The 106,475-nt window shown below is 40.2% G+C and overlaps 5 protein-coding genes across 11 annotated transcripts; 3 read left to right on the top strand and 2 right to left on the bottom strand.

The window, feature by feature from the left end:
- Positions 1 to 3,541: 3,541 nt before the first annotated feature.
- klhl13 (kelch-like family member 13) lies at positions 3,542 to 40,293 on the bottom strand. 4 transcript variants are annotated; one of them, XM_070917108.1, is made up of 8 exons: positions 40,253 to 40,293; positions 38,636 to 38,707; positions 18,345 to 18,486; positions 16,032 to 16,164; positions 14,751 to 14,947; positions 13,056 to 13,851; positions 10,116 to 10,229; positions 3,542 to 4,630 (listed from the first exon to the last, which is right to left on the bottom strand). In XM_070917108.1, the coding sequence occupies exons 2-8, from the start codon at positions 38,686 to 38,688 to the stop codon at positions 4,143 to 4,145; spliced, it is 1,923 nt and encodes a 640-aa protein (XP_070773209.1). In that variant the 5' UTR covers positions 38,689 to 38,707; positions 40,253 to 40,293; the 3' UTR covers positions 3,542 to 4,142. The 4 variants fall into 4 exon arrangements, with proteins under 4 accessions (XP_070773209.1, XP_070773206.1, XP_070773207.1 ...); XM_070917105.1 differs by lacking the exons at positions 38,636 to 38,707; positions 40,253 to 40,293 and adding exons at positions 23,510 to 23,581; positions 32,656 to 32,753; XM_070917106.1 differs by lacking the exon at positions 40,253 to 40,293 and having other exon boundaries at positions 38,636 to 38,743.
- Positions 40,294 to 43,325: 3,032 nt separating this feature from the next.
- wdr44 (WD repeat domain 44) lies at positions 43,326 to 52,747 on the top strand. Its single transcript, XM_070916942.1, has 20 exons — positions 43,326 to 43,832; positions 44,947 to 44,980; positions 45,927 to 46,010; positions 46,289 to 46,901; positions 47,293 to 47,441; positions 47,572 to 47,667; positions 47,760 to 47,896; positions 48,505 to 48,588; positions 48,688 to 48,794; positions 49,218 to 49,369; positions 49,454 to 49,592; positions 49,693 to 49,754; positions 49,934 to 50,050; positions 50,156 to 50,278; positions 50,383 to 50,574; positions 50,685 to 50,786; positions 50,883 to 50,998; positions 51,285 to 51,412; positions 51,520 to 51,654; positions 51,747 to 52,747. Exons 1-20 carry the CDS (start codon positions 43,756 to 43,758, stop codon positions 51,833 to 51,835), a joined length of 2,736 nt encoding a protein of 911 aa, XP_070773043.1. The 5' UTR covers positions 43,326 to 43,755; the 3' UTR covers positions 51,836 to 52,747.
- Positions 52,748 to 52,872: 125 nt separating this feature from the next.
- On the bottom strand, positions 52,873 to 61,383 carry LOC139294938 (U2 snRNP-associated SURP motif-containing protein). Its single transcript, XM_070916944.1, has 23 exons — positions 61,305 to 61,383; positions 61,010 to 61,121; positions 60,316 to 60,425; positions 60,079 to 60,146; positions 59,862 to 59,980; positions 59,703 to 59,767; positions 59,457 to 59,622; positions 59,152 to 59,351; positions 58,612 to 58,655; positions 57,210 to 57,314; positions 57,055 to 57,121; positions 56,658 to 56,827; positions 56,377 to 56,566; positions 56,234 to 56,313; positions 56,047 to 56,134; positions 55,825 to 55,953; positions 55,459 to 55,648; positions 55,090 to 55,170; positions 54,943 to 55,006; positions 54,685 to 54,835; positions 54,208 to 54,318; positions 53,350 to 53,534; positions 52,873 to 53,254 (listed from the first exon to the last, which is right to left on the bottom strand). Exons 1-23 carry the CDS (start codon positions 61,380 to 61,382, stop codon positions 53,134 to 53,136), a joined length of 2,694 nt encoding a protein of 897 aa, XP_070773045.1. The 5' UTR covers position 61,383; the 3' UTR covers positions 52,873 to 53,133.
- Positions 61,384 to 64,475: 3,092 nt separating this feature from the next.
- On the top strand, positions 64,476 to 87,238 carry lrch2 (leucine-rich repeats and calponin homology (CH) domain containing 2). Its single transcript, XM_070917479.1, has 21 exons — positions 64,476 to 64,716; positions 72,797 to 72,941; positions 73,193 to 73,319; positions 73,408 to 73,513; positions 73,974 to 74,110; positions 74,358 to 74,488; positions 74,714 to 74,801; positions 75,784 to 75,880; positions 76,005 to 76,102; positions 76,261 to 76,328; positions 77,430 to 77,534; positions 77,991 to 78,059; positions 78,527 to 78,589; positions 79,404 to 79,452; positions 79,596 to 79,736; positions 80,429 to 80,479; positions 80,592 to 80,655; positions 82,498 to 82,610; positions 85,467 to 85,604; positions 85,754 to 85,831; positions 87,119 to 87,238. The coding sequence occupies exons 1-21, from the start codon at positions 64,476 to 64,478 to the stop codon at positions 87,236 to 87,238; spliced, it is 2,229 nt and encodes a 742-aa protein (XP_070773580.1).
- A 7,199-nt stretch (positions 87,239 to 94,437) lies between these two features.
- On the top strand, positions 94,438 to 103,869 carry il13ra2 (interleukin 13 receptor, alpha 2). Of its 4 annotated transcripts, XM_070917278.1 has the most exons (10): positions 94,438 to 94,732; positions 95,119 to 95,270; positions 95,654 to 95,810; positions 95,917 to 96,037; positions 96,450 to 96,634; positions 96,828 to 96,982; positions 97,831 to 97,978; positions 101,877 to 101,882; positions 101,977 to 102,082; positions 102,180 to 103,869. In XM_070917278.1, exons 1-10 carry the CDS (start codon positions 94,642 to 94,644, stop codon positions 102,265 to 102,267), a joined length of 1,209 nt encoding a protein of 402 aa, XP_070773379.1. In that variant the 5' UTR covers positions 94,438 to 94,641; the 3' UTR covers positions 102,268 to 103,869. The 4 variants fall into 4 exon arrangements, with proteins under 4 accessions (XP_070773379.1, XP_070773378.1, XP_070773377.1 ...); XM_070917277.1 differs by lacking the exon at positions 101,877 to 101,882 and having other exon boundaries at positions 97,852 to 97,978; positions 101,974 to 102,082; XM_070917276.1 differs by lacking the exon at positions 101,877 to 101,882 and having other exon boundaries at positions 101,974 to 102,082.
- Positions 103,870 to 106,475: the final 2,606 nt, after the last annotated feature.

Genomic DNA, 106,475 nt, shown 5'->3' with positions numbered 1-106,475 from the left:
GCCAGGAGGATCAATAGCCTTTAACACCATCATGCATGCAGTCAGAGGACAGCAGGGATATGTGGCTCTGCAGAGTATTTCATCATGATAGGAGGGCAGATTGGAGCTTTAGTTACAGTTAGAGCATCCCTCTCCTCGCTGCTGAGAGCGATGCTTTCTGACTGACAATGTCATTAGTGTGCTGTGTATGTAAACACATCCAGCAGCCTAGAGAATCTAGGTCATTTTCTGGCTGGGATGAGATGAGAGGAGGAGCCGTCTGGAGACACACCGAGCCGCAAATGTGTGCTGTGTTCATGTGTCAGGCCGTAATCCACACGCACCTCTTTTATCTGCTTCATGAATCAAGTGAACCCGCCTCCAGTGGTGATGAAATCCGCTGAGAAACACAGGTAGTGAAGCAGGAGGGAGGAGGAGGGGAGTGGTGAACGCATGTAATTTCTTGCTCCAGTTCTCTTTGCTTTAGAACTGAGGACACATTGTTCATTAAAAATCCAAGCCTCCAGCCTTCAGGATACACAAAACTCTGCGTCATGTAATATTGACATTGGCTTGCATTAAACACCAGGAAACAATGCAGCCATGCGCCGGGAATTACACACTGGATCGGGAACATCATGTGCTGCATCGCTACAGAGGATATGTGGATATGCTGAGGTTGATTTTTTTTGTCTCTTTTCAAATCTGTCCCTGAAGTGTTCTTTATTAGGGTGTCAGTGCGATCCATTTAAAAATCAATTAATGCTTTAAAATAGGTCTGAGAACAGCAGAGAGCTATTGTAAAACTCAGACTGCACTCTGTCTGGTTTGACTGCTTGGATCAAATCCTCCATTATGCTAGAAGTCATTTTATATTGCGATATATGATGGGATATACTCATTTTTGGGGGCGAAATCAGTTAAGAAACTGAATTAAAGCCTCACAAATCCATCACATTGATGCAAAGATCATATAACAAGACTAAGACTCTACAGCCATGCTAGCAGCTCTGTGAGGCTGTACTTAAGCACAGTGATGCTTTGAGCTAAATGCTAACATCAGCATGCTAACATGCTCACAGTGACAATGCTAGCATGTTGAAGTTTGGCAGGTATAATGTTTACCATGTTCACCATCTTAGTTTAGCATGTTAGCATGCTAACATTGGCTAATTAGCACTAAACACAAAGTGCAGCGGAGGTTGATGGGAATGTCATTATTTTTGCAGGTATTAAACCAAAATATTGGATAAACAACAAATCTTGACCGCATGATGGCACTAGATGACAGGTCATCCAAGTTTTTACAATTCATCCTCTGGGGAAAATGAATGTCTACACCAAAATTCACGATAAAACATCCAATAGTTTTCAGGATATTTCAACATCAATCACAAATGTCAATCTAATGGTGGTGCTAGAGGTAAAGTCAGGGGGTCACCAAAGTCACTGGGATTCATCCTATGGGGACAACAATTTCATGGCAATTCATCCAATAATTGCTGAGATATTTCAGTTTGGACTAAAGTGGTGGATCGGCAGACTGACAAAGCCATCCCTAGAGCCATACTGCTCTGCAATAATCCAAATCCAATATTACCATAAAGCAGGCCAGCATTGATTTGCAAATCTGCCTACAAAAAGGCCTAATACATCCTGAGATATTAAAGAGATAAATGCAACAGTATGAACATGCAAATCTCTGACAGCTGGCAAATTGAATATAATAATCTCACAGTGCATGTCGTCATATCTCTGAGCCTTAAGGAGGCATTTTACGCTCGCCTCAAATAGTACTTTTTTTTTTTTTTTTTACAACTACATATTTGCTACATATTTTTGCAAATGAAAATCTGCACATTGCCAATAATTCAGAGCACTTTAGATTGATGTAGTTATGATAGTGAATTTGGTCAATTAAGTAAACAAAGATGAAGACGGGTAACATATTTCCCTTTGCTAACCTAACTGGATCTGTTCCATATCGCCTTCTCATCCTACTTTTCCAGGTTGGGTCACTGTTGTGAGTTTGACAGGTGATTTATCTCCGAGCATCACTATCTTCTCCTCTGACTCTTATTCATGCCTTCAGATCCAACTGATACAGAGGGCAGATGGTTAACTGTGTATGATTTATTTTTAGTAAAATGTCCAGGGAAAGATGGCACTAAATTCCCACCTTTTTACCATCTTCTGTCATGTACGCCTTTGCCAGCCGCTGACTCGGTTACATTTTGTCTCCTCTGTTCATTCAGTGACTTTCCCTTAAAAGGATTACAAACGACCTATTTTAAATTTGGAAGAATGATGCAAACCGTTCCATCGAAAGGACTTAACAATAAGCTCCTGCACAAAATGGAGCTTTTGAAATGTCACAAAAAAAAAGGTATTAAAAATAGCACTTCTCAAAACAACCAGACAAAGCATCACATGGAACTAAAAAAACAGACTGCATAGGGAAAAATGCAAAAGTTAGAATTAGGCCAAAAAAAAGAAAAAAAAGGAAATGTAACATAGAAGTTTCAAAAACTAAAAGTGAATCATTACAAAAAAAGGCACAGAAACAAAATGTCCAGAGCATAAATTTAACGTTATGTAAAATAACAATGGTAGTCCTGCAGCTGAGAAGTTGTTGCTATGAACGACACAGGAACTGGCATTCAAATCTGAAATCAGAGGCACCACTGCGGCGTCTCATTAAAGGGATATAATGAGAATATAATGAGGATTTAAAGCTCCATAACAAACTCACCTGATGGTTACAGAAACCTTTTGTTCCCGGTAACAGCGTGATGCAGACGTCTCGGACACCATATGTTGCTATTAAGGCTTTAATCGTCCAGGTTTCCTACCGTCTGTCTTGATGCCACTACGAGAGGCGACAGCGGTGGAAGTGCCAGTTTCCAGTTGACACTGGTCAGCAGCATAATGTTTAAATACCTGGCAGGCAGTTCAGTGCTTTAGCGGATTTCTGTAGCCAACATGAGCACATGGAGCAAGCCTCTGACCACCCAGGAGGCCAGTATTTAACCACGCAATGCAGAGATTGAAAAAACACTGAATGGTACAATGTGAAAAGTTTGATTTTATAACACACACCCGTTTAAGATCAAGGCAACAATGCTGCCTGAACCCAGACATGTCCACATATTTACTTTCACTGAGAGTAATCAATACATTTGAGCAATTTCTATCAAAAAGACAATCTTGATTTTACTCTTCTTCACGGTTTATGTCCAATCCATGCCTCTAATCTCTTAATAACAGATAAACAAACTTCAAAATTAACTTTAAGGAACCTAACCTCTCTCTTACAGCAGACTTAAGACCATACATCAACAATGAACGCCTACAGGGTCTGTATAGTAAACCAAAACCAACCAATCTACAAACCAATCATAAACAAAAATATATCACAACAAAAACATTATATTCTTTGGAAACAATATGTGCATGATGAAGATGTTTTGTCAAGTAAACTACATTCAAACAACTTCCACTTCTGTGGGTCTTGAGGATCAGCCTGAATCTGCTGTAGTCAGTAATGACGACAACATTTCAATTACTTTCAAAATCATGTTTATTAAATTTAGAAAACACCATTTTGTTAACAGTTTCATAGCAATAGCAGGAAAGAACTGAAACTGTAAGAGAGCGAGAGACGTAGATTGGGGCCTGGGCCAACCCCTGAGTTAAAAACCAGCTGTGTTTTGGAGCTCACCCGTCCCTACGCTTCTGCTCTCTGGGGTCACCTGCATCTAACCTGGCATAGACTAGAAGAGAGAGTCAGTGTGGTAGTCAACATCTCAAGGTAGAACGCCTAAAGAAACGAGACATAAGAAAACTTTGTAGACATCAGGTAGAAAAGTTGATTTGCAAAGTCACTTTTCAAGTCAAGGTATTTCCTGCCAAAAATATACCGAGTATGCAACATTAACATGTAATTAGGTTGCCAAACCGTATCGGTATGTAGGTTTAATCACTTAGGGAGGGGTTTCTGCACAGCTTTAGGGGAGGTGGTCTTGGGGGTACTTAGGGATGCAGTACAGATGTAGTCCGAAGAGGAAGTGCAAACAATGTCTATAAGGTGTGTTTGTTGAGGGGGTTGAGTGGGCGAGGGGTTATGGGGGTATGAGCAAAACAGGGCTCCCCCCCTTTACTCATCAAGGTGCTGAGAGGGGCGACTCTCTGGAGGGCGAGCCCGAAATATCCTCAGGGGGAAAAACTGTGAGTGTGCAGGCTCTGATCCCCCCCAGCGACTCGGGTAAGTCAAACACTTTGTGCCATTCGTCTTTCTCAGGGTCGTACTTCTGTACTATTTCCACCATGCAGCGATTGTTCCACGAGTAGCCGCCCACCACATAGATCTTATTCTCAAACACTGCCACGCCCACGTCGCTCTGTCCCCGCAACATGGCGGCGATAGGTGTCCACAAGTCGAGGGCGGGAGAGTAGTATTCGCAGCTCAGCACGTCGTCGTAGTCGCTGGTGCCCCGGAAGTGATTGCCCCCGATCACGTAGAGGCGGTCGCCCACTGTGCACATGCAGTGGAGGCCGCGCACTGTCGTCATGGGTGCTTTCTGAGTCCATTTATCGGCATCTGGGTCAAAGCACATTAGCTCCTTCTGAAAAGTGTCATGAGTGATTCCCCCTGCAGCAAGAAGAAACAGAGAGCGCAAATTAGCCTCGTCACTGATGATTTGGGGGAGGAAAACGGCTTTGTAGGCTCGTCAATCACATCGACCTGTGACTCATTCGCCCATGTCAACCTACATTTCCATTTATCTAGGCCATGTGGAGGACCAGCCACAACACTGGAAATTGTCACATTTGCTTCAGTATTGTTATGGAGAAGGAGAATCAGGACAAAGGCTGTACATTTTTAAATCTCACCTTTCCTCGATCACTATTTCTCAAACCTTAACTCAAACTTAACAACCAATACGCAGGGTAAATTTTACAAATTAGAGTGACATTGATATTTGTACGGCCTCTTTTCTACACAACGCTGATGATGAGCAGTCTGTACAAAGAGGACCACCATTACAAAACGCTCGTGCACATACACACAAACAGACTGTAGACGCCGGGACACAAAAAGCGGAGGGAAAGTGGGGAGGAAAAAAAAAAAACAGGACATGTCTACAGGGAAGGCTTAAAATAAAGAGGAACACAATCCCAGCATGCATTTGGGTGGAAGCCAGTCCACCCCTCCCCCCTTAGGCAGAGTGACTAGGAGCAAATGCAGTGAAGATTTGCAGAGCATGCCGAACAGAGGCAGAATCCCTCTTTTGCTGCTGCCCAGTGATCGTGTGCTCGGTTATTGTTGAGGCCTAAGCCGTCTATTCAGCTGCCATGACTCAGATCTGTGATGCTGCACCTCCTTAACTGATCAAATCCAAAGATAGCCCTGACTATCCATTTTCTTTATCCAAGTAGTCCACGGGGCAAGTCTGCTATTAAAATCCTGACAAGGGAACAGTGCTGGAGTCGACGTAAGGTCCTTATAATTCCTCTCAAGAGGCCCTGCTGCTATTCTGATTTAGTTCAAGGGCTTTGGCCTTTCCCGGATACAATGATGTCTGATCAGTATCCCGGTATCCTAATGTCTAATCAGTGCCATTAGTCAGACACTAAGAGTGCACAAGGTTTTTCCAAATTGAGCCAATCTCAGTGAGACAGGCTAAAAGCTTTTGCCTTTCCACAGACAGCTCAGGACAGACTGGGCTATTTTTTGTATCGTCTGCCACATGTGCCGTATAAAAACATTTCCCTGTTCAGCCATGTAGATATAAAATAAGAGTCCCCTTGTAAAACCAGTGACCCGCTCGGTTGGTTGAATCAGGGTCGGCACAAGTGGGACCCAAAGAGAAGATGGAGAATAGACACAGGAAAAGGGGGCTCAGCATGTTCCAAAAATACCCCATAATGATAAAGAGCATCCAGACTAGACTACTAATGATCTGCGCTTGTTTCCTGAAAAAAACAAAAGCACAGTCAAACCCCTCAAGGACGCATATTGCTAAAGAGACCACCAAGCTGCAGTGTGGATTGATCCATTTTTCTATAGGGTGGCTAGGAACATATGGATCAACATTAACATACAGTGAGTGCTGCATGGATTATGAATGCAACTGAAATAACTTTCCTCTTTCCACTATTCAGATCAAGTAAAAAAAAAAACTGCAGTACATTTCATTTATGGTCCCCTTTCAGATAATAACATACATTCATCCGTCTCTCCACTGACCACAACCAGTCTTGAGATCTTACAATCAAACAGATTTCAGCTGCGACTGAAATCCCTCATCCCCTTCTCCTTATATAATAGACATGTACTCTGTATAGTGTGCAGCAATTCTACATTTCAGACACGTGTGAATCATTGTTACTTTGTGTCACCAATGACAAATGTTGAGTCACACAACGGCAATTTTCACATCTTTTCAATTTCAAACATTGCCTTGTGGGATTGTTAGCAGAGAGTCGTGTACATGCCATGGACACTGGTTTTCTCATTCTATAGTAGGAATTTTTGAGGGCGTTACATAGAGCATACATTTACACACTCAGAATTTGAAGACCACCATCAATTTCTGCATAAAATAATCCAATAATAATAATAATAATAATAATAATAATGAAACACTAATGAAATTCTCTGCAAATCATTTGTCCCTTTAAACCTAAAATGTACAATCTGACCTGATAGGAAAAAATGTAACTCTTAAGAATATTCATCAACTATACTTTTTTGTATGTAAACTTCTTCCTCAGCTGACTGGCCATTTTTAAATATTACAAACACAAAATATCCTCTAACAGCCAGGCTACAATTACTACAAATCACTGCAAAACAATCACAACTCTGCTGTCTGCTGATCTAAGTCTAAGTTACTCAGAGAGAACAGTGACCTTGTTGTAGATGACTCAGTGAAGAACTAAACAAGGGTCTGAATAGTGGGTCCACAGGATCCTCACACAGATCTTAATCTCTGAGGGAAGACGGTAAACCAGAGGCAGTGTGGCTCTGTGCTGGTTCAGTACTCATGTCTGAACTCTGCCACACCACTTGAGCCGTGATGGTCTGTGGGCTGAGCGCATTTGTCAGGTTCATCCAGCTGACAGAATACCTTCAGACAGCACAGCAGCACAGCCGGAGAATGTGACCTGATCCGCTGTGACAGACAGACACAGGACTGCACTTCAGCGTGGGTCACCTTGCACAGCAGGATTGTAAAACCCCGAGACTGTGGGCGCTACAGAGGGGCCTCAGAGCAACGAAATTCCACAAACGGGTAAAGCTTGTTTACCTGTACCTTCTGCATTAAAAGCCCTGCAGTCCATTACAGACTGTTTTTATGTGAGCCTTTGTGTTGCGTCATAACCCACAGCTGTACTCACAAAACTGCATGACCAGCTGTATCCTGTAAGACGCAATGTTGAAATGCTGCCCCCCCCCCAGGTTTAGCTGCTGCAGGTGCGAAGCATGACATTGTGTCACTGTGAAATTTACCAGGCTATTGGCCTGTTATTGAGCGCATCACTGAAACATGAAAACAGCACAAAAGGAATCCATTAGAACATCAAAAAAGGGTGAGCAATAAATACGATGTACTGCAGAGTGCAGCCTGAGGCCAAAAGATTGAAAAATAGCTGGCTACCAGCACATTAGCTCAGGCTGTGACTATTATTTTATTCATCATTTCAGTTTATTTATTTTAAAAAGTGAAAACGTGTCTTTCATCTTCGCTCCACTGTGATACGAGGCTTGCCAAGTCATGTGGTCTGTGTGGTCCCACATATGCCCCAGTTCTTCTGCTTGCCAAGTGAAATAATAACTAATTAAAAAAGTTTTGCTTCTTCTTCATATAAACAATGATAGTAATCATGTATGAAGTTAGTTATTACTTTCTGGCCTGCTCCCAGCAAATCAGAGTTAGTTAATATGAAATCAAATTAAAAAGGGGGGCTCACACGCACTGTTAATGTCTTCACATGCATGCACACAGTGACAATTCAGCACTTCAACTCTAATGTGTTATGCAAAAAAAGAGAAACTTTCCTAGGAGACACACAAAAAAATATGCAAACGCGTGTTATGTCAGTTGTGGGATTTAGTGTGTGGAAAAGAAAAACTAAAAAATAACTAGAATTGCAGGAATAATGAGATCTGTGGATTATGAAATTAAATTCACTGGTTGTGTGCACAGTAATCAAAATCAGGGAGTGCATCTAATAAAACAGCGTGCATGCTGGTCAGCACCTTATGCTGTAAATAAGCTTCATACTACTGCTAAAGAGGTTCTCAGTATTTTATTTTCACCTGTCAAAGCCTCCCAGCTTGTACAGTATGTGATGAGTGCAAAGACATTAACACTGTTAACGATAATGTATGTTAATTCACTGAGGCTGTAGAGTCTATCCACAATACTAATACACTGCACCACCTCTTTAAATAGTTTGTGGACACACGAATGCATTGGTTGAAATTCTGACTTTGTTACTTCTAATTGCTTCACTACTCAAACAGCTGGTGTTTATTCCTTTGGTGGTGTGTGTTCACAGATTTTCACTTGATCTGGCTCCACTGGTTCAACTTCTAAACACGATCAAATGATGAACTGGGATCTGTAACTAGTGTACCTTATTGGATTTATTGGACGACAATAAACTCCCCTTTTCCCCTTTCCCTACCTTTGTTTTGACAAAAAAAAAAAAAATATATATACGTATATATATACATATATATATATACATATATATATACATATATATATATACATATATATACATACACATATATATACATACATATATACACATATATATATATACACACATATATATACACACATATATATACACACATATATATATATATACATATATATACATATATATATATATATATATATATATATACATATATACATATATATACATATATATACACACATATATATATATATATATATATATACATATATACATATATATACACATATATATACACATATATATATATATATACATATATATACACATATATATACATATATATATATATATATATATACATATATATACACATATATATACACATATATATATATATATACATATATATACACATATATATACACATATATACATATATATATATATATATATATATAAAAAATCTACACTGCTGGAAACCTCCAGTGATGCCATTTCTTCCATGTTTATGAACACTGTTTATGTTCATGTGTTGTAGAACGATGACAGTCCCCACGGCCAGGAGGGATTAACACAGGCTCTTCTGTGTTACACCTCCTACACAGGCTTCAGTCCTCTACTTTGCTCCATCCTTCCCAATTTCCCTTCCACCCCTCCCCTCCCCTTTCTTTGTAGTACCGCTCTGGATTAGTCACACTGAGAAACTAGGGCTCATCTCCATAACGCAGGATTTGTTTTCAATCCTATGAAGTGAACAAGTATCGAGGTGACACCTGAAGAGCAAGAATTAACTGCCCAAAGGCCCGGTCTCAGTGTCCTGCCCTGCGCATTGAACCCTCACGGACTTTAACTAGCTTCACCTGCGCACTCGGCATAGACGAATCAAGGGTGTGAGGAGAACACTTTTTTTTATATGAGCACCACCTAGCATTAGCATACTGTTAGAAATCTCATTACTGACTCACTGAAAACTTGAAACTAGAATGTACTTTATGTACCATTTGTCAAAAATGTGATACTGAATTGTGTTTTGCCATTGTGACCCCCCCCCCCCAATGCATTAATCACAAACTGAATCTTGAAAAACTGTGTTCCCATTGAACATGAACAAAAACACACACACAAGCTCTCTCTCGATGACTCATGGCAACGCATGATACAAGCAGTGGAGTGTTTCAGATATCAGATGAGGTAACTTGAATGTTATAAGATGTAATGAGCTGTTTGTTACCATGAAAAGCTTGGGAAGAAAAAAATATCTAATTGGAATGGATGTCAGTGCATTTGCGATTTCCAATTATGACTGCAAGACATGAAATCTGTTTTTAAACTCACCACACAGTCACATAACATTACATATCCGCTCTTTATTAGGGCTGATTACAAATGATCTTAAGCTCCCTGGAGCCACTTACCTGAAATATACATATAACCGCCATACACCGTCCCAGCATGGCCATAATGTGGCTCATTCATTTTGGCAACATATGTCCATTCATTTGTCCTTGGGTTGTAGCACTCCACAGTAGCTTGAAGAAAAAAAAGAAGAAGAGCGTATTAGTAGAAAGTAGGTCAAGACACAACTAAGGAGGACAAACAGCAGCAAATGAGGCCTTGGAGGGTCTCAGCGTGGGAGCTAAAACACAGATTTAAATACAGAGTACACATCCCCACAACCCCACCAGCACTGACTGCACAGACGGCACAGAAATAGGGAGATTGTAAGATCCTTTATCTTGAGCCCCCTGAGGGTGGTTCTACAAAGTCTGTGAGAAACCAGAAAGGAGACACTGGGATTCATGAGGGATGCTGATAGGTGAGTGACGGGTGACTGAGCGACCAGGGTCCGTCAACTTGTGGGCTCTTTGCGTGCTAGGAAAAGGGTTGTGATTGGAGCGCAGAGCCAGTTGGACAACCACCAGGAGTGATGTGGACCTAAGCATTAAGGGTTCTTCACCTTGAAGATGTAAGCTTCGAATGTAAGTGTTCGAATTTAAGATTTCAACAAGAGTGTGAGCGCCATCATCAAACATAAGGAGGAGCACAAGCGTATGTTTTACCAGAGCATCATGGACCATAGATAAGTTATCTTCTTGTTATCTTCCCAGCTGAGGGAAGTCTCATCTGCATATAACAGGATAAAGAGGTGCTGCATTGCATGTCACAAACAGCAGTGGAGATATTGCACAAAATATCTTGTTTTCACAGAGTGAAGCTAATGGAAAACGTAGTTTGATTAACGGTAGTCAAGGACAATAAGAGATTCTCAGCTGTACGCCAAGAATAAAATTGTACATTTTTTAAAAGGCTTTGGTTAAATACATGGTTAAATCAATGACTTGAAAAATGATTACAAAAAATTATTTATACTGGTTCCAAAGTACAGCAATAAGCTGTAAATCCCTGGGCCATCTGGGGAAACCTCAGCGGGGAAAAATGAGTGAATACTTTATTCTGCTTGTTCAACAGCTATCATCAAAGTGACCTTGAGCAGTGCACAAAGATCTAGCAGCCGCTCAGTTGAAAAGGTCACATTCCTAATTAGCACAAATTTCTCTCCTTGCAGGTTGTTCACTAAAACTTAATAGAGCAGTGTAAGGGTCAAGCTGGCAGCTGGTGACATCTGGGAATACTTACTGTGAAGCAAACTTCTCTGACCAGAGCAGTGTTTCCCAACATGGGGGTCAGGAACCCATAATGGCATTGAACGATACTGTAAATGATCCGTGAATTGTGATTGGTCCCAATAATCTCAGATGATTAACAGGATAGGAAAGAAGAATAACATTCTGCAACACACAATTCTTTAATGTTTTTCATCCTTAAAAGTTTACTTTAAATATCGCTTTGTTCGAAAGGGCTGCATGCCAAAAACTACTAACTAGGAGATCTTTGCTGACCTGTACATTTTGCTTCTGCGGAGCAGGTCATAACAAGAGCCTATTTAAGCCTAAAATACCTTTAAAAGCAAATTATCATGCTGTTACTGTGCAAGAATATAATTTACAAAATTAACAATTTGAATAAATGTCAAATGATCATGTGACACTGTAAGAAAACGATTTTTAACTCATTGCTGTGAAGGTAAAACAGCGTGATTTGACAAACATATATTAAAGTACATACTAACTACCCCACCCCCTAATCTGAAGATATCATGATGAGGAACGACATCTTAAAAATGGTACCCTTATGTAATTTTAAAATAATAAGCCGAACGGGAAATGGAGTGAGACTACAGTACGTAACCAAAAAAAATGTTTGTTCGTCTTGACGTTATTATAAAAGCTTTTCTTTTATAACCTGCGCATTTCAGACATAACAATAAAACCACACCCATGACCTACCCAGAGTAAACAAATATTATGCAGAAAAAACATCAAGGCTAAACCACATGCAGTGAAAGGGCAGTGGAACGTAAAGCAGAAAAAGGCAGTTGTGTGGACAGGCAGTGAACTGGGGCCGTGTCCTTTGGTCTAATTATAACCCAGAAGAGAAGAGTGCTCACACAGTGGCCTCTCTCTCTCTGTCTCTCTACGCTGCAGTTACTGAGCTGAATTTAAGTATTGGGTGGCACCTCTCTGTGGTCCACAGTTACGGATACAGAGATCCCAAATTGGTTATATCAGTTAATTTTAGTGTATTTACCAGAGGGGCGGATTGTGAGTCCAAATGTAACAAAAATAATGTTTAAACTATGAAAAGCATCAGCTTACTGACTAAAGATGATCTGATACGACTCCTTTATAAATCATTGGAATTTCCACTGACAACTTTTCACTTAATCCTCTCTGCCGTGTCCCAGCTCCAGGTGTGTCTCAGGACTTACAAGTCAGTGTTATCTGATACAGCACTGTAACAAATACAGACATTGTGAGGACTTTACTGATACAGTCTCAACAAATATTCAAGATTAAAGTGTTTAACTCAACAGAAATACTTGTAGAGGTGAAGGCTGTGGCTTTGTTGTATTGGATTGCACTATATCATAAGGTGGAAAAACAACAGCCTCAAAAATGATGAACCAACAGTTCTGATAAGGTTAAAGGATTCAGCATGTGTTGAAATGCTTCTATATTTCATTACATTACATTGTAAAAAGGTGTTCATGATAAGGTGCACATCCTCTTGATTTTATTAAATTACACAGAGATTATGCACGCGACATGTTGAAACAGCAAATGATGTGGAGGCACAACACTTGATTACCAGCGTCAGTTTGCTTGCAGCCTTATTAAACTGCACATTCTTTCTCCTTGATATTTAAGTGTATAATCTCATACAATATTAATTAAAAGGCTTCTGTTGTTGCTTAAGAGGGAAGATAAAACAAACAAGCGGGGAAACAAACTCACCAAGCTCCCCTGCAGCGTTCCTTCCACCGACAGCATAGAGGTGTCCCTTGAGTGCACTGAGGTGGAAGAAGGTACGTTTCTCATTAAGGCATGCCACCTGCATCCACTTGTTGTAGCGAGGGTCGTACCGGAACACAGTGTCCACTGCTGTCTTGCCTTTGGTGTCGTAGTTGCTTTGGCCACCCACCACGTAGAGAAAGTTGCCGATGACTGCAATGCCGTGTTGGTAGCGGGGTGCATCCATTGGTGCCAGCGCCTTCCACTCATGAGCCTTCTCATCAAAGAGACGCAGCTCCTTACTCACGACTAGCTGCTGGCGCAGGACACCACCCAGGGTGACCAGGTGGGCACTGTCTGAGCGGATGGCTGTCCGTTCTGACTGCATAACTGGCTGCATGTAGGGCATCATTTGGTAGTTGCTAGCCTCCAGGAGAAGGTTGACACAGGTGTTGTCCGTGCGCATAAAGTCCACTGTCTGCACGTGATTGATGAGCTCCTGTGGGTTCATGAGGGGAAAGCGAATGTTCTTCATGAGCTTTGGGGCATAGTCCATACGGCCGTCTTCGTAGCGTAGCCAGCGGCAAGCGGCCTTGAACAGGTCCAACTCAGTGCAGTGTTTCAAGCTGTTACTGGACAGTACAAAAGCCAACCGTTCAAATGGGAGCTTGACAAACTCTCCCGTGCCCAGCAATGAAGGGAAGTTCTTCAGGATAAAGTTGTTGACATATTTGTCCACCTCTGTGAGGTTATACGTGTTGGCAATGCGCCCCACCTCCACACAGTTGTCAAGAGAAACCTGCAAGGAAGAAGAAATGAAAATCTTGGAAAGCTGCAACTAAGACTGACAACACATCTGGATCTTCCTGTATAGAGAAACTCGCTTCCTTAGACAGAATGATTTCTAATTACAAAATATTTATCATTAAGAGATGCTGCATTCAGAAGCAAATTAACGTACAGTCCACACCTATAACACAGAACATGGTTATACACATACAAGCAGTACACAAACGCATTTGCTGATTTTCTGTTTTATATTACTATAAACTTAATACCTTTTAGTTTTTAAACTGCTGACGAGATACATGAGCAATTCTAAGATATCAATATGTGCTCTAGGAATTATTCATGAAAGGAAATCATTAATGAATCAATAATGAAAGCAATCATTAGTTGCAGTTGCAGTATTCGAAAGTAAAAACAAGCTCATACCTTCGGAACACACCAAAGTCCACATACATTGATATGGGTAATTCTGCCCGTTTTGTATACTTTTTCTATATAAAAATGAAAAGTTTCACAGTGACTGCTGCCAAAAGCATCTTAAAAATTTTACCTGGTACCTTTCTCACCAAGCAGAATGAAGTTAGTTGAATAAGTGCACTGAAAACCAGACACAGCTCTTTTTTCCCCCCCAGAGTTCATGAGTTCAAAATTATTATTATCATTATTCTATTCAATAATAACAAAAGAAAACAGACAGCGCAAACAAAATCCTTCATAAAATGTGCTTTTATGTATGTGCCTGCCTCCTACTCCTCCTCCTCCTCCAAATATTTTGGGATATAAATTATTAGAATAAATCACATATCCAGTTATTTCAACCAATTACCTTAAACATGTTCAACAGCAAATTTACAAATGGTGAAGACTTCTGTACAGTACTGTGCAGTTGCGGCTTGTGCGCGTCCTTACCCCAGATATAAGAAAAACCTTGCAGAAGTCCAGCACAGGAAGGATTTGTAAGAAGCTTGCTGCCTCAAGTGTGTCTTGCAGATTCTCCATGTTGAGTGACAACTTGGCTGTGTAGATAAAGTCAATGATCTTCTTCAGGCCTATTCGGTTAACTCCGTGAAGCTTGATGCACATTAAATCCTGTTCTTTCATTCCACCTGCATCGAGAGAGAGTAGGGGATGAGAAAGAGTAGATGCCTACACGTGGTTCCACTCATACATAATCTTATTTGACTGACAGGTCTGTGAGCAGCCACATCTATTCGATTTTTTAAAAGAACTTAAAGAATCAAGCTTACATAACTGAACACATTCAATTAAGCTGAAAATAAGAAATGCATTATTCCATTTAGATGCATATGCCATTACGTGTAAATGTCAGTGAAATGTTTTCAGTGTCAAAGGACTTAATGTTCAGAGAAAGGATTGAAGGTCTTAGAGAAAGAATCCCATTGCTCAGCATCTATGCTCACACAGCTCCCTTATCACTTATGAGCTATCCCTCACTCTCTGTACAGTTTCCCCTTACTCCTACTTTAACAAGATCTTCTTCTGTTCTCAATGCAGAACCTTCTTCGTCTTCATCACATACTTTAAATGCCAAATCTCCAAACTTACATCCACTTCTGTCTTGTATGAGCCAAAGTAACCCCAAAATCAAATTATACACTATGTAATGCAAATAAATAGGGTGCTGAATGACTAAGCTCTGGTCATGAAAATTAAAACACCTTTCACTAAAAACATCTGTTACTTGGGTTTCACTTTAAAAAAGGCAAATAAAACCTGCTTTTCTTTTCGGTTTAATTACCTTTTAGCCTCGTAAAATGTCCAACATTTTTACAGTTTATCTGGCATTCCTAAAAATACCATCACACGCTGTATGTTCTTCTGCCTCTCCATACTGTGCGCCAAGGATAATAAGTCCCATTTACAACCATTTCATAAGTATAAATGACCATGAACATGAATGCATAACAATGACCAGGTTGGTTTTATAACATGGAAATCTTTATGAATATACACCCAATACTGGAAGGATGTGGGCACAGGGTCAATTTGAGTAATTTCTCAGGAGGCAAAATCACAGTGACATGACCGTGATTGTGTTAAAGCAATCAAATGTGCGTGCCATAGCAACAAGAAGCACATCACACCACACAGAAAAAAAGTACATCAGCGTAACTGGTGCCAGTAAAATGGCTAACCCACTGTTGAGCAGGTGAGGCTTTGTAGACCCACCTGTGAACATGGCTTTGAAATAGTCGGAGGAGGAGGCCATCATGGCGCGGTGTACAGGGAAAGCTTCATCGCCGTCCCCAGCCACCAGTGTGACGTCACATAGTAAACCTTCTATCCTCAGCTGGTCAAATCCCTGAGAGAAGAGGAGAAAGGTGAGAGATGAGCGTCACCGAGCGAAGCTTAGTGGACCTGAACTATGCAGTGGTTTTATTCCAGAGAAGAGGACCTCGGCTCAGTCCAAGCCAGACTCAGAAGACGATGCGATTCCTCTAACCCGTCAGTAAGGTCACAGACAATAACAGACAAATCTGTATCAGCTACTGTATTTCCTTTCCAATCACAAACCTCACCGTTTCAGTTGAGATCAATCAAAATACTGTTTAGCCACGGCCTGTCAGATGTGAGCTCATGCACCCGAAATGGTGTATGACGGTGTACTTGAGCTGTCTGACTGATTGTGGCCTGCTTGTTTTCTTGACAGTCTTGCACGTAACTGATTCGGAATTATATGTTTGTGGCTACAGCCACGTTATATTGTCCCCTTGTAGGCATAGCAACATAGCAGGGACTTGTTCAGCATGCAGGCATTAGCTGCAGTGTATCAGACTTGGGCTACACAGATTAATTCACTGCATTTTTTTAATCTCTTCAGTGAAATTGTTGATATCTAAAATTAAAAAAATAATAATAATACCATCCTTATCCTTTAATCAATCAGGTTATTAGTGGCTTCAAAGGCTGCTCTGTTCATTTACATGATGTAGTCAACTGCAGTGACTCTTTGGAGAGTCATATTTTGCGTCCACTGTTTAATCGCTTGACTGCTGCGCACCTAAGGCTGCCTACACATGCAGTCTGACAGTACATACTGTACTCACACCACATTATTCATACATGTACGCCCTTATCTGCACCTGATTACATTGACTACCACATCTTATGCTTTTTGCATTAGATTATGTCAAACGCATCCTTCATCTCTGTCCCAATATTTGTCATGGCTTACGAACAAGTCATAAGAGGTAGCAATAATAGCCTGCAAGCAGAAAAACATATAATACATGCTGTTAGCTTACTACAACAACTCCTGTAGTAATCAATGGGTGAGTTTTAGGCGGGTTGCTTCCAATGCACCAGCTAACTGAGACTAAGTGAGTCTACTAACTAACTGTGGCTACCTGGTGCAAGATCAAATCACCTGGGATAAAAAATCCCCTTCATTCCTTCACTGTGCCCTGACACCAAAAGATTAATGTGCAGCAAAGGCCAACAGCCATTCATTTTCAATGAGAGGTGGGGCCGAAGGGCAGCCATTGCTGTGGCAGCAGCAAACAGCGCTATGCCAGCACCCACTACAGCAACTTTAGGTTTATCTTAACATCATGCAAATCAGTGATGACATGCTGAAGCAGTATAAAACAGAATCTTGCTATGTAAGCTGAAATCCATAACTTCTTTTAAACAACATGTCCTGATGCAAATTCCCACTTTATTGTCAAGTATCTATTGATATATTACAGAATGCACAGTTTTTAATGGATTATCAGTAACAGTTTCACTTCCTGTTTCTCCTTAATGGTGATGGTAATTTTGATAGATTATTCAGTTCTCCGCTACATGGGAGCAGTTTTCTTGTTATTTTTGTGAGCACAGCTAACATTAGAAAGATGAAATACAAAGTGTACACTTCAGTGAGTGGGAAGTTTGTGTTCTTTATCAATATGATACTATTTGCTTTCACTGTTAAGTGATTACTTCAAAAACATTCACATTTTTGTAAGAAAGAAGGTCACTTCAAGAATTTATCAAATTCTATTAAAGCTTTTCTGTTACGTTCTTGATCAGCAGAGTTTCATAATATTCTTGTTGTGCTCCCTTCTTCATATCAAATTACAGTCGCCAAATCCCAAGTGCTTTTGGTTAATCATTGGAATATTATCTAAGCTATTAAATGGTATCTTGTAATTCATGCCATGAGCTCTTTGACGTAGTTTTGATTTTGCAGTGTGGAGGGTTTTTAAACTGCAAAGAAATTCAATAAGGACAGATTTTCCAGTTTGTAGTCTTGTAGCAGGCATAGATTAACTTGGATAGAGCTTTATCTCAATTCAGAAGTGATGATAAGGAATCTGAATCACTGTCTCACCAGCCTGCAATCAGCATTATTTCATGGATAAATCTCTATAGCATCATTCACAGGTCCTCGAAAGTAAGGAAAAATGTAAACATCATTATCAGATGATGATGATGATGATGTTTGACAAAACATTCACTTCTTCATAAGACATTGTCGCAACGTGTCTGAACTCTCACCTGAAGAACCACTGAGCTGTGTGTGTTGCTTGTGAAAAATCGAGTGTTTCCTGTCTTTGATGCCTGAAGGTGAGCAGAGATGCCCATATCACCATAGCCCAGAGCAACTTTCATGTGAGCGTCGTCGTCCTCCACGAGGGATCTATTAGGAAAAAGGAAAGAAGTTTTTACTTGAAAAGGGTTGCAAAAACACGTGTTTCCATCCAATTTTAGTTCACGGAAAGTGGGACAGAGAAGTTTTCAAAAGTGGCACTACTTAAGGACATATTGGGTGGTGGTAGCCTAATTGTTACACAAATTGTCACCTTAAAGTTGCAGAACAGCTGGGAAAACTGGCGAAGGCATATTCCACCCTTCCTAAAGTGCCTTTGGGCAAAGACCACAACTCCTGCTATACTAAGGCCACTGTGGTCTTAAATATGATTAGTTGATTCCAGATTTGATTTTGTGTGCCTATTCTGAAAATACAAAGCTTTCCTAGTTAAAAAAAGAAAAAAATGCAAATAAAGTCTAAACAATTCCCTGAATCACCTATATTAATTAGCATCTTGGAAACAGAAGCTCAGGATAAATAACATTAGCTGCAAGACATCTTCCTCCATGGCATCAGTAATGAATGTGACTCTTATCTATGATCATTTAGAGGTCAAATGTCTGGGGTGTAAATTGTGAAATACCCAAGGCTAATAAAACCACAGTAACTTCTTTATATCAGGAGTTACATTATGTTACATACAATATGCATGAGTATGCAAACAGATTCAAAGCTGATGAAGTATAAACAAACCACAAACTTTAACGTTTTTAAAACAATGAAAATGTGTTGTGAAATCCTAAAGATTATATTTACAGTCACTATGATCCAACTGAATTCCTTCGTTGTATAGATGGACAAGCTACAAGCAAGCCACATGTGCTGGGAAAATAACCCAAAGCAAGATAATCAACAACTGGTATCTTGAAATCTGGCATGAATATTCATGGTCCTCTGAAGATTCCCAATGACCTTTAATGTAGCGCCACTGTCAGATCAAAAAGTGTTTTCTGGATTTCTATGATATTTGATGCGGATATTGTGCCCACACAATGCATCCTGGCATTGTAGTGAGGCCCTGACCTTCCATTTAAGCAGCTGTGGCTCAGGAGGAAGAGCGGGTTGTCCATTAATCACAACGGTTCGATAACATAAGACAAACATAAACATGAACATAAGATACATCACATAAATGTAATAAGACATATTGCCATAAAACTTGCATGGATTATTTGCAAATGGACAAGCCATTAAAATTTTAATGATCTCATGGCCTTTTTGTGCCTTGCATTTCTTCATGTTGTTTGCTTCATCCAACACTTCTGTATTGCGGGCTATAGTGAACTTTGTGGCCTCCCGGGGCCACCAGCAAGGCTTTAGGACCCAAGACGAAAAAAAGTGTATCGCATAAATATATCATTAGACCAAAGTATTTGCAAAAAAAGTAAGACGGTGAAAGTGAAACGATGCTCTACCAGGATATTTTTGCAGTGCTTTAAAACTAAAATTATTGTGGAGGCTTATTGATAAACAGACCATAATGCTTTTTTAAATTTCTTTTTACACGTAGTGGTGCTCAGTGTTTTGACTCAAGCAGGACGTTTGCTCCTTCAGTACACCACAAAGCTATGTGATGCATCATCTCTCTGAGTTAAAAGAGGACATGAAATGAAATTGAACAATTTTGAAATGGGCTGCGCAGCACTGAAAAGATCATTAAGTTTTCAGAAAAACGACTAAAATATGAAACCACAATAGATGTACAGACATTATTTCTCAGTTTTCAGCACTTGGGGAGGAAAAAAAACAACACTGCTAATGATGACTGAAGAAAATGAAAGATTTGTTTCAAAATGTGTAATTGATTTATAATCCAGGGACTCTACACTATAACTTTTTTTGTTGAGTCTTTAACAGCCTAAGGAAGAAATCTGCTCTGTGGGAACGTGATATATTAGTGTTTCTCATCTGTGTAGTCCAATTCTGATGATATTCCTCTGCTCTAGGACAGTCTAGCTAAAATGTAAAGTAAAGTCCTTAACTGCTCCACAGAGAATGAACGTGGAAAGATGACAAGTGTGACTCAGAGCCCCAAAGGAAATACTCTGGGGACGTGGGTACATTTTGTTTTTGACAAAACTGACATTAGAGAATGAAGCTCATTTGGGTAAAAGAAAAAATTATAAACAGTCTGTGGATCAACACCCGCTATCAAACAACATCACTGTCTCTAAAAGGTGACATCATAAGCAAACACTGTCGATGGCTTTGCTTTGCCTTTGATGCCAAGCTCCTGTGTACCTTCTTTCAAAAAGTGAGATTGCTGCCTCATAAAAGACAGCCAGGCTTGGTGTAATTTATTAAACAAAAGACGCATGTCTAAGTAGTTGAGTTCAGGCAGGTAGGTTTTTTAAGTAAAGTGATGAAGTTAATGTAACACCAACAGGAATGACTTGTGACTGTTAATAATGTGGGTGGTTTGTGTGAAAAAGAGCCTTAACCTGCTCTGCTTTTAGTACGATGTGATGCACAGACAGAAGGGCTGCGCAGCACAATGGCCGCCAGAAATCTGCAATTCACACATTGAATGAAAAGTGAGCTTAAAATATTATAACTATTCTCCATGCATATATATAAATATATGGAGTTGACAGGATAGTCAATGAATGTGGCATCTGAGACTTAATTTCCAGATGAAGATTGGCCTGGTTTTGATAAAATATTCTTTTACAAAAATGTCTGGCTCAGCATAGCAGTAAATTTGTGTCTTCAAACAGGCCCATGAGCCGGCAGCGCTTGTCAGATGTGGAAGACTAATGGTTTTTGGGTGGACTATTTATATAATGAAGCAATTCTAAGTCCTTGTGTGGATGAACACTTGATTTTTTTTTTGTGGTTAGCAGAGTGGTTTTACCATTTGTAAGTAAATGTCCCCTGTGCTTTGAGGGGACGTTATTCAACATTTCTAAATAAAACATAGCTTTTAGATGCTATTAAAACGTTTGGCATGCTACTGTTAAAACCACACAGTTCTTCCATATGTTTGAAATGAACTTGTTCATTAAAGTAGCTGATTTAGGCTGATAATATGATAATTGAAGACAATCCACTCTCTCTTCCTCACTCCTGATGACAGTGACAAATGTGAAGATGTGCACATTTAATATTCTTTTCAGGTGCAGGAGGACATACATGGCAACAATAAAGAACTTAAAGAATGCGCTCAAAGCTGAGAAGCTCCCATAAAAATATTTTTCCACTTATCGGACTCACTCAACGTGATTGGAAGATTTGTACGGTTCGTCTTAAAAATAAGAAAAACATGTTTTTAAGTGAGCTACTCAGTGTTCTTCAGGTCTTTACAGGAGACACAAAATATACAAACATTTCCAAAATCGAGAAAAATAAAGAAAAATATTTTCACTCCAAAAGCAGGTCTCGTCTGTAAGTGGTTCGAATAAGTCCACAATCCAGCAGTGCTCTGTTTGCATTATATGTACTCCTAACCTCTCAATGCAGCGCTGTTTTAAGAGTAATCACAGCGCTGCCTTTCTGTTCTTTTATAAGTAGCACACGTCGACACAACAGTAATTTGCTATTAACTTGTTGATTCGTCTGTTATATATATATATTTTTTTTTTTTGGATTGTATAGTAAATATGATACTGAGAAAGGAGTGTGCAAGACGCTTTTTCTTTGAATACAATTTTAAAAAGAAGGCGATTTAATGTTAGAGTAGTGTCATTACATCAGGACACATCGAGACAGAAATGTGGCCATAAAGGCTCAGAATAAGACTACTATAACAATAAGAATAAGACTAGATAGCACTAATGGCTGAATTGATAATCTGTTCCAGGTTAATGACTTAAAAGGATTTATATGGTAATTCTACCTAAATGCTGACCTCTATCATTCAGCCATGAGATGAACAACAACACTAGTCAAAACGGGCACATAACCGACTTCAAAAATACATGTAATCTAACTTCCATATTCCAATCTATAGCTGCTAGAGTTGTGCTTTTGGTTTGTAAGGACAAATAATAAAGTATGCAGAACCTTTAGCTTATGAGCAGAGAATGAAAGGGTCCTGTGATGTTCACGATGTGCACATCAATATGAAACTGTCCCAACTTTTAATAATTATCTCTCAAGTAATGACTGCACAGCGATTGGTTAACTTTACAGACTGGCTGAGAATGCTGGGAGTTGTTCTCTATGCTATGCAGTATCAACAAAATGGAAACGAAAATTGAAAACATCATGCTGGAGATGCATATATTGATATTTATTTGCAAAGTCGTGAGTCACGATTATCTGACATCACTTGGAGGTGACAAAAGTTACACGTCAGCACTGTTTTGGCTGCATGATCTGATTAGAAAAGTCAGTGAGGTGAAGAAACTGAGAGAAAGTAATGCTGACATGTTTAGACTTACTGAAAGAAAAAGTTACATGGCCACTTTATCTAAGAATTATGGGATGAAAAGTTTCCTTCTCTTTCCTCCTCAAAGAAACTTTACTTCAGAGCTTTGATACTCCGAGCCGACCTCAAAGCCGACAAAGACTGGTTGATCAAACGTTCTGTGTCACCTCACGTCGCCGCACATCTTTGCACTTGAACACACCACGGAGACTTCAGCCGACTAACGGTCAACTGCAGTCTTTTTTTCAAGACTTTTATGATAGGCCAAAGACATTTGGGGTAAATTATGGATAAACAAATCATGGAATCTAATTGTCATTTCTTTCACATGCCATACAAAAACTGAGGAACATGTGGGAAGAACAACGAGGATACATCAACAACAAAGACCAAATAGGCACAAAAACATGGAGAGTTCTGCTACCACAAGAGGAAAGGACAACTAGGTACAACTCTATGATCGAGGCTACACATGCTTAAGATCTATTACTTATAAAACTTGATGATTCATACTGCAATACAGTTTTAAATGACAGTGAGAGGATGGGATCGGTAATAAAAAGGCACATTTTTACAAGGAGATGATCATGGACCACGTCTAGCAGGATTTTGTGAACACTCAAAGCTGAGAAACTGGCATGGCTTAAACAGCGGTCACAATCACACTGACACACGACACAGGCAATGTACTGGTACATTTACCCCGTCAGGTGGTAAGTCGGACAGGCAGCGAGGAGAGAGTGGGCTGTCCAAACCACAAAGGAGTGTTGGTGGCTGCCGGAACGAAACAAAGAAGACAACAGCTACAGCATCCCACATAAAAAGTTCTGCTCTTCCCAAAGACACCAGAGAGACCGAATCTCTAGCTGCATCCGCGGCATGTTTGAAGATAATTATGACTAAAGCGTTACTGCAGCCTAGCACTGACCAATGCAAAAATCATTTATTAAACATCAGAGAATATTTCACAAACTATTCGCCTGTCAAATGCCTATTTTTACTAATTATGAATAAAAATGACAAAAGAAGTTATTTATACAAATTAAGATGAAGCTTAAGGTGATACATTAATAAAAACAGTTTTGTCCTAACATAATAAACTATGTTTAAAAGGCTTTTATGATTTTAATGATTCACAAATGCCACAGTTTAATTGGTTATGTACGATGCTTTCATGATTCACCACAAAACAGGGCCTAAAGTTTAAAAATGAATGTCACATTAATCTTTATACACAGGAGTTTGAAATGTCAAAGTGGTTTGTCAGCGGTACATCGCAGTACATTGTTCACACTCGCACAAAATGAGGATGAATTGACTATAAAACCACCTCATATCGAACAAAACATTACAGTGTACTGTTTAGGGGGAATTAAAATGATCAGAAAAAGGTCCAATTTCATCTGTTTTTCATTTAACAGTTCAAATACACAACGCTGACCACATGCTAAGTCTGAAGTGATACATTCTAGATGAAGATAAAACATCCTTTATCTTTGGGTTTAAGAAAAACACCAATACTTGCTATTATATAAAATCTGGTATTATCTGAGATCTCAGATCCCATAAACAACACATTCTGAACACATTCTAGCAGATACTGTAAACCTGTGATTAGTTCAGACGGCAGCAATTTCTCATATTTAGACTAAAAGCCATTTTGCTCTCACAGCCTCAACCATTTTCTGGCTTTTCTTCCCACAACAAGCACCGGAAAATGCATTAAGTACAATGGAAAGGACGAATAACAGGATTGCTATGCTATAGGTCCTATTTTCAGCACAGCCATCTATTTTCACCTATTCAGATTTTGGGCAGGGCTGGGAGAAAGAGAGGGTCAAAGCAAATATTAAGAAGCAGTGGAGAAAGATGGAGAATTGAAAGAAAAGTAATGAAGAAACAAGGGTGGCAGTCTATCCCGTCCCGTCATGTCAGTGGAAAGCTTAAAAAACATCCTTCCACCAGTGACAGTTCAGGAAGCTAAAGTCAACTTGGCTTCTTCCCTGGGACGACAGTGGAAGGGTCTTAAAAGATTAATGAGTATAGCTTTGCCGTCTTGTCATGCTTAGCCATGCATTGATAGAAACTTCATTAATCTCATCTATTTCTAGTTCGGAACATCTGAAAGACCAATGTCATGGTTTCTGGAGCAAAATACAGAAGAACTTGTGTGGTGGAACTAGAAACTACTTTTACACCCATTTTAAAAAGGATAGGTTGACAGTTTTTCAAGTCTATCTTACACATGACTCCTCTTTTCTGGCAATATCACGGTCTACAGCAATGAATTTACAGTAGTGTGATCCCTGAGATATGGTTTCTCATTAGTCAGTGTTAAGTAAGCAAGCTACTAGATATGATGTACTGGGTGATTAAGTCATCATTGTGTCAGTTCCTGGACCCTGCTTCAAAATGCCTGAGACAGGAAGAATAGTCCCCCCAAAAAGTCAGAAATCCCAAGTAAAGTGTGTGTATTGCAGCCCATTTTCTTTTGGATGCATTTTTGTACAAACTGCATTACACAGGCATTTAAAAGTTTCATTGGGTTTTTCTTGTTGCTTACAGCTATAGTGAACTAATGTGACATACTGTTTAAACAGGAACACAGGAAGAGCCTGAGAGCAAAAAAAAGACTATTGAGGCAGGGGTGGAATTGGCAGAGCAGCAAGAAAAGAGCAACACCAACATTTTATATATGTAAGAATACTTCTGCCCAATTGACAAAAAGATCACAAGACTCCTACGGTCTGGCTGGTGTTCTCAGAACACACACTCAAGCAGCTGAATCCGAACCACTCACACAAAACACACAAAAAGGTATGAGAGAAGGTGACAAGGTGCATGGAAACAAAACATGGGCAAATCTGTGGAAAGGGTTAGGTTTAGGGTTATGTGAGGGTTGTGTCACGTGAGTGGAGTCAGGAGGGAATATCCCCATTTGTCCTATATGAGACAAGACAGACACCAAAAATGAAGAGTCATAGCAATGCAATAAAGCTTCATGTTGAACAGCTTCTACACCTGGGAAAAATATATCTTATGACGCAGTAGTGCTCAAGTACTGTTTTTAGAAATGCAGAAAATAGAAACCTCTATATAACATAATGCAATCAAATCCAATGGGTCTGCAATAACATCTTGTGTTAAATGGACTTTTATTAATCATAAAAACAGGACATTTTCCAATATAATGCAACAAAATACATCAGTAACACAGACCATGACTCAAAACTTACTATAGCATCGATGCTATAGCAGTGCTGTGGAAGAATCATCAAAATGAAGCCCTATTTGGAAATGTACAGTATCACCTGGATTTCTAATTTTGCAGAGCGTTGTCTGTGGGTGTCAGTAAAAAAAATAATTTGCTCACTTATTAGCATACTAAACACTTACATCAAACCTAGCATGAGACTAGCCATATGATTATTCAATAGTTTATTGCATTCTACTATACAAATATAGATTCAGCAGCTGCATCCTTTCTCAAGCTTCTCCACCTTCCCTGCAGCACCAACACTTTTCCCACCCTTCAACTCAACTGAAAAATTAACAACCAAGGAGGGAAAAAATGAGAAATTCTCTCAACATTTCAGAGAAGTGGACGCAGTGCTTGCTTCCCTTTCCCCCACCACACACAGCGAGAAGCAGTAGGGCAGAGAAAAGGAGGTAGTTGTGCGGTCTTAAAATTCTAATCTCACACTGTCTCTATTCCATCAAACAGACTTTGGTGCATCAGAAATGTCTGGTGGATAGATTCAAATATGAAAATGTGAATATGCTCATCATAATAATGAATGAATGCACCAAAAATACAAATATGAGCCATTATCTATTCAGTGGAGATATTCTTTTTCATCCATTTATAGAGTTCCAGCAAAAAGGAAGCGATTACTTATCGGACTATTTCAAACATCTGTGTCCCATGTGCCTGACACATGTTGTTGGCTCTGCCCATTCTGATGAAAATTGGCACTTCCCTAATTAATACTCTGGCTTAACCAACTGAATGGATAGTTGCAGTGTACTATTCACAGACAGACAGTTACTCTTTTAAATGCTGGATATCACACGTGTAATTCTGATTTAAAAATGCACCATCATGTAAACGGTAGGTTTTAACTGTTGGAAACTGGTTATTTTGAGTAGGTTCTATAACTGAAAGAAAGACAGGAGTTAAGTAAATGTGGCAATATGTCTTTATGAGTTTCAGTAAAAGTGCAATGTAAATCTGCAAAATGGTAAACAAAATGTGAAAACAACCACCCAGTGTGTCGTAAAGTGTATGCTGACAGATATGTGAATTGCATGAAGCTTCTGTGTTGCTGAGTGACTGTGTTGCATCTGCTATAGTCTCCTCACTTGTTTGATCAGGTGCAACTAAGAACTGTAAAGGAAGCTTTTAAGCATTAGACCCACTGGTATTTCCAAAGTATTTGCGGCTCACTCTGTCTGGGACAAACTATCCATGATCTTCAGATAATTGCTCCAATCACTGCTAATAGCCTTAGCAGTCTGTACGCTAATGAGTCCGTAAGTACACTTTATAATCAAAGTGCACTTTAAGGTCAAGGATTTTACATGAAGAAGGGCTGGGGAATTCATGAGCACCTAAAATGAAGTTTCACAAACAACACAGTTTCAACGAGCAGCACAAGTGGCTAAGCCAAACAAGCTTCATAACATGTTTGCGTGTGGGTGGAGCAGACAATCTGTCAACATGCACCAAATGCTTAATCAACCTGAAGGATGCTGGAAGAAGGAACACGACCCAGCTGAGTATGTGTAAACCAAAAAGACAACTACAGCCAGAATAATACTAATTTGCAAAGAAAATTTTCTTTTCTTTTTAGAAATGGCTACAAAAATACGCTGAACTGTATCATCACTGCAGATATGTGGAATTATTCAGTATATGAAGATTAAGCAGGGGATGTGTACCCAAGTACTCAATGTGTACATAAGAAGTGTCAGCATAATTTTGCCTGGACTCAAATGGGTAGAGAGGCATAGCTTTGCATACAAAGGGGCTTAATCTGTCACTATCGAAAACAGGGATGCAAGATTAATTGCAGATCCTTCCACAATAATATAGGTCAGCAAGACTGAATTTATATTTTATATTTTTTTTCTTAATTCCCCTGACTGTCCTGGTGTGGTACACCTTCCATAATGTGTGGCCAATTACAACCTCTGAATTCACAATATGCAAATGTATTAGGGAAGTAGCTTGGGAGGGAAAAGGCAAAGCAAAAAAGTGTAAAAAGATGGAACTGGAAAAGAACAGGCAAAGAGCTCTGATTCAGAATTATCTATTTAGATAGGAGTTTGGGGAACATCTGCTGTAGACTGGATACAGATTTGTTTTTAATCCAGTCTTCAAACCTGCAATAACAGATTTTTGCCAAATGATCTCTCAGGGCCCGACAGTAACAGATTTGTCCAGTTGCCCTGCGGATGTTTTTCAAGGCAAGCAGTGCCATTATTCATTTTATTCAAGTCACACATTTTATTTTTGGGGTTCTGAGGGGTCTTTTCTCTACACCATGTTCTGACATCTAGACAGGAGCACGGTGAATGTGATGTAATGCCATCTGATGAGGGAGTTCAATCAAGTTTCTGTGACGCATCTGTTTTTTGTTTGTTTTTTTTAGTAATGACATAATGACATCCACTGCCTGGTCAACTGTGTGGTGAAACTCTACCCAACTTCATCACAGTTCACCTTTGAGAAGGCAAATGTGGTGTATGTGCGTATGTATGATGAGCACAGACATGACAGTTTCACCTGACTGAACTCACTTGATGCTCTGCCAGCCAGACTGGCTGTGCCTCCCCTCCGGCCTTTCAATGAAAATAAATGATCCCTGGGTGGCTGTTGCATTTTGCACAAAATGGCCACAAGTCAAAAACTTAATGTCCATTCCAAAGGGCAGGTAAATTAAAAGCTACACCACGATTCCCTAAAGGTTTGAATTTTTCTAGCTGCTGAGCGCACGTGACTCAGGTTTACCCCCTGCATTGTGCGTTTGTGTGCATGTGCACCCGAAAATGAACCCATATGAATATCAAAACCATGACACAATACTGGCCTCGTTCAAAAACACTGGCAGATGTTGCACTTGGGAAGGGGGCACTCAATATTCTGCAGTTTTCAAGCAAACAATTAAGCAAAAATTATCATGTTGTTTCATATCACTATGATCAGAGACTATGTGGCCAGGCAGTTAGAGAGCATCTAAATAATGTATGCTACTTCGTTAAGAAAGTGCTCTTATCTATACATTATGTATGGATTTGTGATGTAACTGTAGTTGCACTTTGGAGTACAATCATACAGTATGTTGGCTAAGAAAGAGCATTGTAGTTTTAATATCTCTGCTGGCATATCATCCCTGACTGAGTCCAATTAACATATAAATCACACTGTGATATCTGGGAAGACCCTGGAGTATAATTCCACTGTTTTATGTATTTTTAACCATGAAAAATGTCTTTTTTGTCAGTGGAAGTTCAAAGTCAAAGTAAATGAAAATCCTCCAGTGCAAACCCAACTCTTATTCAGTCTGATGTCATCTGTCAAATCAGCTATGTTGTGATTATTTTAGAATAGATTAACTGTTCAATTGATCAAACAAATTAATCTTGGTTGCTAATGAAGTTCGTCTCAAAGAATCGTATGTAAACTAATGGGCCATTTACCTCAGAGACTGCAAATCTCATCTCACAGCAGCAGCACAGGAGGATTCAGCAGCAGCAGGAAGAGGATTTGACAGCCACATGAGACATGTGACGCATCTACATTCGCAAAAATCTGTTAAAAGGGACTTTCAAAGCTTTCATTTTACCTATAGCTGTACAATCTCTATGGAGTTCAATCTGGTCACACTTGCTTTAACCACAGTCTTAACACTTGCAACACTTGACTAGGTGGCTTTGAGCAAAGTCTCAAGCCATTTTACGAGCAGCCAGCATGTTTAGAGAACGTTGTATTCTTAAAACGGTGCCTTTCTTTCAAATAAAAAAATACAAAAGTCAGTGGAATCTCGGAACAGCAGCAGATAAATCACTTTAGACTCTGATGTGCTAAAGCAAAATATGAAGGTCAAAAGATGCGATTTCTTTCTTAGATTTTCTTTGAAGGATTAATTTTCTGACATTTTGCCTTAATGAGATTGTTGACAAAGAGTGACAGGGACCATGGGGAGAGAGAAAGGGGGTATGACATGTGCTAAAGGTCCCTGACTGAAATCGAACAGGCTCTGCTGCAGTTAAGGCCGCTGGCTCACCATGACGCCTCCAAGAGGTGATTACTAAAGACAGCAGTCACACATACTGAGTGCTTAGCTCTGAAACGCTGTAAAATTAGGGACTTTTTGAGGAATGAAAGATAAACTCAATGACATCTTACTGAGCTGAAGATTATTCCATGGGCCATGCTGGCAGTGAACCTTAACCATTCCTTGCTAGCATGAAATCTGCACCACAGGCAGTTCACCAGTCTATATATAGATTAGGGTGGTTTCAAAACAGGCGAGCACATTGTGCAAACAAATTTTAATTCTTTATACATCATGTATGTCAGATATTCCAAGATCTCCATCACTCTGTTGCTTTGGATACATATACAAAGATTACCCCAGCAGCATACCAAGTTAAAAATGTCTCTAAAGCCAAACAGACAGAGGCACCACTCAAAGGGCCTATAAAGAATGACTTCTCCCTGACCACAGAGTAACCTATAATTGGGGACCCAATATCAGCCTGCCTAAAAACACAGCTTACAATATCCACATTTCAAAATAGTAAGTGGTCTGGTGGGGCAGAGCCACACTGGGCAGAGTAAGGTGGAGCCTCAAGGCTTCAATATGCTTCACTTGCCAGGGCGTGCACACTGCGAGTTGTCATAGTCCTCAAAAGGACATGTTGACATGCTGATGTGAAGATCCTCTTCTTGCTTTTATACAATGTCAGGTGTTGAAAATAAAATACATGCTGTGCATACATAATGTACTGGGTCTTGATTAATGCTGTTAACTCTCTTTTAACACATTGAAACAGCATGATTTATTTAAAAAACAGTTTTGAAATAAACTGCCACTAAGCCAAAATGTACAGCACATGGCTGTGGTTTGTGACTATTTATATAGAAATTCAAAATGATATAAGGGTGTAAACATTTGCTGTGTTGCTACAGAAATACTACAGGGTATTTAAATAAGTGATAAAAATGCACACAGAACTGCAGAAAAACATATTTCTCCACAGATAAGAGGTCTATGAAAATCAAAAACCAGTAAGAAATATTTATAATATAAATAATTATATTTTTTGCATCTGTGGTCCCACTTTGGTGTTACCTCTGCTGCTTAATTTTGAAGACCTCAAACAAATCACCAACAATGAGGTGCAGTCAACATATCTGCAGACTGGAGACTGAGGATCGAGAATTACATTGAAATTTCAGTTCATTGTTACCAACTTATTCCACTAAATGATATACTACACCATATTTCTGACCAATCTATTACAGATCGTATGCCACAGTGTTAGCAATCAAGCTAAAATAAGTGGAAGGTTGCATGTGTAATCTACAGACTGTCTGGATAAATCTGAGTGGGGAAGTGAAAGACCAGTGTTCGCCCCTCAATTGCAACAAACACTAAGGTGCCCTTGGGCAAGGCCCCTTAACCCCCAACTGCTCCAGAGGAGCTGCTCAGTGGCCGACAGATAAGACTGTGGTTGTGCTGGACAGCTTCCGGGTTTTAATTGCGTGTGAGTGTAAGGCAGGGTGTTCCAGCTAAACTACCCTGGTTAAATAAAGATTAAAACCATAATTACCAAGTCAATAGTGCCAATAGCAAAGCATTCATCATGTCATTTTGTAAGGAGCTTACCAAGCGACACCATCTAGTCAAGACTTTATTTGGAAGGTAAGAGGTATATGACAAATATACAGACATATATTCTGTACATTTAGAATTAGCCATGTTGCTGATGCGATCACCTGTTTCACTGAGGACATTTAAAGGAAAATGTGCAAAAACAGATGTTTAGAGCACAGATGCCTCTTGCTGTGATGCAGTAATGTTCAAAATAAACATTTCCGTAAAACTAGCAAATTAAGCTCTTAAGCTCATAAGTAAAGCTGCATGATAACTGAAGACTGTATGAATCTAATTTTGTAAAAATCCATCCAAGTAAGCCTTGTTAACCTATGAAATTACCTTTAGGCTACCAGCTAGCCATGAAAACTATGGGGGGGTGGGGGGTTTAAGATTTTGGTTCTCACTCTCTGTAGGCCAAAGCCATGTTAATGTTCAAAAGTCAAACAAGACACTTGACCATTTCAGCAGAGCTCAGGAAAAGGGGTAAAGAGAGAGGATGACGAGAGGCTGTGAGAAGCACTTCCATTCTACCCTCCCCCCCCTCCTGAACAGTAGCAGATGACAATAGCTTCTAAACCAGGGCACGCCAGACATCCTGACAAAGGCAGGCTCCTCCCAAGCTGCTGAGTCCCTGTTCCCAAATAAACATAGCCACAGGGAGAGGGCAAGAGTCGGGGATGTGGTGCTTGCCATGTCCAGGCTAGCGGCAAAATTAGTCCTTCTGCCCAAGAGCAAAGCGTTCTGACCAGCGAACCATAAAATGCATGCTGGACAAGGCAAATCTCCTGACACACTACAAGGCTCAATCGCGTTCTGCCTAATTAAGGCTGCAACAAAAAATAATGGTGTCAATCATTTACAGAAAAATTAAATAAAATCCCAAACTGAAAAGCACACAAATGCATCTCCATATACATTGCCACAATGGTATAACATGAATGCTATTCAGCTCTTACTCACATGTAGGCAGGCGAAAGGGGTGAGGACCTGGATGTCTTAAGAACTGGCACTGGGAATTTCCAGCTGACAGGAGAACCGCTTTTCCATTTTAACGGCATGTTGTTGTCACCAGAATGGTGCTACAGCAATACCAAGAGCAAAGACCATTCCCATGAAAAGGTTTCCAATGCAGTCTTCCATCCCACTCTGCCCACACCATTTAAGGGGGAGGGAGAGCAGCAGCGGCAGCAGCAGCAGCTACAGAAATACACTGGTAGAGGCAGTGCAGGCTACAGTCAGGGTTGTGACTTTAGCGGCAGCACTGAGAAGCCAATAGATTGCATCCACCACGACTATTTGCCCTGCTGCATTCACGGTTGTCTCGTGGTAGGAGGGGGTAGAAGCCCTGCCTTCCCATCACCCTTTCAGGGTTTGTGAACAGCCCAGTAGCTAAGCAACAGTGCCACCTTGTTAAAGGAGTTGTGATTACAGATCTGGCCGTGCTATAGAAAGAATGGGAAGGGAGATAAAGGAGTAAAGAGGAAAAGAATATTATGAAATTCATACAATTAATTTACTTTGAACCAAGTACATTTGCCATCCTCTAGGGTTTAACGTGCTTTTGTGGAAGTGAAAATTTAATTTCAGGCAGTGGCAAGGGTAAAATAAAATCCAAAAAAAAACAGGAAGTCTTAACTATCCAATGATGCCCAGTTATTCCTTAATGAAGTGTGGGTTTTAAGTTTATCAGTCATGTTTCAATAAGCAATAGCAGCACTACATACATTGTTTTTCTAGTGGATGTAGTACTGAAATTACTGTGTTTTATCTTTTCACCATATGTTTTCCTCACCATCATACAAGCTTTTAGAGTTGGACAGCCACAAAAGGCGAATCAACTGATAATTCTGGAAACATGCTCACAAATTCCTCTACTTAATATATAGGCTTTTCCACGCATCATTTTTGGACATGGCAGTGTTGTGTGCTTTGGCTAAACAAAACAGACAGCAGGATAAATGAGCATTATTCTGGAGCATTCGTGGGTGCAGCCAGCCATAGTCAGCCCTAGTGCATTCAATGTAAAGCAATAGAAGGTGCACCAACACAGTTCAGCAAGCACATTATATACTTAATGACTACTGCAAACTGATAGAAAGTGCCAATAGCAATTTCACAAACTCCAGAGTTTTAAGCTATACATTTTTATAGAACTAAATTGTCAGTTATTAATACACAGCAGAATGTGCCAAAAGTTGGGTGAGAGTCCCTATGGAAGCCCAGTATTCATGTTAGCCTAAATTATGTTTTGTGGTTATCTACTGGGCCCTCTGACAGACAACACCATGGCCGGCTCAGTTGTCCAACCACCATTACTGCATCTGGTTTCACTAAACTTACCAATAGGCACTACGTAGCAACCCCACTGGAAACACTTCCTGAATTATGTCCCTTGACCTGTCTTAACAAGAAAAAGAGCATCAATATGAATTGATATGAATTTGTGTGTGAGTGTAAGAGTGCAGCCAAGTCTACAGGGTCATCTGGTGGGCACCCTCTCTAACTGGTGTTTCATTGAGTTGGTCCCACGACACCAAAAAGGATCAACAGTGTGTTCCAGTGTTGTAGAACCAGGCCCCTCTTTACCTGCACCCACAGACTCAACACAGCCCTCTGCAGCAAGTTTCATGTCTACAACATCACTAGCTAATCAGAATCTTCTTTGCAAAATCCCGTTCTTTCCACCTCAGTATAATCAACTGCACACACCACTCAAAGATTTGCTGTGATGATGTCAGTCACCTTGACACAGATGAGTCTGCTGCACACTTGAGACAAACTAGACTGAACAACACACCGTCCGGCAACATAAGGCAGCTCAAGCTACTGAGCTTGATAAACTTGAGTAAATGGCAATAGGTTATGAGCATAAAGAAAGTGTCTGAACTTAACAAACAGCACCACCAGTCATTAGTGACCAATCCACCTTAAGGGCCAGGTTATGCTGGAAAAGAATTCATAGGAGTTCATACGACATGTTGTACAACCACGTCGAGGGCAAAACGTGTTTATAGGGTGACAAGCCGGCCGTCATTAAAAGGGACGAGCTGCAATAATCGTTTAAATAAGGGGATAAAGGACACATTTTAAGACAGTCTCTCCTGGAAGGCTTTCACAGTGCTGTGCTCAGTTGTTCACACAAAAATTGACAGAAATTAAGAAAAAAGAGAACTCAAGAGGAAAATTCAAACCCTGCATACTTTCTCACCTCCACACAAATGCGTGTGAATGTCAGATTGTCAATTTTGGAAAACCACCAAAATTGTCAGATCCAGCCCCCCAAATTCTGACTTTGAATATTCTGTAAGGAAAGGAGGTTTCCAAAGCAAACTGATGGAGTATACCGACACCTTAACCCCTATGCCACTAGGGTGCCCCATCAACTCTCCAATTAAAATGCCTTGTGTGGAAAAAAACAAACAAAAAAAACAACTGGGTTTTAGCACGAGGGCGCAACCCTTTACCTAATGTGGGAACCAGAAAAGGAGAACAAATTCATATCTCACTGAAAACAGAAGTTGTCATGCCTATCGTCTTACCCCACTTTTATCAAATCAATTAGATTTGTCAGATTATTGTGCAAAAGATTAAGAAACATATGATGTAATTCATAATTCTATACAAATAAAATATACAAGGTCATCTTAGGTAAAATTAAGCTTTGAACTATGTAAAAGTGCCTAGCGACCGCAGTACAACACCCTGTCAGCCCCAACTGCTGTACTGACTCCTCGGCTCTGGAACAGCCTTCCACTGAACATCAGATCAGCTGACTCTGTTGCCATTTTTAAAATCTCTCCTTAAAACTTTCTACAGAAAGGCTTTTCCTAACAGCTGACTGGCTGCACTTCTGTGGTCATGAGCTGCTGGCTTTTATTTATTCATTGAGAGTTTTTATCTTTTACGTGTGTATGTGTATGTATATGCCTGTATGCCTGTATGTATGTATGCATATATATGTTTAATTATTCATCTCATACAATTGTCCATTATGTTTATCCTCATGTTTGGAATTTCCTCACCCTGGAAAGCATTTTGTGATTTTTGCTTAAAAAGTGCTCTTTAAATAAAATTATTATTATTTTATTATTGTTGTTATCTATCCCCACCCAAACCATACCATGGTGGCTGCATGGTGCTGTTGATCACTTAACCACCAACTTTAAACCAGACCGTTATCTCTCCTACAACATTATGAAAAACATAAAAAAGGAAAATCTCGAACCAGCTAACCATACTTTTATTAGGCCAAATGAATACCTTATGCCGTTGTTTGTTTATTTATACCTTTATTTGAAAGTTATAACTTTCAAAACCGCAGAGTTGGTTTGCAACGCCCCTGGGGAAGCCAGATTCTTTACATCTTGGTCATGACCCTGTTCTTCTTCTACCACGTTGTCATCACACTTTCCGGCCTCGACCATACTCCCTCCCAGCTTACACTGTAAATGGCAGAATGACCTTGCCTCTACTGCAAGGGCAGCAGTCATGCCGTCTCTTCTGTCAAAGCCTAAGAGCTCAGCGCTACACCTGTTACCTTCAGTTCCTCTATATTACTCTCCTCCCGAGATCACAAGCCCCTGTAAAGACACCTATTTTAAATCATGCCTGTAGTAGCACCTCACTAATCCCACACCTTTCTATTGTAATGATGTTAATCTTAAAAAGGAGCACACCCCGTTTGTTTTGTACCTCTGTGAATAGCAAAGGTTATATGTTGTATACAACTCAACAAAATATGCAAAAGCAATAAACTGCGGGAAGTGATGCCATGATTTATTTAAACTAGCTGGTTATTCTAGTGTCTGTTATTGACAGCATATGCTATGGATAGACAGCCTGCACTCTGCCTGAGCCTGCGTTAATTACAGTACTTTACACTGAAAATTGTGTTCCATAACGGACCATCCAGTTGGTGTAGTGTCTCATCCACCTCCACACAGTCACAATTCTGATCATGAGTAAAGGAGAATTTTTAGCCAACAGATTGGATAAAACACACAGAAACTCCTTTCCCTAGTATTTCAACATAATCCAATTCCAAGATGAGACTGTATGCAACACAAAGTACATAAAAAATAAATATGACATCTGATCTTTTATCTACACTCGAAATTTTTAAGCAGGCTAGGCTTTAACTGGCTGGCATCTGTGTCTTGAACTACATTGCTAAATACTATTATAATAAAATATAATATTTTCGCAAAAGCTGTTTATCAGAGCTGAAATGATCATAATAGGTCAACAAATAAGAAATTGTGAAATGTTTCACTAATTTCTGACATTTTATCAACCAAAGGATTAAGCCATTAATAAAAGTAATTGGAAGATTAATTAATACACAGTTTTTAGTTGCAGCCCTCCCGTTTAACCAGGGTAACATTTGACATACAAATAGCAGTAGGCAAGGATTTAAGTTGTCAGTGGCAACCACAAAATATATTAAGAATGTTCTGGTATCCTGCTGTGAAAATATTTGACTTTCAAAATTGTGAGAAAAAAAAAGTCACGTGTGATTTACGACATTGACATAATGTGAAGAAGACTCTCCCATCCTCTTCCTTGTTTCTGTCATCTATCATTGATGTCAAAAGAAACTGAGCACTGTTCCAAAAATTACAACCGACATATTTTATCTCATTTGGTATTGCAGAGTAATGTCAACATAAACACACGAGTCACTGTTTACTGGAGAAAGCTATGTCCCAGATAAACAGTTGAGTCCCAGAAATAAGGAAGACGCAAGAAGCACAGAGAAGGTTTTTGAATGATGTGGTATAAGCCCAAAGTATATTTCTTCCTGACATTCATGTGTTTGGGTGTGCCCAATCACGACTGACATGGAGTAATAGAAGTTTCTGTTGAGGTCACAAGTAATATGTTCCTAATGCAAGATACGCACTCCTGCTAATTAGAGAACTAAGGATACATAATTAAACCAACGTTTCTGTATCTTCTCCATTTGCTGTACTCTCTGCTCTTCTGCAGCTTCTTCGCAGTCAAACTAAAATCCCTCTGTAGCCAAGTCAAGGAAAACTTGGCCAAATGTGTTGCCCCATCTGTCATTTCTCATGCTGGAAGTCATAGCCTGCATATTAGCTAAAGATAGCAAACTGTAAAGCAACAAAAAGCTCAGACTTACATACTTCTATTTAATGCCTTTTTGATCAGGTCAAAAGGCATTGTGTTGTCTCAACACAAGCAGCCGTACAAGAGTCAATGCTAGGACACAGACAAGCAATTAAGATGACTTTAATTCAGTGGCCATTGCATGATGCGTGGGATATCTGCAGTAATCTTTATATGTTCGTGCTACTGACTAACTTTGCATTATTTGCTGATATTCTGTTGGAAGTTGAGAACAAAGAACACACAGTTTGTTTGTTTGTTCGTTTGTTAGGCAAAGGCAAAAAGGCAAAGAGGGGCTGTGACAATACTGCTTGAGTGACAGAATGGCTGCTGGCAAATAATGATAAATTAGCCAGCATTATGCACAAGGCATTCAGGCCTGGGAAGATGCCACAGGTGAATCAATGTAGCAGAAACACTGTAATATCTTTAAGGTCATCATGTGACACTCTGGTAAGACTCTTGGCAGTGGTTCTCAATCCTGGTCATTGAGCACCACAGCCCTACTGCTTTTCTTTCTTACAATCTAATCAGGGATTACCTGATTACCACTTCCGATTCCAAGTGGAAGCCATTTCCTAGCCAGGACTGATACCAGGACTGATAACTGCTGCACTGTATTCGATTTATGTGGTGAGCAGTGAAAAGAAAATCTAGAACGTTTTCAGGACAGCTAATACAGTGTGTTAAAAGCTTCTGAATTTTGCCAAGGTTTGTGAGCTAAAAAGTGAAATGTGCTCCATTAAAGTGAATCAATACACATACTCACAGTGGCTAAGAAAATAATGGAATATCAAACTTTGCGCATTACCTGTCATGCAGTCCGATGGGCATCGTCTCCCCTCTGTGCACAGGGTGCTCCATACCCTCGCCAAAACCACACCTCAAAAACAGAAACATGGTGCTTTCAACATCTGTATGAAGTCTTTCTTCCAAAAAACAAGCAATCTCAGCCAAGAAAAACAGGATAAAGCTGTTACATGTAAACAAGTTTTGATTCAGCACTTGCAAGTCAGTTTCACCTATGCACTTCTAACAGAAGTTACTTATTCTAAATGCAACGGATTACCTAATGGTGACAGTATCTCAGTGTTGTCCTTGAGAAACCATTTCCATACAATTATTCATGCATGTTACTACAGATAACAAGTAACTCTGTCTTCCAGTTACACAGTTTTGAATAAGTAAGTACTTATTTTCTGCAACTGAGAAGGACGTTAAAATGCCTCCCATAATTTGCACTTTAAAAGTTTCAAAATTGTCTGAATAAGCCAAATAATAGTACCAGAATTATAATTTACATTAAAATGTTGCTGTCAAGTTTATCCTAAAAGCAAACATTTTTGTGTTTGACAGACTTTAACTCACTTACAGCCTGTGGCCTTATTACTTATGAGTGGGGTAATTCATAGTGATGTGAATATATTTCATGTTCATTTTAGAGGTAAAATGTCCTACAAAAGTTGATGGCAAGGTATATGGGCGTTTCTTGACCCCCATCCCCTGCTGAAATGTGACAGTTGCACCATATTTCTAACTTGTTGCTTTACACAGAACTAGGCTAATTGAAGCTAAAAATATCTGCCATGTGAGGTACTTGACAGAACGATCTTCTTCGTATTTTGAAATTCAGCTAACATTATGTACAAAATAAAGGGTGTAATAACGTTGATCTCGATTCTTTTTTAAGAATGGCAACTGGCACACACGTCGGCAGTAAAGTTTCTTTAATAGTTGGTGCTTGGTTCCTGTTGTTATAACACGTTAAAGTGACACAAACCCTCTGCAAAGTGTTGTACGCTGAGCTCTCAGACAGAGACGAAGTCGGAGAGGTTAACTTAGTCCTTTTAAAAGCTCAGTGAGATACATGTGAGACAAACTATGTCCACGGCGAGGTAGGTTAGCTGACTTGCTTGCTAGCAAAGGCTTTAGGCTATCATCCATTTAAAATGCTAGTGTTTATTTAGCAAGATTTAACAATTTTGTTGTCACAAGAGGCAACGCTGTCAGATGGGAGCTTTGCTAGTTTTTTGGCCATGTTGCCTCAACACAGTCCTTACATCTCCAGTGCATGGATAGCTAAGGCTAACTAGCAAAGCTAACCCTTTAACGATAACATTGGCTAGCTTGAAATAACGTTAGATTTGGGCAGTCCACTATATGGCTGTCAAGTTGGTTACTGTTAACCATTGTCCGCTAGCTATGTTAGCTTAACTAACGACAGCGCACACGACCGGGGTCTCAACGTGAGTTAGTTGGGTTAGTTATTAGTTAGTCTGGTTGGTTGGGTGGTTTGCCACCACCAACAAATGACAGTGACAAACTGTCAACCTTCTATTTGTTGAGCTTAATATATTATGTATGATATTTCAATCACCATATGTATCTTAAATAGACTCTGTAAACTTTTAAATAGCAGATTCCATACCTTCAGCAACGAGATAACGTTAACTAGCGTCCTTGTTTTCCTCCCAAGCCCTCAAATCCACTTACACCACTGGAGCCTCCTTCCTTGTTTTATCCAATGCAGTTGTCGCTTACTAGGAGAGCTGGAGTATCCGAACTTTCCATTGGTGGAAGAGTATGGCAATCTTTTCTCATTGGCTTAAAACTTCCGTTACTAAATAAAGTGGTTCTAAAGAGGAGTCGTCTTTCTTTTAAAGCGCTTGTTCTCTGACACAAATGTCTGTATTGCTCTGCTCTAAAATGATTAATTATGAGAGTGTGTGCTCGAAACGCCCAGCTGTAGTTACTAGGAAAGCTATAGGCTCCCTGATGTTTTAAGTATGAAGTATGAAGTACTGAAATATTTTAGAAATCACTGTAAAAAGGACATGCACTGTGTTGTTAATGCATGCGGTAATTTTCACAAAAAAGCAGAAGTATGTATTTTGGGTTGAATATTAGGGTGATTAAAGAGAAAATTTCTTGATGAGGTAATGGCTGTCCTCATTCAAAAATGCAAAAAGTATTTCGGTTTGTATAATAACTCCCATGCCCAAACTTTTTGCTATTATCACAAGTGCCAACACTAATGTCTTTATCTCTTTTTGTCAAATTCAAGTTAAAATTTTCATTATTGGCCTGATCATAATAAAGTATAGTATTAACAAGGCAGGTTCTTTAATTATATTATGCTCTCTCTCTCTCTCCCTCTCCCTCACTCACACACACAGCCACACACCTCCATATCTCCCCACTCAGAAGCTTCCTCAACAAAGGACAACAAGCTAAATGTAGCTCAAACCAAAACAATAATCTGATAAAGGCAAAACAGCTCCATAGAGGCTCAGCGTTACATAATAAATCTCTGTGGGTTCTGTCACTAACAGTGGCCCCTCTCATGTTGCTTAGTCATTTTATTCATTGTTCATATAAGAATATTTTTATATTTAATATATTTAATATAAGTGAAAGTTGTGACTGATAGTTTGTGTTCTCCACCTCACATTTATCAGGCTACACTTAACTAAACATGAATGACTGAAGCCAAGCTAGAATCAGTGTACACACCACTAATTCAAGGGTTCATCATTCAGATTTCTAGCCTTGAAGCATCATATTGGACACATTCACAAGATAACTTAATGATTTAGGGTACAGGAAAAAATACAAAATGTTTTATAATGTCTGATATTAGTTTTAACTACTGTTTAATGCTGAAGAAGTTTCAAGATCCTTAGACCATTGACACCCATTCAATTTCAACATATTGTTGTTATTTGATAGGTTTACTTTTTTATATACTAAAGATGAAGACAAGATAGATCAACCCTAAGTCAACCCTACATTAGAAAACCTCCTATGGAGTGAATTGTTCATTGTTCATTACTAAAGTAGTTTTGGGTTTAGTTACCAACATTTAAACGTGTTTGAGGATAATTAAATGTTGATAGCTTAAAGCATGACAGTGATTATTTTTGCAATTAATATCCGATCCATGCTTGATTAATGCAACTGCTGTCTCCAATTACAGTATGACCAAAACAAAATAATGTATGCATTCATTAAAATGCACTGAGGCTCCTTCAATAATCACTCCTCTACCACCTCCACATTTTTGTCCTCTTAAATCATCAGTTAAATTGCAAGTGCATTATTAATCAGCTGATGCATTGATCTGGAACAAAGGGTGCTTTCAAAACAGATCAAATTCAACAGTAATTTTGCTGAATTTTGAAGTGCCTGCCTTCATCATGTGTGAATGAATGGGACCTGCAGCTGCTAATTTATGTGCATGTTTTACCAACCAATTCTCACCTTGTGAGTTGCACTGGCAGTTGCAGAAGCATCCAATTGATATACAGCACCATGTAATTACATTTCAGAATCAGTTATTTCTGTATAAATTTTTTTTAAATTGTTTTGATCATTGCTGTGAGTGGCCCTTGGGTTACAAGGGTACAATATGCAGAATAAAGCTTTATAGTATTAAGTATGCAAGGAATTTTAGAGAGGATAGGATGAATGTGAAAGTTATGAGAAGCTTTAATGTAACATGAAGAATTGGAGCCTGGCAAGAAAGGAGGCAGTGAGTGAAATGTGAAATGGATATTGATACATGACCAGTGCATGGTCCAAGAAAAATGTTGGATGAGATGGATAAGTGCCTGCCTTCATCATGTGTGAATGAATGGGACCTGCAGCTGCTAATTTATGTGGATGTTTTACCAACCAATTCTCACCTTGTGAGTTGCACTGGCAGTAAACAGTAATTCAGTAATTCAGTATAAGAGTGGACTAATGGAGGTATGATAATGAATAGATAGATAGAGAGATAGTACTTAGAAAGTTAGTTTAAAAGGCAAAAGGGTACAAGGTAGTGCATAAGCAGACGTAAGCAGGCTTTTGTTCCACCTGCCGGTCACTAGAGCCAGACCATTAAATCAGCAAGACTGATATTATAAGACAGTTTTAGCACATCACACACATTTCTGTATAGGTGTATATGTCCATGTCCGAATGTCCAATATACACGATATATGAGGAATTTAGTGTTGATATGAAATTGATTGTCCACCAGAGAGCACTGACAAGTTTATTTTTTTAACTGTAAAAGACATTCTTGTCAAAAGTGTATTTTATGTAATGTGTTCATTAGAAAGCTTATATCAGCTCACATACTGTTATTGGGTATGTTAGATTCTCAAATATGTTTATAGTATCTGTCTCAAAGATCCAGTGTCAATGAGGCTCTAGACTGCACTGATATCAGCGATTAGCTGCTCATCCTTCGCTGATGTTTTGGCAGCCTTTGAAAAAATACTGTTGCTGGTGTATTCCTTGCATGTAACGACAATCTCCCTGCTAATACTCCCTACTCAGCATCCCATGTCACATGAAAGCCCATCCCTGTTTTTTCCATTCTCTTGCTTGCTGTTCTTCAATTAGTCCAGTAGTGGGCAGTAGTGAAATCATCCACAACTGTCATAGCAGTGACGTAGAAGAAGAGACCGCCTGTGCCCCGCCCTTTGACTCACCTCGTTAAGATGTATTTTCTGTGTAACTGGTTTGTTTATGACGCGGTTCACTGGCTCCGTTTGCTCCGTTGACAGCTGACCAAGTGTTTGCTGTTGTAGAAACGCGCCTTTGCTGTCTGCTTTCATGGGAGATACTGTGCTGTGAATGAGGCAGATTTAAAAGAGGGTAGAAAGCTAGTTAGCAGTAGGCGTTGGTCAGTCGTACGACCAGATTACATTTGTTAGCCTAGCATTTGGCTAGCACAGTGTAACGTTATGACGTGACGTTGGACAGGAAAGTGGTTGTTTGACGACGCCCGGGCCAAGCCTTTTACATTATAACATAAATATCGGGAAGGCAGCATATAGAGAGACAAGCGCATGTGTGTAACACTTTCATTCGCAGGTTAGGCTTTTAGACAGCTGCCTGGCGACTAACTTTCACTAGCTAGCGAGCTAGATTCATGTTAGCATGGCGTCAGATACAAGTGACACCGAGGAATTCTATGATGCTCCTGAGGACGTTAATTTTACTCCATCTCCAAAAGTGTAAGGAAACACATTTTCATAATATCACGTTAGATAAGAGTCACTGATGCACACGTTTTTCCTGCTTGTTTTATCTCATGTGCCTTAAGTTATAGCTAAGTATGTAGCCAACTTGGTAATGACAGCTAACGATACATTTGCAAAATGCTTGATGAGACTGTTAACTGAGCTGCTTCAGAGACAAGTTCCGAGTCAGGTGCAAATTACTGTCCAATCAATTGTGCATTTAAACCAGTGAAATGCTTTGTAAGTGGCATAAATATAAGCTAGTTCACCAGCTGTTTGATGTTCGTACAAGGAGAGTCAACACACAAGTCACATGATGTTGTTCCTGAGATCAAATTGACCGTTTCCATTCAAAAGCATTGGTTGTTGTAACACCAGGAATATATTAACGTTCCTCGCCTGTCATTGTGGGAGCTTGAGGTTTTGGGTGGTGGGCACAACGACTGTAGTCAAGATCAACCAGGAAACACTGTCATGTTTTCATAGTAATATTTGGAAATCCATCCAGTTTGTGATGGATTGAAGTAAATTACACCGAGATTAAACTGTTACTTTTACTGCCTTTTGGACTTTGTGCCCGTTCTACATTATGTCAAGTGTTTCAAAGTAAATGTAAATTGTAGAAGCCACTGTGTCTATATCTATATCCATGCAGTACATTAGTCACTTAATATCACATGCATGGTATTAATTATTATTTTGGCAGTATCTGGTTGCCGTTTTTGTATTGATCAAGTTTAGAATCCAAATATCTGGACGTTTTGGCAGTGTCTGGTAGCTTTTTCTTTTAGTGTTGATTAAGTTATATTTACTTAACAACATTCAGCACATCACTGAATCAAAGACCACCCTTGCCTGTGTCTTGCTTCCAGACTTGAGCATTCATTAGCAACCATATTCAGAAAGTTTTGTTTAATCATAGAAGAGGTCTGACAATCTGTATTTCATTTTGGGATAAAATAATAGTAATTAACATATATTAATTTAACTGCTCAAGGGGACAGATAAAATAACAATTTTGGTTTCAGATTAGATTTGTTTGAAGATGTTGTATTTTAGACCTTAACTTTCATTGCATTTTTGAACTGTATCCCTTTGTGTTTTTTAGGTCACCTGCAAAGTTTGTCATTCCTTCGCCTCAGGTATGTTTGTCTAAACCCAGCAACTGTTGAATTAAGGCATTATCTGCTGAGTCACTATTGGAATTATTATTTTTACTTGGTCTTACTGTTTGTTTAGTACCTTGCTGTTTGCTAGTTATAAAAGAGAGAGTTTGACACACTTGGACCTTACTGAATCTGGTAAAACCCAGATACTGAATCTGGTAAAACCCAGTACCAATGGCTGTTGCAACTGAACCCTATTAAAACAGTACACTGTTCTAACAGGAAGTGTTTAACTATCTAGAGGTGACTCCAGTGTTTGTAGTGGTTCTCCTTGAAGTTGCGCCTACCTTAAGTGACTTCAAGGTAAGATATTGGTCCCCTGTGTGAAAACATTAACGTAGCCTGTTTAGTAATGAGTCATTGACTGCAAATATTCAATCCTTTCCTATGATGCCTGCCTCCTACAGTGGTTCGCTTGTGCCTCCTTCCTGACAGCTAGAAAAATGGAAATTAAATGTAAATGAATCATCTGGCCTTGTTGCTCTGCCTTCCCTTCCCACACAGACAGTTACAACTGACATTTAAATTAAGCTTGCTCACGAGAGACTGCAAATAATAACTACTTTAACTGCAACACAATACTGAACTTATATTGGAACGGACCCAGGAGTGAACCTTGCTCACAGACCAGCATTAGCTTTGCACTGCACCTCAAATCAGCAAAGTTTACTGAAAACATTGATTTTGCAGCAAAAGAAGTTGCATCAGAGTCTACCCTCATGGCAAGCCGTCTACACACAAATGTGCTCATTAGTCATGTATTTCTTTAGTTAGGTACCAGTATTCTACAACTAGGATTCCCTCAGTCTGGATATTTTTGATGAACCTTGTTGTAAATCAAAGCTGGCATGTGACTTTTGTCATTTCCTATGTGTATCTATTGTAGGTTAAAAAGTGTTTTGTTTTTTTGTTTTCTGAACAGCTTTCACAGAGATCAGTAAATGCTGCACAAGATGTGAGCTGCGGAGTGGCCGCATCTGAAACTCAGCAAGATGATTCCCTACTGGTATGGTTTTCTCTATTATTATCTTATGTCTCCCACATAAGATGACTCTGACTAGAAAACATCTTTATCAAAATATTGGAGTATCATCATATTAGAAATGACATATCTCTAGCTGTGAGTTATTGCTTTGTGTTAACTACTGTGACAAGACAAAAAGAAAAGGTACATGTATGTACAGACAAGAAGACATTTCTGTTGTAGTAGAGCTAGACATAGGAACTTGCACCATAGCTGGTGTGTTTCTAAATGAGCTAACTGTTATTTTCTCTTCCTCATAGATCATTGATAGCATCATTGAGGAGAGTCAAAAGGGAATTGTTGGTGATGTTGGCGAGGTGGCTCAACTGTTAGATCAGCTACATGTTGATGTAAGAGCAGAACCAGAGCCAAAGGAAGAGAATAATGCTCAGGAAGTTCCTGTGGAGTTAGCAGCGCCAGCCCTCAAACCTCCGCTTGTCGAGAGGCCAGAGCAACAACAGGAAAGTGCAGCAACAAACGGAGCGTGCTCTATACCTGCCTCTGAACCCGCAGATCTCCCAGGGCCATTAGTTAGGTCTCAAGAAGGTGTTCAGCCCCCAGACATCACCAGCACTGTTGGACAGAGTCAGCCTGATGGGGGTATTGTGGTTGCAGAAGGAGAGCAGAAACCTGCAGATATCTTAGACCAGGTTCCATTCACAGACAGGCCGGCTGACTCAGACTCCTCTGGGCCTCTGAAACCCCCACGGCAATTCACAGTGGAACCAGACATTGTAGCCAGCACCAAGAAGCCTCCTCCCTCACGCCCACCCCCTCCCAGCGGAGGTCCTCCACCGAGACCACCTCCACCGTCTTGGCAGGGTCTACCTTCCAAGAAGTCTCAGGAGTGTCTGAGGCCAAGTGGACTGGAAGGTAGAGAAAACAGTGCACAGTTAATGACATTAAAGTTGATAAGTGTTGCATTGATCCATTGTGTTTTGAAATATTGAACTCAACCTTTAAGACATCACTGGATTAATAACACTGGGCATTGAAGCATGATTGAATGAATGACAGGCCTGCAGGCACTAAGTGTGAATAGTGTTTTTGTTTACAAAAGGGAAAGATATGTTCAATACTACCAGTATACACAAGTTTCCACAAATAGGTGTTTCAAAGAATGGAGGACAAGCATCTTGGCAAAATGTCTTTCTCGATTGTTATCCTTAATCGGCTAAAGTGGCAAACTGCTGCACACATATGCAGCGCAGACAGACTAGATGTCCAGTTTTCAGATGAAGTGTTGTGTTGTATGATTGTCCAGTGTCGGTGGTCAGTCCTGTCAGCTGCGATGCTCTGGAGCCCTCCGGCCTGGTGTCTCCTAGCAGCACTGTGAGGAGTCTAACCAAAGAGCTGCAGCATTCCTTGGATCTGGCCAGTGCCACCAGTGGGGACAAGGTGGTGACAGCACAGGTCAGTGAGGCTGCAGACCTGACCCCTCTTTGGTGCTCATCCAGAGATGCTCAAAAATGTAACTATATATGGTGTAGCAGTGTATTTATCTATTGCACCATTGCTTACTTTGTTGGGTTGTTTTTTTTAGGAAAATGAGGATGAACAGGCCTCATCTGAGAGTGGGGGACAAACTCCAGGCCCTCAGCGTCCTCGTTCCAACTCTGGAAGAGAACTGACAGATGAAGTAAGAGTCCTCTGCGTTTTATTCAGCTTAATTCCAAGCTATGACCAACCTTCTATGCACCAAATGTATACTTGTGTGTTATCTTAAAACAGGAAATCCTGGCCAGTGTGATGATCAAGAATCTGGACACTGGGGAAGAGATCCCTCTCATCCAGGCAGAAGAGAAACTTCCTTCAGGGATTAACCCACTCACTCTGCACATCATGAGGAGGACCAAGGAGTACATTACGTAAGCAGAGAATTGTTCTTCTGTATTAGCTGGAGTGTTGTTAAATTTGATTGGTGCAGGGAGTCAGTATCATATATGTATCTTTGTCAACACTGTCATATTTATTTACTCTTGTGTGAGAAACCCAGTGTGTTTTGAAGGTCCTATTGCTGACGTGACAACACCAATTCTGATTCACATAATGAAAACAAAAGTAATCTACACAACAAAACAGCTCCAAGTTGGAATCACTTTATTTAGCATTCATTGACCATCAGCAGCAAAAAGCATTTGATTTCAAGTTAGTGAAGCAACAGGATGGCATTTTGGAGACGAGGAGAAACAGTGACAGATTCACACTTCAAATCCAAAAAATAAGTGGTGCTTTGTCCAGTAGTACAACATACTGCACAAAACAAAAAGTCAAAGGTGGAAAGACTATACTGAATCCAGAAACTTGACCATCCAGCCAAGCTTCCAGGAAAAAGCTTTTTTCTTGGTAAGGGAATGGGGTAGTACATTTACAACATTTTCCCTCTGTGAAAAGCTTTTTTTTAAAAGCCTTAGTATGTAAAAACAAATGGTACATTTTCTAGAGGAAGTTGATCTGTTTTATTTTTTCCTCTCAGGAATGATGCAGCACAGTCAGATGATGACGAGAAGTCTCAGGCTCCACTGGCAGACACAGATGGAGGAAAACTGAAACAGAAAACGTAAGGATTAGTGGCTTCTTGTAGCCTTTTTTTCTTCCCCTTTTCACCACATGATCACATATAGAATATAATCATTTGTTGTCCCTTATTTCTAACTAGAACCCAGTTTAAGAAATTCCTGGGCAAGTCTGTGAAGAAGGCCAAGCATCTGGCTGAGGAATATGGAGAGAAGGCTGTCAACAAAGTGAAAAGTGTGCGTGATGAAGGTAAAAGAACAGTCATTTGAAGAATTTGTGCAGATGGTTAGATTTCAGGAAAACACTTGTGGGAAAAGTGCCAAAGTGTGGGTTTTTTATATTGTATGCAGTCTCTAGAACAAAAACATTACACGGTAAATTCAAACTCAATCTCATCCGTTTATCTACATGTATTCACTATGTGGGTATTTGACATAGTTCCCTGAGGAATGTTCCACTGTTGAAGGTGTGTCTATTAGATCTGGAAGAAGCTCTACACAATCATGAAAATGGTAACTGCAAAAGCAGAACATTTCTGTGAGCTGCTATGGAGGTGTATGTTCATTTTAAAGGATTTGCCAGTGCCAGCACATGATTATGAAATGTTAATGCTCCTGTGGCTGCAGAGGTTTTGATAATCTCAGTTGTGCTTTTTGTTTGGGTTGTGCTCAGTGTTCCATACAGACCAGGATGATCCGTCATCAAGTGACGATGAGGGCATGCCTTACACCAGGCCTGCCAAGTTCAAGGCAGCACACAGCTTCAAGGGTCCCTTTGACTTTGATCAGATTAAGGTTGTGCAGGACCTGAGTGGAGAGCACATGGTAAGAGGATCTTAAGTTTTGATTATTAATGTTTAATGTGCAACAATGAAAGCTTGTATTGCAGCATCTTTGTCTTTTCCTCAGGGGGCCGTTTGGACGATGAAGTTCTCTCACTGTGGGAGGCTGCTGGCAACTGCAGGCCAAGATAATGTGGTTCGCATCTGGGTCTTGAAGACTGCCTTTGACTACTTCAATAACATGAGATTAAAGTACAACACTGAAGGTAACCTCATCAGCAGCTTAGATTTTTTTGTTGTGTGATGATTGATTATTTTAATTTAGCTTTGGCTGCTGTAAGATTCTTTTTGTTTCGGCTTCTCCAGGTCGAGTTTCACCTTCTCCTTCTCAGGAAAGTTTGTGCTCTTCTAAGTCTGATGATCCTGGGGTGAGTGAAATAGATAACACGTTTTGATTTGTGGGTCGTCTGGTGTTTCCAGGAAATGTTTTAAGAACTGGATATTTTTATGCTTTTTTAGTATTGCAATGTCTTATTTTTAATTTTTTAATTTTTTTTTACAGTTTTGAGACTCTGTGTTTTCCAAACAGATTGTGCTCTCATTCCAGGCAAGTTGTGTTCCAGAGGACCCGGAGACAGAAGACAGGAATGCCCCTTTCCGTCAAGTCCCCTTCTGCAAGTATAAAGGTCATACGGCTGATTTGTTGGACTTGTCCTGGTCGAAGGTGATGTCTTACTGCCCTCTCTTTATCATTTTACCCCTCTTGACACATTTTAGACACTCTCAGTACTGGTTTAATCTTACTTTTTCCATTTCTGTGTCAATCTAGAACTTTTTCCTGCTCTCCTCGTCCATGGATAAAACAGTCCGATTATGGCACATATCCAGGAGAGAGTGTCTCTGCTGCTTTCAGCACATTGATTTTGTCACAGCCATTGCTTTCCATCCCAGAGTAAGTTGAGTCACCTTGCATTACTTCTCTCAGCACAAATCACACATCTATTAAATTTGGCTCCCAGTCTGTATTTATAGTAACACTTGCTTCCTGTTTCCCAGGATGACAGATACTTTTTAAGTGGCTCTCTGGATGGAAAGCTACGGCTCTGGAACATTCCTGACAAGAAGGTGGCGCTGTGGAATGAGGTGGATGGCCAAACACGCCTCATCACTGCAGCCAACTTCTGCCAAAATGGGAAGTACGCCGTCATCGGCACCTACGATGGTCGATGCATCTTCTATGACACAGAGGTACCCAGCTGAGCTACTCTTTTCTGCTAATAATGTCGTTGTTATCAACGTCATGACAGTACTCACTCCAGGTTGAACCAAATTTATTTTTCTGTTTGTGTATTCCTCAGCGTCTGAAATACCACACTCAAATTCATGTGAGGTCCACCAGAGGCAGGAACAAAGTTGGACGCAAAATCACTGGCATTGAACCTCTACCTGGAGAGAATAAGGTAACATCTGATCTCCTCTACAGTATGTTTGATGTCCCTATAATGAGGCAAGTCAGTCAGACTTGTTAAATAACAAATTCCCTCTTCCCCCGACAGATTCTGGTGACCTCAAATGATTCCCGCATTCGCCTTTATGACCTGAGGGACTTGTCTTTATCCATGAAATACAAAGGTTATGTCAACAGCAGCAGCCAGATCAAGGCGAGCTTCAGGTGAGGATGGTTCCCTTTCATGAAGTTTCGACTTGAGGTTTTGTAGTAGCATTAGTAACAAAGTAGCATCAGTAACAACTGAGTAACAAGTGCATCTCCATGAACTGCCTCTACTCTGCTTCTCATAAACAGTTTTTTTTGTTAGTTTCCAGTATTAAACAAGGGCAAGGGCTTTTGAATATTGTAAAAACTTCCCAGCCACCATTAGACACACAAAGTCTTGTTTATATGTTGCTCTGCACATTGAACACAAAGACTGATTTACTGTGGGATTATCTTCCTACAGTCATGACTACTCCTTCATAGTCAGTGGCTCAGAGGATAAGTATGTGTACATCTGGAGCACGTACCACGACCTGAGCAAATTCACATCAGTACGACGGGACCGCAATGACTTCTGGGAAGGGATTAAAGGTAACTGTGCTGTGTTGAATGACAAATATCATTTAAATATAACTAATAACCCTAATTAATGTGTTCCCCTCGACTGAACCAACACTAAAGCTTTACTTGTCTTTCAGCACATAATGCAGTGGTCACCTCAGCGATTTTTGCACCCCACCCAGGCCTTATTGTTCCGCAAGAAGCTGGAGCAGACAAACCGGAGGCAGAGTGTAAGAGCCTGGACTCCACAGACTCTGAAACGATACCCTCAGGTATGTTTCCTTGAATTCATTCATGGACTGATTTCATGACATCAAGACATGACATTTCAGTGCTATAAATAAATAGTATTGTCCTTTTGCAGGAGCCCTGAAGACGGATCACACAGAGGTTCTACTCTCTGCTGACTTCACCGGAGCCATCAAGGTTTTCATCAATGTAAAAAAGTACTGAGCACTTCAGAGGCTAACAGCTATTCACATTCAGGCCTGTCTGTTGGAGATCAGTCCTAAAGATGAAGGACAGCCCATCTAACGCCAGGGGCCATCGAACGTCACCCAGCTACCTAATGGTTATTGCTCTGGGACAAAGAGCTGTCTGTAGCTTTTTCGGCAGAAGAGGGACCTTAAAATGGAAAATGAGGGAATGGGTGGAAGAAATGGACTTTACAAAACAGACAAGGTGTGATTCCCTGTCATATTTCTATTTTTTATCTTTAATACCAAGCAACTGTGAATGGTTTGGCATTAAGAGAAAAAAAAAAAAGAGCCGGAAATGCCATGTGTGTGGTTTGAGCAGAAACTCAATCTGTTCAAATATGTAAGTGTACATTTACAGCTGTATGGTCAAGACAAGAAGAGTATAGCTAGAAGGCTATTTGTAACAGTACAGCACCTTACTTGTTTCTTTTGCTCCCACATTTCAGAAGAATTAAGTTAATTCCTGAGAAGTGCGAGACACTGTCCTAATGTCAGTCACACATTTTAATGTTATCACTTGTCTTGAAAGCAACGTGGTTTGAACTGTCATTTACAAATTGTTTGTGCCTACGAAATCTAGATCGCTTTTCTAAATTCAACTTTCCTCTAAAATATATCAAACATTTCAGCTGATGACAGCAAATCTACAGTACAGGAAATCTGTATACGGTTACTAATGATTAGGGCTGGGTATCTTTTAATTTTTTTCAGACACAATACTGGCTCTTGAGTACTTTTGATAAATGTTTTTGTTCAATGAAAGCACATTCATTATATAAAATAGTACTGTAAATTTAGTGTGTAACATTGCATACTTACCGCTTTTGTAAACAGAACCAAATGATGCTCTATTAATTTCCTCAATAAAAATCCATACAAACTTGAAGAGTGCTTGTTGGTAACCTTTTTTAACCTTTTAAAAATCAAATCAGTGCCACCAATTCAGTGGAATAACAGTAAAAATGTTTTGATACCTGGCCCGACCAATCAAATCCTCCACACACTCACACATTCATCACCAACAGTGATTTATTTAGTGGCAGAACTTTGCAGCAACATTTCTGGTTATCATTTTAAAAACAAACATTAAAACAAAAATATATATAATTAGTTACAGTGTTCAAACTTCATCATACAAAAGAGTGCTGAATCTTGCATGGATAGTGTGAGTTGGGACCAAGAGAACAGTCTGTTTAAGGAGTGCTGCAGGAGTGTGTTGTGTAACCCAGGGACACCAGCAGGCTGATGGCTGACAACGTCCAGAGCAGAGAGTCAATGTTTGCTCTTCTTTGTCTTCTTGTGAGAGCGATGTGGTGACCGTGACCTGGACTTCCCTGCCTTCCGGTCTGGAGAGGGTGATCGGGAACGTTTGGACCATTTGGGAGACCTTGTCCTGTTGAATGAGCATAACATAAGATAACACATTGAGTTCAAGAATAACGATCAGGATGAATGCATTGGTACACTACAAAAAAAACATCTCATGACACTTGCTTTAAAGGAGAGATGCTCTTTGATTTCCGGGTCCGGTCATCAGGATCTCGACTCCATCGTCGTCTTCTGTCCCCGTCTTCACTTCTTTTGCTCTTTTCTTTGTCCCTTCTGTCATCCTTTGACTTGTCTTTAGACTTTGATGTCAATGTCTCATTCTTTTCTTCATCTTTTTCAAACTCCTATAGTAGACAGGGTAAAACATCCCAATGAAGTCAGATGTAGGCTTTTATGTCTTTGCCTGTTAAGATGAGAACACCACATGGGAGTGGCTTGTAACCCTGTATTTACGCCTAATAGCCTGCAGGTTCTCCACAAGGGGGAGCTGTTTGTTCAATGTCAGACCGGTTTGGCACTTGCTTAACTGCTCCACCTACTGCAATGGAAAAATAATAACAGTTTTTCAGACCTGTAGATGTCTACATATCAACGTTGACACCTACAGGTAGAGAAAGTAAAGATGCTGTTTTCTCTGTGTGGCTAAATAGACATACATCCTAATTAATTCAGTGAAACCACTATATTGTCACAGTAGAGGTGTTACTCCTGGCTAACACCTCTGGCATCTCTGTAGACGGTGCACGTTGGACTAAATCTGCAGATCTGAAACTGCTAGCCTCTGCAGTTGCATATTGGTCTGGTTTAGAGTGCTCTGCATCAGTAACACTGTTTTTTACTGTGCCAATTGACTCGTTTCATAGTCTAATTTTAATGTACTAATAAGAAGCACTTTTGTAATGTTATGTTTCCCCCAACTTGTTTGTGATTAAAGAAATATTTCTGTTACACATCAGTGACGGTTACATTCTTGGGGAAAAACAAAATACACTAATAAAAAGCTGTCCAGTAGCTCACCTTCTGCAGCAGTTTGTTCCGGTAGTGCTCCACTTGTTGTTGTATGCTGATTCCAGACTTCCTTGTCCTCTTGCCAGATTCCAGCTCATCCTGGATCTTCATCACCTTTACCTGTGTCAGACACATCTAATCAGTTCTGTGCATTTATTTACTATAATTTGACATCTTTTCAAATGGTTGAAGATGCTATCATAGGGAGGCAGCTGACTATAGAGTCAAATGTAAATTGGTGTAAAGGAATTAGAATATGTTAATCCAGCTCTGGCTGTCACTGTTCCATGTAACAACTGGTGATAAATAAAAATCACAAGGAAACTACATTTAAATAGCACCTTCCTTACTAAGTTAAGTACTGTATATTTCTGACATTGAGGTGGACATGGCATGAAATAATACAGGATGACAACTACATTGTTTCTACAAAAGCAAACCCTTCAGCAAATCTAACAATTTTAAAACAAAGAAAAGTGCACTTACCTCCAGCTCTCTCAACCTTTTCCTTTTGCTCTCAGACATTTGAAAACTTCTGAGGGAGCTCTGGAAGTCTGCACTGTCATATTTGGATGAACTGCAAGAGTCGTCAGTACTGTCACTCTCTGAGTCGTCATTCCCATCCTGTGAGTTCAGACTGTCACCAGGAGGGAGAGGAGAACAATTTGACTGTTTATGCATACTGTGTATGCTTTTCACAAATGTAGACAGATGATGCATTGATACCAACCACAGAGGCCTTACCTTACATTCACTTCATCTTCACTGTCTTGCTCCACCACCACATCCCACTTCGACTCGGTTTTGGCTTAGACAGAAAGAGGAAAGATGAGCAGGATCATGGGGGGGTGGGGGCTGATATGATACAGAGTGTATTTTGACCTGTGTTACCTTGAGAAAATACCCCAGTGTCACCTGTCTTCTCCCACTTAGACAAAGGCACTCTGGAGAGAGGAACATTGCTCTCATCCACTAAGGGAAAAAAAGAGAGAGCTGGGTCAGGACTCGTCATCAAGTCACACCATGGTTACAGTTTATGTGTTGCTATTTAATGAAACTGATGACTTTATTGATCCCTGTAGGAAATTCTGTACTTGCGTACTCGGTTCTCATTGATATCAGAGTACAGACAACAACCCATGAGAGGGTGGATCAGAGTATTGATCGAAGACACTTGAGTTGGGCCGATAATTGAGAACAGGAACAGGAAACTGAGGACTTCTGGTTGAAAGATGTGCTTTAGACACGAGGTGGACTCACAGGGCATTCCATCAATGTCATCAATGGTGACTCCTAAGGGAACACCGTCTATGTCATCAACAGGGACTCCGTCCAGGGGGTCCCAGCCCATGGGGCAGCCATCGAGGTCATCCTCAGGAGCTCTGTTCAAAGGTAACGCACCTATAAGTGTGCTGTCCATTGGTGCACCATCGAGAAAGGAGGACACTTCCTACAAGAAGCCAGACAATTGAACGTACATTGTGAGCTATTCATGTCCAAATATGTTTCAACATCATCTTCTTCATGTTCAAATATTTTTCAACATGAACAGCTGTCCAATTAGTTGAGATGCCATTAGAAAAAAGGTAATAATGTCTGTAATGAGCAGATGAATATTCAGCTCACCTCTGCCGTCTGTGTCGGCTCCTCCACTGCTTTGGCGAAGCCCAGAAAGATGTTTTGAAGGTGGATTAGATAAGGCTCCGGGTATATGGCCCAGTCTTCCCAAGCTCTAAAACAAATCATGACCTTTTGCTGTGGAGGTAGGAGACGAAAATTTGTTTGTTTTTTTAGTTGTTCCATTTTTGGTAAATGTCCTTGTGCGAGGCAAATGAAAGACACGATTACCTTAAACTGTTCAGCCTGCAGCCTGGCTTGTATGTTTTTGTGCGCTGCATTGAGGTCTCCAAATATCTGAGTTAGCTTTGTTTCAAAACTGAAGAGACAGAGACAGAAACACTTTAAGACTGTCAGATGGAGAAGACATAAAATAGGATAAAAAGTGTTAAAACTGCAGTGAGGGAAAGTCTCTTACTATTTACGATAATATGATGCACCTGCTACTTTGGCACACGAGTTATGCAAGATGTCTGATACGAGATACAATCTGGCAATCTGTGGGAACAAGGAGAGAGAAAAAGGTAAAATATGATGTAACAGAAATAATCTATACTTTACATAAAGACTTAAAGGAAGCAAACTTTCCTTTTTCTGAAGGGGCGTCTGAAGCAAGGAAAAAGATTCAGTGATGTGTCCCACTACTTCCTCTGCTGCGTCTGCTCGCTCGAGACAGAACAGCATGGCATTGGCGATATCTTCTCTGCTCGGAGTGAGCTCTTTAAGCAACGTCTCCAGCCTCTGTCTGTGCCTGAATGGTATTTACAGAATAAAAGATGTCGGTATTCAATTCAACTCAAGTTACAAACATAAATGTCATCGTGCCTGCTAGGCATACATACTCGGCTCTGAGCTGCCCTTTCTTCACCTCCTCCTCAGGGGAAGCTTCCTCCTCCACCTCTGCCCTATCTTCACCTCTCTGAGAGTAGTTGTTTAGGAAAGGGGGTCTCCATATGGAGCCTCCACGGAACATACGGAAATCTGTGGTCCTCCACTCTGTCGGGGACTCTCCCTGTGGTAAGGATGAAGGCCAGGTACATGGAAACTCACATACAGATACACCACAGTTTCGTTTTCACAGAGTAAAGGCATCAATCTGGAGAATTGCGGTATTCAAACCAGCATCACTCCAACAGCTATTCCCCATATAATAATATTAACAAGTAAATGATTAGTATAGAACAGGTTTTAGTTCTTCCAGCAGTGTTTTAGAAACAAGGCTTTGCAGTAAAAACATACCTGGAGGATGGAAAACAGTTTCCAGCGGTAGTACACGTGATCTTGGCTTTTGTTGTCAAAAAGGAACCTGAGAATATAAAGAATAAGCAAATTAATCATGTACCCAACAAGGTCACTTATGAGACCTAAACACGACCTGGCACAGCAGTACTCACTTGTAATCTGGATTGTTTTTCTCCTTGTTCATTATTACGGCTTCAAACACATGACCTTCACGCACTACAAACTCTATCATCCTGTGAATAAGGAATAACAGGTTCCTGTGGGGAAAGAAGAGTGTATCAGAACGGGGTGTCTGTTAAAACTCTCAATGCATACTCGTCAGTTACAGCATGAGATCTCTAACACCTCTTTACACTGAACTAAGGGCCCATGCAAACTGCAGGCTGACTGTCAGATTGAATGCGATTGACCAGGTGTCATAGCATTCACCATTTTAAAAATGTAAAAACACAATAAGGTGACGGCCTATGTGCCATTCCACTGTACAAAATTGCATAGTCACTGCCTTCTACATGGGACAGACAGTGTGTCAGCATATGTTAATATTCCTGGGTCACTGTGTCCATGATGGGGTGAAAGAAATCACAATATTTATTTAGGTTTTAAGAACTGAAAGGCCCAATCCAAAGTTTAAGTTTAGCCATTTTACCTTGATTGTTGAGAAGATTCAAACTAAGAAACTCACATGAGAATTTAAAGGGCAGTTTTATATTTTGGCTCTGCAAGACTTTCTTAGAAAAAGTTTGGTCTCAACTACAAAATTCATACATGGTTGGTACTCGATTGCCACCAAATTAAGGACACTTTCTTTAGATGTAATGGTTTCAAAATGTAGACAATAACTGGAACAAAACATATTCAATACATAATAAGTCAACATCAGGGTGGCAGCATTTCTGCAGGCAGCTACATAGAGTAGTTACTCTGGATTGGGGCTTCAGGCCTGAAACCTCTCTGGTCTGGAGCATCAGTGTACAGTATGTTCATGCAGTGTTGCTGATTCTGTGTCAGATCTACCACTGCAGTTAGCATTTCATATTACTCACTACTCTAACCTGAAGCAGAACCTAGAATTGATTCATAGCACTAGCTAGCATGAATCTACTTCTACAATCTTCTGACTTAATATCAAATCTATCTGCCTTCTAGCTGTATCGGTCTGCAGTGTCTCAGCCAACCCATGGGAAATTTACAAAGTCTACTGCTGTTCACTTTTCACAATAACACACATTAATATCATCCTGGGAACAACATGAATTATCTGAGGTATTTGAACAAACTATAAGTAAATACAAAAAAAATACTAATTACATTCACTGTATGTAAATCTGAGGCCATAGGGGCGTTTGACATCTACAATAAGAGCCCTCAGTCCAAAGTTGCAGATGTCAAAATGTCCACTAACGGCAAAGAGTTTGGGTTGTTTGCCATGTCCTATATGTCAAATGCATAAACAGTTTTTTGGGCTGATACAAGAGTGGTGCACCACAGCCTCTGTCCTACAACACTTGTGTTATAACAGCTGGTCAGTCGTAGTAAGAAGAGTGTGTGTACCTTTCGGTGGGGATAACCACTTTGACTACGGCTTCGGACAGACTCTGTTTGTGAAGTCAAATCAAATAGTGAAAATATTAAAAAGTGAGTACTTGTACAGATGAAACACTGCAGGATACATACAGCATAGAAAACATCGATAGCATTCAAAGTCAGTGAAATGGGGGGGAGGGGAGGGTGACACAGCTTTAGTAAGGCTCAGTAAATGATTCTAAAATGCTAGACCATCTGTACTCGCTAAGCTAATTTATCTTAAAGATAAAGAGCTACAACTCTATATCAACATTTTGTACACACAGTCAGACTTGTTACTTGTGCATTACCACACACCTGCATCCTGTAATGTGGCACTACACGGACAAGGTGATATATTAAATGAATGAACAAACATGCAACATAATAATAGCAAGTTTAAGGCTTTTTTTTTTTTATTACAATGACTGATGACAAATGACAGTTTTGCTTCTTAGACATGGATTTATTTTTGCATTATTTACAGCATAAACATGCAGACAACTCAGAGAACAGAGACAATTTTACCTTGTCAAGCTCCCCTTTGGACATGCCCAGCGGCTTGGTGAAGTCATTGCGGAAGCGATCCCTTGGCTGAGCATTGAAAGGCAGACCAGATGGGGGTGGCGGTGTGGCCCTCACCCCCACTGGTGTGTAGAGAGGCTGAGGTGGAATGCGAGCTGGTTTACCCCATCCCAACTTCATTTCAAAGCCCATAATCACTTTACCTACAATACATAATGTACAACAAGAGGAATGGGGAGGGAATAGTTAGTAGATAAGCCAACTATTGCAGCCTGTAAATCAAACCTATTCTTAAGAGTCAGCCGTACCATCAAGTGCAGCCAAGGCTCGCTCTGCGTCTTTCCGTGTCATGAAAGCCACAAAGGCTCTGTTGGAGGTCCTGCAGCGCTCCTCGTCTGTTCGGGGCCACATAATCTTCACACTGGCCAGGGGACCATACTTACCAAACTCTTTGCAGAGCATCTCCTCGTTCATCTGAAAAACCATAAAAATGAACAGCGAGAAATGTACATCTATGCTGCGCTAAGCCAAACAAAGTCAGTGTGCTCCTTTACCTTTGGGCTAATGCAGCTTATGTAGAGGTTAGTGGTAGTTGGCACTGTTAGGTCATCATATAATGCTGTCGGTGGGAAAAAACAGGATTGAGGTTAGCATGATTTAGGGGTTAGCAATTTTCAACTAACAAAACACTTATTTTCAAGAGGGGCTCTTACTTGACCGTCCTGATGGCATGTCCAGATCTCCATATCCTCCTCCTGCTCCTGCTCCTCCTCCTCCCCCGCCAGGATCATTTTTCTTCCTTTTATATCTTTCCTCACGCTCTTCTTGTATTCTGCATTTTTTCAAACGTAAAAATAGACTTACGTATGGCACAAAGATAAACGGATTGAACTGAAACATGATATCGGGCTCATTAACAGTAAGACTTACAGCTTAAGTTCTTCTTTGAAGAGTTCGAGATTACTCTTCTTCTTTTCTTCTGTCTTTCTTTTAAATGTCTGTCGATCAAACAGGCAGCCATTGTGGTTATTGTTACAACTGACTGATTGTACAATTGCACTGACCAAAGTGAGAGATCATGAGCAACATATAAAGATTAGTGTATCTAATAGTAAGTTTGCATTCATACTGAATTCAGTAATTATGCCATTACATAAACAAACTTACAGACTTTTTGCTTTCGGCAGATGATACTGGAGAGACATGCTGGGACACAGGGACAAACTTCGTAGCAGGTCGATACAGCTTACTTTTCTTGACCTCTTCTGCTTCCTCCTCTGCAAAAAGTATAGCAACTCCTGAACACTGACTATCCAACAGTTCATTAGGTAATTGAGGTCTGTAAAAACAGGACAAGGCTCTATTCTCGCCACGGTTCTTTCAGGATATCTGAACTAGGTAGACAGATTGGCCATGGAAGAACTGAGATGAATTGGTTGAGTCTCGGTCTTGCTGCTGTGTTTGCATTTAAGATTTATATTAAAGGGATGTCTTTATGTGTAACGCTAAGTTGAAGAACTGCCCAGTATTGGACAAGCTTTATTTTTTTAATTAAAGAGATACTGGACTGCTGACTATGGCTCCCCAGAGTGGATGAATTTTGTTAAACCATTCAAAAGATATGGGCCCTGAAAAATTAAGATGGTGAACTATTTCACTGCTGAGTCAGCCTGACACTCATTAATAATTACTTTCAGTTCTCTTAAAGATGTCCAGGTAATTCAGTTTAACATTATTGGAACAGATAACTTGGGATTCATTTTTTGTCCAGACGTCCCATGAGGCAAAAGAGGAACAGAATTGCGATGCAGCAAAGCCATCATAACGACAGATTGAAAGTCATGAAGACCTAGCTGCTGACCTTTAGTTGCATTCACGATACCCCCACGGACAAAAGTTTTCACTCCACTTTTCTCACTGGTCTCAAACGATGCCAAGAATTCTTCAAAAACCTCTGCTGCTTTTTCTTCCTCCTAGAAAGTCACATAGAAACATGTACAGTATGTCTTTCATCCATTCCCTTAGTTCACTGTTGATCAAATTCAGAATTTAAGATTGCATATTCTTATTGGAAAAACATGTATCCTCATGCTACGAATGCAGTTTTATAAATCCAAAAAGCACTAAATCATATATAACATCCCCATCCTCCTTACCTTTTTCTTGAGCACTTCTTGTTCTTTCTTTGTGAGTGTTTTGATTGGAGTGACAGGTTTTCCCTTTCTATCCGCCATTCTCAAACTGCAATAAATAAATAAATAAAATAAAAATGGAAATGTTACTGTCAAGATGCTAAATCTGTTTAAAAAAAAGAATAAAAAAGAAATGACATTGACAATGACAGTGGCATTTCTTTTTACTTTAATTATATGACCTCAAACAGCATTTCTACTGATAGTTAAAAGTGAGCATATAAACTCTGTGTTGAGATTACTCTAATCCTGTTATATGTATCCATGTCTCAAAAAGGTATGACACCCTTTATGTTGTGTGTACACACTGAAATATTGCACCACTTTCAGTCAGTGTAGAAAGACACCTTCCTGGTCCTCTGGGGGACAGGACAGCCCCCCCCCCCCCCCCCCAGCAGACATGCACTGGAGGGCTAAAACAGCATAAATCTGTGTTTTCTGTTGAGTCACTTTACTTAATTTGTATAATTTATGGCATCCCTTCTTTGGTCATGCAATATTTTTATTTTTATTTGAACAGTGTGTGAGGGAAACAAACTATAGTGCCATTCATACCCATCATACACTGCAAACTGCTGAAACATATGGTGAGAGGGGGTGGAAACTTGGGATGTTATTCATAATAAGTTAGCTACAGCCAAGCAGACAAGCTCTATTACATAATGTAGTTGTTTCAGTTTGGTAATAACATTCAACAAATATCCTGCATGTCCTCTTCGGCAGAGGAGACACACACACACACACACACGTTGTTTTAGTCAGTTTGTGGCACAAGCGGTGTTTAAAAGGCCTGGACTAAATATAAGCTATCACTTCACGTTGCTAACGTTAGCTAACATTAATGTTTAGCTTAGCAAGGACTCAAGTGAGATGGTAGGCTAACCCAGCGTTAACCTTTACATGAGTAATGCTGAACACAGCTGTCATTTCTCCGTCGACCATTATCCTGATAATCCCATAACCCATACAGATGCAAAAAAAACCCTTCTAATCGCTAACATCTGCTAAACCTGGATGTCATACAGTCGACACAATTCTCTTAGCTAGCTAACATAACAGTCTCAATAACGTTATGATGTCTTCTGTAACGCCACAAACGCACAGGAGACTATTAAACCACACTGCATGCACATAGCTTCATACCTCAGCTAAAACTGCAACTTACAGTGTGTGTTATGCTACTGCTTCACCATTTTCTATCACAACATGCTATCAAGAGGCGAGATATCCGACAGGAGCTCCGGAGCGAGGACGCCTGCTTGGTGAGCTCGGTCCGCACGATAATAAATGAGTCTGTCGGTGTGTGTGTGTGTGTGTGTGTGTGTGTGGTGCTCGTACATATTCATGGAGGAGACGGTCTCTCTTTCTTTATGAACATTTGGCTTTCTTAGGTAAAGTCAAATTCCTCATGTGCTGACTGCTACAGTTTATAGAGTGCTCCCTCCTTATATGTGTTTGGTCACCTGTGGCAGGATGCAACAGCCTGCATGACCTTTTCTTAAGTTTGACGTTGAAACAGGTCTTGTAGTTGAGAGGAAAAACCTGTGTCCACTTACCAGAAGCTTATTTCTGGTCCTTGCACCCTTATCATTTTTTCGTATTTTGGTAACATTAGGTGCATGGTGGAAGAATGTGACTTTAAATGTCACCTGTATTCCTCAAATGATCTTCATCATTGATCATTTGACTGAAGACAGAAACAATCTGGTGGAAAATACCCCCAATTCATATATAATATCAGCCATAACAAGTCTGGTTTAATCATTTGTTTGCATGAATATTGCATGTCTCATTATATACTAGACAAAAAAGTGTAGATGACAATATATTTTTACACATTCCTCCTTGTTGCCATAATAAACTAATTAATAAAATACATTGGCACCATTCACAAATTATGATATCAAAACTATGCATGAAAGATGAAAGATATTTCATGCATTTATATTTTTCAACAGAAGCTTAGCAATGGTGAAATAATCTGATACAGACAACTGAAAAAATAGTAAGTAAAAATGTAGACTGCAGGCTATATTCATCCTCATTAGATAAATATTTTTTTAAAAGCACCAACAAAAATTAGCACACAGGCTGTTCAATCTCTGAGTGACTATTTGCTCACAGAGAAAACAAAGTATTTTAAACTAATCAAGTTAAAGGAGTTGGAAACAGTGGAGCTTGGATGAATCAGCTGTTTGTTGCAGCAGTACTTTGCTGTTATTGAAAAAGTTATTGACATACTTGATATTATCTTTTAATTATCATAGGGCTGACCAGAGGGGCAGATGGGTCAACCAGAGAGGCACTTAACAGACATTTGGTCTGGCCATAGGGACACATGAGCACGTGGGTTAACCAGGTGTGTTTGGGCCAATCAGAGGACAAACATGGATGAGGGCCATTTGGGCAGATGAGGGCTGCTTGGGCTGAGCAGAGAGGCATTTGGGCTACTTTAGTGCTCCTCTGGTGTGACATTAGGGGGTAAAATGAAATGCACTATTAGGCGCCAGACATATCCTGCTTCAATACTTGGAAGTTATCACAGCGAAGATCTATGTACAGATCATTATTTTGCTCATAGCTTCCACCCCTCAGTCTGCTTCAGATGATTGACTATAATTCATACCCAATGAACTATAGAAGGCCAGTAATGACCCTATATATGGTTGCTGTAGACTACTTTAAAAAATCCTATATCATGTAGATTATATAATGCATTATGTTATAGTATTAGTATTGAGAAGGATATGGCACCACATGACACTGCATTGTTTAAATATCTGTATCTGATATTGTTTTTATAATAGTGATTAATGATTGTTTGTCAATAACCACTGTCTTCCAGGTAACCAAATTTAAGGACACCTGAATGTTGGATTGCAAGAAGGGCCCCTGCCTCCTGTGTTCTTGCACTGGGGCCCCTGCTGGGAGTTTGGTATTAGCAGGTGGAGGAAGGGTAAAAGCCTAAAATGGCCACCATACACTGCTCACCATCTCCATCACCAGCAGCAGCACCACCACCTCAGAAGCCCATCCCCTAGCGTCCGTCCCGGGTATGTACCCCGTATGCGCATGGGCGGAGAAACTGCCGCTGTGCGCTCTTATTATTGTTAGAGTAATTTCTTTTTTACGAAAATGGCGTCTAGTCAGGGAGGTGTGGGAGCTGTCACGGCTCTACAAAGCCATCACTACTCTAGCGGACCTCACTGGAGCCCGGGCGTCAGCCAGCACCAGCACCAGCAGCAGCACCACACGGCCCGCAGCCTGGACCGGGCTCTGGAGGATGCCGTGTGCTCGGGGTTACTGAACCTGAGCGGTAGGAAGCTGAGGGAGTACCCGGGGATGAGCTACGATCTGACCGATACAACACAAGCAGGTGGGTTGCTGGGCATGCGTGTACTATAAGAAACCACGAGTCAGTCCCAATGTGCTTCATGTAAAGATGTGCTCACGGATTTCTGCGTTTGTGAATGCAGCACGGCCGCATTGTGCACGCCTTTCTGTCAGGTTTTCTGGGTAGAGGCGCATTAACGTGTAGGTGACCATATTTAAAGGGATATACCGTCCGCCGGGCTGGCCTCTGTAAATGCACATATACTGTACGTCCTGCCTGTATTTACTGTCCACTCGGGCTCGTATATCACACCACTTTACTGCACAAGGGGCTCGGCTGCTGTTGTGTGGTTGTTTTGGTCGACGCCGACAGCTTTCAGTAGCCCCCCCTGAGACACATGAATGAGACGGCAGGCGCACCCAAGTCAGGCGCTGTGCAGTGGTTTGCACACCGAGCTGCAGTTGATTTGGCACCGGGCTGCTGGAGCAGAATATGAATGAGCCGAGAGGCCAGGTGTAAATGCTCGCTCACTGAATATCATTTGTGGGGAGCATGTGATACACGTACATGCTTTTTTTTTTTTTTTTTTTTTCATTTTCGGCACAACCAGACAAAAGATGCAGTGTACTTGCAGCCTCACCCCCCTTGCCTGCCTGGGTGCATATGCCCTTATAGCCCATAATCTGACAGAAAGGAGGAAGACACTGGTGTGCTTTTGGTTTCATAGCCTTTTATCTCTTCTTTGGTCTTGTATTTTATTGGGTTTCTGCAAGAGGTAATTATAATGTGTTCATGTAGTCAAGTCAGTCAGTAGGTCAGTATTAAGCCCACGTTTTCTGAAGGCAGTGTTATCAGGGTCAAGTCATACATACTCATTTGTATGAGATATGGTGGGTTAGGAGTGGGCTTGTCTACTTTATATACATTAAGGACCCCATGATAGACTATGCATTGTGCAGGAGAATATTTGTGGCTGTGAGTTAGTATAGAAACACATCTCTTTATACTGTAGGCAGATAGAATGAATACTAGTGAAACTGAATTATTATCAATCAGTCTCAGTCATTATCTTGGACATCTAGATTATGCTGGATGTCAGAGTGATAGCTTCCTCCTCCGAGATGTCCACATACCATATGGCGTTACTCTGTCATGCGCGGCTCATGGCAAGCCGCTGGTTTGTTGGAGAGCCCTTACCCCAAGAGATTAAGATTTTCTGCTCAAAGATTTTGCTACCTCCTCGTGCCCGGACAGTTTTTTTGTTTTGAAAACTGACAGATTTAAACACACACATGTAATCAGAAGTAAAGTAAAAATATTTGTGGTAGATCACAATTCATATTTAGGTGACAGGTTTGTTTAACATTAAGAAGATTTGTATTTGCTTTTCTGTGTCAGTGATCCAGACATATAAAGAGAGTGACCTCCTCAGTGCTTGCAACCAGACATGAACCATGTATGTTAGTTAGCCCGGTGACATGATGTGATATAATGATGTAATTTTAAATTGCTTTGCGCCTAAACAGTGTGGAAAACCTATGCCCTTGAAGAGCTGAAGTGCTAAATATTATGCACAGGTTGCCTTTCAGGGGGGAGATGGACACAACAGGAAGTTAGTATGCACTATTTCTGGCCTGCTGGGCTGAACACTCACACTTGTTACAATATGCTGTAAAACTGGCTGGCTTGTCTCTGTCTAAAGCAAGACTGTTCACATTTATCAAGATCGACGCATATAGGGTTTTATATGCTGTTATCATGAGTGCCGTTGTATATCACTGATATTAATCAAAAGAGATGTGAGAGTATACATTTCTGTCCCACCTTTGATCTCTTGCTTACACTGTGACTAATCCCGTCACAGTCTGTTTTTCACATCTTCATTTCGATGCCTCGAATGAAAGGTGTGCCAGAGGGAAGTCTCACTTTCAAATGTGCAAGGAGACATCAACACCTCACACCGCCATCCTTTACAGCAACTGCAGCTACAATCTCTGCTGTGAAAAGAAGCCGCTTGTTCAGACTTATCTTCTGATATGAAGACAAATCGTCTCTGTCTTAGTTCTCTCTTTGCACTTTACTATGTGTTTGGTATTTGAAGGGTTTGAAAGTCCCTTACTTTTCCCCATCTCTCTCAGAGGGACAACTTTATTTTTAAATTGACATGTAAGTAGAAAAAAATGGCTGCTTCTCATGTCTTTATTTCCTTGTACAATATAAAGCATTATGTCTGTAGAATATTTAGATCTGGTCCCTTAATTGAAGCAACAGCATGGTATCCCACCAGTAATTGGATGTTGTTATAATTTCAATCCCGTTTTATCAGTTTTAGAAGTTAAAAGGTCTTTTCATACAGAACCGAGTGGCCTCCATCTGACTAATGAGGAGCAGAAGGCTCCAGTCAGTGTACACAGAGGAAGAGAGAGGCCCGTTCACACAAGGGTGTGTGTTTGCAATGTGCTACTGACAGTTTGTCTCCAGTCAGCTTGTTTTCTCATGGGAAAGTGCAAGTGCTGCCCTGACCTTGGAGAGGGGCTGAGAAACAGTGCATCAACCTGGCCAGATGCTCAGGTTCATATCCCAGCACGCCCCTGCCTGCCATTACCCTGCCCCCAAGGGTGCAACCACACACACATTAGACAGTGCCTCCACTGCAGCACCACACAGTGTGTTATCAGACATACAACAAAGTGTAGACAGCAGGAGGATCAGCTGCTGTTCTGTGTGTGCGGCTGCTCGGGGAAATCCTAATTAACAAACATATTTTTAAACCCACAACTTTGTTTGATTTCTGAGAGAACATAATGACTTATTTACAGTATACTTAATAATATAGGTCATGTAGTAGATTGTGGTTTTAGTTTATACTACCTTGTTTTATGACTCTGCAGCACAGAGTCTTCTGTGTCAGTGTCATCACACTACAAATGTACATAAGTGCATTCTTGTGTCCTCTATGGTTTGGAGTAATATTTAACAGCCAAACAAAACTCCAGATGGAAAGAATGTGAGGTCAAAGAAAAGATAAAGAAGTGTGATTTCTGTCGCCAACTGAGGGTGCGTGTGATAGTGATTTGACAGCCAAAACCAAACCAAAGTGTATCTTGTCCAAACTTCTATAGTGCTTTGTCGAGTGCTGGTTGAAACAGGTGGTGAGTGAATATTCCACATTTTCTTTGATTGTGTGTGACTTGAAGCTCGCAGTAAATCTCACTATGTAAGAATGCTTCTTTGTCGTTACATTCCTGAGAAGTTCAGTCCTTAAAGGCAGCCTGCGAAGGACAATCTCCACAAGGACACAAGTATCAAGCTGGCAGTCTTGGATTGAATAATTTACTAGTGTAAATACCAAAAGTGTCACTACTCATTAAAGTACAAGTACATTGCAGACCGACTCATTCAAAAGGCCTCTAGAGGCTCGGCAATTAAAATCATAGCACTACACTGTGCGACTTGTACTTGGTGCTCTGTCTTATTTGAAATCAAATCAAATATTCTGGGTGTCTCATGAAAGCCTGTCCTGTCTTTGCTTGTGTCATGGCTGGTCTGTGAAGAATAGCAGAAGGCTGAGAAGAAGGGAGGCTAGAACTGTCCCAAAAAGACTATTTTTAAATGACACACCAAACACATCATAGAAATTAGAGTATCCTGAAAAAATCTACATTCCCAACTTGTGCTTCTTCCCTCAAGGCTCCCTCTAGATTTACAATTGCATGTCTAGACAGGACACATGTTTTACCTGTTAGCAAGAACATGCCTTGTATCACTTTAATGAAGCCACTGTTGAATATATCACATCACTTGAGATTAATTAAGAGGACATCTGGAGATACTGCGGCCAGAAACCTGTGATATTTTAAACAAAAGTGACCTGTTCCTCATAAGTCCTAGAATTGAAAGAACCCTTTATGTAAATTAGTCCAGCATGTAATGTTAAAAAACAAGAAATACATTTAAAGTATGTTTCATTAGATCTGAAGTTACCAGTGACGTCTCCCACATGTGACTTTGTTAATCAGCAGGAAGTTCTGGTGTCCTTCACTCACAATGTAGAATATGGGTCAAATGTTTGATTTAATTCCATTCAGTCAATGAGGGTCAAAGACTAAAGGATAAATAGTCAATTTGAGGTTTAAAGAAGAGCACTAAGAATAGATGGGAAACAAACCTACTGTACTATATACTTGGGAGTACTTTATTTTCATGATCGTTTTCACCAGTGACTGTTGGAGAGGAGTATAAACACCAGGACTGGGACCCAAAAATGATTGTGTGCGTGTGCATCGCCTCCTTGGACAAATGCATGAGAACAAAATCAAGCATTATGTGAACATTAATATTTTATATCTAAAGTGCTTATCATAATGTGCCTGTGTGTGTGTGTGTGTATGTACAGTTGTGTATGAATGAATCTTTCTGCATGTGTGTGTTGTCAGTGTTGGGCTGCTGAAGCGTGAACTGATGAAGTGTCTGAGACTGCCCAATCCCCCAAACCTCACACAGAACAGTCAGTCCGCCAGCTCACACACCTCTGGACAAGTCCTGAGCCAGGACCCCCCCCCCCCCCCCCCCACACACACACACACACACGCACTATCTTATCATTGTTGAAGTGGCTCCTGAAAGCCTGATGTGGAATCCTATCAGGGTGTCTCCAGGACCAGATTGATAGCAGGAGCGCCGAGCTGACTGACCATCAAACCTCTGAATCCACACCCAGACATACACTAAGCCCACAGAAGGTACCTGTCCATCCTGAACACCCCGCGACGCTCCACCAAACCACACCCAAAACCTGCCAGCCAGACACTGTGGTCACATCTGCTGCAGGACACAAATAATTAACCCCAATTAATCATGTTTTGTCATGTTCCTTCCTTGTTTTCATTAAATTGAACCTTGAAGTGCAGTTGCTGCTGCAAAGACCTTTAGGATTTAAGTGGTTTGGATTCTCTGCAGTTTTGAACTTGATGCTGGGATCTTGTTGACCATAAGAAATATTTTTGCACTGTTGTATTAAGATGATTACAGGTTGAATTATTTTATTGCAATCTTAAAACAAACCTCTGTAGCAGCTCACAGTAGAGAGAGAGACCGGGGTCTGTTATTTGCTCCAGCACTCTGCAGGATATCTATTAGTATGGAGTTTGCTGTGTCATGGGAGGACATAGCCAGACATCTGCACTAGCAACATAAATGAATAGATTGCTGATTTGGCGTGAGGGTGCAGCGCAGCAGAGCCGTGGTGGAGGGCTCGTCTGCCTAGCGGGCCTTGTCCTGCGGGAGCTCTGGGGCGACCAGCAGGCGGATAAAAGGCCCACTGTGGGCTGCAGATGGTGCATGGCCTGGGTTGGAGGAGGGAGAAGGGGCTGGAGATAGACAGGCTCACAAAGACTGCCTCCACAACCCCCCCCACCCCCATCTCCCATCGACCCACATGATTCCACTGCTACAGAAAAATCCTCAGTTGTGGGGCTTGAGGGAAAGAGGTGGGGAAGTCGTCTATACACAGCTGGGTTACAGCATCAAGGCCTGAGCCTCAGGGAGAGGCAGCATTTACTCTTAATGGAAAACAAGTATACCCTGTGACCTCAGCTTTGGTCTTTCACCATGTGGTAATTTCTGTTTCCCTTAACCCTCTCGGCTTCTTTTCCCTTTGTGCTGCTGACTGTCTCATGGTCTGCTTCTCACTTCTGCTTACTGGCTGCTGGCAGAGTTCAGACCACAGCTACAGAGTGAGGCCTGTCTGGTCTATCGTTGCTCATTTAAGGCTTGTCAGAAATGAGAGTCCATTTAAAGGCACAGAAACAGTTTTTGCTCTCCTCATGATGTCTTGTAACCTCAGGGAGTAAGGATTAAAGGTTGCAATATCTACATAAACAACTTAAAATGCTATTTGAATAAAAGCTACTGATCTTACATTTGTATATTCTTTCTTCTTCCTAATCCACCCACAATAAGGAGAAACCTCTTTACAGTAGCTCAGTGAGTGTTTGCTTTCAGTAAAGCCTATATAGCCACATTGTTCAATAAAGGGTGGTAGCTATATGTGATTTGGAGGAGCAGTAGTGTTTGCTTTTCCTGCAGCATGCATGTGGCACTTCAGTTAGGTGACACAGAATAATTGAAAGCTGTTTTTATCTGTGGCTGTGCAGCTCCTCACGTAGGTCTCTAATTATCTTGTCACCCGGAGATAATTCAGAAGACAGGATCGTTCACACACATACACAGGCACACACATACACACACCAATTTGCAGCTGCTCAATCGATATGTGTCTGAAGGTGAAGTCTTATCTATAAGGTTGTCTTTACATGTATTGTTCTCATAGGTTCCCATGTATCCTCATGTTAGTGTTATTTTTTTGATAGAAGACACAAGATAGTGTGGATTTGTGTGCATGGATGTCTGTGCGTGGATGGAAATGTCTTGGGCTATGTAAGAGATTCAGCAACCTTGAGCAATAATGGGCCTTAACTCAGGTTTTGTGCATGAGCCAAAGGCATGCATAAAATGTAGACTGACTCCAGAGTGAGCATGAGTCTAGTTGATGATGTATATTAAGATTCAATAAAAAAAAAAATGGATGTATGTTTAAAGGAAAGTGCTGAATGAGGACAGACAGCAGAGTATTGAGCTTAACCATCAGTATCTGCCTGAGTTTCCCCCTCTACTTTAACATTCTTGGGCGAGAGAGCGAGTATCTAAATATTTTATCATAAGAGGCAGATGAGAGGCTGTGCTCATATTCATTGACTGGAGCAGGCTGTGATTTTGCCGCAAATTGGCGTCAGTAGTAAAGCAGAGCACATGAGTTATAGTCTGTTCTAACTGTGTAGCACACCTTGTCCTTAATAATTCAGCATCAGCATGGACCAATTTTACCTTTCTCATGCAACTAATGTAATCAACGTATTGAAAAATATGATGTAATAATGTGATTCATGCCAATGTTTTTTTCCCCAATAATAGTATAAAAATACAATACCTGTACCTGATTTACATTTACTATATCCCCATATCCATGGAAAATATATGGTAATGCTTTTAGCTAAGCTAGTGGCATGGCTCTAGGGATGGCAATGTCATGTCATGAATGTCTGTCAGACTTAAATATCCCAACAACTACTGGATGGATTGCCATGACATTTGGTATCTATTAATGTTCCCCTCAGGGTGAATTTTAATAACTTTGTTGATCTCTTGAATACCTGCAAAACTAATGGCATTCCCATCAGCCTCAGCTGTATTTAGTGCTAATTAAGAAACGTTAGCTCATGCTAACATGCTAAACTAAGATGGTGAACGTGGTAAACATTGTTCCTACTGAACAATAGCATGTAATAGCATTAAGCTTAGAGCACCACTGTGTAGTACAGCCTCAGAGAGCCGTCGGCTGTAGTCTCTTGCTACAATATATGAAATAATTAGTCTATTCTGCCATATAGCACAATATCACCTTGCATATCACATTACGTTGGAAAAGTATTGACTTTCTGCCAATATATTACATTTTCCATATTTGTCAAAATACATATATTACATGAGTGCAGTAATATAGCTCGTCATATATACCATTAAACCATTAAAATATGACTCATAATGATCAAGCTCAGAGAGATAAATCCTATCGAAGAGCTAGAGAATTTTTTTTTAACTATCCTGTGGCATAGAAAACCTACCACTACAAAAAGCAGCCCAAATCTCCCTTTTTTTTGATAACCATTTGCTGGTTGTCTTTTGTTGGTTGCAACGGACCTTTCAACAAAAAGAAAAAATGTGGAGTGAGTTCTAACACTTTCCACCAATTCATACAAATCTAACGCCATTACTGTGCCACTCCCAGTGAGATCGATATTGGAAATACTGAGACATTACACTGCCAGTAGCACTCAAACCTTTGAGGCCCAAGACTGTGGTGTAATGTTAGACCAGTGGTCAATGAGGAGGCTCGCTGCCCACCGTCCGTCACGGAGACGTATTGATTCGTGTTTCAAGTCTATGGCCTCACGCCTAAAGCAAATATAATGTACGGTGCCCAGATCTTGAAAAGATTATAAAATGTATCTCATCTGTATGTTCAAAGTGTACACATTTCATCAGCTCCTGTTCCTCCTCGCAGATTTGTCCAAGAATCGCCTCATAGAAATCCCTCCAGAAGTGTGTCTGTTCGCCCCCCTCGAGTCGCTCAACCTCTACCACAACTGCATCAAGTGCATCCCAGAAGCCATTATCAATCTGCAGATGCTGACTTATCTTGACATCAGGTGGGTCATTGCTAACACTATACTTTCAGTTTGGTTCCTGTTAAATACAAAACAAAAGTAGAGAATAAAGAATATATGTATGTGTGTGTTCGCCTTTATCTCTCTCAAGAAGTGCTTATTCCCCTTTCAGAACACTGACAGGGCAAACACAAAAGAGAAGCATTTCCTCTTTTGCTGAAACTCAATTCCTAGTGACCAGATACTCACTCTTATATGCTTCTGTATTCTAAATGTTTCGTCTTTCTCTACAGCCGAAATCTCCTGTCCGTTTTGCCAAAATACTTGTTCAGCCTCCCCCTCAAAGTCCTGCTTGTAAGCAACAACAAGCTCGTGTCCATCCCCGAGGAGATCGGCAAGGCCAAGGAGTTGATGGAACTGGTGAGCAGTGTGTATGTGTCAGTGCATACGAACTGCATATTGTGCTGCCAGCGTAATCCCATTTCCTACACTTTGGCTCCCCTTGCAGGACGTCAGCTGTAATGAGATCCAGGTGCTGCCAGCTCAGGTGGGGAGGCTTCAAGCCTTACGAGAACTCAACATCAGGAAGAACTGTCTTCACATGCTGCCTGAGGGTCAGTCCATAACTCGTGATGCTCTCTGTTGTTTCAATCACTGTGTTCTCTTTAGATGATTGCCAGTCCTTTCATTGCCAGAGATTATATCTCTGCAATGTTTTTTTGTGTTGGCTGTCATGTCATTGTAGTTTTGAAGATGTGGGCGTTATAATAGAGACATCTCAGGATATCTCGGCCTCTGTGACATCAACTTGGACTGAGTTCCTCAACTTTATAGAACTGCAAATACTAAATATCGGGAGTATTCCTTTAAGATGTCATACACCTACATATTGTAGATAAGCCCAGAAATTAGATCAATGTGGGCTTGGCTCAGTTTTTTAAGGTGGTGCAGTGCGCTGATAAGGTCTAAACCACCAGCATAACAAAGCATATGTGCTTCGCATTGTATGTTGGATTCTGTGCTTCACGTTCAACAAAAGCTGTTTATGAAACTGTCTTTTGTCTGTACTTGCAGAGTTGGCTGACCTGCCTCTCATCCGACTTGACTTTTCCTGTAATAAGATCACAGAGATTCCTGCAGCCTACAGGAAACTCAGGCAGCTACAGCACATCATCCTTGACAACAATCCTATGCAGTCTCCACCTGCACAGGTAAGTGAATGCATTTCATGACGCTGTTTGTGCATATTATGTGGACATCAAGTATAACATGGTGTCAACATGCAGCACTAATGATCTTTCTGGATTTCCTGTATGTGGTTGAGTTGACAGGTTGTCCTGGCCCTCATGCTCTAATGAACCTGGTACAATTACACCATCTAGTGGATGAATGTCTCTTTCTAGCGGTTACAACTACTCAGACACGCAGGGACACCTTGTATGCATATGTATGTTTCAGATTTGTCTCAAGGGCAAAGTACACATATTCAAGTACCTGAACATCCAGGCGTGTAGGATGGACAAGAAGCCAGACACCCTGGACCTCCCCTCCCTCGGCAAACGTTGCCTCCCACAGCCGCTTACAGATAGGTACTGACACATCTTATTGTTTAATCATGAATCACAATGCACCTCAATTTGCATAATTTCTGTTATTATTATTATTTTCATCTACACATGCTCCATTTGATGATAGTTCATGCATTATGTTATGCACACATGGCATTCATTATTCTGCACTTGCAAATGAGATTTTTATCATTACCTGTTACAAAAATACAGTGCTAATGAGCAGTTTGTTTTGCATATTTTCAGCATGGAAGATTTTTATCCCAGTAAGAACCATGGGCCTGACTCTGGAATTGGTAGTGACAATGGTGACAAGAGGCTGTCTACAACTGAGGTCAGAGCTCAAACACTCAAGATTAACTGATGACATTGCCAATGCATAATGAGCATGTTATCGTGTTTTATTTCTGACCAGAATGCAACATTTTGAGATTCATACATGTCATAGTACACCTTGTGGAATTTACTTTCTGATACACTGTTAAATTGCTGCTGCTAGCCAGCAAGTTTTTGTTTTAGTTGGTCGGCCCATTTTTTTTTCAGTTTTCAGGATAGTAAATCTAACATGTGAACACTGGCTCAGGCAATAGCACTCACTAGCAGAAAAAACATAAGAGAGCTTTGCAATGGGCAATAGAAAAGTAGGCAGATACAACAAACCAACAAACCAAAGAGGCCAAAACAGACAGTGGTTAAAAACTGAATGAGGCTGATAGGAAAAGGTAGGAAGACTAGACAAAACAATGACCTGATAGGTACGGCAACTAGGCAGCAGAAAATCTGGCAAGACCTGAATGCTAACCCTAACCCTGCGCACTGGGTGGACTGACTAATGGGAAGCAGGTGTGCAGGCAGGTGGGGGATCAGACATGGCTCAGAGCGACTGGTGGAAATCAACAATTTCAAAACACACATAACCACCTCTCCCCCAGATATATGTAGCCTCCCGGCTGCTCCTGAGTCAAAGTATTGCATGAGAAGCGAATATACATCATTAGTCTTGTGACAATAGAATAACATTGGAGACCACATCCAGTCAAAGATGTATACAGTCAAATTCACACAGGTATGCCTGGCTAGACACCCAGGGCTGTAGCTCACTGATATGTAATGATTATTATGTAACGATAAATAAACAGTTAGAAAGGAAACCAGACAGATAAAACATGGTGAAACTGACGCAAAGTTTGCAGTTCAATTTAAAATGATAATCAAGAGCAAACATTTTGACTTAAAAATTTGAAAAAGGAATAGTAAAATGCAGGTACAGAGACCAGTACACAGAGTTCACTCCTCGTTCTTTTCCTCTCCTGCAGCCTTCAGACGACGACACGGTCAGCCTGCACTCTCAGGTTTCAGAGACAGCCCGTGCTGATGCCCTCTCACTCCTCTCCAAAATGGACTCTTGCAAAGGTTACCGAAAATAAGTATCACATATTCCCCTTGACAGCAATAACAGAGACTCGGCGTTGTTGAATGAAGTGCCTAAAATTTGACCGTTTATATGATGAACGCGGATGCTTCCTCCCTCTATCAGATCAGGATCTCTATGACTTTATAGAGCCCAACCCGGACGAAGATCCTGCTCTGTCAGAGTGTGATGGGCAGCAGAGCAGTCATGTGTCTTGTATAAAGGTATGAATCCATTCGTCCATCAAATGGATGATTACAGAAAAAGTAATTAAAAGGAAATCCGTGGGAGGTTCACAGGAGTCAAAGTCATTTTCTGGTTATTGGTCCATGACATGGTGTAAATGCGTGTGTGTATGTTTGTGCGGCTGTGTGTATTTCAGGAACTGGAGAAAGTTCTTAACATGTCTCACCAAAGCAAAGATAAAGACAGCTGGAAAGAGGAGTCCGGGTGAGTTCATTATTCAACACAGCAGTTAAAGAGAAACAATTTGTCTTAGCTTGAGTTGTATTGGCACATCTTGTACCTCTGATGCTTGAGCGAGTTTCCTGATCACAGATTTTACAGTAATGAGTCAGCGAGGCTGCAAATCAGCACTAGCCGACTGGTCGTCATTAACCTGAATACATTTAAAGTAAAAAAAACTGGAGACCATCTTGTGATGGGATCACACCAGCGGCGACGCCAACCCAGTACTCAGTAGTCATTGCTACATTATTACACGAGTACTCAGTACTCATGAGTCGTGGTAGTTCCCGCCACAGTGGGTGTCTCCAGGTCCACATTTTGGTCCTGGAGACAATGTGAAAACAATACCAGCCTCACGCTGTCATGGCTGGTAAAGAACTTTCATTCAGAGGCATTCTGCAATATTGCAGCACTACAAAGCAGTAAAAAGATGTTTGTAGACATATGAGCAAAGGGTTTCTACAAATCAACTATTGTAAATCAGGAGATTCAAGCTGAAAACACATCGTCCATAAGGAGTTGACTGCTGCCTGTATCACTGACTCGTGGTTATGGTCGCTGACAACTCGATCAGTCAACTAGTTGGTGAGCCCCTAGTGAAAGCACATAGCTCCTCTCATCACCAGCAGCTAATACACACTGCGTGGTTCACCTTGAGTGCTAATCTAATGTGACTTCTGCAAAAACTGGTCTGTTTGATGGAAAGGCGTGGACCATGTATATAAACACAAGAAAATGTGTTCGGCAGTTATAACAGCTATATATTTTGCAGGTTTATACTGCAAAAATGTTAGACAATCATGCAGCCTTGATTTACTGTACATGGCCTCAACTTCAAATAAATATTGTGTGGTCAGAAGGTAGAGTTTAGATTACACAATTTAGTTGACATGCACACAGCTATGTTAAAGAGGCTGTTATTTTGACAGTTGTGTTGAGGCTTTCTGAATTTGTTTTTAGTGATTTAGAGTGCTTTGTGAAGTTGTGAATTTGGGCCAGACTATGTTGTTGCGTAATGTTTAAACTTGGTTGAGCTGTGTACAGCTTCTGATGATAATAACTTTGATTCTGAACTTTTCCCAGGTCTGATAAGGAGCAGCTAGTTGAGGAAGAGGATGATGAGCTGAAGGAAGTGCTGGATCTGAGGAAGATTGCTGTTCAGCTTTTGCAGCAGGAGCAGCAGAATAGGTATGCGGCCCTGCTTTTTCTTCTAGTAACGTTACAAAAGCCACCTCATGCTTACTGCCATTAGTTTAGATCTCAATTTGCTGCACTGCTTAAATCCACCTCTTTCTTTTGTTGCTTTCCCTGTACTCCTCATCATCATCATGACCTGTACTCTCATTTGTGCTGCTCCCATTGGTCAGGCTAACAGCTTGGAGGGGAGATTGTTTCCTGGAATCTAATATTTGTTTGCTTTTTTAGATTTGGCAGGCTGAAACTGTAGAACTCTACACCTTGTGATGTGTTTCTCAATATCCAGACACTTTTTCCTTATTGCTCCATCATCACCATTTTACCTCTTTTAACCTCTGCAAGTCAAATTCTTACCAGCGTCACTCCACTTACTCTTTGTTTGTTCTTGTCCTTTTCCCTGATCATCTCTTGTTCCCTGTTTTCTTCCATTTTCTGTACGACATCCAGACGACGGTCCTTAATTTGCAGAGCAGAGAGTCTCATTCACCGACGGAGAGTGACCGGCCGGGCACACAGGTAGATGCACTTTCTTTAGCATCATGGACAGATAGTTTGTATGTCACACTGGGTGTGTTTCTGTATTTACCTCAACATACATTCCCATATAGGCTTCATCAGGGTTTATCTTGTCCTATATGAATGAGTGTGAGGAAATCTCAGCTGTTTCTATGCTTGAATTTATGAAAATGTTTCTGTCTTAGAAGTGGAATTAGCTCACTTTTTCCGTGACTGTGATGAGTGTTAAAATGAAGACCAGCTTCTTAAATACATTCATTGTGCAGATGAATTGCCCTTTGTTGTTGAGCTGGTGAAATTTCCATTGAATTTGACCCGGTTGTTCTATTGTTTTGGGACATGTCTACTTGTAAACGTATGACTGTAAGTCAATCCACATGCATCATTTAAGATGAGTCATCGCTGTTGTAACTGTTATTGTTGTTGAACAGCTCTGTACCTGCACCTGCATCTGTTTCCTTCCTCAGATTCCTAAGTCACTCTGGAAGCTCCAGCAGCAAACCGAGGCCCCCGCCTCAGGCCGCTCGAAGGTATGAACCACATGTTCAGCACAGTTACAGTGGAGCCCTTGTAGAGGGCATGTGGTAATGATGACCAGAAAGCTCTGCTATAATTGTTACATACTTTAATTTATTTCTGCTGTTTGATCAAAAACTCATGTGTCCAAAGATTCTGGAGGAATTATATATTTTTTTCAAAATAAAGCCTATTTCTAACTGGTTTCATGAAAAAAACACCAAATTCAGGGGCAAATATTTCACTTTTACTATGATATAATGGACTACATTAGATCCTAACATTATGGCCAAATACAGCTAGTAAGCTGAAATGTTCATTAAACCATTGACTATTTTCAATTTTCAATTAAATGATTTATGATGTAGTCTATAAAAAGCCAAAAAAAGTGTATTTCTGCTTGATAAATGACCTCAAGAGCTAATCTTTTCAGCATAAATGCTTAACTTGCTTTTTGAATGCCCTGTTTGATAGACCATGTTCAGGTCTATCACAGGGCAATTCTTTTGTGTTTACCTTCTGATTCCAATCAGACATGAACACATTGAGCCTTATGGAAGAACCACTTATACAGACAGATTTGTTAAGTGGTACTAAAACTTGTGGGATCCACCAGTTTTCATGTATTTAGAACTTTTAGGTGCGAATGAAATTCACAAGTGGACTGTGTGAGGCCTGACGTACGAGTCATATACAATTAGTGTATATATTAAAAGCATTACCAGAGAGACATTTAGGATCATAACATGAAAAGGTCCCTGGTGTCTTTAATGTTATCTGAATGAAAAACAACAGATATAGTCATCTGATGCTTCGTCTTTATTCTAGTGCTTCTCTGGATGAAGGAAGTAGTGGAGCATCAGTGCTGAGTGGACAGGTACAAACTGATATGTGATACTTCAAATTTTCTCATGTCTCATCAGCTACTTTGTTTATGGTCACGCCTCCCATTCCTGATGCAATGTTTTTTCTCCGGAGGACACAGAGAATGATTTTCTTTTTAACTGTCTGCTTTTACAGCCTTCCTCTTCCTGCTCCTTTGATGGCAGCCTGAAGGCAGATCACTCAGATTCAGAGCCAAAGTGGCCCGAAGTCCCACCCGTCCTCAATCAGAATGAAGATCGCAGGAGGAACAAGTACCTGAGAAAAGATTATCTGAAGGTATGAGTGTGCACGTCTCCCCATAAGGATGCATTCTCACTCAGATGATTAGTTGTGTATTTCTCTCTTATCTCTTATTGGTTTCACGCCATGTTTTCATAGGTTTTGAGATATCCATCTCTAAAATTCCTGTTACCACTGTTTATGGAAATGAAGGGAATTTTGTTTGTGTTGTTTGCAGAAGTGAAAAACGTCACAGCTACATGTATCCAGACAATCCACAGACCTCCCTGATGACACAGTTTTCATGGGATCTATCTCTTTGTTTGTTCCAATAAAAACTGTTCGCAGTGAGGTCTGTGGATTCTCTAGAGTAGCTGGGACATTGTTGTTGAGTTTTTTTCAATTCTTTGAGCGCTACAAACTCCATATTCCTCTTTTGTATTCACACAGCAGTCACAGTAGTCACAGCAGCAGTTATCAGGTATCTCAAAATCTGGGCCAAGAAAACCACAGCATTGTTAGGTACCATTACTGGTGGGAGTAAACATGTTTGACCCTTTAAAAAGGGATGTGAAAACATATGCTGTTACTGCAGCACATGAGCTCTCATAAATGTGTACCAGGTAACCACAAAAATCCTTGAGAAAGTCCCAGGCTTTAATCAAACACCTGTCCAACCGGAGACCATGAACAGAACTGAAGCAAAACAAGGAATCCTAAAAAGAGTGTGTTTTTCCTTTTCCTCACAGTACAAGTGTCAGAGTGCTCGGAAAAACTCCAGTGGGAATGACGACTGTGAGGTTGGTATGAGAAACATCCTGTGTGGATCAAAATCAAAATATTTTATCACACCCAAACATCTTTCAGTGCTATCACAATGCCCTCTGATTCGAATGAGTGTTTGGTCTTCAGGAGGGCTTGCGCAACACTGACTTCAGCTCTACTCTGACAGTGTTTGGACTAAAGCCAAGATCAGGTAACGTGCTTATTGTATGTACTGTGTTGACTTTTTGGCTCAGTGTTTTTCCTTTTCACTGCAGTAATAATCATAAAAATAGCCTTCCACAGGGTTAGTATCTTTTAAATGTTTGGTGGAAATGTATGATATAACCCATGCATGTATGTGTGTTCACATCAAGCGTGACAGCAGTCCATGCTTGTTTGCTAGATCTCTTCTGAGGATGATAAAGAAATAGATACTGGAAAGGATATAAACCCTTTGATACACCCAGAAGCTTAAGTAAAAAAATGGTAAACATGTAGTTTTCTTCCCCATGCATCTGCTTTATTAATGAGTAGAAATCTGTCCATTTTACTTAGAATTCCTTTGAATCAATGGGGTTAGGTAAGTTAATCTATATTTGGTGCTGTACAACACTGAGGGCCAGGCCCATATCTGTTGTGATGTGAACACTTTCCTCTTCACATGAAGCCAAAATATTTTAGGTGGAGTCTCAAAGTCCTTTCTCTGGAAGTGGGGAAGGTTTCTAAGGAACTGTTCTGATCTGTTCTATATCAGTGCATTAGCAGTTAAGGACAAGGTACAACATGACTGATGACTGTATCTTTTCCTGATGAGCTTTGCCTGAGAGCACTAATACATCTTGTGTCAGTGCATTAATACATTCATACTCCATTACAAGTAAAAGTCCTGCATTGGAAATGTTACTACTAAAAGTGTATAAGTATAAATAGGAAAATGTACTGCTAGTCAAAGATAAAAGTACTCGATGCAAAAAAATGTCCCCAGTGACTGTTTGATCAATATTATGCATGTATTTATGTGCATTTTACTTTTGTAGTTAGTTGAGGTGCTGCTAACTTTTAACTATTTTATATAGGGCTGCAGCTAATGGCAATTTTCACTATGGATTCATCTGTGGATTATTTTCAATCGACTGTTTGTTTGTACAGCTTCAGAAAATAGTGAGAAATATTGTCACAGTTACCAAGAACCAAAGTGACACTGTCAAACAGCTTGTTCTGTCTGAGCAACAGTCAGACCTCATGTTTATTCAGGTAACTGTCATTTAAAACAAAGAAAAGCATCATATTTCTTAAGCTTTTCTTATGTTTTGTGTGCAAAATCTTTAATTGGTAAAGTAACTAGTAACTGTAGCTGTCAAATAAATGTAGTGAAGTAAACAGCACAGTATTTCCCCCTGAAATGTGGTGGAGTAGAAGCATAAAGTTGCATATAATGGTAAGTACAAGTAACTCAAATTTACTTATGTACTGTTCTTGTCTTCTTTGTTGCTTCTCTTTAGGATAAAAAAAAACAGCTGCATACATTAGGACTGATTGAAAATCGTCATCTGCTTGTAAGAAGTTTGGGAAGATGAAGATTAGATTTGTTTTAAAATAAGAGCTGAACTCATCTGAAACATTACACTCTTTGAATTGTGTCATACATTTAAAAGTACGTATTTGGAAAAGATTTAGCTCAGTTTCCAGAAATGAAGGTGACGCCAGGGTGGGAGCCACACCTCGACAATTTCAAGAAACCATAGATGCAATCATATTTGTTTTCTACAGAGTATAATGTGTAACAGCGTCACCTTTTGTCTGATAACACAGATAACTCAGATTTCTGGATATCATCAGACATATCGCTTTGCTTTTTTCCCCTGTAAGAGTGCATTTTATTTGGCAGACTTTCCTGGACAGCCGGAGTGGAATGTGCGTATCTGTTATCAGGCTAAACTGCAGCCGCCTTCAGGGCCCATGGTTGACCTGCTAGGATATTCTGTTTCTTGGATTTTCTTTGTATCTCACTGTGTGTTATCTGGAACTCAGAACAGTGCACTTATTATTTCAGCTTTCACAAGAGGAAGCCGTCAGGAGTATACCTCGACAGACCCCAGCTTCACTATGAGGAGGAAGATGGAGCACTTGAGAGAGGAAATGGAACAGATAGGACTCTTACGGCAGGTCAGGAGCCTCACAGCTTGTTTGGTTGCATTTTACACAAAGCATTGAGTCAGATCCTGCTTTTGTTCCAGTGTTTATACCTTGTGAATAAGTGACATCTAAAGCAAATGTCCAGAGGACTGGATCACCACTGCACTGTTGAGTCACACTGTACTCTTTACCAGCCCTACAGCCACACTTGCTGCCTGACCATCACACATCACCACCATGTTACTGTAAGGAGAGAGCTGCCCATTGGAAACTGCCAACTTCCTGTCGTCGTAGTAGTAGTAGTAGTAGTAGTGGTAGTAGTAGTGGTAGTACTGCTTTGTAGTAGAGCTATATTTTAGTACTAATTATTTTTAGTTGTAAGATGAGGTTTGTAGTAGTAATACCAGTAGTTTTTTATCAGTCGTAGTAGTTGTACATGTAGTACTAATCTATGTTCTACATTATGATTAGCAGTATAACGTACACTCATAATGTAGCACTCATAAGAGGAAAGGTTTTTAGGCTGCCAAGTGTTATTATAGAGGAGGAGGATGTGTTTTGAAAAAGGCCTCTATTTTCAGACTGTGTTAACACAATTGGCAGGATGATTACAGTGTTAGTTGTTTTACAAGGGGATTTCAGATTTGCTCTTGTGTGAACATGCACAATTTACAACATGCACAATGTGTTGCTGAAGAATATTTTTCCTACATAAGTTTACGTACTCACGTTCAATAAGTCACTAAACAAATGAAAGTCATGTTACTCATCAAAACTCATTGTGTGTATCCATCAGGTCTAACAAACAGGTTGAGTGCATTTCCGTCCTCATAAAAATGTGCAAAGCTGAAGGTTTTTAGTATTGCAAGTCCTACATTGTGCATCCATGTTTAGAAAACACTATGTGGATGAGTAAGCAGAATAAACAGATTGACCACATTATATTAATGGCGTTTAACCTAATCGGCCTGTCTTGTACCCTGGTGCTAATGCCTTTGGGATCTCTATTAAAAGTCAAACTTAAGCTAAAAGGGATCACACCATAAACAAAGAGAAGGCACGACAACATCATAAACTGGAGCGCTCAAAGAAAAACAGAGGGATTTTTATGAGTTTATTGTCCTTGGCTTAAAACCAAAGGTAACAGGAGAAGAAAAATTGCGTATGTTTGTATGGTGATAAAGATTGTCTAGAAGAACAAGGATAGAGACGTGAAGTCATGTTCCAGGAGATACAAAGCAGCAGCCGACGTATGAGGTCACCCAGTTAATGACAGGAACTTCAACCTTATAATGATCTCACTTATGTAAGTGACACACACCAATGGCGACCGAGCTGCCATGCAAGGTGCTGGTCTCCATCGGGAGCAACTTAGGGTTCAGTGTCTTGCTCAAGGACGCTTCGACATGACGGGGGTAGCCGGGGATCGAACCCCCAACCCGCTCTAACCAGCTTTACCTCCCGTGCGACAGTGCTACCATGCCGCCTCATTATAGGTAGCTTCATGGCCTCTGAAATTCAATAGTGTACAGATGGGCACATTAAAGATGTGCTCAACCCCCCTGATTCTTGAAGCCGAAGGTTTTTATTAACCAGATGATATCACACCAGTGACAGATGTTCTGGAATTTACTTCATGCCATTTCCCAGGTTAAGATGACCTGATATCCCTGAAGCAAGAAAACATTATTTACAGGTTTGTAGAACTAAACAGTAGTTAGTGTTATACTGAAGGAAGAAAAGAAAAATAGGGTTTAATAGAGACAGATCAAACAGTGTGAAAGGACACAAAGTGGGAGGCTGTTTCAAAGTGGAGAAGCAACATCAGCTACGAAAGGAATGCAAGTCATGCACAGGCAATGCTTTCTGAGAAAAATAGAGCACACATTCCCTTTACAGGAAAACCCGCAGCTGACTTCAGTCATTGACTGTTTTCCAAACTTTCAGTCTCAGTAAGATAATTGTCATAGCTAGTGAGAAATTACACTAATTTATAGTCTCAGAAAAGTGTTGTGGATGGAAAATACAATTGAGGTCAAGCGGGTTTCAGAAAAGAAACAGCATGCATGGATCGGAGTTTCACAGAAAACACCATTAGGCAATTCTGAGAGCATAACAAACCTCTTGTTCATCAACTTTATGAAGAGAGCAAGAAAGCATTTCATAGTGCGCAAACAAGCAACTGCCTGAGCTGCCTGTGAACGCCAGACCACAACAGGTCACAGCATCAACTGTGTAGGGGTCAAAGGTCATTGACCAGGAGTTGGTGAACGGCTAGAGAAGATCTCCCATGTTTGTTCAGTCACTTGTTTTTTTGTTGAGCTGACAATTATTTAGGCTATTTAACATTTCCCCATGTAGTATGGCCTTCCTCTTGTGGGAAGTGTCTTCTATACACCTGTTATGCATTTAATTTACTTTCCAGACATGCACACAACGTGTCTTTTAAAAGCCCTGCATCAGATCCTATTTAGCAGCAATTAATACAAATCAGATGATCTGTTGCTTGGCTAATTTCCATCTGCAGTCTTAGAGGATACCAGGTACTAAATACCACAAGTGTGGGCCAAGAATAGCAAATCCTAAACTCCATTAAATACCATAGGCCTTTTTTTCTTAAAGCAAAACACTTGACCCCATTTTCTCTGGTAAACAGGATTATTATCAGCAGCAGTTTATATGATCACATAAACAGCTTTTGTCACAGCTCATTGGCTGGTCACACCCACAAACACTCTCTGCCTTTTAGGCACTTGCATTTGTGCTTATACCGATCTCATAAAAATAGAGTGTCTGGAGAGGAGACAGAGCTCAATGGGAATAATTTAATAAAAAACAAAAAAATAAGACCAATTTGTCAATCAGAACATGCATTGTTGTTTACAGAACATCGAGTCCAGACTGAAGGTGTTGCTCCCTGAAGATGTAGGAGCTGCTCTGATGGACGGGGTTGTCCTGTGCCATTTAGCCAATCACATTTGTCCTCGGTCTGTTGCCAGCATCCATGTACCGTCTCCTGCAGTGGTAAGATTCTTACTTTATGATGTCAATAGTTGATAGTAGTTATATACATTGTTGCCTACAAAACCTACATAACCTTACAGCTTCATGAAATGTTTTTGTTTGTTCTGCTTTTAATCTATTTCTAACATGATTGATACTCTGGTCACCAGCCAAAGCTTAGCATGGCTAAATGCCGTAGGAATGTGGAGAACTTCCTGGATGCCTGTAAGAAGCTGGGTGTCACACAGGTAATTATAATAATAACAATTCATTATTCTTATTCATGTGTAACCTACTACAGTGTATTGGCTATTACAAATTATGTTTTTTTCTGATTTGTCTGTATGATTTAAGATCTACCAGTGATAAACAGTTGAGGTCTGGAAAACACAGTGAAACCTACAGAAATGTTGACTGACTGTACTAAAGTTTTCTGCAAGTTCTGTCATGCACACTCACTGGTCTGGTTTGCAGATTTATTTAGCTGAGCTTCCCACTAGTAGAACATTTATCCCTGTGCTAATAGAAATAAAAAGAAAATGTATTAACATTACCTTTGGAAAGATCTGCCTGACAAATAAGTATTCAAATTCTTACTACAAGACAATTATTTTTATGTCATGCTGCAGTAAATACCATCACCAAATCCGAATTTTTGACAGTGCAGCAAATAAGAAAGCCCATTCGACCCTATCAAATGCCTTTTGGGCATCGGGTGATATGGCTGACACAGGGCATGGGTTTGTTCTATTCATCCATATTAGATGTAATAATCTCCTCAAGGTATCAGTCGAATGATTTGTGGTAAAACGTTATCTAGCCTTAGTGCTAATACCTTGGAAAGTATTTTACAGTCAACATTTATTAAGCTTATAGGTCTATAGTTAGCTAGGTCTGTCAGATCTTTGTCTTTTTTGGTATATGTGATATTATAGCTTTATTGAAACTTTCTGGGAGTGAACCATATTGCAGTGCTTCCATTGTTTTGTTGTAATTTGCCCAGGTATTTAGATAGCTGTCACTGAGATTTCTGCCCTCGCCCAACACAATGGAGATCAATGGTATTTCATTTATAGTGCTGGTGCACAAATTTCAGAGACAAATATCTCAAAACCACCAAAACTATCTGCATGACAAATGTGATGAGTCAGAAATGATTGTGGTAAGAACTGTCCTTTAAAAAGTGCTCATATGCAAAATCAGTGTTGTCAATCACTGCTGTTAACTGGAGTCCAGGGAGAAAGTCTCACGTCTTTCAAAGAAAAACTAACAGTAGTTTTAGTGTTACATTTATTTTAATTAAACATAACACAGTAAGAGAATCTATGATGATATTAGATCATAGAAATCCCAGAGATGAGTATCTTAAAATCTCAGCACATAAATCTGTGTAGTTAGATACCACAAGAGGTACGTGAGAACGTTTTTGTAATTTGGTTGAACCAACCTTTTAAATAATGAGGGAGAGGCGAAACTATATAAGCCACACCTGTCTTTTTTGCTAACTGACGGAAGACGTCTCTCTGCTAACTCAGGACAAGCTGTGTCTGCCCCATCACATCCTGGAAGAGCGCGGTCTGGTGAAGGTGGGTGTGACTGTCCAGGCTCTGCTGGATCTGCCTCCATGGAAGCCCACACAACTGTCAGCTGTTTGACACAAGCCTGAATGTTGCATCCAACCTACGGTCATCCAGCCAACCCCTCTCCCCACCCCAAACCCACACCCCATCGCCAGGGACCAGAGAGCCCCCCGGGGCGAGGACCCAGTGGGCAGTGGGTCTTTGGGAGTCTGCGTCTGCCTGACTGAAACAGGAGACAGGAGGGAGAAAAACCTCTGTCTCTTTATATGATGTCAGCCGCCATCCACTTCCTGTCCATCACATTTTCACTTGTATCCTGTTCCTAGTTACTGGGGCCATCCTGTATGTGTGTGGACTAGCAATGTGTGTTTCCTGTGTGAGCTGCACAGTTTGGACTTGCCAAGGAGAGACAGACAAGACAGTGGGTCTATAGGAAGACCCGTACATCCCTCTCAACATGCTCAGTGATTATTGAGCCTGCAAGTGCCAGTTCTGACAACAGTTCCATGGTGGTGTTGGAGACATTGGCAGTTGGGAGATGACAGACATGTAACTCACTCTTTCACTAAAGAGACCTAAACTGCACGCTGGCCTCACAGCCACAAACCGCTGACTGACCTCAAGGGGTTCTTAACACTCTTGGGTTTCTCTTGTTTTTGTGGAATTTATTTTTCCCATTTTTGACTTTATTAGTGTTCTGTTTTTTTTCCCTTGGTCTGCATAAGGTCCCTAGTGTATCTTCTTTTTAGCAGCCAAACCTGATTCATAAGTAACGTTGACTTATTTGCAAAGTATTGCGTTTGAGCAATCACATCCCCACTGCTTTTTGAGGGACAGTGAAAGGCTTGTCTCTGAAAAGCCTGAAAATGGGAATTCATGCAACAGGAGACATTCTGCCTTCTGTTTTCTCTCAAACTCTGATGTGGTTTATTTAAACTACTATACAAATCATGTGCAACTCCATTCAGTACAAACCTGCATGCACCAGTGGAATTGACATTTGACCACTGTGAGAACATGTGCTTGGCTCTGGCCAAAAAGCACGGCGGTCCTGTTTTATAGTGTTTTTTTCATTGTACATGCAAAGTTTCTGTTTTTGAAAAATATTCTGTATTCTAACTTTTCTAAAGCTTTTATACTTTCTTTCCAGTCATTGCCAATGATCACTTGCCATTTTTGTGGAGTTCAGAGCATTGGTTTGCCATGTTAGACACAAAGCAGTAGGATTTTGCTGCTTTGCATAACCTCAGATGAAACGTGTTTATACTGTATGTGTTTCTGGATCAGAAAGGGGTTCAGTGCTGCTTAGTGCTGCGAAGTCACTCCAGCAAACCTTCCACACATGGTACGGTCTTATCTTACCGCCAGGCCACCCTGCTGTATGTGGTCTCTGATACAATTCATTATTTCAGGGATATTAAATTATTTATGTATTTATTCATTTGTTTTATATTTATATGTTGTTGCTTTGTGCATCTTATCCCTGGCTACCCGTTCAGGTGTGGTACAACTGAACATTTAGATCTCACATGTCTTTTATGCAACATCAACTCTTTGAAAGTCCATGTTAAACAGCACTGTAACATCTAAAAACTTGACATGTGTGCCTTAAAGGAGGGGTATTCTTTGTTTTTTCTGCACTCTCATGTTATCACACTATTAGGTTTATGAGATGCACCTGTGATTTTTCCATGAGTTATAGTTTTAGAAATTCACTTCCCTATTCTTCTTTTTTCAGAGGATACTTTAGATTTTGTGTAACATAAGCAGCTTCTCTGCTAATGAGCTGCAGCTCTGATTGGCTGCCACACTGGAGGAGAGTTAAGTCAGAGCTCAATGATCAATGTTAAACAACTCCATGGTCTACAGTGTACACGTCACTTGTGTGTCACATGGCCGGATGTCCCACTTTAAATATTGTTCCTGAGAAGCTCTGATTCCTCTGAATGGGCTGTGTTCCAAAATAATACAGGGCTTCCAGTTTATCCAGCCTTGAGGTTAAAGTTGTTCAGATCCTCTCAGAGTCTCATGTTACGCCCTTCATGCAGAAAATCCCTAAGAATTTCTATGAATGACCTCAGTGTACTGTAGGTTATGGTGTTGTCTCCTGATCTGTTGTTGATCTACATGCAATCGCTCAAAAGCAGTCTGTCTCCACAAATATCCTTGCCCATTACAGTCTTTCCTGCTGCTGCAGTCAGGTCATCTTTTATGCTCACCATATTTTTACTTTTTAGGATCCACATGTATCTAGACAAACATCCACATGAAAAAAATAATACTATAAAGCGTGCAACAGTGGGCTGCATCTTAGAACAGCCTCTGCTGAACGAATTTATCACCATGTGAAATGTTCATTTCTTATGAAACACAAGCACTCAAAATTGTTGCATGCCATTCTTTGTTTGCAAAAGCTGGCTGGCTATACCTGAACAACAACGGTCACACAGCAAAGGCATTATCACTGAAGGTAGCACTGTAATTTCTCATGACCTTCATCTATCTATAATTACAGGTTTAGAGACAATGAAGAAGTTGAACTGATGTGTAACCTACCTCAGGCTGTGTCAAATATTGGAGGTTTACATTCAGATACTTTTAGATACTAAAGTTAAACTGCTGTCTCATATGTTACTGCACATTGTGTTGAGTTTCCCAAATGCCTCACAGTTACTTTATCTTTTGGGGTAAGGTGAGCAGAAAGGTGAAAGGAGTACAACTTTTGGATTGAGTTTGAATTGTAATGCATTTTCATGATCCTGGCATTGAATGAATCACAAAAGGGTCAGAATGTCATGCCACAAAGAGGATATTTTGTGGCTTCATAATCACATGATGACGATTTTTCCACGAGGTGTGATGACTTGACACTGAAAGTTCTTTGTCCTTGCAACAGTGGCATTTCACAGCTGTCTTTTATTGTATGGCTGGTGGAAGTGACATGACTCACCCCTTGTGTAGATGTCCATGGTATCACGCACTCCATGTCTGGGCATGTTATATCTCCCTCTGTGTTTTTTTATTCTTTGCAATTGCCTTTAGTGTTCTTTCATTAATTCATACACACGCTGGTACATGTATGCTGGAGCTGTTCAAGTGTTCAAATTCAAATTAGTCTGTAATGTTTCACACCTATAAATAAGTCCAATGAAATGTAAGAGTGTGGGGCTTCCTCCTCAAATCTATGAATGGAACTCATGGCATCGAGCCTAAATGATGGAAATCACACACACACACACACACACACACACACACACACACACACACACACACTCTACTCCTGCAGGACTTTTATCAAGAGAACGAATGATTTTCAAATTGAATATATTACACACAGTGTGATTATGTGTTTAGTAGCAGTTGCCAAGTCTTTGTTTAAAGGATGCCCATATATACATTGAATGGTTTTTGGTGGCTGTAATCTTTCCTCCTGTTCATACTGGCCGTGAAGAAATCCTTCCAGCAATGCAAGTTCAGCCAAAGCTAATATGAGGCTTCACCAGCCAAACAAATTTCCTCCTCACGTTTCCACAAACGTTGATTCTTTGTTGAACTTCAGCAGAGGAAATATATATATGGGCATGTGAGTAAGACAGTCTTGAAAAATGAGAACCTATGCTTTAAAGTGTTTGCTCTGTTTGGAGGTGGGTGGAAATCATACAGTATGTGAAACTTCTGTTGATCAAAAGTAATTGCTGGTTGTCATTTTCTTAAACATTAATGTGTGTGTTTTCATCTGTGAATATAGTGTTCTTTATTATTTGGTCATTCTGTTGTACAGATCCAGCTAATAAACAGGTTTCGGAGAAGGTATTTTATGAGGCCAGTGAGCAAGTTTGCTTGTTTCTGAGGAAGAGTAATGTACATTTTGCTTTTAAGTGACTCTCCCTTTTCCACACCTTCAACAAAACTTATTCAGAAATGTCTGCAACATGGAGACAGATACTGTAGAGGTGCTCTACAGTATACAGGTGAAGAAAACAGTGAAACAGTGAGTCATGTCTAAATACTACACTGCCAAGAAATTTCAAACGTATGTATATAAGCTTTTTGTATTTTAAAACAACAAATGCATGCAAGAGTACCGAATGGCTAAAGCTGAACCTCTGTACATATCATCTGTATAAATTCCAGGGATTTCCTAAGAAAAACAAACGTGGTCAATATGAAATAAAGTCAAGTTCTTTGCAGCTCAGTCTGTCTTGTTTTTTTTTACATGCACCTCAGGCTCTAACCTGTAGAGCACCTCGCTTGGTGTGCCACCCAAATTGATGCCTGCTGACACTCAGTGATTTATAGTAGGCATGCTTCAGCTTATTATGTGGATTACTGTAATTAGTGACTATCCTGCAAACGATTTCTTTAGAAGAGTAATCAGGTCAAATTATTAGAATGTGCGAGTTGTAGTTATATAGTGATATGAGTAAAGTAAGATGTAATGAATGGGAATCAAGAACAAGAAGTCTCAGACTCGCACTCCAGTACTTCAGTCTCAATCTGTTTTGCACCCTGTTTTCCCATAATTAAAAATATGACTACTTCCTGGGAATAGAGTGATAAGAAACATAATTTCAGTACTTCAGTACTTGAACACACAGGCAGACACAGACACACAAGCACACATGCTAAAAATCCTGGATTTCTGCAGGTATTTTTTTTTTCCAGGGAAAGGGAAGTTGATTTTGGCAGGGATTCCCGGTGAACACCCGCTCTCTGTAATCAGCCATTGTCTTTTCTGAGCCTCTGTCCGTCTGTCCACCTTATCGCTCCAGTCAATTCCTCTTCATTCTCAGCTTCAGTGTTATAGTTCCTCCTCCAAGCCCATTCCTTTGGCATTCAGCCTCTTTTTAGCCTCATCATCCTGACTTCAGGTTTCCTCTTGGTTTAAGTGAAGCTTCAGACCTTCCGTTTATTCCTAAGACATTGTACCTGTTTCCAGCCTCCAAGCTTTCCCTCCCAATCTGATCCCTATCTCTCCTGCCACCAGCCAAGCTGTTCTACTAGTCTCACCAGCTTCTGAGCTGTAGTTTCACCTGTGTCTGCAGCTCAAACTGTTTCTTCTGACTCCTTTTGTGTTGTATCTCCTGGCAGCCTTCCCGAGCAGTCCTGTGAGCTTTTCCTGTATTCAACGCCTGCATGACTGGTTCTATGGATCTGAGTGATGTGTGCCTCTTGGATTAGCCTGTCCTGTACTGTCCTTTTACCTGCCTGTTACCTGTGTGCATCTGTAGAATGAGTTCTTTCCTGCCTCTGTCCGTTTGGATTTGTTTGCCTGTCGCCTTCCAGTTAGCTGCCACTGAACCATACCCACCATGTCTGTGTTGCCTAACTGGGTTCCAGTTGCTGCTAATAACCTGAAATGTGGCGCTAGTTATCTTCATGCTCGACTACACCCACATACTGTATATCACCATAGACAACACTATGTCGATACTTTTCAGTCCAGTCAAACCTTCACATACACATCAGCAGCCTGTTATTGTAGCATACTCATTACATTACAATCAAAACCAAACACTGTCTCAAAAGTAAGCTTTAAAGACACCAACAAGGTAACTGTCAGAATTCAAACCAATGATCAAACACTTGATTTATCCTGTCAGCGCTGATTTATATGATGCTTTATACGCATATTACATTTAGGTGGTAAAACCAGAGACCGTACGTAGGGTGTGTCAGTGGACAACAGGAGGGCGAATACAGAGGCCTGGTGGATGACTTGTTTGGGTGTTGCCGAAGCAGCTGATAGTGGACTTCCGCCTCCTCTGATCCCTGTACCCATCGAGGGGAGGACGTCGAGGTGGTTCACTCCTATAAATACCTTGGAGTGCACCTGGACGACAGGCTTGAGTGGGCTGGCAACACAGAGGCCTTCTCTACAAGAAGGGCCAGAGCCGGCTCTACTTACTGCGGAGGCACAGAGGCTTCAACGTCTGTAACAGGATACAGCAGATGTTCTACCAGTCTGTGGTGGCCAGCGCTATCTTTTATGCTGCCGTATACAGGGGGCGGAGTGTGAGGGCGAGAGACGCTAACAAGTTTATTCTAAATAATTCCTTCAGGTGGCCAGGTGATTTTAAGCAAACGTTAAATTTATTTTTGCAGAATTACAAAACTATCAAAAGTAAAAGCAGTCATTATGCAGAATGGTCCATTTCAGAATAATATACATTATATTATTGGATTATAATTATTGATGCATTCATGTGTATGTATCACTTTAAATGTGGGGCTAATTTTAAGAAATTGATATACTGCTATACATCATAATTTATCTGCTGATTATATTTTGTATTAATACTCTTAATCTGAACAGTAACTTGTAACTAAAGCTGTCAAATAAATGTAATGGAGTAAAAAGTACAAATTTCCCTCTGAAATGTTGTGAAGTGCAGTGTAGACTAGAAGTAGAAGTAAAGTACAAATATCTCAGTAAATGTACTTAGTTACTTTCCACCACTGAAGCTTTTGTGAGGGACCATGCCTTTATTTCTGCTATGACTAGTTGTCAGGGAGCGGTTAATAAAAACATACACTGCCAGGTGCTGACTAATAGAGTCAACACCAGATGCTGACTTACAGTATATGTATCAAACAAAGCATTTTATGCTGCTCCCACGACAACAGTGGGAATTAATCATGACATGGACTTTCCTAATTTTGGGAAAACGATGAAAAGGCAGATTTTTAAAAGAGTAATCTAACACAAAAGCTTCGCTTCACTGACCTCTTGTGGTTTGAAGTTTTAAATCAGTTCCACCACTGGGTTAGACGCGTGCGTTGTTTCAGCAAGTGTTCTTACATTTAATAATACTTTTAGGTTTCTATTTGTTGAATTTGAGAAAAGGCAATGTTTTCTCACGATTTTGAAACATGATCTTTGTGTTTGTATGCCATACAGCTCCGACTACAAAGAGGCATTAATGTGGCCAAGTGTGAGGACAAATTCCAACATGAAATGAAAAGAGTAAGCTTAAAGGTGCAAATGGAGAGAAACTGTTTTCTCAAATAGCAACGGACTCTCTCTCTCTCTCTCTCTCTCTCTCTCTGCCTCTCTCTCTCTCTCTCTCTCTCTCTCTCTCTCTCTCTCTCTGCCTCTCTCTCTCTCTCTCTCGCTCTCTGCCTCTCTCTCTCTCTCTCTCTCTCTCTCTCTCTCTCTGCCCCTCTCTCTCTCTCTCTCTCTCTCTCTCTCTCTCTCTCTCTCTCTCTCCCTCTCTCTCTCTGCCTCTCTCTCCGCCTCAGAAAGAAAACGCTCACTCACACTCAAGTAAGCGACCCATTCGTCTCTATAAGGTCTGACAGCCTCATTTGGTTATTTGGGGTGTTTTTTGTGATGTTTTAATTTTTTGTCATGCTAAAACTAATAAATTAATTAATTATTATTATCCTGTTAAACTAATTCGATCCGAAATTGATTTAAAGTGAGCTCACTCACAGCAGTAAACACTATTACTATCTATTTTTTACAACTTACACTGATGGCGAGTAAATCCTGGCTGACTCATCAAGCGGCACTGATGCTGCTCTTGATAACCTGGAGGGACATCATGCACTGCAATGGACTTACAGGTTCGTCCAGATTTATATTTATCAATTATGAATATATCCGTAGCAGGCCACACTTTTTTGTCCTTGGATCATTTCCTTTTAGTGACGACAAAATAATATGAATTTAATGGGGCGTACAATGAGTAAATTGTTCTGCAGAGACATGGGATGGTTGTCAATATAGGTGCGACTCTTTGCAAACGTTTCCAAAGAGCGAGGTGTAACTTGTCCGAATATCAATGCCTCCTTTTCCTTATAAATGTTGTGGAAATATTACAAACAACTTGAGTTGCTGAGATGATTATACTGTATGTTGTTTCACCTGATGAGAGAAGATTGAACATTAACATTCTTACTGAAAAAAGGCTTTTTGCTGCATACACACACAATATCCTTTTCTCTTGCAGTGGATCCTCCTGTGGACCTTGGGATATTAGACCCTGGTCATCTTGGACATCTGGAGATTACATGGAGCCCCTCAGCCAGCTTGACTGATATGACAGAGTGCCCAAAGCTGTATCAGCTGGAGTACTTCGACACATACAGGGACAGTTGGAGCGTAAGTGCTTACCATTTTATTCAAATCTTAATAATTCTTACAATTTTGAGATTATGTTTGTCATCTCAGCTGCTTCTCTGCTGCCTCCCTTTCATTATGGAACTTTACAGTGTGGAGTCACTGGTTTAGATAAGGAGACTAGTTCTGTAGTAACTGTACCAGATTTATTCTTTGCCCTGCTTGGAATCATGAAAATATCAGCAGGTGCTGCAATGAAAATGAACAAATGAACATTTTTGCACAGCCCAGCCCAGTCTCATTGTCATGTGTTAATAAAGTGCAGGACTGACTGCCACCAATAATCAGCTTTGAGTAGAAGCATACAGGGATGCACGGTGTCAGTTTTCCCAGACAGTATCAAGGTTGTGTTTCTGTATTGGCAGGCTATCAGGACGACTAGGAGGACATACAGCGCCCAGTTTGATCTGATGAAAGATGTCAGAGTGAGAGTGTACACCTTGCTGAGTGGACCCTGCACCAATGGCACTATGATCAAGAGCGCGGGCTACACTGAACTGGTCCAGAGACCCCCCAGCACAGGTCAGTCCTAAAGGTTTTATAGATGATAGTAAAAACATCAAAATGAGATATTTGGAAAAATGTGTGAATTGACATTGATTGTTTTTTTTCACCTTTCTACCGCCAGGTGTTGTGGGTACCGAAGTCCAGGATTTTGCCTGTGTGTACCATAACATGAAGTACATGGAGTGCAATTGGAGAAGAAGCCCAAAGACGCCTGCCAACTCACACCAAAGTCTATATTTCTGGTATGTTATATGCCCATCAAACAGTTTTTAGCCACATCAGCGGTAATCAGTTAGTTCACCACTTTGGTCCAGAACAAATTATCTATTCGATGGATTCCCTTGATTTCCCAGATATTCAAGATCCCCAGAGGATGAATCCTAATGACAAACAAGCAAATGTAAACACACTGGGAACTGTTGATGATCTTGAATAATTGTTTAATGATTTCTTTCTGTTGTTGAATATTTCTAATGTCGAGTTTAAATGCTACTGAGTACCACAAAACAAACAGGCCATTGACCCCTGAAGAACTGAGGTGATGGTAAACATAAAGTAAACATCCTAAAGCCCCACCAACTCTCAATAAAGCTGTCTGGATGAATAGATAGCACCCATCTAAGCAATGGGTTATTTGGTCTCTGTCTTCCGCAGGCACAAGGAACTGGAACAGGCAGAGGAATGCCCGAAGTACCTAATTTCCAGCGGAGTCAGGAGCGGCTGCAACTTCACTGGCATACCTCTCCCTGATTTCATTGATATCAACTTCTGTGTAAATGGCTCCTCTCCTGAAGGGCCCCTGAAACCAACGTACATCTCCCTGCAAATCCAAAACCACGGTACATGAATGTTTGCCCTCTAGAGTAGTACAGCCTTAACATGCAAACTCAGTGAGGGGGAAGTGATTATTGCCCTCATGCTTTGACCCCATGTTCGGGGACTTTACTTGCTCCACTGTTATCTCACCAAGTGTTCCTCTCAGCTTCTTCTCACAATGTGTAATCTGCTCTTCCTTATTTAATATTTATGCAGTGAAGCCTGAGACCACAGAGAAGCTGCATCTGCAAACAGGTCCAGACACGCAGCTGAAACTGCACTGGGACCGTCCTGCTGGCAGGGTTCCTGGACATTGCCTAGAATGGGAAGTGGAATACAATCAAGAGGCACCTGATGGAAAAATTGCATTGGTATTGATTACCTGACATCTAAATCTTACCTTTGTTTGTTTTGAATGGGCTTCCAAATATGCAAGAGAGATGAAAGCATTGCAGAGCCACCTGTAGAAAATTGGATTAGGCTGCTGTGAGAGTCATATAAGTATACAGGGAAGAGTCAATTGATAAGCTATACAGCTTCAAAACTTAAAACTGCAAGAGCATCATGCTGATGCTTTTATCCTAAGTGACTTACAATAAGTGAGTTCAAACATGTGGATACAACCCAAACATTGCAAGAATCTTGCAAGTACATCAACTTACATCGTGATTAAACATGTGCATCTTAATTTTTACGTTTGCATTTGATTATAGGCGAGAACATTCACAGAATTTCCGTGTGTGGAAATGTGTGTCATTACGTCATCTGCTTGCCAGTCATTCGCTTCATTCCCTGAAATGATTTATCACGACTCTACTTATCAACGCGAGTAAATAATTAAGTATTACACAAATGATGCGTCAACACCAAACTCAAGCTTGCCAGTGTTGATAACAGCAGACTACTGAAGAAACAAAACACTGTTGACATTTTGAATATCTTGGAAAGTCACCATATTATCAGAATGTGATCTCACACTCTGATTTGGCCATTGACTCCTGGGAAAATTATCTGGGTTGGTGCTGGGCAGGTAATGATTTATCAGTTTGGGTTTGTCACTTTAACTGCCCCCTTTCACATTACAAAGAGTCATTTGATTCACTCTTACAATAGAAAAACTGTTGATTAATGCAGCTTTAAGCCAGACATTAGGCTAGAGCGCTAACTCTAACTCACATTATATTTAGATAATTTCCCTTCTTATTTTTATTATTGACAGGAGCATATTTTAACCAAACAGATGAGCCTAACTCTGCCCTCCATCCACGACAATGAGAGACACTGCTTCAGGGTCCGGTCTAAATTGCACAAGTATTGTGCAGACAAAAGCTTTTGGAGCGAATGGAGTCGTCTGACATGCCACCCAGGTAATGATGTTTCAATTTACTACAACATTGCACTAAAAACACCAGTATTAACTTGTCACCATGTAATACTAGCCTTTACAAAGAAAATATATTTATGGTGACAAATAAGCTTATTGCGGAAAACTTAAAAGATTTTCAGTGTTCAATCAATCATACATCAATCTCTTTGTTATGTAGTGATGTGTTACAGCCATAGAAAACATTTACTTGAGTTTTTATGAAATCATGGGTTTAAATTCTTAAAGGATCTATTCAAAGTGTGTGTTTTTAGTGGGAGAAGGACTTACAGACTAAGCTGTTAAGCAACTTTCTTGTTTAAAGTCCTCACACATCAGTCACATTAACTTTGTGGATCCCAGCTGGAAGACCCTGATGTCATCATCAAATAGTCACAGACAATGAATGACATTTTGTGGAAATCTAATGTTATGTATTTCAGTATCTAATTTATGTCTATTAGACAGTATTAAAACATCATGGTCCTTTAATGAAACCCAAAAACGAACATATGATAACTTTGTAATATGTCCTCTTTTTTTTGGTCCTTGTGTTTTTACAGCCACAGATGTTGTCATGGTCTGGTCCTTTGGAGGGAAGGATTCAGAATCATCTTCTATTTAGGCTTCAGAGTGTATTGGCAACATTCTGATCAACATGAAGATGTGATGATAATTGTCAGTGGCTTAGTAAAAGTAAAAGCAAAAAATGCACCAAAAATGTTGAGCTTCAAACAAGAGACAGTTTGAGAAAGTTTGGGTTACAAATGTGTACGAATACAACCTGAACTAATGGTACAGTTACTGGAGTTATTTAAGGTGGCACAGTGACTGAGATGCCTTGATGGCACAGGAGATAATAACATCTTTGTTGCACCAGTAGTGACTCATCCTGACTATCTACTGCTACAGTACTTCTTGTTAACCACAACAAGGACGAGTGCAGTTTAATTGTCACTGACTTGTGGGGAAAAATGGGCAGATATTATTTATTTTTTTCTCCTTTACCTAATGATAGATTTTTTTTCTTAAAAGGACATTTTAGTCACTTGAGGTACATAACTGTAGTTATGGACAATTATGATGTAGGATTTATGATGCTCACAGCAAAATATGACGAGGCTGCCAGCTGTATTTTGCTGTGTGCACTGTACTTTATATACTTTATGGCTACTTGAAGGCAACAGTCTGTATACACATTGCACAAAAAGTGGGAGGAAAGACTAGGTTCCTTGTTCCTGTCTCCAGTCTTTCTCAAATCAGCCTCCTTTTGGATGACCACCAATACTGAAATAACTTACTGGGTATTATTTAATGATTTAGTATTTGCCAAGTCTCTTGCCAGTTTAATGACACTTTCCTGACTTAATTCTTGTTAAAATTCCTATTTCTACCAGTTCTTAGGAAATGTAATTCTGCTTTGAAGCATCACAATGTTTTCACAGAATAAAGGTTTTGATTAAACTCTGTGCTGTGCTTCATTGCACTTAAGATGGTTCATAATGGTGTCCCACAAGGATCAATTTTAGGCCCCCTTTTCTTTACTTATTTTATTGCAATGTCCATTTTTATGCTGACGATACCATCTTGTATTCCATCAGCTCTACTGCAAATCAGGCCATTCTCCAAGTCGCAGTCTGCTTTTGACAACCCCCAGGAACTTCAACATTTTGGTTAGATAGAAAATGCTACAAGATTCAAGTTGAATATCTTGCACAAAAACAACCCGGTGCCATTTGATTCATTATACTCAAGACAGCACCTTTTCAGTCGAAAGTCGAATCGTAATTTAAAGACTATGCCATCTCAGTTGCTGACATATTTAACATACTTGGTTGAGTTCAAAGTGCACAACCATGACATTGGATAGGTTAACCCTAAACTTTAGCTCTGAACTGGGGAAGACTGGTTTCCAGTACTATGCACACTCAACACGCTTAGGGACTTTAATTCTTTAATGTTCTTCTTGCTAATATTTTTATGAAATCTTACGTCAAGGATCTCACTCAAAACATCCACGTCCACATATGTACAGTGCATCCGGAAAGTATTCACGGCGCTTCACTTTTTCCACATTTTGTTATGTTACACCCTTATTCCAAAATGGATTAAATTAATTTTTTTCCTCAAAATTCTACACACAACACCCCATAATGACAATGTGAAAAAAGTTTTTTTGAAATTTTTGCAAATTTATTAAAAATAAAAAACTAAGAAATCACATGTACATAAGTATTCACAGCCTTTGCCATGAAGCTCAAAATTGAGCTCAGGTGCATCCTGTTTCCACTGATCATCCTTGAGATGTTTCTGCAGCTTAATTGGAGTCCACCTGTGGTAAATTCAGTTGACTGGACATGATTTGGAAAGGCACACACCTGTCTATATAAGGTCCCACAGTTGACAGTGCATGTCAGAGCACAAACCAAGCATGAAGTCAAAGGAATTGTCTGTAGACCTCCGAGACAGGATTGTCTTGAGGCACAAATCTGGGGAAGGTTACAGAAAAATTTCTGCTGCTTTGAAGGTCCCAATGAGCACAGTGGCCTCCATCATCCGTAAGTGGAAGAAGTTCGGAACCACCAGGACTCTTCCTAGAGCTGGCCGGCCATCTAAACTGAGTAATCGGGGGAGAAGGGCCTTAGTCAGGGAGGTGACCAAGAACCCGATGGTCACTCTGTCAGAGCTCCAGAGTTCCTCTGTGGAGAGAGGAGAACCTTCCAGAAGGACAACCATCTCTGCAGCAATCCACCAATCAGGCCTGTATGGTAGAGTGGCCAGACGGAAGCCACTCCTTAGTAAAAGGCACATAGCAGCCCGCCTGGAGTTTGCCAAAAGGCACCTGAAGGACTCTCAGACCATGAGAAACAAAATTCTCTGGTCTGATGAGACAAAGATTGAACTCTTTGGTGTGAATGCCAGGCGTCACGTTTGGAGGAAACCAGGCACCGCTCATCACCAGGCCAATACCATCCCTACAGTGAAGCATGGTGGTGGCAGCATCATGCTGTGGGGATGTTTTTCAGCGGCAGGAACTGGGAGACTAGTCAGGATAGAGGGAAAGATGAATGCAGCAAAGTACAGAGACATCCTGGATGAAAACCTGCTCCAGAGCGCTCTTGACCTCAGACTGGGGCGACGGTTTATCTTTCAGCAGGACAACGACCCTAAGCACACAGCCAAGATATCAAAGGAGTGGCTTCAGGACAACTCTGTGAATGTCCTTGAGTGGCCCAGCCAGAGCCCAGACTTGAATCCGATTGAACATCTCTGGAGAGATCTGAAAATGGCTGTGCACCGACGCTTCCCATCCAACCTGATGGAGCTTGAGAGGTGCTGCAAAGAGGAATGGGTGAAACTGCCCAAAGATAGGTGTGCCAAGCTTGTGGCATCATATTCAAAAAGACTTGAGGCTGTAATTGCTGCCAAAGGTGCATCAACAAAGTATTGAGCAAAGGCTGTGAATACTTATGTACATGTGATTTCTCAGGTTTTTTATTTTTAATAAATTTGCAAAAATCTCAAAACTTTTTTCACGTTGTCATTATGGGGTGTTGTGTGTAGAATTTTGAGGAAAAAAATGAATTTAATCCATTTTGGTATAAGGCTGCAACATAACAAAATGTGGAAAAAGTGAAGCGCTGTGAATACTTTCCGGATGCACTGTACATCCACATTGGGTCTGTACATGCATAGTCCCCTTAACTTTTTGAAAGAGGACAGTAACAGGGGTGTTATCTTAAACTGAACTCTGAAAGTCAGCACTTTATCCTCATAAGGATTTTTAACATTTACACACAACAAAAATGTGTCCAAATTACCCTATCTATAAAATGTATAAAATGTCCAAATATGGATCAGTTGGACATTGTATTCACACTGATGTATTGTTGTTTATGCAGATTTTAGTTGAGTTGTTTGTACGGTTCATTGATAGATGGGATATGTAAATAAACTGATCCCATATGTTTGTATTTTCTTTTGTTTTGGAAAAGAAAGAAGTCGCACCCAAACCAGAATGGGACATGGTACCTGTCTATGTGTATATCGCTGTTGCCATCATTGCCGCACTGGTGCTGTCGCTGTGTGTTGGAGCATTGCTCAAAGTGTGAGTAAAGACACACGTATAGCATAGTATGCACACACACTGAGATATGCAATGAAATGTAAAGGTGAGCTCACTCCAAACTGTGCTTCCATTGTAGGAGTAGATCAAGACAAGTGAAGAAGCCAGACTCTCTGCTCACCACCATGTTTGCCAAAAACTCAGTTCCTATGGTGGTGGAGGCCTAACAAGGCAAGAAAAGCTGCACCTTCATTGCTCTCAAAGAGCACATCTGACAAATGTTTTATTGTTGCACTCCCCCTCTCTTATTTGTCAGGGTCTCTGATGGAAAATCACACAATGAAGTACTCAAAGATGCCACATGGTCATCACCTGAGATTGTAACCACTGCTAATACATTACTGAAGACATTACATATTAGGCTGAAGGTTACAGTGGGTTATTTACTTGCCTTTATATTTACATTTTTATACATATGCTTGAATTTATATGAACTATTCCTAGATGTCAAATTAACTGGAAATGTTACATTAAGGAGGAAAGGGTCACTCTTTATGATTGTGTTTTGGTTGGTTGTTTACTTTTTGCTACGACACTTGCCAGCTGATTTAGTCAGCAGAGATTTTCTTTGGGAATTTGTTTTTGATTTTTTACTATTTGCCATATCTCTTGCCAGTTGATTCAGCTTGCACGTGTTTTCTGCATGTTGTGGAGAAATTACACTTTTTATTGAATTCTGTTTTTGTTCAATTGTTTTTGCCTCAAATCTTGCCAGTTAACTCAGACAACAAGGTTTTACTATGATGTCTAAATACAGTATACAGGGATAGTACATGTGAAATGGTTTTGTGTATGTCTTTATTGCACACTTCAAACCAGTGAAGTCTTTCATCACCTACAGAATTTATAATGCAACTGAGTGAGATTTTACAGGGTTAAGAGGCTTGTCTTGAAGAGTTTACATTATAACTTACCATGACTGCAACACAATGTTTCTGCAAAATATGCCAAAATGCCTTGATTACATAAGATTTTACTCCAAATGTGCCCCACTTTCCCTTTGACTTACATTATGTTGTATTAAATGGTTGGTCAGATATTGTCATTACTTTTTTTACAAGCTCTATGCATCATATAAAAAGCTACAATACATCCAGATACCGGACTACCTGTCTGTAACTATAGAAATACAGATTTCATAAGGAGCATAAACGTGAGCTGAATTGCAGAAAATGAATATATCACATGCAGCTATCATGTTTCTCATATCCTGTGGGAGCTATTTTGTTCTCTTACTGTACTGTATGTTTTTTAACATTAACCAAGAGTTTGCATGTTAATTAAGTTATTGAATGATATTAGTAAATGGTTGATAAAGATATGAATTAACATGTATGTCATGAAGTTCACAGCTAAGCCATTTCATTAAGGGAAAACTGTTTGTTTTTATAAATGTACTGTATATCTCAGGAGTTAAGGCAAAAATTATCATTAAGTAATGCTTATATAACATGCACAATCATTTGTAGGTTAGGCTGGAAGTTAAGGAACGTCTACACTAAGATAAAGGAACAAGCAAACCTCTACATGGAGTGTGTCCACTGGTCTCAACCTTTACCAAAAATAAGTCACAAGTTAGAGGATGGACCAGTTAGTGAACAATCATTACCCTTAAATAAACATTTATAAGAACTTTCTCTCAATGAAATGGCTTAGCTGTCAACTTCATGGCAAACATGTTAATTACTATTTTTATCAACCATTTACTAATTTTAGTTAGTAAATTAATTAACATGTAAACCCGTAATACAGGTTAACAAGAAACATTTATTAACAGTTGCTATAAAGTTGTAAAGTCACTATATTAACTATTGTTAATAGAATCTTTATAAATGTTAAAATCATATATAAATAAATACTTTAGTTAACATGAATACCATTAGTAAATGATTACTAGACACATTAGTTAACTGTTAATTAACTCTTAGTTAATGCTTATTACTGCATTAATTAATGTTAATTAATGTACCCTTATTGTAAAGTGTTTCCAAGGTGTTTCTGAGTAGAGTGTAGGGGTTTTGAACCATGACCTCTCTTTTTTGATCGATTGATTGATTGATTGATTGATTATATATTTACTGTTATACTGCCTTTTTTGGAAAGATAATGTAAGAATGTATTGCACACAGTATACAGTTTAATGGGATTTTTGGGTGTATGGTGTAGTTCACCTCAGTATTTTATGGGTGACATTTTACATGTGTTCATAGGTTGTTTTAACCAAACATCAAACAAGCCACTGAATATCAGCAATGTTTGTTTTGTTCTTTTTCTGTTTCATTTTATAGCCTATTTCAAATAAAGCGTACTGTAAATCATTGAAAGACTGTTTATTAACGAATACTAAGTAGATACAGTGACTTAATGAAAGCGTCTACCTCAGTTAACATTGTACTATTTCAGGTAAACCGGCTGAAACTGGTAATATCAAATGAACTTGCTGAACTCCTGCCTCTCCTCAGACTGCAAAGAAAAATAATCTGTTGTGATGTTTACCTCATTTACTTGTGTATATAACCTGCTTTTGAGTGTATGTATAGCTAGAGATAGGTGACACTTTGTTCTTATTATAGCTCTTGTTGCCCTCTAGTGTCCAGATAATCTATAACACCCACCACATTTATAAATGAAAAAAGTGCTTTTGATATTATCACTGGATTCTCTTGTGACCTACAGATTAAAAATTAAATATATTTGAATTAAACTTAAACTACACATATTAATATTTTTCATTGGATGTTCTGTCACACGTGAATGTGATTAAGTGGTGCTGATGCCACTAGTCATCTTGTTATCTCTCATTACCTTTATGTGTGGGTATTTTCCTGAGGAAGACCAGAGTTGACTTAAATCGTTATCAATACTCTGAATCAGTGTGCAGGTACTTTTCTACTCTTTAAGTCCTTTGCCCTTAATTAAAACACAGACTACCCTGTTCTGTGGACACTTCATATAGATCTCACGAAACAAATCAATCTGTAGTGCAAGCGGACATTAAATTTCCACTGCATGATATTTTCCTTCATGTTGGGAAAGTAACCATCTGGCTCTGTTTTTTAGAGCTTGATCCAACATTCATTGATATCCACAAGGTCAGCTAGGCAGCTGACTGCTTCCCACACCAGGTTGCCATGTTAATACCTGTCCCATATACATGTGCATGTGTGTGTGTGTGTGTGTGTGTGTGTGTGTGTGTGTGTGTGTGTGGGTGTGGGTAGTTGTGTCTCTTCTTGTTTACTTAATTTGGCTTACTGGTAAACAAGACGGAGTTCTTGATTAATCACTCCAAATGAAGCACCCTTGCTGCATGACAAAACAGAGGATAATGAAGCGCACTGAATGATAGAATTATTCTGAGGAGGCACAGAAAAGTTATCCAAGTGATTTGACTGTTGTATTTGGGTTTAATGGGACCCAGCGGAATGCAGGGCTTCACAAGCGTGATAGTGGAGAAGAAGTGAGTAACTTTTCGGGTTAATATGTAATTTTGGTGGAGCCAAGCTTGATAGAGGATTGGTTGGGGGGTAATGTATAGCCCAGGTGTTAGTTGTTTCAGTCCATTTATCTGCAGAGGACGTCCACTGCTGAGGAGGAGCTGGACAACTTCAGGTTTGCATTTATATTTTTCTTGCATTTTCAGTACATCTGTGCATAATCGTATGACTTAAAACAATAATTTCCCTCCTCAGGCACAAAGGTGTCAGAGCCCATCTTTGTCTCTGTCCCCCAGGCTCAGTAACTGGAATCTGTCCCTGCCGAGTGAAAGAGTGCAGGGCCTGGCTGGTTACTGCACCCAGGGGCTGGGCTACTCTTCAAAGGCAACATTATCGTCACCACAAATGCAATTCACTGCTTTGAGATTTACAGTCAAATGTGACTAAATGTGTTGTCTGTCCTAACTGCTGGATCAAAGGATTTGCTTTGGTTTTGTTTCCAAAGCTGACATACAGTGACAGTTGTGCTAATCCTCGGAATCCTGTGGTCATGTTCAAACTATTCAGAGATGAGAGCATGTAGCAGCAGGTACAGAGGGACAGAATCATCCTCGGCTGCAAAATGATTCTCTTTTAAAAATGTGTTAAATCAATATTTTACAATATACATTTAATATTGATAATTACAACCAATTTGGACTGGTTTCAGGTCAGTCTTACTGAAGTCTGGTGCTTTTCTTGTGCCCCTTCTTCTCAGAACTCTCTTAATATCAGCCATACTTGAGTTTTCCTTCCAATCTTAACAAAAACAACAAACAGAAACTAAACGATTCAGATAAAACGATCTTTTTCTCTTTCCACTCTCTCGTTCCACCCTTGATTTTCATAGAGCATAGAGAAAGATTCACTAGATAAACATGCCAAACTGCATCAAAATTGAT

The sequence above is a fragment of the Enoplosus armatus genome, chromosome 13, assembly GCF_043641665.1.
Source record: "Enoplosus armatus isolate fEnoArm2 chromosome 13, fEnoArm2.hap1, whole genome shotgun sequence".
Taxonomy (NCBI): Eukaryota; Metazoa; Chordata; class Actinopteri; order Centrarchiformes; family Enoplosidae; genus Enoplosus; species Enoplosus armatus.
Note: the sequence above shows the minus strand (reverse complement) of the source record. Positions and strands in the feature narration are given on the sequence as shown.

Coding starts and splice junctions, on each gene's coding strand:
- lrch2 (XM_070917479.1), top strand. CDS start 64,476: ATGGCGTCTAGTCAGGGAGGTGTGGGAGCTGTCACGGCTCTACAAAGC. Junction 77,535..77,990: donor CAGCAGGAGCAGCAGAATAG/GTATGCGGCCCT, acceptor TACGACATCCAG/ACGACGGTCCTTAATTTGCA. Junction 85,605..85,753: donor ATGTACCGTCTCCTGCAGTG/GTAAGATTCTTA, acceptor TCTGGTCACCAG/CCAAAGCTTAGCATGGCTAA.
- il13ra2 (XM_070917278.1), top strand. CDS start 94,642: ATGGCGAGTAAATCCTGGCTGACTCATCAAGCGGCACTGATGCTGCTC. Junction 94,733..95,118: donor GCACTGCAATGGACTTACAG/GTTCGTCCAGAT, acceptor TTTCTCTTGCAG/TGGATCCTCCTGTGGACCTT. Junction 96,038..96,449: donor CACCAAAGTCTATATTTCTG/GTATGTTATATG, acceptor TGTCTTCCGCAG/GCACAAGGAACTGGAACAGG.
- klhl13 (XM_070917105.1), bottom strand. CDS start 32,753: ATGCCGTTAAAATGGAAAAGCGGTTCTCCTGTCAGCTGGAAATTCCCA. Junction 23,582..32,655: donor CCCCTTTCGCCTGCCTACAT/GTGAGTAAGAGC, acceptor TCGTTCCGGCAG/CCACCAACACTCCTTTGTGG. Junction 4,631..10,115: donor CGGTTATATGTATATTTCAG/GTAAGTGGCTCC, acceptor TTCTTGCTGCAG/GGGGAATCACTCATGACACT.
- wdr44 (XM_070916942.1), top strand. CDS start 43,756: ATGGCGTCAGATACAAGTGACACCGAGGAATTCTATGATGCTCCTGAG. Junction 50,279..50,382: donor CCATTGCTTTCCATCCCAGA/GTAAGTTGAGTC, acceptor CCTGTTTCCCAG/GATGACAGATACTTTTTAAG. Junction 50,999..51,284: donor CAGATCAAGGCGAGCTTCAG/GTGAGGATGGTT, acceptor ATCTTCCTACAG/TCATGACTACTCCTTCATAG.
- LOC139294938 (XM_070916944.1), bottom strand. CDS start 61,382: ATGGCGGATAGAAAGGGAAAACCTGTCACTCCAATCAAAACACTCACA. Junction 59,981..60,078: donor TTCAAAGAAGAACTTAAGCT/GTAAGTCTTACT, acceptor GAAAAAATGCAG/AATACAAGAAGAGCGTGAGG. Junction 53,535..54,207: donor GGAACAAACTGCTGCAGAAG/GTGAGCTACTGG, acceptor TGTCTACTATAG/GAGTTTGAAAAAGATGAAGA.